We start from the raw sequence: 122,123 nt of genomic DNA, 5'->3' as shown, positions 1-122,123 counted from the left end.
CAGGTGTAAGAGGGACCCTGCTTGAGGTCATCTGACCGCTGTCCATTTCCAAAGTTTACCAAAGAGGGTGGTTCAGTTCTGCTCCACTTGGAGTCTTACTATCTAACTAGCATCCACACGGAACTGCCTTTCCTCTCCTCCCTCCCTTCTTCCCTGCCCTTCCTTCTTTCTTTCCCTCCCTCTTTTCCTCCCTCCCTTTTCCTTCCTTCCCCCCTCCCTTCTTCCCTCTCTCCCTCTCTCCTTTCTGCCATCTTTCCATCCCTCTTTCCTACCTCAATCCCTCCTTCCTCCCTCCCTCTCTTTTCCCTCCTCCTCCTTCATTCTTTCCCTCCCTCTTTCCCTCCTTCCCTCTCTTGCTTCTTCCCCCTCCCTTCCTCCCTACCGCCTCTCTCTTTCCTTTCCTCCCTCCCTCCCTCCTTTCTTCCTCTCCCTCTCTCCCTCCCTTCCCCCTTCCCTTCTTTCCTCCCTCTCTCCTCTTTTTGCCTTCCTTACTGTCATTCCAGCTCTTTTGTCCTGCTTTCCTCTAGCTGAGAGCTCAGCTGTGGGCAGCCTTTCCCATTGGGCCTGAATTTTCTCTGTAGAACACCTCGCTCCCACAAGCCCCGAACAGCTTTGCTCCTCTTCCTCTGCCCTACGGCCTGGCAACAACCCAGCCTTGGAACATGTGTGGGCTTTTAGCTGGGGGATCTGGACTGGGCGTTGCTCAATGTGGGGAAAATGCAGAGTTTTCTCCTTCAAAGAGTGTGATCGGCATTCTGGCATTTTGTGGTGTTCACCGAAGCCTGGTGAGGGCTTGTGCTGGGTGTGTGTGGGGGGTGTTGGTATCCAACCAGGAGCCACCAATTCTGTCCTAAGACTCCCCCCACCACAGGGCCACCCAGCAACACACTATCTTTGCTCCCAAGTCTTTTTACTCCATGTTGATTTTGAGTCTTAAACTCAGGGTGTCACATTCTTTCTCTTAGTTTTTTGCTCAAGGCTGGTGCTCTACCATTTAAGCCACAGCTCCACTTTTGGCTTTGTGGTGGTTCGTTAGAGATAAGAATCTCATGGACTTATCTTCCTGGGCTGGCTTCAGATCTCAGCCCTCAGATCTCAGCCTCCTGAGGAGCTAGGATTACATACCCTGCACTGTGCTAGCTCCTGAGGTGGCCCGGGGCCATATACATTAAAGGCATGAGCCTATGGCCCATGCCCAGCTGGGGTGGGAGTCCCCGTGTGCAGCTCCATGGCTTTAATTGCTGGACAGTGGCCTGAAGGTCTTCACAGGCCAACGTGACACCCAAGGCTGCTGCACTGGTGTGGACTGCGTGCTGGGCCGGGCGGGGGAGAGGGGGGTCTGTCCAGAGTGGGGTCTCAGTGTCTCCCTGATGCTGAGATCCGCTCCTGCAGGGCAATCTGGGTCCATCCACATATCAAACATCCACTTTTCTAGAATGCCGGTGTATGATGCCAGAGAAGGTGTTGGTAGGGAGGATCCCAGAAAACGGCTTTATAAATCACTTTGAGCTGGAATGTGTTCACTGCCACAGGGCACAGCTGACATGGTTCCCCCGGCTCCGTGCCATGCAGGGGCACGGTGCTGGATAATTACCTGCGCATTTGGAGAATGCAGAAAGTACCAGGTCGCCACTCTTTGAAGGTCAGGCTCTAACACAGCTTTTTAAATTTGATTTTCCAGTACAGGAGGTTGAACCCAGCACCTTGTGTTTGTCAAAAAGCACTTAGCTTTTCTGTCTGTGTGTGTGTTTGGCCTCGGGCCCTCGGAGGGAGAACTCATCTTCTCTGTCTCTGCCTGTTCCTGTGCTGAGCATATGGTTTGGTGCCCAGCAGGTGTTTATGGAGTGACTAATCCAGAAGCCACATAAGCCTGAGCGCTTGGTTTGCCTTCAGTGGTCTCATGGAGTGCTGGTGGAGATAAAGACACCCTGGGAACCAACCTGGGAACATCTGGAAACAGCTGCCTTCTGCCACGATTGTGAAACACAGGCCACGGTGATTTCCCTCTCACCCTATGCCCCTGGCCGCTCCTGCCCTCCCTCCCCAGAGTCGCCAGGCTCTCCAAGGCTGGCGATACATTGGGATGTGTGGAGTGGACTCTGGGGCAGTGTCCGCTTGTTCCCTTTGGTCTGTTCCGCAGCTGGGCATCGGGGCCTCTGCTGATGGCTAGCATCCCCTCACGCAGGGCACCAACTTCTTCACTACTCACAGCGACTACGTGTGACCAGCGGGGGCCATCTCTGATTGGCTATGTGTGGGTTGGAATGGTCTGGCCATCTCTGGAGTCCCCAGGTACTGGGTCAAACAGCTTTCCTAGAAGACCCAGCATGTCTGCTCTTCAGCTTTGGGGAATGTGGGCGTGAGTGATCCAGCCAGGACCAGGGGACTGGCAAGGAGTGGTACAGAGGAGGGGGAAGAGCTGGCACCCCGGGGGGGGGGGGGCAGCCAGGGGAGGACGGCCACGAGGAGGAGCTGATGGAGGGAGCTAGGCCCAGCGCTGTCCCCGGAGGTTTTCCAGGAGGTTTTTAAATTTAACTTAATATTTTGTTGTTATTATAAAGGTGCTGTACAGAGGGGTGACAGTCACACAGGTCAGATAATGAGTACGCTTCTTTTTGGACAATGTCACCCCTTCCCTGGCTCTCTCCCAGGTTCCCCTCCTGTCCCCACCCACGAGTTGTGTAGCTCATTTTCAACGTAGTGTCCAGCGGGTACCGCTGCTGCATCTGTTCACACTTCGTCCTTACCCTCCCAACGACAGAAAATCGAATAAACAAGAAAAAAATAAAGGAGAACCAAGAAAAGCCTCCTGTTCCCATTTCCTGGGGTTCGTTTCGATAAATATTCAATATGATGAGATGCACATGGGCACTGTGCCTCTGGTGTTCCTCCGCTAAGAGCATTTCCCAGGAGCTTTGATCGTCCCTCCTGGACAGCCCCGGGAGACACGGGGTCAGTGGTTCTGTTGCTTCCCATTGGGTGGGGCTGGGTGGCCTTCAGTCCCACTTTATGGTCAAGAGCATAACTGCGAAGACAGAGACATTCAGGGCAAAGCCAAGGGAGGATCAAGAAAGAAGGGGCAGGTCAAGCCAGGAGAGCAGCTGGTGAATGCTGCGGTTGCATAGTCTTCACGATGCAAGCAGGGCTCCGTCATTTCCAAGACTGGGGCTAAGGCATCACCTCGTGCGGCAATCTCTCACTTCCCCAGCTTCCCTGGTCCCTCTGCACTTTTCATGGGCATCCACCCACTGCCTCTCCCATCTGTGCTGTTCTGCAGACTTAAGAACCGGGCAGGGGACTTGCTTGCTTGTTGCCAGGCCGGCAGGGGAGTCCTATTTCACGTACCAGGTGGATTGTGGCTACTTCCCGGCCCTTGTTAAAGGCCCTAGAGGGTGGTGATTTGGAAGACTGTCCCAGTGAAGGGAAAAGCATCACAAGTCAATTCAGTTCAACCCACTGAAAAATATGCACGCAACAAGGCGTATGAAGGCCAGAGAAGTAGCTAGCGATTTCTACCTTGCACTTAAACTGTCTTAGTATTGCAATCTAGTCAGGACCCAGGCACCTGACCCTTGCTGGCTTCTTGGATGACATGAAACAAACATGGGCCACAACAACTAAACTCAGCCCTTAACCCGCTGCCCAGGAAGAGCATGCTTTCCATAGCCTCATCATTGAATATTTAGAGACTAAGGGACCCTTATGACCAAGCAAACTAGTGGGCTTTGAAGTGGCCACCAAATAATAAACAGAGACAAGGAGGAAAACTGTCGCCAAGGAAAAATATCCCATAACATGCTCCCAGTCAGCCCCTAGAATCACGCCAGCCAGCGTGTCACAGCAGAATTGCAATTCCTTCGTACTGTCTGTGTGTTATTCAGTCTTCCAGCTTTACTTGCTCTTAGTTAACTTCAAAATCACTTATTTGTTTCAGGACATCCAGTTACTTTGGTTGCTCACAGAATTGGAAGGCTGCTCTGGCTGCAGCCCTGACTTCCCTAGAGCCTGCAGACAGCTGATGGGCGGCTACGCTGGGATCAAAGGCTCAGCATCCCTGCTCACACCGCATCTGCTCCCTTTGTTGTCTTAACCCTCAGGTCTGAGTTTGCTCAGCTCTGCCTGTAGACACATTGGTCATCGGATGTGTTTTGTCTGAGGCAGAGTGATCTTGGCCTGTTGCCTAATGGATATATGTTTCTTCCCCCCTACCCTGTGCTTTCTCAGCAGCCTAGCAATCTCTCGGCCTTGCTATAAAACCCAGCCCCAAACCATGATGCCAGGATGCTGCTCCAAGATGAGAAGCTCAGTGGATCTTGGGTGAAGCTGACTGCTCTGTTGGCGGCAACCTGAAGGCCAGATTGCTGTGCACAGAAGGAAAGAATCCTCTGATGGATCCATGGACAATTACCTAAATTATCCTAAACAATCAATAAAAGCCTACTGCTTGCTTTGCTCTGTGAACACCGGATTACCTCTTTGATTAGAGCTGGCTTCTTTCTGCTCTCAGGCTGACAGCCTGCTAAAGGAGTCTTGTTCATAGTTGTGGTGTGGTCTCATTTCGACTGTTTCTGGGCTGTAAGATTCCTCATTCAGTATCCTATGTAGCAAGCATTACCATCATGGCTGACAGGGAACTGTGAAATCCTCCTTCCCACCGTCATGACAATGAATCAAGAACAACATCACGTCCTGGAACGGAGGGAGAAGTCACAGACTGGTACTGCCCTTGAAGATCTAAGAATGCAGATTGGTGGTCCTTCTTACACCTACTTACGCGCCACCAAGTCATATAGCTGAGTGAGCCTGGCTGGTGCCTTCTAACCTGAAAGGCCCATTCAGGAGAGACTTTGAGGAAGACCCGAGCAAGCGATATGGCTGTGTACCCCAATGTAATGTCATCTACCACAGAGGGCATGCCCCCTCCCTCCCTCCCACCCCAACTTACATCACTCACCATCCAAGTGGGTCTGATCTGAACTGCTGGGAGAGGAGAAGGAGGAGGAGAAAGAGGAGGAGGAGGAGAAGGAGGAGGAGAAGGAGGAGGAGGCGGAGGAGGAGGAGGAGGAGGAGGAGGAGGAGGAGGAGGAGGAGGCGGAGGAGGAGGAGGAGGAGGAGGAGGAGGAGGAGGAGGAGGAGGAGGAGGAAAGGCTGATGCTGGCACTATATGCAAATGGATCCACTCATCATGCTGGAAATGCTCCATGCCCTTTGGTTTTAACCATCTTCGATTCTCTGTCAGGCTAGGCAGCTAGGTCGGCATGGGCAGGCATGAGGAATGCCATGAGCTACAGGATTCTATTCTAGAACTCTGGTTGGCTCCTATCGGAGCCGACAGCTAAGATGGTGGCCATGCATTTCCCTTACCTAGCAGGCTTGCGGTCTCAAGGCCACACATGCACTCAGAAGGGCGTGGTGACAGCTGGCTGACCTTCCACTGGAGGTGCCACACCTGGAAGGACATAAAGGCTCAAAGGAGCTGCTGCAGAAGTGACTTTTCTAGCTGGAAAGTTGGAGGAGGTGATGGAGCAAAGGCAGTACCACCTTTCTCCCTCTTGAGAAGAGCTGGCTTCTGGGAGCGCTTTCTAATCAGGACCCACAAGGGGACGTCGGCCACGGGCCCAGAGTTCCTGGTGCACCTGCTCCGTCTGGAGCCACCTCCACTATGGGGAAGTCTGGGTGTGGCTCCCGGGTGGAGGTTTCTCAGCTCTAAGACCTGAGCAATCTCCTGTTTGGAGCAGGCTCATTTTGCGTTCCCTCTGAGGGGCGTCCTCCCAGTGCCACTGGACCTTCCCCACTAATACAGGTGATGCTTTCACCTTCCATTTGACACCTCCTTCCTTCCTTCCTTCCTTCCTTCCTTCCTTCCTTCCTTCCTTCCTTCCTTCCTTCCTTCCTCCCTTCCTCCCTCCCTTCCTCCCTCCCTCCCTCCCTCCCTCCCTCCCTCCCTCCCTCCCTCCCTCCTTCTCTCCCTTCCTTTCTTCCTCCCTCCCTCCCTCTCTTCCTCCCTCCCTCCCTCCCTCACTCCCGTTCTTCCTCCTTTCCTCCCTCCCTCCCTCCTTTCCTTCCTACCTTCTTCCCTCCCTTCTTTCCTTCCTTCCTTCCTTCCTTCCTTCCTTCCTTCCTCCCTCCCTCCCTCTCTTCTTTCCTTCCTTCCTCCCTTCCTTCCTCACTTCCTCCTTCCCTTCCTCTCTCCCTCCCTTCCCTCCTTTCTTCCTTCCTCCTCCTTCCCTCCTTCCTTCCCTTCCTTCCCTTCCTCCCTTCCTCCTTTCCTCCCTTCCTCCTCTCTTTCTTTCCTTTCTTTCTTTCTTTCTTTCTTTCTTTCTTTCTTTCTTTCTTTCTTTCTTTCTTTCTTTCTTTCTTTCTTCTTCTTTCTTTCTTTCTTTCTTTCTTTCTTTCTTTCTTTCTTTCTTTCTTTTTCTTTCTTTCTATATTGGGCCTTGAGCTGAGGCCTCTAGCTCTCATTCAGCTTTCTCACTGAAGGCTGGCACTCTATCTCTTCAGCCACACCGCCACCTCCAGCTTGTTGCTGCTTAATTAGAGATAAGACTCTCACAATTTGTCTGCCTGGGCTAGCTTCGAACCAGGGTCCTCAGATCGCAATCTTCTGAGCAGCTAGTATTACAGTAGCTAGTATTACATGAGCCACTGGGGCCTGGTTAGATTCAATTTTTGGATAATTTCTTCAATGTAGACATAGCATCAAGTGTGAATTTTTCAAAAATTAAACAGGTAATAAAACAAAGTCCTGTAATTTCACAGAGTGCAAGTTCTGGACCGGAAGATGGCAGAGCCCAGTGAGGGCTTTGGAGACACAGCAGGAGCTAATGGTTGTTGGTTTTCAAGCCCTTTCCATGATTAACTCAAAGCTTTCAATGACAGCTTTTTCTTGTGTTATTTCTTTCGTAATTTCTTCTGTCCACTTTGAGATTTCTTAGGTGGATTTGATGCTTGTATTTATCCTCTCACTGTAATTTCCTTCATTGTTGTTCAGCTTTCTTGAGCGTTTTCTCTACTTTGCGGTCTTTTACGTTGGTGTTGTTCTGACATTGGCATTTTAAAAAAATATATTTTTTATTGTAAAGATACTGTACAGAGGGGTTACAGTTACGTGAATAAGGTTGACGTTTGCATTTTTGACGATTAATTTAATATACTGTTTTAAAATCTTAAACCACACTTGTAAACCCAACTACTCAGGTGGAGATCAAGAGTTTTGGTATAGTCTGGGTGAAGTTATGAGATTTTATCTCAAGAACATAATAAAGGCACAAGGCCTAGGGTAGGTTGTGGCTCGAGTGGTGGAGTGTTTTCCCTCCATACCTGAGGCCCTGAGTCCAATCTCTAATCTCTCTCTCTCTGTCTCTCACAAACATACATGGTTTCGTGCTCTTGTTTTAAGCATTCATCATTTTGCCTATTTGTCCAAAATTTCTGTGACATTGTGTTTACCGTCTTCGCAGTTGGCTTTAACTCACAATTCCTTCCTTCCCCATTTGTTGATTTCCTTTGGTCTTAGCCTCTATGTGCATTGAAATTTGGGGCCTTGGGATGATGCTGAGTCTGTAAATATGGCTGACTTGGGTACAACTGCTGTGTTCATTAGGGATTTCCTATGGTTCTTTCCTCTGAGGCTAATTGAATTCTCTAGAAAAGGGCCATCCACGTGCCTACTTGGCTAGGGTAAGAATGCTGGTATTGTGGGCTAGAGGGCAGGAGTAGCGCATTTCCACATGCACCATGCAACTCTTCCTTACTTGGCTGCTCATCAGCCTGGCTTCCTTCTTTTGCCTTGTCTCTGCTGTAAGGCCTGGCTACTTTGGCCTTTCTTTGCCCAGAGAACCAGCCTCTCACCTCCCCTGAGCGGGTGAGTGCGGAGTCTGCAGGAGGCTTCTTCTGGCATCTGCACTAAGCTCGGTTACAGGGGCTCCTCTTATTGCCCGAGTGGAGGACCCCTGGAGTCTGTGGCATCTGCTCTTCTAGTGTCTGAGCCTCTAGAGTCCTGTGACAACCAGTCAGCGGTTTACCATGCTACCCTCCCCAGGGACTCACCTCCACTTCTGCCCTGCTACTTATTTCCCTTGTCTCTTTCTGCTTCTTCCTTGAGATCTGGGGTCATAACAATGGCCTGGTTTTCCTGCAGGTGATGTTTTGTGTTTCTGTTCTACTTGCGAAATGATTTTTGTGGAGACGGTAGAAAAGGAAAGGTTTCTGAGCTGGAACTCCTCTAGCTTTTTTTAAAAATTGAGTTTTGAACTAAATGTTCAAAACTTATAAATAAAATATAACAGGGTGTTCATTCCCTTGGACTCCCTTCTATTGGAAGGGTTCACTGTGCTCTTGTCTGGCGCCGAAGTTCCAGTATAACAGCTCTTTTCTTTCCCCAGTCCAGGCCCACAGTGCCTTGTGATGGTGGAGGCTGAGTCTCCTGGGTCTTACCCAACAGTCCGATCTATGAGAGCTCAGAGCAGACACGGGCATTGATCAGCTTCTGGTGGACTGTGTAGTTGGCCTTGCAGCTAGTGTGTCCAAGCCTGGCATGAACCCTGACCTGGCACGCTGACCCGAGGAAAGGCCTCAAAGCTTCCTTGTGGAGAGGCCTTTGTCTTGCCCTGTTTGGGGTCTAGGTCACTCTTCAGCCCAGTGCTGCTCCTCTGGTTTTCTCTCCTTTTGAAGGGCAGGACCTCTGTGAGTGTCCTGTGTTTTATGTAACAAGCCACTTAAAAGCTGGTGACTTAACACCATGGAGCTCAGAAGGCCAGAAATCTGAAATCAGTGAGCTGCTGGGGTGGTGCTTCTCTGACAGGCTCTCGGGCAGAATCCTTCCTGCTTTTTCCAGCTGCTGGGGGCTCCGCTCTGAACATTCCCTGGCTAATGCCCGTGCACACAGATCTCCGACCCCACATCCACACGGCTTCTCCTCCTCCCGGTGTCTACGTCCCCCCTCTTCCATCTCTTGTGATCTCTTACCAGAATATTACTTACTGGATTTGTGACCTACCTCTGTATCCTTAATTCTATCTAGAAGACTCTCTAGGTAAGACCATGTTGTGAGGCTCGGGGACGGTCTGAGGCTCTGGATGTATCTTCTAGGCGCTACGCCTTGGCTCACGGCCTTCAGGGTGAACTCATGGTGCACTCCCTCCTAAGTGCCCTGCAGGGGGCTCTGCCGGCCTCACAGAGGCTGGGGAGGGAGGCGGCCACTGGGCTGGGTCTTCCAAGACTGTACTGCCCTGTGACACCAAAAGGTGGGTCAATGACCCGTAGGAAGGAGGGTGTACGTACCTCTTGCGTTCATTTAGAAAGCAAGTCTGGTCTCCAGCTGTGAGGGTTCAACGTGCAGCCTTTTAGCTTTATGATGGTGCAAAAGTGGTATGTATTGGCAGTATTGAGGTCTGAACTCAGGGCCTTATGCTCTCTACCACTTGAGCCACCCACCCCTTCCCCAAACACTTTTTGATTTAAAGATAGGGTCTCATGCTCATGGTCAGGCTTCTCTGGACCATGATCTTCCTAGGTACACTTCCCGCAGAGCTGGGGGATGGTGCCCAGGTTTCTTTATTGATGGAGATGAGTTTTTGTTTTAAAACTGACTTTTGGTCTGAGCTTTGAACTGCGATCCTCCCAGTCTCTCTGCACCCTTTGAACTGTGATGACTTCTTCCGGGTCTCTCTGCACCCTTTGAATTGTGATGACCTCTTCCGGGGACTACCAGCGTGTGCTTGGTTCCTCTCTGGGATGCCCGTGGTGGCAGGAAAACCAGCTCAGCTCCTGAGAAGAACATGAGAACAACTGCATTCTGCAGAGGCGGTGTGGCCCCGACAAGGTGCTCGTGGGTTAGGTGCATTCAATGTGATCCCCAACGCCACGCGGGTGCTCGGGGCCTGCCTCTATTGTCAGCCTGAGGACCATCATTTTTTATATTCTGTGAGCCAGGAAGGCGTCTCATGGACCGGTGCTTCTAGGCCTCTACTTGAATGATTGGTGCTTGAATCGATCTCCTAGCTTGTATACCCTTGGGGAGATCTTACCACTGCTGGGTTCCCTCTGGGCTGATATTCCTGTGGGATTGACCAGTTGTCTGGCCACCGCCGGTCTCCCTTCTGGCCTGCTAAAGGTGACCTGTGAACAAGTCTGAACCTCCAGAACCTGGTGATAAAGCCCAGAGGCAATGTGCCTCCCAGGGGCACAGTCCCATGAGGCCTCACTGACTTGAAGACGGAGCCAGGATGATAATTTTAGGCAGCGTGGTGAGTCAGAAAGGAGCATTTTAAGGAGGTGGGTGCTGCTTCAATTATAGTAATAAAAATATACATGAACACTTAGAAGTAATAGTAAAAATAAAGGAGCAAAGAAACTGGATAAAGGAAAGAGGGGGAGGGAGAGTGGGCCAGAAGGCCTGCGTTTGTTCTAGAAGCGCTAACATTTTCTGTTTGCGACCTGTTGCCTAGTGAAATTCCACAACCAGAGAGTCATTTCTACTGGACTCAGACTTGCCTGAAGCCTCATGAGACCAAAGCTTTTACTATTTTAATGTATGGGTCAATGGAAAACAGTTGGAAATCTGGTAGTCGGTTACAATTTCACTGGCCAGGCCCTTGTTTGAATAGACATAGTTATAATTTTGTTAATGCTCTAATAAAATCACACATGAACAGGGTTAGAAAACTTCAGTCTGGATTCTTTAGGGGCGGAGAAGAAAAGCAGAGAGATCACCAATATGGAACCGGGAGGGCCGGTAAGGCCTCGGGCTCCTGCTTGCTCCCTGCTGGGCAGGCAGCAGATCTGGCCTCGTGTCTAGGTTGTCCGAGTCCAGATGTCCCCTTCCCCGGACAAGGTCACCACTGGAAGTCTGCAGGTCATGTTTTGTGCTCTGACAACATAAAGTCAAGATCTCACAGGAAAGTGAGATTTCGGGCTCGTGTGGAAGTGCTGGAAATTCTAGCTAGCCCGGAGTGACTTCTCGTGTGGCAACCGGTGTCCTCTTCAGGTACCATAACCATAGGGGCAAGAAGAAGGTTCTGGAAGGGGCAGGCAGAGGGGAGAGAGCCAGTGGGAAAAGCCCACACTGGCCTGTAGAGGACAGGAAGGAACCCCTGAAAGACTCATCTCCAATTAAGCAGCAAAAAAGCCAGAACTGAAGGCATGGCCCAAGTGGTAGAATGCCATCCATAAGCAAAAAATAAGCAGAGAGAGCCTGAGGAGGATCTACACACTATTTAATTAAGTATTCAGTTGATCAATACACAATTCATGATCTTCTCTAGAGAGATTCCTTACTGCACACACACAGACACACAGACACAGACACAGACACACAAAGACACACACACACCCTTCTATATAGAAAATAAGACGATAGATCTGCCCTGAAATGTTAAGTGATGGACTTGGATCAGGAGAAGCAGTTTCAGTATTAAGAGTTAATTGTGGGAGGAATTACTGTGCAGTGTCGGAGACCAAATTCTAGTCTGGCAGTATCAGAAAATGGTCCTGTTTGACCCTTTTGCATCCTGGCCAGCTCTCACGCAGAGAGCTATTGGAGTTTGTTTTTTCCTTGAGGTAGAGAAGGGTCCTAGAGCCCGGAAGGTCCTGGCTTGCTCCTATCCTTGAGGGTGCGAGAGTCCATACCCCAGGCATCCTGAGGAAGGGAAGACAGTTGTGTATTGTGATATTTTAAATTCTTGCTACTGGACTGGTACATTAGAAGTGATCTGAAAAAGTATGTATAGTTTGTCACGAAAATCTAAAGTCATATCACCAGATGGGAAGTGACAGGGACCACTCCGGGCTGTTCATTGTGCATGGTGGTGGGGCTGTTTGTGTGTGTGTGTGTGCATGGTGGTGGGGCTGTGTGTGTATGTGTGTGTGTGTGCATGGTGGTGGGCTGTGTGTGTGTATGTGTGTGTGTGCATGGTGGTGGGGCTGGGTGTGTGTGTGTGTGTGCATGGTGGTGGGGCTGGGTGTGTGTGTGTGTGCATGGTGGTGGGATGTGTGTGTGTATGTGTGTGTGTGCATGGTGGTGGGGCTGTGTGTGTGTGTGTGTGCATGGTGGTGGGCTGTGTGTGTGTGTGTGTGTGTGCATGATGGTGGGGTTGTGTGTGTGTATGTGTGTGTGTGCATGGTGGTGGGGCTGTGTGTGTATGTGTGTGTGTGCATGGTGGTGGGGCTGTGTGTGTATGTGTGTGTGTGTGTACATGGTGGTGGGGCTGGGTGTATGTTTATGTGTGTGTGTGCATGGTGGTGGGGCTGTGTGTGTGTGTGTGTGTGTGCATGGTGGTGGGGCTGTGTGTGTATGTGTGTGTGTGCATGGTGGTGGGGCTGTGTGTGTATGTGTGTGTGTGCATGGTGGTGGGGCTGTGTGTGTGTGTGTGTGCATGGTGGTGGGGCTGGGTGTGTGTGTGTGTGCATGGTGGTGGGGCTGTGTGTGTGTATGTGTGTGTGTGCATGGTGGTGGGGCTGTGTGTGTGTATGCATGGTGGTGGGGTTGTGTGCGCGTGTGTGTGCGTGTGTGTACATGGTGGTGGGGCTGTGTATGTGTGTGTGTGCGCACGTGTGTGTGTGTGTGCATGGTGGTGGGGCTGTGTGTGTGTGTGTGTGTGCATGGTGGTGGGGCTGTGTGTGTGTGTGGGCATGCATGTGATGGGGCTGTGTGTGTGTGTGTGTGGTGGTGGGGCTGGCTGTGTGTGTATGTGTGTGTGTGTGTACATGGTGGTGGGGCTGGGTGTGTGTGTGTGTGCATGGTGGTGGGGCTGTGTGTGTGTATGTGTGCATGGTGGTGGGGCTGTGTGTGTGTGTATGCGTGGTGGTGGGGCTGTGTGCGCGTGTGTGCGTGTGCGTGTGTGTACATGGTGGTGGGGCTGTGTATGTGTGTGTGTGCGTGCATGTGATGGGGCTGTGTGTGTGTGTGTGCATGGTGATGGGGCTGTGTGTGTGTGTGTGGTGGTGGGGCTGGCTGTGTGTGTATGTGTGTGTGTGTGCATGGTGGTGGGGCTGTGTGTGTGTGTGTGTGTGCATGGTGGTGGGGCTGTGTGTGTGTGTGTGTGTGTGTGCATGGTGGTGGGGCTGTGTGTGTGTGTGTGCATGGTGGTGGGGCTGTGTGTGTGTGTGTGGTGGTGGGGCTGGCTGTGTGTGTATGTGTGTGTGTGCATGGTGGTGGGGCTGTGTGTGTGTGTGCATGGTGGTGGGGCTGTGTGTGTGTGTGTGTGCGCATGGTGGTGGGGCTGTGTGTGTGTGTGCGTGTGTGTGCGCGTGTGTGTGTATGTGAGTGGAGGCATCTGCCCATGAGCACCGGGCTGCCCTGGTCCGAGGCGCTGTGTGCTGCTTGCTCTCCCCGCCCCTCTGACTGCCTCCTTCCTTGAAGGCTATGGGGAATCCATTGAAAGTGCACCCCTGCAGTATAGGCGCATACCAGGCTGTTGTGCAGGTCATTTCTCATCTTTTTAAAAATTTTTCATCTGTCACCGACTTGCTAATTAAAAGTGGCATGCTTCACCAAAGCAGCAGGTCACACTTTCTATCTGTCTCTGGGAACACGAAATTGTGCTGGCAGCTGCTGTCCTGTACTGGTAACGGTTGAAGAATTCAAGATGGAGCTCTCCCTCACAGCTGCAGGATGCGCTGGGCGCTCAAGTATCCCCAAATGTGGTGTCACTTGGGACTGACCCAGCTCTGGTCACCAGCACCGCCCTGGAGACCCAGCTTCCCTCCAGCCCCCTGGAATGGGTGGGAGTCCCGGGATCATGGTGGAGCGCAGCCTCTGGTCCTGTTGTCTGCCCCTCCCTGCAGGTCCCGAAGGATGAGAACAGGGGAGCAGAAAGTGCTCTGAGTCTTGCCTTTGTTGAGTCCCAACACCGCCAACTCCCATGTCCAGGGCTTCATTCATTACCTCTTGGGGTGACACCCACTGGGGACCTTGGACAACCAAGAGACAGGTAGAGAGCTGGGGAGCAGATGCACAGCAACATGTCCATTGGGGCATCGTAAGCCAGTTTTACCTGTTTGAGCTCATCAGGGACCTGTGACCTTTGCCTGCGGCTTCCCCCTGCCCACCACCTGGCTCCAGGGCCCCGTGACTCCAGTGCCAGGCTTTGCTCTCCTCCTGCTGAGCCTCACCCCTCCCTCACCAACTTCCCAAGGGAAGGACTCCGGGCACCCCTGCTCCAGGAGGGTGGGGTCAGTCAGCTTTTCATGGCCGTGGCCAAATATCTGAGACAAAGCACTTAGAAGATTGACTGTAGCCCACAGCTTAGAGGTGTCCGGTGCAGGGTTGGTGGGCCGCATTGCCGTGGGCAGCATTACCGTGGGCAGTGCTGTGGCCGAGCATCACGGCGGAGAGGCCGAGCATCACGGCGGAGAGGCGGAGCATCACGGCGGGGAGGCCGAGCATCACGGCGGGGAGGCGGAGCATCACGGCGGAGAGGCCGAGCATCACGGCGGGGAGGCGGAGCATCACGGCGGAGAGGCCGAGCATCACGGCGGGGAGGCGGAGCATCACGGCGGAGAGGCCGAGCATCACGGCGGAGAGGCCGAGCATCACGGCGGAGAGGCCGAGCATCACGGCGGAGGGGCCGAGCATCACGGCGGAGAGGCGGAGCATCACGGCGGAGAGGCGGAGCATCACGGCGGAGAGGCCATGGTGGCACAGAGCTCACCTCAGCAACCAGAAAGCAGAGATAGGACGAGGAAGACACCGGGGACCGGAGGCATGTCCATCCACCCACGGTCTCCCGCCAGGTACCCCCTTAGTTTCTACCGTCTCCCCACATTTCATTCTATGAATTCATCAAGCGGTGAATGCATCGACCAGGCCAGAGTGTCTCTCGGTGATTGGGTTTACTGTCTGGGTTTGGGGGATCACTACAGCCAAACCCCATCCAAAGTCTTCATGACCACATCAGATTTGACCAATCAGATGCTCGGGGAGGAGGAGGCGGGGTGGAAAGAGCCGGCGTTTTAAATAAGCTCCCAGATGAAGCAGCGGCACAGCCGGACTGCAATTGCTGCGTCAGTTCCTCAGACTCGGTCGGGAGAAGAATCTTTCAACTCCAACTTCTACGTAAGACCAGACCTACCACAGTGCATCCCCTGGGCACAGCAAACGAGGCACGTGGCTGTCTGACTGCAGTGGTCTATAGAACTTGAATGAATAGGGATTGTGTGTCTGATGGGTAACAAGCCAAGTGCTGGTTGCCATGGTGACCAATTATTGGTATATCTAGGCCCTTTTGTGGATCCCGGTACGGCCCCGCTACTTCAGTGAGATCACACACACTCTTGATCTGCTGCACTCCTGTACAGGAGAGTGCTATTTTTCTGAGGACCCTGAGACCTGGGGAGGTTCATTGCCCAGCCAAGTGATTTTGATTCAGACCCTTCTGGCATACACTGTCTTAGGTTCGGCTCCCTAGAAGCAGCGCCAGGGACAGATTGCCCCAGGGCTGCCCCTGGAGACCCTGGTGTGAAGGAAGGTAAGGAAGGCCTGGTGATGGGAGAGGGCAGGACGGAGGGGAGGAGGTCGGGCAGGGCAGTGCAGCCCCGCTGACTCTCAGGGTGCTCTGGAGAGTTGAGACTCCCTGCAGGGCTCTGCTCTCCGCCTCCAGCCTCCAGCCTCCAATTTGCAGGGGAGTAACTCATTTCCTGGCATCTTTGGGATGGTGGCTCAGTGCTCAAGAGCCATCCTCCAGGAAGTGATGCTGTGGCTCAGGAGCACTAGCCTTGAACAAAATCAGGCTCAGGGACAGCGCCCAGGCCCTGAGTTCAAGCCCCAGGACTGGCCCAAAACAAACAAACAAGCCTCCAGTCAGGCTTCCTCTACCAGCAGTCCTTGTAGCCACCGAGAGATGGGCTCTCCAGCCTGCAAGAGGGCTTGGTTGTGTGAATGAATGAATGATGGATGAATGCAGCAAGGATTCCACCAGTCTTACAGCCACCAGGTGAGAAGCCCTGGGCAGTTCCCTGTGCCCAGTGGCCCCGCCCGGGGCTGGAGAGGTGAGCTGAGGAGACGCTGGGGGGGAGGGGCACACATGGTTACCATTACTGTTGACAGTGCCCCGGCCATTCGTGGCTACAGCCAGTGGAAAAAGGGCTTCACCGTTGCTTATAAACCATGAATCAGTGGCCGCCCTTGCTGACGGCCTCCTCGGTGAGTATCTCCCTCACTGTGCCACGAGGGAGGCTTGAGGTGGCCATCGGAACAAGGCACATCTGTGCCAGTTCCTGTGAGTGTCTGCCTGGCATCTGCTCATCCCAGGATGCCTCATCGGCCCGGACGCGGGACTCCAGCCCCTCCCAGTCTGTGGCCGGGGTGTTACTCACGGGCCCGTCATCCCCGAGTGTGGACCACCCACTTGTGTGAGAATCAGGACAGCCATTGTGGGCAGCCCGCATTCCCACCTTTGCTTGCCCTGGGGTCTGCTTGCCTTCAAGGGCCCAGCGTTCTTTGGGGCTGGTCCTGTTCCCGAGGGAGCAGGGTCTGGTCTGGGTGCAGAATGCTCACGCATGGAGCTGAGCATCAACCGCTGGTGGGAGGGGCTCGCTGGGCCCCAGGAGGGACAGTCTGGGGACGGGGAGAAGAGGTCAGTGTGCCAGGCGACTAGAACAACTCGGGTGGCTATAACAGTCCAAGATAAGATGTGTAGCATCTTATCTAGAACATTCCATGGTCTTCTAAACACTCCTGCTTTCTCCTCTCCAACATTCTCCATGTCAACCCTGTGAAGCCAGAGAGATGGGGCATTATTCTCATTTTGCTCCGAGTGAGCAACCCCGTGTCCCAGGGCTAGTTGTCGTCGGAAGAGCTGCCCCTCCATCAAATCCTTCCTGTACCCCAGGGTGGCCGCATCCTGCCCCCCCCCCCCCCCCCCGCTCCCTTCTCCACTGCCTGGTGGATATTCTAGATCTGTGCCATCCCATGTCATCGGACAAAATCTCATTTTACTCCCCCCTCCCCCGCCCCTCTGCTCTGTGCAATTGATCATCTTTCACCTCTGAAGTCTTCCTCCTCACACATTGTATATGAATGGAACCTACAATGTGCATTTCATCTTTTGTATCTGGCTTCTTTGAATTAACACGCTCCTTTCAAGGCTCACCCAGTGGTAGCACCAGCTACTTCATTATTCTAATGAGTGGTTAGAATTCTCCTCTATAGATATCACACATTTGGTTTATTCGTTCATCACTTGGTAGGTATTTTAGTCGTCTCTACTTTCTGGCTATTACTGATAATGCAATGTGTGTGTGTGTGTGTGTGTGTGTGAGTTTTGTGTGGACATGTTTCCAGTTCACTTAGGCGTATGTCTAAAGGTGGAATTGCTGGGCCCTATGGTCAGTCAGAGAACTCCCAGGCTGGTTTTGAAGTGGCGCACCATTTCCCGTCCACCATAGCGAGTGTGAGACCCCAGGGCTCCAGCCTCTCAGCACTCACTGGCTACGCTTTCCCGGTACATCATGCCGAGGGGGACCTCCCTGGGGCTTCGGCAGCTGGTGTCTGACCATGCTGAAGTCTTGTCATGCATTTACTGACCGCTGGCATATTTTCTTTGGAGTAATGTCTACTTGGACTTTTTTTTTTACAACTCCTTAAACTGAGTGGCCTTTTAATTGTTGAACTGTAAAAGTTTTGTGAATATAGTCTAGACACAAAACCTTTCATCAGATACATGATTTGCAAAGCTTTTATCCCATTCTGTGAGGTGTCTTTTCACTTTCTTGAAATTATCTTTTGAAACACAATCCATTTTAAGTTAGATTAAAATCCAGTTTATCTAGTTTTTCTTTATGTGTGTGTGTATGTGTGTGTGTGTGTGTGTGTGTATGTGTGTGTGTGTGTTACAGATTCTATTGACGGAGGTTGTGAAGACGTACTTCTGTTTTTTTGTTTGTTTTGTTTTTTTGCCAGTACTAGGGCTTGAACCCAGAGGCTTCTCATTCACTTAAGCTTGTGTTGCTCATGGCTGGTGCTCTGGCACTTGAGCCGTGACTCCTGCTCAGCTGCTACTGGCTATTTGGAGGGGGAGTCTCACATTCATTTCTGCCTTGATTGGCATTCTCCAGCTCTCATGAGGAACAGACATGAGCCACAGGCACCCAGCTTACCTATGTGGTTTCTCTGGGTCCTTTAGTTTTAGCCTTTAGATCTAGAACTCTGGTTCATTTTTGTATTAATTTTGACTTAACTTTTACGATGTGAAGCTGAGATCACATGTCAGTCTTTTGGATGTGAGTATCCAGTTGTCTCCACAATAATAATTGAAAAGACTATTCTTTTCTCTGGGCTCTCTATTTTGACTTTGCCATTGAACATAAACGTAAGAGTTTGTTTTTCAGTGGAATACAAATGTAAGGGTTTTTTCCTAGACTCCATTGGATTCCACTAACTGTGTGTCTGTGATAATGAAAGTCCTATGTTGTCCTGATTACTGTTGCTTTGTAGGAAGTGTGGAGTCAGGAAGAATGTATCATCCAGTCTTGTTTTACTTTCTAAGCTGTGCTGAGTTCTTTGTAGACCCTTACAGGTTGTGCTGTCTGTGTGTCTAGCTCTGCACTCAGCCCTGCCGTCCTGGGGAGTCAAGTTTCTGGTTCCCTGTGTTCTTACACATGGGGTAGGCTCAGGCTGGCCATGAGCTTACAGTGACGGGCCTCAGGGCTAGCATGGGTCAAGTCTGCTTTTGCCTAGGGGGCTCCCCCTTGGATTGTGGGAAGATTACAGGCACTGGAACCCCCAGAGACCAAAAGGGCTAGTTCATAGCCTTTGCCAAAAAAACTCTCCCTAAACTGGGGACAAACCAGGCTTATTTGGAAGCCTTCGTATTTCATCCGAAGCCAACTACTCAGGAGGCTGAGACATGATGGCTGTCATCTGAAGCCAGTTTGGTGGGAAAGTCTATAAGACTGGTATCTCCAATTAAGCATCCAAACACAGCTGGAAACAGAGCTGTGGCTAAAGTGGCAGAGCACACCAGTCTTGAGCAAAAAAGGCTCAGGGACAGCACCCAGCCCTGAGTTCAAACCCCAGGACCAGCACACACACACATACACACACTCACACACATACACACACACACACTTCACCTCCAATCACAAACTTATTCTGTCTTGAATTTTGATATATCCCACTTAGATTCCTAACATGTCCTTTGTCTTGGAGATCTGGGTTTCAGAAAACTTTCTGGGAACCCATATAGAACCTTCAATTGTTCCAATCTTGGATATGTAATGAGGGCTGGACTAGGCAGGGGCGGGGAATGCTGATTCTGCATGAAGAAAGACCTGACCTGGAGTCACGTGGACAATGTGAACAGAGAGATTAGCCAAGAGCGACTTGCTCTGTGGGGGAAAAGTCTCTCGATGGCGTGTCTTCCTACAGTGATCTCAGGAGTCAAGGCTCTGAGATAAACATAGGCAGAAGAGGGGAAAGCTCAATGTTCTCTTCAGGATGTTTGTGGTGAAGGGTGAGAGACAGTAGCAGGCCACAAGGGAAGCTGAGAAGAGCGAGATCGGGAAGGCCTGGGATGCGCAGGGCTGGATTTGGGGAACAGTTCTGGAGCTGGTACTCAGCCAGATCAGCCTGTTGTTTGCCTCCGTTTCCTCCATTGTAAAGTGAAGGCCTTGCACAAGAGGCTGTCTTAGGCGGCTTCCGGGATGAGCTGCTCCAGTTCTGTGGCACGAAGCTCCAACGACACCCGGCTGACGGCGAGAGACGTGGTCATGGCGGCCGCATGGCGGCCGTGGTAGAACTGAGGAGCCCTGAGCGGCTCAATTCCCCTGCAGAACGAAAATCGCGGCCTTTTATGAGGACAAAGGGGGTGCATTGTGCAGGAAGAATGCAAAACGAGCACCTGGGACCGGGTTGCTGTGCCCACGCCTGTGATCACCCCAACCTTCATAGCCGAACTCTGGGTCCTTGGGAAGTCCTCTTCCTCTCCCCTCCTTGGGAGGCTGTGCGGCGTAGTCAACCCTCACCTCTACCAGCAGGCTCTCAGCACTCCAAGCAACGTGTCCTCACTTGGCACTTCGTCCCAGAGAAGTTACCGAGAGGTCAGAGGAGGCAGAGTGTAGGGTGCTCCTGGCGCTCAGGGAGCCCCCGATGCTGGCCACCCAGAGGGTGCACAGAGCCCGTGGTGGATGAGCTTCTCCGCCCTGGGCCTGCTTTCTGGAAGCCAGGCCGCCCCACAGTGACTCTGGCAGAGAGCTCATGAGCCACAGAGGAGCCCAGGAGCAGCAAAGTCGCCATTGCTGGTAGCATAGCACCAAGCTCCAGCCAGGAGCAGCCTGGAGCAAAGCCTGGCACCCTGCCCTGCATGACCTGAGCAGCTCAGAGCAGCGGGCCTGGGTCTCTGCAGGCCACCCCAGCATGGGGACAGAGGTGGGGGAAGACTGCCTGTCTCCGGGATGAGTGCAGACCACCCAGGTTCATTCGGAGAGGAAGCACCCCTGGGCTCAGCAGCACGGAGGTGGCTGTGACGTCACACCGACTCCTGGGCCTGCCTGGCCTCCTGCCTCTAAAGGCAGCTCTGGGGCCGGCTTCCTTCCCTTCCGCCCAGGGATGGCTGAGGCTTGAATACGGGCCTATTGCCGTTTGCAGGGCTGAGGACCGAACCCAGAGGCCCCACAGGCTAGGGAGCTGCTCTGCCGCTGAGCTACAAACCCAGCCCACCAGGTTCTCAAGAGAACCTGAGCTGCTTGGTGACATGCAGAGATGCATTAGATGCCCCGCAGAATCTGTTTGCTCAGTTAGTAAGTGCTTTTGCTTGAAGTCAAGGAACGCAGCTTAGATTGTGGGGTACATATTTTAGGAATAGGTGGGGCTTGGGCAGAAGACCCTAATGTTCTAGGTAACAGCCTTTGACACCTTCCAGCAATACAACAGTGGAGATTTCCTTCCTTCCCTCCCTTCCCTATTCCTCCCTCCATCCCTTCCCCATCTAGCCTTTCCCCATCCTTCCCTCCCTCCCTCCTTTCTTTCCTTCCTTCCTTCCTTCCTTCCTTCCTCCCTCCTCCTTCCCTTTCCTTACTCACTTTTCTTTCTTTCTTTCCCTTCCTTCCTTCCTCTTTCTTTCTTTCTTTTTTTCTCTTTCTTTTTCTCCTTCCTTCCTTCCTTCCTTCTTTCTTTCTTTCTTTCTTTCTTTCTTTCTTTCTTTCTTTCTTTCTTTCTTTCTTTCTTTCTTTCTTTCTTTCTTTCTTTCTTTCTTTCTTTCTTTCTCTCTTTCTCTCTTTCTTTCTCTCTTTCTTGAACTGGTATTGGGTTTGAGTTTACTGTCCCTTAGTTCAAGGCTGGTGCTCTATCACTTGAGTCACAGCTCTACTTCTGGCCTTTTGCTGGTTAATTGGCTATAATAATTTCATGGGCTTTCCTACCCAGGCTGGCTTTCAACCATGATCCTCAGATCTCAGCTTCTGAGTAGCTAGGATCATAGGCATGTGCCTCTGGTATCTGGCTTGCGATCATATTTACAACCATGAGTCAGTTCCATAGAGCTGTTGAAAAAATCCTTAAACTTGAAGGTGGAACAGTGCTGTCTTCTTCATGTGGACTGGCCATAGCAGCTTGATTCCACACACCCCTGGGCCTGGGGCCGCCCAGCCTGGAGAAGCAGCAGAGAGCTAGAGGGCTGGGGCGTTTCTGATGCATTTCTTACAGATCACGCGGTGCCATTCTTTCCTGCTGGAACTAGTTGCAAGCTCAGCATGATGTGGGTTAAGGAACCAGTGGAGGTTGGAGACCTGTGGCCAGCGGAGGCCTGCTATCTCCTTCTGGAAAGCGGCTGGGGAGTGGAGTTGAAGGGCATGTCTTGCACTCAGCGCCTTTCCTCCTCTCATGGTGAGCACATGTGGCAAAGCTGTGTGCCCGTGGGAGCCGCATTCAAAGCTTCAGGTGACCCGTCAGAAGGACGATGCCACGCAGGAGCCGCTGGGCCACTGGAGGGAGGGTATGGCCTCTAACATTCTTTTAAGATAAAATTGGTGGTTTTTACTAAGGTGCTGTTCCTTTCTTTTTTGGACAATGTCACCCTATCTTTTACTCTCCCCTTTTCCCCTCCCATTCCCGCCCACAGTCGCATAGTTTTCCACGTAATATACACTAAATACCATGGTTGCATCTGCTCACCGTTCCTTCCTTCTCTTTCCTTCTTCTCTGTGCTTCCCTGTTAACCCCCCCCCCCCCCCCCCCCCGCGAAGGCAAACATAAAAACAAAAACAAACACTACTACCACCACCAACCGCCCCCATGTTTCCATTTCCTGGAATTTGTCTCGATGAATAGTATTTTAAATATTCAGAGGAGTTACACCTTTGGGTTTCTCTCTTGAGTCTCCTCCTTTGGTCTCACTGTGTGTGAACAGCTAGAGTCCAGTCTGAGTGCATTTTAGACCTAGCTTCTGCATATGAGGGAAGACAATCACTGTTTACCCCTCTGAGCTTAGTTTGCCTCACTTAACATGATTTGTTCTAGGTGCATCCATTTTCCTGCAAATGACGTCATATTACACATTACATTGTGTGTAAGTGCCATATGTTTCGATCCACTCTTCTGTTGTGGGGCATCTGGGTTTTTTCCATAACTTAGCTGTTGTGAACAGTGCAGCAATGAACATGGAAGTGTCTTTACATGTTCTGGCTTGTGATATTGGCCTCTAACATTTTAAACACAAGAGCTGAAGTGAATTTCATTGATACAACATCATATGTTTGGAGAACAACCTTCACGACTGTTTTTTAGACTTCTCTAGGCAGAAAGTATTCTTGGAAAAGTGAAATGGAAGGTCACTTGGAGTTAATGAAATACAGTTCCTATAGCTACCTTCGTACATTTTAGACTTACTCAGGAAGGATTATAAACAACTTTAAAATTTTGTTTTATGGTGATACTCTTTCTAGGAAGGTGTTCTACTGCTTGAGCAATACCTACAGACATTTTTGCTTTTATCACTATATTATTATTATTTGTGCCAAGCCCAGAGCTTTAACTCAGGGCCTGGGTGCTGTTGCTGAGCCTTTTGCCCAGGGCCAGCACTTGAGCCATAGCTCCCTTTCTGTCTTTTTGCCAGAAATAGGAGTCGCATAGACATTCCTGCTTGGGCTGGCTTCAAACTGCCTTTCTCAGATATCAGCCTTGAGAAGCTAGGACTATAGGCATGGCCGCTGGTGTCCTGCTCTGTCATTATTTTTTGAATACAAACTAATGTGTGGGCCCACCGGGATTGTGAGCCTCCTATTGGTACTTCTTAAACAGCTGGGATGATAGGTATGTGTCACCACATGCAGCTTTTTATTGGTTAGGTTAGGATCCAGTTAATTTTTTGTCCAGGCTGGCCTCCAACTATGATCCTTCCTGATCTCCACCTCTTGAGTAGCTAGGATTGCAGGCATGAGCTGTGGTACCTGGCTAAAAACACCTTTCTCCCCCCCCCCCCCCCCCCGCCCATCATGGGGCTTGAATTCTGGGCCTGGGTGCTATCTCTGAGCTCTTTAGCTCAAGGTGAACACTCTACCATTTGAGTGGCAGCGCCACTTCTGGTTGTCTAGTGGTTAATTGGAGATAAGAGTCTCACGGACTTTCCTGCTGGGGCTGGCTTTGAACTGCGGTCCTCAGATCTCAGTCTCCTGAGTAACTGGGATGACAGGCGTGAGCCACCAGTGCCCGGCTACAAACACCTTTTGAGAACATCACAGCCTGGCACAGCTCACATGTCAGTTCGTGTGAATATTAGGACTGAGTGGGCAAGCTGACGTAGTCCTGGGACTCTGCAAACAGCACCCCGTGCTCCCAGCAAGCAATGCCATAGGCTGCCAAGGAGGGACCTGGCTTGTTGGTTTGGGATGCGGTTGGGATGGGTTTGACAAAACACAAGCTGTCTTTTAATCACAACAGGGACTCAGCTGTGGAATCAAAACCCTACCAGGAAAACACATTTTCAATGAAGGTTCTTCGTGCTTCGGCCTCCTAAGGGGGAATCTCTGAAGCAGCGGTGAGACACAGCAAGCCGCCGGTCCCCTCTGAGGCCGCTTTGAAGGGTGTAGTTTGGAGTGTAGCTTTGAGGGGCGTAGTGGAGCTTGGGAACACGACAGGCTCTTCTTTTCCTTTTAAGATGCTGCAGCGGTGTGGATGTAAGTTCTGCCCTGGAAAAAAATATAACCTTAGGCCAAAAAAATAAAAACTTCTAAATTAACAAGTAGTACTCTGGGGCTGCCGTTCCTAGGGTCCTGCTCCCACTTTTCTACTCTTTCATTTTCTTCAGAAACTTCAAAGAATGAAAGCAGGAACTTACATTACTTGGTTTTCATTCTGAGTGTGCATTTCTTGCTTTTAAGAAGAGGATCGCATGCATTTACAAAATCAAAATCCAGCCACCCTCTGTCCCCCCCCTCCCGCCCCGGCCCCCACCGCAGCCATGCCCCTCTTCCAGCTCTGGCTCTATCTATCGGAGTGAAATGCTTCTCTGTGTTCCTCAGCCCTTCCCGAAGTAAGTGTGTGCTGACATCCTTCTATGGTCATGAAATCTTCTCTGTCCTGTGCCAGCCGCGCCTCTGTCCCTCATAAAGATGTCACAAATTTTGGTGAAATAATTCTTCATGCCTGTGATTGCAAGTTAATAATAATTGTCCTCGCTTGTGTTTTCTGAGCTAAGAACTCCCAGAGTTCCCCTTTCTAAATCACTAAGCCCCCACCATTGATCATGGGGTAATCAATTAGTGAGTCATCAGCGCCCAATTGCTTTCCCAGATCCAACCTCTGACCCTCTACGCTGGGGACCAAGCCTTCAACACCTGGACCTGTGCAGAGTGTTCCAGATGGAAACTACAACACCAGTGAGTTTAGGGTCCTCTATTGTTTGTGAACTATCACAGCAGTCTTCTGTCCTGGTGAGAATTCATCAGTCATTGTTTTACTGTTCAGTCTGAAATCTCATACCCTCCAATTGTTTTATTTTCCACATTTATTATTATTATTGTTGTTAGTAATTTTGCTGGTACCAGGGCTTGCACACAGGGCCTCAAGCTGAGCAAGAGTTGTCCTTTTAGGCTCAAGACCAGTACTCTACCACTTGAGCCACACCCCCACTTCTACTTTTTTGCTGGTTCGTTGGAGATAAGAGTCTCTCAGATGTCTGACTTTGAATCATGATCCTCATGTCTCAGCCTCCTGAGTAGCATGAGCCATTGACGTCCAGATTCCGTAACATTTCGATTCTTTTCTCGCTATGGCTTCCTGCCCTCTCATCTGTTGCTTCTGGTTCTTGGCCGCCAGCCTCCAGCCGTGGTTCCCCTGTTGCCCCTTTCCCCACTTCTTTCCATACCCTTTCAAGTTCACTTCCCAAGAACTTTCTCGTGGTTTTCAAATGTGCTATTAGGGTATTTCTTATTCTGTTCTTTTGTTTTTCTTTTCACATTATCTGCTTTCTTCTAGTTTATTTTTTCTTTCCTTTTTTTGTTTTTCTTGACAGGAATTTTAATTGGAGCCATGCCTTTTTGTCGGTCATGGGGCTTGAACTCTGGGCCTGGGCGCTGTCCCTCAGCTCTTCAGCTCAAGGTGAGTGCTCGACCACTTGAGCCACAGCACCACTTCTGGTTTTCTGGTGGTTTATTGGAGATAGGAGTCTCACAGCTTTCCTGCTGTGGCGGCTTTGAACTGTGGTCCTCAGATCTCAGTCTCCTGAGTAGTTAGGATTACAGGCATGAGCCACTGGCGCTCAGCAAAATCCAGTCCTGTTTGAGATAGGGTCTCCTTTTATGCCCGGGTCATCCTGGCCTGGGATCCTCTCTATGTGGTTCCTACATCACCAGATGGCAGGCGGGTGCCCCAATACCAAACCACTTGTCCAGAGGAGTCTCTCCAGCTTTTGTTTGTGTCTTAGTTGACTTCAACCTGAGCTTCTCAATCTCTACCTCTCAAGGAGCTGGGCTTACAAGCTTGAGCGACTGTGCCCATCCTCCTTCAGATTTGTTATTTGCTTTCATCCCTCTTTTGTTCCTTTTCATTTTCTTTCCTCCTTCCCTTCCTCACTTCCCCTCTCCTCCTCATCCTCCTTCTCCATCCTCCCCTGCCTCCGTTTCTAGCCCAGGCTGGCTTTGAACTCATGATTCAGCCCCTGAAGTGTTAAGACCATACGTCTACGGCACTGTGTCTGGATGCTGTTTACATTGTTGTTACTCACTCAGGATTTTTTTTTTCTCAGAAGTCTTGATTGGCTAGATGAGAAACGCTTAATTTTACTGTACGGATGGAAGTGAGGGTGCCCTATCCTGGCCACCCCAAGTGGTGCCTGGTCCCTCCCGAGGGTCTCCGGACTTCCCAGGGGAAGGATCTGGTCTTGGTACCAGCTTGGCTTCCTAGTAGCCCTCTACCACACGGCCCTTGGCCCTCCACCAAACAGCCCTTCAGGGCTCTTCCCAGGACTCTGGGAAGGAATTGCAATCACTTGGAAGCTGACGTGAGCCTGTCTGACCTGCTGTCGGACCTGCTGTCTGACCTGCTATCGGACCTGCTGTCTGACCTGCTACCTGACCTGGTGCCTGCGGACCACAGATGCCAAGGCTAAGGCTATTGTGGAGAGATCCATCCACTCACCCTCTGCACATGGAAATTCAGATTTCAAGCTGAAAAAAGAAAGTGAGTCAAACTGAAGCTTTGGTGTCGTTCTTTAATTATAAAACCAAAAATCTCTGTGCTCAAATTGTTGAATGTCAGTTGGCTACATAAATGTTTCTTGGCTCGTTTCACACTTGGGTTTGACATCCTTAAAACTAATCAGTTGAGTCTGCTTTATAGCTCATAAAATTCTAGGAAGAATGCTATATTTCTAACTGGGCAACTTTACACCAATTTTCCTAGAGCCAGCTCAATGCTGACATATAACTTCTATTTAATATGATCTTTTCATTCCCCCAGATGGAGGGGTTAGTATGTCTCCCCTCTCTCAACTTACTAACTCAAGATAAACAGACTGCCTCGTCAGGTTTTCCTTCACAAGAGTGTGAACCATTATAAGGATCTTCTTCATACTTAAAGATTCACTTTGGGACTCCTAGACCTCAGCCACACCTTGCTGGGTTGATGCTATGGGGGCTCTCTGACAATATCTAGTTTATGATCAGAATCTGTGGCACTTTGTGTCACAGACTTCCCTTCCTGTCTGTTTTGGTTAGAAAAATGATTTTAAGGAAAATTGAATGCGGGGCATTTTAGAACAGCAGAAGAAATCACAGACTTGAGGGAGGGTAATGCCAAAATGTATTCTTTTTAAGTTAGTGTGTGTGTGTGTGTGTGTGTGTGTGTGTGTGTGTGTGTGTTGCTTCAGGGACTGGGTGCTGTCACTGAGCTTTTGTGCTCAAGGATAGCACTCTACCACTTGGTTCACAGCACCACTTTTGGCTTTTTTGGGGGAAGCTAATTGGAGATGAGAGTCTCATGGATTTTCCTACCTAGACTGGCTTTGACCCTCTCTCCTCAGATCTCAGTTTCCTGAGTAGCTAGAATTATAGGCGTGAGCCACCAACACATAGCTCTTTAAGTAATTTTTTGTATTAGCACATTGGGCAGGACCACTTTGGCCACAAGTGCTGGGAATATAACTTAAATGACTGTAGCAGATAAATATATTTTGGCTCATGGAACAAGGTGGAGTTGGGATGGGATGGGTAGGATCAGAATTTAGGGCAAGCCTGATCACTATGATGTCTGGAATGAGGAAATAGCCCATTCTCTCACCTCCTATGCTTTGTCCTTGCTGGCTGTCTTCCTCCAAAGTGCAGAAAATACAACTCCAGGTGTCACTGGCAGGACCCCAGGCTGGGGTGGTACAAGGAACCCAAGGAAAGACTCTGATCGGACTGTTTATGCGCTGTGTCTAATCCGGAATACCCAGTGTAGGGGAATCTCAGGGATGGGAGTAGGGGGTGGAGATCTGCAAGAAGATGGCAGCTCTTTTGAACCCTAGATGGAAGTAGGCAAAGGGTATTAACCTAATTAAGGAAAGAGCTGGTCAGACAGAGCCAAGGAATCCCAGCTAAGTACTGGTCCCATGGTGTCCTTCGCAGCGTTCTAGGTAGAATTGAGATGTCCGTTGGCTGGACCCTCAGACACTGCTGATCGATTGCAGCATTATTTATGAGGAGTTGGGTTCGAGGAAGATCTTAATCAATGAATGTTAAGCTTTGGGAGCAGGAAGGGGCCCCTGACTGCCAGCACCTCTGTCTTGATCCCTGAGCCTTGGGTTGGGCCATGCCCAGAGCCGCAGTGTCAGAAGTGTGCTCAGCGGAGTGGAGGATGGACAGATAAGGAGCGAAGTGGAGGCAACTGTGGCCGGCAGAGCCCAGAGCCTGGGAAGTTGGCTCAGGGTCCTCCTGGATGCTGGTGCTCAGCTGCCACTCATCCCACGGATGGGATGGCTGAGCCACACAAAGCTCTGTGGTCTGCTCATGGCCAAGGAGGCCCCGGGCCTTGTTCCCAGACAGCCAGTGGACTTCCCACTCTGCTGCTCAGGGGGGCTTCATGGGAGGGAGAGTCGACGTGGAAAAACCCTCACTGCTGCCCCCTGGTGGCCAGGTTGGTGGAAGCCTCAAGTTCTCCTTGGAGGTGATGACAATTTTTCTTCTCTGGAAAGAGCCGAGCTGCCTGGGGATAGCCTTCGACTCTGAGCTCATCCGGAGTTTCACACACTTGAGTAAGATGGGGCTCCAGCCTCTCCCCATCAAGCAACTGTCACCACATTCGGTGTGTGGTGGGCCGTGGGCTGGGGAAGGAAGCCGGGCCTCCGCGTGGGCTAGGCCGATGCTGTGCTGCTGAGCCCGAGGTCCACACTGGTGCGTCTTCATCTTCCCCATGGCAGTGCTCACGTCTGCTTGCTTTCTGTCCTCCGGTGCCCCTGGATCTCCCCGTGCAGGTGGAGAAGCTGGGGCTGAGGTCGGATCTGACCAGGGCCCCGGGAGACCCAGGCAAGGGCGAGGAACTCCCAGGACCAGGTCCTCAGACCGTGTATCTCTCCGCTGGGATAGCGCTCCCAATGGTGGGTTTCTGGCTATCTTTAATTCTGGTACTGCTGCCAGTGCTTATTATGGGATTTGGGTTGCCATGGCCATGGTGGGTCGATCTGGGGACTGATCTGAGGTAGGAAGATCAGACAGAAGTAAAACGGACAAGGACTGATCCCGTGTGGAGTTCCAGAAGCTTCCTCCCATGAGCCAGCTGTGAGTCATGCAATTCCCTGTTTCCAAAGTGTCTGCCAGTGCATTTCTTAGCATTCTCATCATGTCATCTAACTGCTCCTTGCAGTTGCATGGTCAGGTGGAGGACTCAATTCCGTTTTCTCCATCGGTGTGGCCCTCTTCAGCCGAGTTAAAATGAACAGGTGATGCTTGCAGAGAAAAGACTGAGCATCTTGTTTAAGAATGCATTCACCTTACAGTGAATGATGCTGTTTCCTGGTATAAATGGGAGGCAATGCATCTAATAGTCTGTATCCGTCAAGGCTGACTGCATGTATGTGCCAGCTGGATGCAGAGGAATGTCTCACTAGAAATCATGAGAGAAGCATTCAACAGGAGAGGGACCACGGACACAAGCCATTCTTTTATGAGCAGAGGCTCAAGAGCCGCGAGCTTGGGGAATGATGGAGGGCCTCTTCCATGTTGGAGCTAAGGATGAGTTAAGCGCCATGTTGTAGCTACAGAGCCACATGTCACGATGGCTTAGTGTCAATCGGTGAGATTCACCAGCATCAGCGAGAGGAACCCTAAGAAGGTTGGGTGCAGATGGGGTGCGTCTGCATGGTGCGGACTGGTCTTCAGGACCAGCGCTGCGCTGCCGTGTCGTCAGGAGTTGGTCAGAGGGACGGCAGACGCGGCCTTGATTTGGCCTCCAGGAATGGTTTTGAGGACAGGAGCCCCAGCCCTCTGCTCCATGCTGCCAGTGGGATGCAGGACACTGAATTCAGGACCACACTGCACGGCAACCTGGGACGAAGACGTGAATACCAGGACAGTCCCTGGGAACTGGCTGGACACTGCTGTGTGGGTCTCCCGACTGCTTCTCCCACCACAGCTCCATCATCCCAGGGATGTAGGGACTGTGGAAGTGGCTCTCCTGCCCCTGCTGCCACCCAAGAGCCTGACCCGGGGGCACCAGCCCGTGCCCGGTGCTGCTCCCCGGGCAAGAAGGCTCAGGTTCCACCTGCACTCGGGGGAGGCCTGGGTTCTACTCATCGAGGGCTGTGTTCGAATCCTGACTACCCACCCCCCCTCAGACTTCCAGGAGCAGCTCCTGGCCTTCACTGACGGTGCCTTACAAAGAATATAGGGATGAGCCGTGCGTGACGGACTCCCCTGGGAATCAGGTCTAGGAAAGGCACGAGGTGTGCTTGCTACGCAGTGCTGGCCTGTGACAAAAAGGGCAGCCCCCTTCCAAACACCACATCCGGGAGGGGAGATCTGACTCCACTCAGTTCCTGCCCCAAAGGAACCTGGGAAACGGCGCTGCAAACCACATCATAGAAAACAGCAGGGAAGGCAACGGGAGGGGGCCAGTTAGCTCAGCAGCTAGGGGGAAATGGCACCGAGGCGCTCTTCAGGGCACCGAGAGGCTCTTACGGGTCCCGTCTACGGCCAGTACTGGACTCCCTGGGGATTTTCAGGTCATTGTTTCCTCTTGGGATCAGGGGCAGAGAGGACTGGAAATTTCACTGGATCTTAAATACTGGTGGTTCAGTGAGAAAGGCAAGGAAACCTAGTTAGCACAAAGAAGATTTGCCTCTGTCCTTCAGAAGTTTCCGGAGCTGGGCGCCAGTGGCTCACGCCTGTCATCCTAGCTACTCAGGAGGCTGAGATCTGAGGATCCAGGTTCAAAGCCAGGAAGGAAAGTCCGTGAGACTCTTATCTCCCATGAACCACCAGAAAACTGGATGTGGCGCTGTGGCTCAAGTGGTAGAGCGCTCGCCTTGAGCTGAAAAGCTGAGGGACAGCGCCCAGGCCCAGAGTTCAGGCCCCATGACTGACCCCTCCCCCCCAAAAAAAGTTTCTGGAGCCACAGGTGGGTAATGGAGATGGTCTCAGTCATGGTTATAGTGAACTCCTGAAGGCTGAGAGTTCTTAGGAAGCAGGAAGCAGGGCTGCTTATTTAAGTCATGTTCTGAATGGTTTTTCACTCGTGCCATTTATATCCTAGTAATTTCTAACAGCAGGGATTGGCTACTTTGAAGAAACAGAGTTGGATTTATCCATGAGAAGGAGCCACCAGGGAAGCACAGGCAATGCGCTGGGCCCGTTAACCGCCTGTAACACAGAGCTGTGTGATTAAAGCTGTGTGTCTGGGCCTCGGAGAACCTTCTTCCTAGTGCAGACCCTGCTCTCCTGGCCAAGGGAGGGGCGGAGCGTCTCCCCCAGTCTCCGTGGGGTCGCTTCTGTGCCTGTGTAGTGGGGAGAGGAGCCGGAGGCCCTGCAGGATGGGATGGGAGCCATGGGACGGGAACCCCTCAGTCCAGTCTCCATCCCTGTTACCCACCCTGACCTCTTCCAAGAGTCCCAGAGTGGGGGGCCATTCCACTCCCAGGGGGCAGGGAGGGTGGGGGGCGATTCCCGGCATCAGTGGACAGGACAGGACAGGACAGACTCGCTGTGCTGCTGCCCACGTCTTACCTTCCCTCACCGAGAGGAGGAAACCCCGGGGAAGGAGCTCATGATTCCTTTATTCTACACCCTGGACATTGGAAGGGCCTCAGAGCCCAAAGTCTCCTTGAGGTCTCTTGCTGTTTGTCATGACCTGACTTTTCCTGTGAGCCACTTAGTGGTGGTGTGTTGAGAAGCGTGGAGCTAGCTGGGTCTGGGGTTCTCATCTGAGCTCTACTATGAACAGGGCGTGTGTGTGTGTGTGTGTGTGTGTGTGTGTGTGAAAGAAAGAGAGAAATAGAGAGAGAGACACACACACAGGACAGACAGACAGTAAGGAGTCACTCAGCCTCTCTGAATATGGTTTTTCTAATTGGTATAACAGGACCATAATTTTCTGGAACAAAACCACCTCTCTCTTTGGGGCCTGGCACTGGTGGCTCATACCTTCAAACATAGCTTCTCAGGAGGATCTCAAACTGGAGGATCTCAGTTTGAAGCCAGCCCAGGCAAAGAACTCTGCGGGATTCCATTTTCAATTAACCAGCAAAGAGCTAGGCTTGGAGGCATGGCTCAGGCAGTCAAGCACCAGCTGAGCAAGTAGGCTGAAGGAGTTCCGGGCCTTATGTTCGAATCTTGGTACTAGCAAATAAATAAACAAGTAAAAAATAAAATAAAAAAGCCTTGGGGGTGGAATGTTTGTGAGCTATAGAAACAATAAAAGCTATAAGTCCACTGCACAGCTTTGAAAGCTACAAGGCTCTGAAGAAGGCTCAGTTCCTACCCAGGAGTTTTCTTGGAACTCAGAGCTTGAAAACCACCCCGAGCTCCTCAAAATGAGCCCAAGGCTCACAATCAGACTCATTATATATAGAACCTTAAAAAAAAATGTGGACTTTCCTTTTCTTGCCTTTCACTGGCAAACAGAGCCTTGGTTAGCGGAAAGCCAAGGAGGGGATGTTAATTGCTGGTTTTTATATTTGAAAAGGGAGATTATTAGCCGAAGTCTCAATTCAGAAACTTCAAGAAGAAATGGAAGGGTGTGGCCAGGGTTTGGGAGGGGGACTGCATTTCCTGTTTTCCTTTCCAATGGTGTCGACAACTCGGATAGGAAACCATGGAGACCTATCATGAATTCCAAAATTCATTCTTCTTGCCACCAAGAGCCCAGCCCCATAGGTGATGGGTAGAAGTAGTCAAGTGTTCCTTTGTGAAGGAGTCTGGGTAGCAGGAGTGGAGCTGGCCCTTTGCAGGAGGAGGATGGGATTCAGAGAAGTGACATCAGCTCATAGCAGGGGCCAGGCAGCAGAGCCCGGGGTCTGGTTTTCATTTACAGTTTGGGTCTGTCCTGCAGTGAGGAGAGAGGAGGGGTCTGGAGGAAGGGAGGAGGAGGAGGAGGAGAAGGAGGAGAGACAGGAGGAGGAGGAGGAGGAGGAGGAGGAGCTGGACTGTACCCTGGACCCTGTCCAGTTTGGAGCTTAGCTCTCCACCAAAGACGGCTCAGTTGTTGAGCCTTCAGCAAAGATTGCAAGAGGAGGTGTCCTCCTCTCTCCCTGGGCTCCCCTGTGCTTGGTGGAGGAAGGCTGCGGAAAGACAGAGGGACACCGTGAGGGGGAGCAATATGCATTCTGGTGGACATAATTGACTCTAGAAGCCAGGGACACGCATCTTCACGCTGCTCAGGGTGAGTGTGATTTCCCTTCCCCTCACTGTGGTTGGGAAGGGAATGCTCTGGAAACCGGAGGTGACCACATTTTAGGACCTCTGTGCGCCTCGGTTTTCAGTGCCTGTTTTGGGTTTCTGGAGGAGTCTACTGATTTCTCTCACCCCCTTTGTAGCAACTGGGTTGCATTCCCGGGGTTGAGGTCGCGGCGTTGCCCAAGCGCAGAAGGGGCTTTCAGCGCGCTCGTGATAGCACTGTTTTCTCAGCCTGTGATTTATGGGGAGTTCTCGCCTTCTTCCCAACGGGGCTGGAATCTGCTTTGTTCCCAGAAGCGTCTGGCGGGAGACTGGCGAGCGGACCGGTGGGGGCTTCAGGGTCTTCTGACAGCGACCCCAGGCTTGAAGCGTGCGCCGGGGGTCCCTGCCCTGGGCCACCCATGGGAAGGAAGAGCGAGGGTGGTACATTATTGCTGTCTTCACAAGGTTGGGGGGCTTGGGCTTCGGGTTCAGTGTGGATCTGCTCAGCCCTGATCAGAAGGGCTTCATCTCTTCAGGAGTCTGAAGCCACGCCGGAGACCGTCCTTGGGGACAGGCCTTTGCTCTTGGGGAGCTGCAGGGCCAGCGGGGGAAGGAATGTGAAGGGGGGTGGGCACCGTGCCAAGGGGACGAGGCAGGGCCCCGGGGCTGCGGGCTGTGTGCCGTCCAGATGTGCAGGGCTCCGGGCCAAGCCTGGAGGCCCAAGGGCGATTCCCCGGCCCCGAGGGCCCAGGGTGGGGCTCAGGTCCTCTCTCGGGAAAGCTGTGTGCTGGTGTAGCGACTTCTTCCAAGCCTGCCACCTAAGAAAGATGGGCAGGGGGGAGACAGGACGAAGACGCAGGGAGGGTCCTGGTGCTGGGGGAGCAGTTCAGACAAACCCAGAGAGCCCAGGGCAAACTTCGAGGCTGCTTTGGGAGGACAGGGATGGTGACCGTGCGGCAGCCTCCCTCCCGCCCGAGGAGCAGGGCGGGCTCTCCCAGGGTCCCGTGTGCCCTGGCGCGCACCATAGCCCCCCATCTCCCTGAGGTCCGTTCTTACTATGGCAAAAAGTTGAGCAGGAGTCGTGTCACAGTCAAAATCGCGATGTTCCTCACCCAAATGACGCGGGAGCGCAGCTGGCTGGCTATGGAGCTGTTCCCAGGACTTCCGACTTCTTCACCGGGGTGAAGATAATGGAAGAGATTCTTGGCCGGCGGCCACCGACGAGCTGTTCCTGGGCTTTAAAGATGAGACATCAAAGGCTCCAAATGACTTGGTAGGGCCATGGTCAGGGGGGCGATGAGCCACGCACGGAGACGCCCCCGCCGAGCGTTGGAGAGGGCTCCCTGACCTGACTCTCTAGAGAGCCTTCCCCTGTCCCGCGCTGCGAAAGGCAGTAGGAAAAGTGGTTGAGGCCCCGTAGCAAGTAACAGAGGAAGCGGCGATGTCCCTGAAGGGAGGGTGGCATCGCTCTGGCACTGAGAACCGGGGTGAGCCGCCCGCAGCCAGGCCCTCTCGGGGACCCGGGGGGTAGCGCCAAGGTTTGCTCCACTGGGGTGTGACCGGGTGCCGAGGATGCAGGTTTTGGGTGGGGCATTGCTCTGGCAGACGCGTGGGGTGCAGGAACCGCAGTTCTGTCTCTGGACACCTGTGCTGTGGCAAGGTCCTTTCACACCCAGAGTCGTTTACTGGGTTTTTCCCCTTGCTCACGGCTGGGAGAAGCCACCAGCGGGCAGACCTGAGGCCAGGCAGTGGGATGATGAGCAGCCTGGGTGGGACTGGGTGCCTCCCTTGGGTTTTTCCTGTCTGGGAACCGGAGGGCGTGGCTGGAGCACCTTCTGGGAGTGTCAACCGTTGGCCAAGAGGTGTGCATCCCACCCCACCATGGTCGGTCATCAGGTGAGGGGCTAGAGGCCAACTGCCCGAGCCCGGGGGCTTCGTGATGTCTCTGGGAGGAAGCGGACATCTTTCTGAATGAGACCTGTCTTCATGACCACACTTCCCTTTCTTTCACACATGTCACTCACCGGAAGTGATGGTAAATCGGGAGGAAATTAATTGATGTACGTTTCCAGTGAAGCCTTGAACCCTGGTCTCAGTTTGGGGTGCTGAAGGCCAGCGTATTCCCCCCTTCCCCCCCTCCCCGCGGCGTCCTTGCTGAGAGGCGGGGAGCCGGCACTGTCTGCCGGAGCTCTGCTTGCGTCTCAGAGTTTAGGTGGCCCGGATTAAGGGTCGCTTACCGGCGGTCTGCATCTTTTATGTGAAATTCCGTTTAGGATGGAAAACTCACCAGCCAGTCCCAGATTCGGTGGCATGAGACTTTCTTGCAAACATGCAAACAACTTTAGCAGATTTTCTTTTCTTTGAAAACGTGTTTTTGTCACTTGGCTGTGGAAGAAAGCTGAGAATTTGGTATCTGTTGGGGAAGAATAATGGGCGGTGGCTCTCTGAATGAGACCCTGTGTCCCAGGAGGCTTTTCCACCAGAGCTGCAGGAGCAAACTTCACATGGTGTTCTGGCCCTGGCAAACAGACAATAAAAACACACCACCACTGCATAAATAGTTGACGATTTGAGGGGGAAAAAACCTACTGGTAGCTCTAGCTAAGGAAAGCAGAGCTCCAAAAATGATTCCAGTTTTAAAGCTGGCAACGTTTAAGCTGCTACTTCAGACTAGATAAAGCCTCCGGATAAAGTCTGTTTCCGCTAGAAGAGCTCTAAGAGACAATCCTGCTTGTAAAATATAAGATGTTGCTTTGTCCTGTTCAAACCATGATAAGGAGAATCTTAGTCTCAGTGGCACCCACAGGCCCTGACTTTAAGAACAGGGGTTCTGTTCAGGAAGGTGGGATACGGCTTTCAGACATGATCTATTGGGAAGAAGAAGATGGTGTGGCTTGGTGCCTCCATCTTGGAAGAGTGGGTTCTGGTGATGTGATTTGGTTTCGTTCCTCTAGAGGGCAGTATGTTCCTCTGAACGTAGGAGTCCTCTCAACGCGGTCTGTGCAGTTTCTCTGGGTGGGGTTCTAATGTTCTTGGGGTGTCATTGATGGATGCCCAGCAAGGCTTCTGAGTAACCTTAGGGTGGTCCCAGGGTCTGTTTCCACACTATATATATGTACATGTACAATATATACACTTATGTACATGTATATATATACATGTATAGATGTATGTATGTATTTACGCACAGTCTCTGAGAGGCACATGGCAATTGAGTTTTGCTTTTCTCTCACGTTCATGTGTGAGTGCACTGAGCCAAGACCCTGCCTTCAAGGGAGCTTTCTGTGTGCTTGAGCCCCCGCCCCATGAAAGAGCACTGGGCACATGAGCCGTTGGAAAGGAGCTAGTTCTCCGTGTCCAATTACAGAAGTTTGCATGAGCAGCTGCGGGCTTGGGGACTGAGGCACACTTGCATCCTTGTGTGTGGAATCTGAGCAGGATCTTTTAATTAAAATGAGCTGATCCAGTAATTCCTAAAGTAGTTGGTGTCTGCCATTTTATGTTTCCCCCCAAATGGAAAATCAGTTTAAACATGTTAAAAAAAATCCCACAGAGTGAATGGCCCGTTTCAATTGCTTGTTAATTAAAATTGTGTTACTGATGCTCTCTGACTTGTGACTGTGAACCTGTGGTAAGCATTGCTAGAACCCCCAGGTGGAGAATTCCAGCGCTGCCTGTCTATAGTTTGCCTGTGTACACTCATTTTCACTTAGCTTACCATGACATAATACGCTCCAACACATGGACAGGGGACAAAAAATGACAAAGATGTAGAACTCGCCTTTCTGCTTGGTTAGTTGAAATCCTGAAAAATTATTGTTTTGGCAGATACTGTCTTTGTACCCTTCCCATGCCAGGCGAGGACAGGAGCTTGGACAGTTGCGTGCCTGGGAGAAGGCCCTAGTGCCCAGTGCTGGCAGTTGAGGCAAAATCAGTTTCCTGAGTGCTCTGCATGTGTCTCATGTAATTTAGCAAACAGATATCTGGGGTCAACATGGTAAAGGATAGAAACATTTAGGAGTATATTTTAGAATACCATATGGAAAAGGCACTATTTATATATATATGTATATACACAATATATACACTTATATAGGTGTACATATATATATGTGTATATGTATTTACACACATATAAGTATATATGTGTGTATATGGACACAACACATATATTGTGCTTGTACTGGTACTTGAACTCATGGCCTTGTGCTCTTGCTTGTCTTTTGTTGCGACTTAATTGGAAATAGGAGTCTCTTGGATTTTCTATGCCCAGACTGGCTTTGCACCTTGATCCTCAGAGTTCAGCCTCCTGAATAGCTACAGGTGTGAGTGAGCTGCTGGCACCTCGCTCTGCACTTACCGGTTTGATTTTGGGTTAGCATCTTTGCATTTGATTTAGCAGAGGAGGATTAACTGTTGTTTAAAAAATCTGGAAAGAAAAAGGAGAGAAGAAAAATGAAACAAATATGAAAGTTCTGCCAACCTCCTCCCTAGGGCCGCGTGCTGGTCTGACGGAGCCTGGCTGCGTTTAGCACCACCCGCTCCCACTCTTCTCCGGAGGCTGAGGCTCCAGAAACACAGAACACAGAGGAACGTGTGAGTGGTGGGCTGGCTGGGGGGCTTCAGTGGCACCGGTGTCTGCGCACCCTCTGATGTCTTCCACCCCAGATTGTCCCGGACCCAACGCAGGGGGAAGGAAGAGATCATGGGTTGGTTTGGTTTCAAAATTAAAACTTGAGCAGCAGCTGGATATGACTCAGATCTCAAGGGAAACCATTCCAGGAAACTGGTTTTTCATTTCTGGAACCTTCATTAGTTGATTCAGCAACTAGTGCTGGCACAGGGAGCTTCAGCCAGCTCAGCTCGACCCATACAGAGCCTGGCGCTGCTGGGATGGCCAGCTAGCCCCTGTGGCTTGGAGCCTGCCAAGCAGAGCAGAGCATGGAGCCTTGTCTGGGGACCTGGGTCAGGTCTGCCCTGCCCCCGCAGGCCGCCTTACTTTGTGCATTCAAAAGTGAGCCTGGGAAACATTAAGCAGTCATTACTGGCAGACACTGTAAGAGAGCAGAATTTTGCAAGTTTTCTATTTTAAAGCCTACACTGTGAGTCAGGAAGCCAACAGCAATGTAACCTTTCCTTATGGTGTGAAGAACGCTTTAGCCATTTTGCCTCCATCATTCTGCAAGGGAATGCTGTGGTTTCAGAGAGGCAGAGACGGATAAAGATGCGCGCTCCAAGCCGAGTCCACTGTAGCCTGTGTCCTGGGCTCCAGCAGAAAGGGCCTGGGTGTGATTGCTTCTGAAACATTCTCTAGTTCACGCTCTTCCTTAATGTTAAACGGGACCTGCCTCTGTCTGATGTCTACAGTCGGCGGGATAAATGGGCACAGACCCTTCCCTAGCCAACAAGCATTTAGCAGAGCAGAATGCCTCTCTAATTTATGTGGGGGTCCCCAGTGCTCAAACTATAGTAGATACAGAACTTTCCAGTTCCTGGTCATTGATCTTGGATGCTAGGAAGATTTTTTTCATGATGATGATGAAGATGAAGATGAAGTAGTTGTACAAAGAGGCTGCATGTCCGTAAGTCAGGTTATGCGTACAATGCTTCTTGATCAGTAGCCCTCCTTCCATCATTCTTCCTCATTTCCCCTCCCGTGTCTGCCCTCAAGTCATGCAGTTCAGTTTTTATACAATGTTCATTGGCTATAATGACATTGTGTTGACAATGTATTTAAAAATATCTCCAAATATCTGGGCAATCAATCTGTTTCTTAAAGCTATCTCCACGGAAGGAAGGGAGCTGAGCTCTGAGGACTCTCTCCTCTGTGGTCAGAACTCTTTGTCAGGTGTCCACATCCCCCTCTCCACCCCACCCCTGTGTCTCTGAATCACCCTGGTAATAATGCACAAGCTGTAGGGTGGCATTGCCTGGTTAGGTCTGACCCGGTAGAGCTAAAGGTCGTATCAGCTACAGGAGTAGACTGACAAGTTCTCACCGACAATTTCATCAGCTTCCTGTGTCCACCAAGGTCTCCTCAGCTACTCATGTCTAGCAAGGATGCTGGGAGGTGAGAAGGAGGCCCCGAACCGCGTGATCACAGGAAACCCAGCCAAAGAGCTTGCTGTCCTAGAATGTTTTCACGGCACAGAATGCAAGGAGGTCATTTTTTTTTTAAGGAAAAAAAAAAGACAAAGAAGCAGTGTTTGAGGCGTTTCTTTGGGAGGTTTCCTTAGAGTCATTCTAAGCCGTTTGCTTTTGAGGATCCCCTGAGAAAGCTGCCAAGAGCAAGTGCAATTCTGTTCCCCTGCTTCTTCTCCGGGGTCCCACAGGCTTCTCGACATCCCTGGGACTTGGGCAAGAAAGAGACGGAGTGAGAGCCAGGCGCTTCCGTTCTTGAAGTCAAGAAAGGGCTCTTGCAACGTTCGACAGGGCAAGTGCGTGTGAGCACTGTAAACGTGCCCGGATTCCACACTACACGTCTGCTTACTGTGTTCTCATTTCTGCAGCCCCGGTTTCAAAGGGGTGGTGAGAGGTTAACAGAGGCCTGAGAATCTGATAGGAGACGGCTTGGTTTTATAAAGCGGTGTTGGAGAAAACCAAATAAAAGACTGCAAAACGAGAGCTCTGGATGCATTCAAGCCTTTGTTTTAAAATTATTTCCTTGTGTGCATGTGTGTGTCTTTTTTCTTAAAAAAGATTTCCAGACACGGAACATGGAAATGCTTTTGAGGAGGCTTCATGAAAATTATTTTCGCAGAATTGCACAATAGCTTGGGAAAGTCGCTGAGATGTGATTGTGACTTCGAGTTGAAGACTATGTAGAGTGAACTTGGTAGTAAGAAATGCTTTTTAAAATTTCAAGTAGGCAGTGACTCGGTGGAAAAAGTACCTTGAATTCCTTTTTCAACCAGGTGGGGTAAGGACAAAGGCATTAGAGAGCTACATGAACACCCCTGCATGTCTCTTTGAATTGACCTCCCGAGGGACACAAACTCCCAACAAATGGCTCTTTCCCCCTCCAGCCCACAGGGCGCACGCGGCCAAGTCTGGCTTTTATTTTTCACATTTGGAAGAACAGAGGCAGACATTCACCATCACCATCAAGGAAATCTATTTTTTTCCTTCAAAGATGGAGGTGGGGGGAGTGGGGGTGGGCGTGTGTGTGTGTGTGTGTGTGTGTGTGTGTGTGTGTGTGTGTGTGTGTGTGTGCGTGTACGTGTGTTCCTCCAGACCTGCAGCTGCATGGCTTCCTGGGGTCCACATTTGACTTTCGGCCCTGTAGCCTTGGATTGGTTAGGACTCTGGGTGTAAATCGTTTTACCTAGGTGGCCCCGACAGGCCACCCGAGCTCATCTGGCTTTAGTCATTGTAACATGGTGTGGGGGGACAGCCATTGGATTGTTGGGGGGAAGGTGTGAGAGGTCACCTTGAAGATGGAACCCCGTCTTCTGTGTTTGCTTGTGTCTCTGCCTTGTGGGTAGCAGGGGTGAGCTGGTGGGAGGGGATGTGGGAGCAGGGGGAGGGCAAACTTGGTGATTGTTTGTGGAACGGGTGTTTGACATTTTGTTTTTGGCAGTTACTGGAGTTTTGAACTCAGGGCCTAGGTTGGTGGTCTATTGCTTCCACTAGCTACTTCACATAGAACCCATTGTCTTTCATCTTTTCCTAGTTAATCTAAAGGAAGTCATTTCCTACCATTTGCTGCCAGTATATACTATCTAATGGAATAGATTTAATTGCAAAGAAAAGTGTTAATAAATAGTCACCAGCTGGGCCAGGCACCCTAGGGCCGCCTGACTGGGTCCTTAGCAGAGTGGAGGCAGAAGTGTGGGGAGTGAGGGCTGCTCTTCCTCCCGGGAATGCAGCGGAGCAGCCATGGCGGGCTCCTGAGGGAGGGGCCGTGATGACATCTTGTCCCAAACAGCACCAGCCCCTGAGCAGCTGCTCAGGGCTGCAGGTGCCACACCCCGGTCTGGGGTCAGTCCTTCCCTCTGCTCCCTTTAATTCCTGGAGAGATTCTTGAACAGATAATTCCTGTGCATAGGACATAAGGTTCATTGTCCTGTATCCCAATGGGAGGCCCTTCACTGGGAGCTGCTTTTGAAAGATGAATGGAGCAAACATTTTTTGGCATGACACTCCAGCAACTTAAATGTCATTTTCCATAGAATGATTGAAGATCATTCTGCAAATTATAGAATTCATCATATGGGTGTCATGACCAAAGCTTGGAAAGATTTGGAATGATCAATAACCCATTCATGGCCTGACACACTACAGAATTAGTGGATTCAAAGGAGTTCTCGGCCGGAGGTACAGGGATGGTTAAGAGACCAGGGGAAAGAAACCTGCGTAGGCCCTGCCCACCACACCCTCCGTCACATCCCTGTGGAGGTGTCGGCGCCCCTTCCTCCGCCTGCAAGCAGCAGTGGGCAGACAGCCCTTATCTCATACGCTGTTCCTTTCTCCCACATGCATTAGCTAGTCTGGTTCTTTGCAGTGACACCAGCAATATTTGGTGTTCTAATTCTCCAACACAAAGGCTACTTGATGTTATGTTTCTCCTACATGGATTAAATGGCTAACATTCTCTATTGGTTCTCCCACACTATTCCCATGAGCACTTTTGGTAGAAGTTCTGATGCTTAAACTTTGGGCAGAGCCAGGCATAGCTGCCCTTTGCAATCACAAGGGGGCAGGGCCCTGGGCAGAGGACACGCAGTTTTCCACATAACGGTTACAGAGCCAGGACACCTGTCCATCCTGGATTAAAATACTGGCCTGGAATGATTGAAAACCACAGTCTGGTGATCAATCTTAAACACTGTGAGGTAGAGCACCTGTCCGGGACACTTTTGTGTCATGTAAAGTGTACATAGTCAATTAACCAAAAACATCAAACAGCACTCGCTTTTTCTCTTTGGTAGAAAACCTCAGAATGGATCTAATGGAGAGCAGGAAAGAGAAGCAATGATTGCCAGAATAGTTGAAGGCTTTTCAGGTAGGGGTGGGATTGAAGGCTATCTACAGGTTGAAGGAGTAGAGCTGGGGCTGTAGTGTGGTGGGGTCATTCTCAGATAGGCCAGCCATGGTTTCTACACTGCCTGTGGTACTGTCCTGGGCCGGGAGTGGCACACTAGGACCTGGGCACACTGCCAACCCACAGCAATGAGCACTGCAGACTGCTCTTCTGTATTGCATGTGTCTCTGTCCAACAGGCTTGGACCAGAGCAAGACAAGAAGACCGGACTATGCTTTGGCCATGTTGCCATGATCAGCTCCTTGCCAGGGGGTCTCCCTTCCCTTCGTCAAGCCCGGTTCTTGATCTGAATACATGTCTGCATTAGAGAAAAACAACGTAATTTGTTGATAGCTTTGACTAACACTGAGGAGAGCAGGAGGCAGAGGTCAAGTGGCAGAGTGCCATCCAAGGAAGCAAACCGAGCAAACGCAAGGAGAGGGAAGCGCTCCATCTCTCTCGTGGATGCTCAGAGCAGTGTCACATCCAGAAGAGAAGAAGCCAAAGGCGGGCAGAGCAGAGGGATGGCTGGCTTTCTTATGGTCTCAGGGTGTAAAGTCTATCCTCATCCCCGGACGGAATTTCCTGAAGAAACCCAAATCCCGAGGGCTCTGGGACACTCTTACTGCTGTCACTCTGTGGTAGAATGAGCTGTGCTCTGTGGCCGACTGCCTTCTGGGCTAGATTGCACCGCAAACTTCCCTTTCCACCGCGGGTGTATTTCTGAGGTGAAGCGGGCGCGGAGACTGCCCTGCGTCAGCTGCTCAGCTCAGCTCTGGCTGTCTCAAAGGCCAGATCCCTGGGCAGGTTTGGCTCGGCACGGGTGCCTCTCTCTGGAAATCCCAAGCCACAGTGAGTCTGGGAATTCATCTTTTAGTTTATGATCTTACGTTTCTCCTGCCTGCCGATTGTCTGGCAGACTGGGTGTAGGCCTGCACCTACAACCAGTTGTCTAGCCACCTTCCTGGGGTTCAGGAAGAAAGAGGAGGAGTGAGGAAAGGGCAGCAACACCGTATCTTCATCCTGGCTGGACCTGAACTCAGGTAGGAGGATTCAGTCAAACCCATGGGCTAGACTTTAGGTTTGTGCTGCGTCCACTTGGCTGTATGCTTCTGTGATAGAATCAGGAAGTAGCTTTTCCCTTCCAAACTTCCTGCCGTCTTGCTAAGAGGTCCGTATGGACATCAGCCCTCTGTTTCATTCATGGCAAAGTTTTGTCACCAACCAGACTGCCAGACTTCCCTCTACCATCCGGGGTACACAAGATCATTCCTTTCCTTGAACTTCATTAGCTGTTCAGGGAATTAGAATCGGCCTGGGGAGTGCCTACCACAGGAGGAAGGTCAAGGTCAACATTCAGAAAGTTGGGCCTGAGGGAGCGTCCGTTTCAGGGCTAGTTAGCAGGTCTAATGGACACTGGTTAGGGAAAGAGTGATACTTGAACTTGGCCTTAGCATCAAATTTGTTTTCTTTTTCGTGTCTTGTCTTTTCACTTAAATACTATCTTTTCTTTTCTGCCATATATGCCTAAATATTGTTTAGAAGCAAGGATAGACATAGAGTTATTTGAATAATAGGGCATAAATGCATACATTTCTTTCCTCTGTTAGCTCTTAAACTTTATCACAGCTCCAAAAAAAGATCCCACAGCTATGGCAGTCCTGTGGTCATTTGGCTGTATTTTAAGGGAAGCACACCTATGCTCTTCAGCTCTGGCAGGCAGTCTGCCCTGTCCCCGCTTCTCTTTATTTATTTATGTACTTATTGGGGCACATAACATAAAACTTAGCATCCTGCCCACTCCTGTGTGCACAGGCCTATATGTAACTTGTGCCACAGGCACAAGAACTTGGGAACTTTTCGATCCTGCAAAACAGTTAATGAGCAACCACAACTCCTCCCTCCTCACCTCTGCCAGCCTCCATTCTTGTTTTAGAAGGGTTTATTTTTAAATCATCTTCAGCCTGTTATAGCAGGGGTTTCAGTTAACATGCCTATCTATGCATGTATGCTTCTAGAGAAGAGCCACCCTCCAGCCTTCCCTGTTCCACCTCCCTTTCCCAGCACTTGCATCAAGATTTCTTAGTCTATCTTCACATATACACCCTGAATATTATGAACCCCTCATCCACTTTCCCTCTCTTTCTTTATCTACCCCTTCCTACCAGTATCCACCCTCCAGTTAAGACATGCTTGTTTCCAAATATGCCTTTTGATAAACTGACTTTTAATTGTTCAGAGATTACACCATCAACCTTATTCTTGCATATACCATATTTTGATATTTGATTTTACACATGATAAAATATATGTGCATATGTTTGCACATGACTCATTGTGTTTATATTCATGTTTCTTGTGTTTATATACATGTTTATATTTTAGTTCTAACATCCACCTATGAGAAAAAATGCCAACTCTCTGTCCTTCTGACATGTCTTACTTCACTCAAGCAGATGTTTTCTAGACCCTGTCATTTCTCTGCAAATGATATAATTTCATTTTTTTGATGGCTGAATAAAATTCATATATATACATATATATGCAAATACATATATACATACAAATACACACATACATATGCATACACAATGTGCATATATGTATGTATGTATGTATGTATGTATGTGTGTATATGTTGCCAGTGGCTCACACCTGTAATCTTAGCTAGTTAGGAGGCTGAGATCTGGAGGATTGATATTTAATGTACATATAGGTGAAAAAGTTTACTAGACTCCATCTTCAAAATAACTACCAATAAAACTGAGCTTAGAAACCAGGCGTTGGTGGCTCATCCCTGTAATCCTAGCTACTCAAGAGGCTGAGATCTGAGGATCACAGTTCAAAGCCAGCCTGGGAAGGAACATCTGTGAGACTCTTATCTCCAATTAACCACCAGAAAACCAGAAGTGGCACTGTGGCTCAAGTGGTAGAGTGCTTGCTTTGAGCTGAAGAGCTGAGAGGCAGTTCCCATTCCCCAATCTCAAGCCCCATGACTGACAAAACACATACACACACACACACATCACACACACACACACACACACACACACACACACACACACACACACACACACACACACACACACACACACAGCCCCTGAGCTTAGAAGCATGGATAAAGTGGTAGAGTATTAGCCTCCTAGTAAACATGTAGCCCAGAGTTTAAATTTCCAGTACCACACTGAAAAATTTCCCAATCAAATGCATCCTTCTTTGTCATTTTTCCTTATCCTCCTTTTCAACCTTTACCCCAGACTTTTCAACAGACTTCAACAGACTTCACTTTCTACTTACATAGAGACTATTATTTTGGTGGTGGTTGTTATGAGTTGGGTTCTTCATATATTCTGGATATTAACTCCTTATCAGATATGGTCTACAAATATTGTCTGCCATTCTGCAAGTCTGTTGATTGGTTTGTTGATTCTCTTTCATTAGAAGTCTGTAAGTTTGTGGTAGTCCCATTTGTCTATTCTTTTCTCTACTTTGCCCTTGGTGTTGTAACCAAGAAATCATTGCCAAATCCAATTCTGTGAAAGTTTTCCTATGTATCCCTTTACCAGTTTCATAGTCTCAGGTCTTACAGCTGCGCCTTTAATCATTTAGTTTGTATGGTGTGAGGTAAGGGTCCAACTTCATTCTTTCATGTAGATGTCTGGTTTTCACAACATAATTTAATCCCCCCTTTATTCTGTTAATGCAGTATCTCATCTTGATTGATTTTTATGTGTTGAACCATCCTTGAATTCCAGGAGTAATCCTACTTGGTAGTGGTATAAAATCCTTTTGATATTTTAAAATTTGGTTGAGATTTTTTTCATCAATATTTATCAGAGATATTGGGCTATGATTTTCTTTTCTTACAATGTCTTTTTTTTTTTTTTTACTTTTTCCCATTTTGGTTTCTGGATAATTTGGGCCTCATAGAAGGCACTTAGAAGTGTTCCCTCATATTCATTGTTTTTATGGGAGGGGTTTAGGAATGATTGATATAAATTCTTTGGTAGAATCCTCTAGTAAAGCCACCTGTTCATGGGCTTTATTTGTTAAATTCCACAGTTATAATTGGTCCAGACTTTTACTTTTCTTAGTTCAGTCTTGATAAGCTATATGCTGTATGCTTTTTCTGAGTTGACCGGCTAGTTGGGATGTATTTGTCCATACATCTTCCAGGTCTTATGGAGTTTTGCCACTATTTCCAACGTCACAGAAGTAGGTTGTTGTGCAAATTACTTCCTATGCCCAATGTCCTTATTTCTCCTCATCTCCCTCAGGGAGAGTCAACCCCGTTTTGAGACAAAGGATGTAAAACTAATTTAGAAGCATTTGGGGCTAGTTGAGCCCAGGGTTTTTAGCTGGTGCTTCAGAGAGGCAAGACCTAAGTAAAACAGACCATGGACCTTACAATGTGTATGGCTTGTCTCTGAAGATACAAATAGCTTCTATGGAGAAAAGATGTTATAGTATTTATGTTTGGTAAATTCTGGCTTAACTAAAGTGTAACATTGTCCAGAGCTGCTATATGTTAATGTATATTGCAATTATTCTACGTATAGGCTTGATGTTCAGTGTCCCCAAACTCTATTGCTTATGGAGACCCCCTCCTGTCTCTCCTAGAACACTCCAGGGAATGCTCATTCCATGGAATATGCTTTGGGAAATGTTGATAAAACTTTCCTTGAAAGACAATGGTGGTGAGATGTCTGTCCCATCTGTGCTGCCACTGGCATTTGACAAGACTTGCTGTGCACCCCTCACAGGAGACTGGCAGGAGAGCTCTTCTTATCTTTCTCATTGTGCAAGAAGGAGTGTTTTAATGACCTTCTCAAAGGAGAGTGAGGTGGGCCCAGGACCCAGGTGTATCCAGCTCCAAGCACCTTGTCTTTCCCAACATTGGTGGATCCTTGTATGAATACTTAAAAAGCCCATATTGAGATTGTTGAAGTGGATCAACAAGATCAAATTCCATAAATGGAGGAAGACAGGTTTTCCATTTGAATGTTAAGGTGCCTTTTGTTTTGTGTGTCTTGGGTCATTTACATTACGAACCCCAATTTCTGTACCATGAGCACAAGGATCAACATCTGTCTAAGGAGATCCCATGAATATAAGGAGAGAAATTATGAAAAACTGGCATATAGTTGATGCTGATGACTTTGATAACACAACACCAAGAAAGTACTTTTTACCATTCTAGCCCATTGGTATTTCCAGTTGTCTTCTTTTACGGTCCTGTTACCAAAACTCCTAACCAGAGAACCCCTGGCCAGAGCACCTCTGACCACTCCAGCAGGAAAGGGCACTGTTGCATCTACCTGCAGGTGGGATTAGATACATAATTAGGGTGTCAAGAGCAAAATGGAAATCAGGGGGCCTTCATCCAAAAGTTATTAAAAATTCTACCATAGTACAGCAAAGCACCAAACCAATGATAGGGCAAGTCTGAGCACCAGATCCTACTGCAGACCTGGCTCCAGCTAATGACAGAGTTTGGGGAAACTAGAGCCAAGGGGAGGAAGAAGAGGGGAAGACCCCTGGCCAGGAGTCTTCAACCTAGACAGAAAGACCTACATAGTTTTTTGGCGAGATCTAAGGAAGACCCTACCTCTGAGATGATCCCATTGGGTTGGAGAGAGAAATATAAGGAAACTGAGCCCTGAGATAGGACAAGAAGGTGTTGTGGGCCGGGAAGGGTCTGATGACATGGACTACTGAACCTATGTGAACTTGAACTTAGCTACCCCCAAGTCAAGCTTGTGGTCCTCAGCTGGTGCATGGTGTGGGAGGTGTGCAGGAAGCGGTTATCCCATAGGTCTGGCTTTGTGACTATGCTAATTGCACCTCCCTGGGCTGTTCACTGTGAGATTGCAGGTTGGCACATATCATGGAGAGAGCTGACTAGCAATAGAGGGAAAAAAGTCTAGAACTGAAATAGAATCCCCCTGCTGTGTTTGGCTTTGCATATGCTGCAACCTGGGCAAAATCTGTTTTGTCCTTAAGCCCACGTTTTCCTCTTAAATTCATGTAAACAGTATTCATACAAGGAAATTGGCTGTCACACACTCATCTTTAATCGGAGGCCTTTCATTCTGCCATTTGCATGCGAATATACTATTTCCCAATTGCTGCTGCTTTCAGTGTGGGAGGAACATAAGAGTTGATTGCTGTGGTCAAAGAAACACAGTCATTAGATTAGTTTTTTTCACTTATATGTTTAATTCTAACTAGTTCTTATGAGAGAAATAGTCTTGGTTCATTGCTATTTGAGTTAAAGAAAGAAATGCTTTCAAACTATGGTGAAACTACTACATTTTCCATGGGAAAATGTAACTGTGTCTGGTGTGGTGATTCATACCTGCAATCTCAGCTACCTAGGTTGGGATCAGGAAGATGAGGAGGTCAAGGGAAGTCCAGGCTAAAGGTTTGCAAGACCTCATCTCAACCAATGAAAGCTGGGCCTGGTGGTATGAGCTTGTTATCCAAGGATGTAGGAGGACTGTTATCTAGGGCAACCTGGGCATGAAAGCCAAAAGGACTGGGAGCAGCACCCAAGTGGCAGATCATGAATCTAGCAAGGTCAAAACCCTGTACTGTTGACAGGAAGTGGGCACAAGGCTACCTGTCTTCTGTGACCTTCAGGAGTCTGTGGTCCCCTCAGATAGAGATGCGTTCTCCTCATTTACTTTGATCTCTCTCCCTCACTTCTCTCCTCATTCTTCCTCTTTTCCTCTTTACCTTCCTTTCTTCCTTCTTTCCTTCTATTATCTCTCTCGCTCTGTGTGTGTGTTTGGCTATGCTCTCGTTTCTAGTCATGTGTCACTAGTGAGCTATGTGCTGAGCAGTACATCATTAGGCATGATACCTACAGACCAAGAGGGTGGCATTGCTTAAGTGAGGCTTGTGTTGTAGGAGCATCCTCACACAGCACACACTGTACATCTACTTTTCCCTGCATATTCATCTGCCAACTGCCCTACTTACTTCATCAGCCTGTGTGCAGCTGGTTTAGAATAAATGATCAGAGACACGGTTCCCTTGGAGGTCTAAAAGAGGCATGGAAGCCATTGGATTTGGGGGAATTTTTCAGCATAAGGGTACAAAAAGAGGGCTGGGAAGATGGCTCAGTGGTAGAGTGCTTGCCTCGCATGCATGAGGCCCTGGGTTTGATTCCTTAGTACCACATAACCAGAAAAAGCTGGAAGTGGCGCTATACCTCAAGTGGTAGAGCACTAGCCTTGAGCTGAAGAGCTGAGGGACAGCGTCCAGGCCCACAGTTCAGGCCCCACAACTGACAAAAAGGGGGGAAAAAAGAGTAAATAAAGCAAAAAGAAAGCCTGATTATTTCCTCCCACTCTGTTTTCTTTTTTAGGTTCAAACTTGGTGCTCAGACAATTTCAAAATGAGGAAACATCGACATTTGCCCTTAGTGGCCATCTTTTGCCTCCTTTTCTCAGGCTTTTCCATGACTTATGCCCAACAGCAGCATGCAGGTAAGGCCCGGAAGTGTCCTGAATTTTGTATAGACGAATAGTGTTGGTTTCTACATCTCAGACATGATGAGCTTATAGAGAGCCCAGATATGTTGAGGGACAGCTCAGCTGCCTAGTATAGGTGAATCACTAACTCCACAGGTTTTTCCATGTGCTCCTTTTCCAGCTGAGACTTGAGTTTGATATCTTGGAGGTATCTTGAAAGGGACTTGTTTTTACAATAGGTGTGAGCTGAAAGTTTCCGTACAAGCAGGTTTCCCATCTGGAGAACCTCTCCTTTACTCTCTGAACACATAAAATAGACAGGAGTCAATGCCTGGGAGTAGAAATGTTTTTCTCTGGATAAAAAATCACCTTTTCTGGACACAGAAAGACATGTTTCATCCAGAATCATTGAATGTTTGAAAAAAAAATCTGGTTCCTTAATCTAATTTCAAAAATAGATTCCAATATGCCTCTTAAAAATTGGCTTTCAGAGTTTCAGGACAGTTTCATGCACTTCAGGTTGGGGGTGGCGATGCTGGGTCCCCCCCACCATGCTTTTCCTGGATAGCTGGGACTCTGCAGCCCCCACCCCTGACTAGGGTCTCCACCGATCCTCCCTGGACAGCTGGGTCTCTGCAGTCCCCACCCCTGACTTGAGTCTCTACTGATCCTCCCTGGATGGCTGGGTCTGTGCAGCTCCTACCTCTGCCCCAAGCCAGGTTGCTCTAGAGGGGACATTAGCAGCCCCCAGTGGAAGAGGAACATTGGGTGGGTCCTTGTCAGTCTGAGGTAAGTCGAGTCCAGGTGCCAGCCTGTCACGGCCGCCGAGCGGCCCTTTCTGTAGCACTGAAGCCTGAAACATGGGGAGAGAGGCCCGGACTCGTTCACGGATGAGTCCCATACGGTTCAGTAGCTACCACATCTATCGGCCAGCCATGATCAATATGCACCAACTAGCTCCAGATCCATGGTTCATGCTCAGAAATCCGAGATCACGGAGAGTTTTCTATACATTGACGTGGGCCTTCCTCACTTAAAGGAGCTCCATTCATCCCGTTTATGTTCTTACAAATGACCTAAAACATTGGGTGCCCAGTCACATAAAACACTAGTAGTTTCCACCCCCCAAAGTGGAGAATGAGTCTATAAGACAATACCTGTTTTCTTGTGATAAGATTCCTATGGTCTGCTCAGGTAGGTGTAGGGGACCAGCGGCCCTAGAGAATGCGCTTGAGTTCTGAGGCACCCAGGCGATGCTCTCCCGCTCTGGAGCATGCTGCTGGCCCCCGAGAGTGGTCACTCAGCATGGAACACGGGCTGGGTCTGGGTACCAGAGCTGTTGAGTCCACGTGCCGAGCCTGCTCTTCAGGTAAGTCTGCCTCCTCGCTAGACTGCAAGTGAGGTGTGAATGATGTAGTTACAGTAGTGGCAACGGAACTTGCCTAGGAAGCTTTTGCACTGATAGGAAGTCATTCTATTTGCACAGTAGAAAAATCTAAACCAATGTCTTCTTTTAAAGATGTCAAAAATGGTGCCGCTGCCGATATAATATTTCTAGTGGATTCCTCTGGGAGCATTGGAAAGGAACGTTTCCAACTTGTTCGAGAGTTTCTCTATGATGTTATAGAATCTTTAGCTGTGGGAGAAACTGATTTCCATTTTGCCCTGGTCCAGTTCAACGGAAACCCACACACTGAGTTCCTGTTAAATACGTATGATTCCACACAAGAAGTCCTGTCCCATATTTCCAACCTGTCTTACACTGGGGGAAGCAATCAGACTGGAAAAGGAGTAGAATACGTAATTCAAACCCACCTCACTGAGGCTGCTGGAAGCCGGGCCGGGGACGGAATCCCTCAGGTTCTCGTTGTGTTAACTGACGGACGCTCGGAGGACGGCCTGGCTCTGTCCTCAGCACAGCTTCAGTCTGCTGACGTTAACGTGTTTGCAATTGGAGTTGAGGACGCAGATGAAGGAACGTTAAGAGAAATAGCGAGCGAGCCGGTCAATATGCATGTGTTCAACCTAGAGAACCTGACCTCACTTCAGGACATAGTAGGAAGCTTAGTGTCCTGTGTGCGCTCTTCCGTGAGGCCGGGAAGGGCTGGGGACACGGAAACCCTTAAAGACATCACAGGTAACAGCTGCTTCGCCAGGCTGCCTCCTGCTGCTGTTCTGTCCAGATGAGCTTGGCCAAGGGCTGGCCTCAGAGTTGGCAGCGGGGCGCTCAGGCAGGAGATGAATGTTCTCAGAATTAAAAACAAAGGTTTGACGATCACTCTCCTCCTCAGATACCGGCCTCACCTGGGCCCAGTGAGCATTTTTGAATTCAGTGAGCACCATTTTTACAGTATCATGAGAGAAGCACTAGCATTCACACCTCACTTGCAAGGGGAGCTCTCTCACCTGCCCTTGCTGCAGAGGGCCTGCGCCCTTCCAGAACAGTCTAGGACAGGGAGTGTGAGAGCCCAGGGGAAAGCCACGGCCACGTGTGTGTCTCGTGAAAAGCAGAGTGCTTCCCTTCTGCTCCATGGAACCTGTTTCAGAGAACTGAGAAAATCAAGAGTGGCTGGAGCCCTAGCTGTGGTTCAGTCCACGTCTGTTTGAAGAAACGGAGCCCAAATGGCTAGAGGGTGAGACGCAGGCCGGGGAGGAATGAGCCAGATGCCTGGGGCTTCGGCTCTGGTCTGGGTTTCGTCCCCAGAGACTCTTTGAATCCCACCAGCCCTTATCAGGGCTGCCCTAGAATTATCGGGAGCACGGACCCTACATTAATGTAGGCAGACAACGTATTTAACCAGCCAAGCTCCCTCCAGTGCCCAGGGCCTAACAGACTGGTAGGAAGGGACTTGATAACCAAGACAGAACTGTGCTGGACCAAAGCAGTGTTGCTGAGTGCCCAGGGCCATGCCCTCATCAGCCAGGGAGGCGGAGGCTCACTTCTGCGTTAGAGCACGAGGCTGGGCATTCATTTGACAGTGGAGAGGTGGGGGGTCCAGGTTGAATGGGAGAGAGCTAAGGAAGAAGAAGGGGAAACAGACCTGTGTTCCAAGATGAGGGAAGGGAAGAGAAAGGGGACTGTGTCCCTAAGACTCTGTAGGGTGGGAGGAGAGTTGAGAGGGACTAAGTGGAGGTAGGTCATCTCAGGAAAGCAGATGGCATGTGAGGCCGGAGGGGTTGGAGCCGTTTGGCATTTGGCCTGGCGCCTGGGATGTGACAGGGCCACTCAAGGCTCAGGAAGGACAGCTGACTGGCCTTGACGGCCGGTTGTCTTCAGAGACTGCCGGCGGTTCTCTCCCTTGGCATGGACCCCTCCTCAGGCATCTCCGGTACTCTCAGACTCAAAGGACTCCAGGTTTGGAGCTCACACAGAATGACAGAGAGGAAAGAATTCCTTCTGGAGAAGAAAGTGCAGAGTGGAAGCTGGGGACCCTAGTATGGCGTCCTCACTGGGCGGGGCAGCCAGCAGGGACTGGGGTGGGCGGGGCTCAGAGCTCCAAGAGCCAGAGACAAGAGGCCGAGAGGAGGGGGGCCACCAGGCAGCACACCGTCTGTGTGGAGCCGTGACTGCGGGTCCCACGGGGACTGGAGGGGTTCCCACGTGTCTGCATGTGCACACAATGGTCCGATTGCCGCTGGGGCTTAAAGGCCAAGAGGCTGGGGCCCACGGACAACAATCCCCTCAGGATGACCACAGCTCCTTCAGCGTGGGTGTAGATGGGGCTTGGAGTCACAGCAGTCACGTGGGAGGCTGGGGAACACTTTAGTGTGCGTGGCACCATGAATTGGCGCCCAGCTCTTCAGTGAGGGAAGCGTGAGTGGACGGGTCAGGGTGGCACAGAGGAAGCGATAAGAAGGAGGAAGATTCTGAGCCAGGCTTAGGAGGTGGGGACCACCGAGAGGGGTTCAGGGATGGGGGTGGAGGGGACACCGGGCCGCAGGCACGGTGCTGGACAGAAAGCCAGCCTCTTGTGACTCCAGCTGGTGGGCCGAGTGGGAAGAAGAGTGCGCTGAGGCTCTGGTGCATGAATCTTAAACTCTGAAAGGGTCGCGCGGGGTGACCCAAGGAAAGGCAGAGCTTTCTGGACTGTGATCACAACGGGCTGCTGTACTGCACACAGCACTAGACAGTTGTTTATAGCAGACGTTCAGCAAGCAGGGGTGGGGGAGAGGGGTGACGGATCCCATGCTCAGGCAGAAGGGAACCAGCTGTTATAGTCAGGCAAAGCTTAGCGGGGGTTTGGGGCCAAGCCAAGGCTTCCCTGAGGGACCCCCGGGATCTGAGCTTTGGTGGAGTGGGGGAGCCACCGCCCTCCTCAGCAGACAGCCGCTCCGTGGTAAGAGGAGGGACAGCATGAACACCGGGAAGGGCCAGCGTGATGGAGGGGCCTCTTCCATGTGACAGCCCCTCCTCTGGCATTGTGCTGTCCTGCTAGAAAACAACACAGGGGTCCCAGGGTCACCCCCACAAAGCATGGAACCACAGGAGGACATCTAGAATGGTCTTCACTATGGACCATGGTAGTCTCAGTCTCAATACCTCCCAGACCATCATTTTTTCAGACTACAAGGCTAACAGCAAAGAAAGAGGGTAAAAAATAACAAGTGAAGGAATCAGTAGCGAAAGGAGCATTCAGCAAATGGATGCATTGGGGAACTCATGAACAGGACTAGAGGAGTTTTTCCTTCTGGAGCTGCTTTGTAAGTGAACCCAGGGAATGCTAAGCGAGTCTTCCACACACCCTATTTCCACACAGATGATAAAAACCTTTGTTTTTATGCCAAGAACGCATCTCTGTCTTCTAATGTTCAGCCGCTCACAGCACCAGGTGGAATATTCATCTTCTGTGTCATCTTTCCTCATTAACTGCACTCTCCAATTCTTCTGGTATCAGATCCTACTGCATGTCTCACAGAAAAAATAACATAAGGCAAAACGGAACGGACAACAGCAAAACAGCTCATGGCTGTCCAGAGCTTTGGCAGAAAGCTCTCAGGAGGCCTAGGCAGACCTGGCTGTCAGAACCCTTTCTTCTCTCCCTCCTCATTTCTACCAGGGATATTTCCCCAGCGCGTGTTCTCAACCATCAGATGAGAACATTTCACGCATACGCTGTGAAGGACTGCCACTGTTCTAAATGAACCCTGTTCAATTAGCCTTTGACTGTTGTGTTTTACACACTCCCTTGCTGCCCTTTCTAAGAGGGCATTAGGAGACTCAAGACCTCTATGAAAGGATTTCAGTATAAATGTTTTTTCAACAAAGTATTAAGATTTGAGAAAAAAAGGAAACACACAGTGCTGTGCTTTGCGTAGGAGATGAGGATGTGACTTTTTTTTTTCTTCTTTTGTAACATAGGGGAACATCCAATGAGTGAGGAAGGTCTTGTGTGCACACCAGATGCTCAGGGAAGCAGGGCTTCTGGTACAGCCTAAGTAGACATGATTTTTTTTCCCTTGGAAGCATTGCCATAGTAGATGCTGCAGAGGATTTGCTGAGTGAGCTACAGAAGCAGTTAACCAGGCATCTTCAAAGTGTGACAGTTGGAGAGAGATACAGTTTATCTTGGAGTTAGTGTTGGGCGTTGGCATATCTTGCTGCAGATAAGAACTCAGGGCCCCCGGGCCTACGCCAGGCTTCGGCTCTCCTGGATAGCAAAGCATGCTCTATGTGTGCCATTATTGTGTGTGTACGAAGACCATGCTGTTGTTGTTGTTTAATGCAGTGATGACAAATTATCCAACATTTTTATGACCTACAGTTGCAAAAGATGTTCAGCTTCTTGGGGAAGTGCTCACAGATTTCCCTTGGGGTTGGCTTGTCTTATTTGCATACGATAGATCGCAACTAACAAGAAAGGGAGTAATAAACAGAAGGAATCGTGTCTCATAACGATGCACACGTCATTTTTATTGATGCTATGGATCATGTAAGCTCTTGTTTTAAATGTCTCCGTGTGTTAAGCAGGAGGGGGACCCTTTCCTGTCCTTGGGGGTCACTCTTGTCCCTTGGGGGTCAGTGGCTCAGAGCTGGAAATGCTGAGGAGCTTTTTGTGGTATGATTTACCCATACTCTGCCTCATGATATGAGGTGAAGTACCTGCTGTTGTACCTCAAACTCAATGGCCCTTCAGCTTCCTAGAACCTTCTGGAATCTTACATTTTGGCTGAAGAGTGACATATATTTTGGAGTTCAAAGCAAGAGCACAGGCTTATTGGTTACTCTGTGTGAAAATGAAAAAACAAACAAACAAAAAACAACTCAACCCAAATCAGTAAATTCCTGTAGCAAAACAATTATCCTTCTTGTTACATCTAACAAGAAGGACTGTGATAGAAATCTTCCTAAGCAACTTTCTTACCCTGTGCCTAGAATTAATCTGCAGAGATATCATCAGGGATTTCCCCTGTGTTTAGGGGAAAAAGAATCTTCCAAAGGCTGGTACTTCCTGCCTGAGCTTGTGTACAGACAAGTTTGCATTGCTTTAGAGAAAAACTGCCCATCTTATGAGGCAGGATTTGTATGCTTTTTTACAGTGAGAGTAAACACAATTTTCTGGCACAAGTCAAATTTAATTTGTCTAATTTTCCCCTTTTATATTATCTTTAAGTAGTTGTACAGAGGAGTTGCCATTTAACAAAGCAGATTAAGAATGCAATGAATATTGATCAGTTTCATCATTCTCAAAATTTAATTTTAAATATAAAACATTTACCATCATTAAAAAGAACAGAATGAATGGTCTCACAATATTACCATTATGCCCCAAATATAATTTTTCTAAACCTAAGAATATGAATATATATGCTTACATAAAAATTCATAAAGCATAATTCTCCTAGTTTAAATCAGTCTGGATTTAAACAATTCTAATTGTGCCTTTGAAATGATCAGTAGACTTACTAATTACTAATTTTTTCTCCCAACGCACCTGCGTAACCCCATTCTCAGCAACAGAATGCGGCAGGCATGTGAACGAGGTCTCTCTCAGACGGTTTTACATCCTTTGCCTGACTCCAGAGCTCATTCGTACTCAGGGATGATCACATTCTCTCAGGTCTACCAGATGACCCACTTAGAATGTCATAAAAATAAGGTTGGATAATTATGTCATGGCTGGTTTCACATCACTCTGTTTAACATCGTTCTGCATTACATGATTAGATACAGAGGCAATGGCAAAAAGAAATGAATGAAACATCTTTTCTGGTTCCAGGCTTGCATTCGAGTTTCACAGAGCCCAACGGCATGTGAGGAAGAAAATATCAAACCCAGAATCCATCGCAGTATTTTTGTAAAGATAAAAACGTGACGTGTAGGTTGAGTCCACAAAGTTGCATGTGCTCAAGTCCTTTTTTCGATTTGATGAAACAGTGGTTGTAGGAGGAATGAAGTCCTTGCCTGGGAATATGGGTTGCTGAGCTCCGAACCTGGCACCCTGTTCTCCAAGCTGTGACTTGTATACAGAATCCTCATTGTTGCTCAAGGAGGCAGCAGAAATGACCCCAAAATTAGATTTCTGTTCATCTATTCGTTTGTTTTCTCTGGCAGTGTGGCTGGTAATATATAAACCCATGCAGCTACACTTCTCTCCAAACTGAGTAGAACCTTCTAGACTATGTACCCAAGATTTCTCCCTTGGAAAAGGGAATGTGTTTTGAAATTCAACTATAAAGATGGTGCCAATGGGATCTGGATGTAAAACATCCGTGTCCACACTGCGATGTAAGAAGTTGCCTCTTATCCATTCAGAATGCAGAACTCAACAAGAGTTTCACGTTCCTTAATCCCCATGTGTTTCATTTGTCCCTACTTCGTGTTTCTTGTTGTTTCCAAAGAAACATGTCAGAACACCGAACGATGCATGTGGTCACTTGTTCTAACGCTTTCACATGTTTTGCGTTTCTTTCTTTTAAAGCACAAGACTCTGCTGACATTATTTTCCTTATTGACGGATCAAACAACACCGGAGGTGTCCATTTCGCTGTCATTCGCAACTTCCTTGTAAATCTCCTTGAGAGGCTCCCCCTTGGAACCCAGCAGATGCGAGTGGGGGTGGTGCAGTATAGTGATGAGCCCAGGACCATGTTCTCCTTGGGCAGCTTCTCTTCCAAGGCTCAGGCTCTGGAAGCAGTGAAGGCCTTGGAGTTTGCTGGGGGGGAGCTGGCCAATATTGGCCTGGCCCTTGACTTTGTGGTGGAGAACCACTTCACGCCGGCAGGGGGCAGCCGCGTGGAGGAAGGGGTGCCGCAGGTGCTGGTGCTCATCAGTGCCGGGCCGTCTAGCGATGAGATTCGGGATGCCGTGATAGCTCTGAAGCAGGCTAGCGTGTTCTCATTCTGCCTCGGAGCCCAGGCCGCCTCCAGGGCAGAGCTTCAACACATAGCTACCGATGACAACCTGGTGTTTACTGTCCCGGAATTCCGTAGCTTTGGGGACCTCCAGGAGCAATTACTGCCCTACATTGTTGGCGTGGCCCAAAGGCACATTGTCTTGCAACCGCCAACGATTGTCACTCAAGGTACGTATGTCCTTCTCGCCACCCCTGTGGGTGGGGGGTGTTGCCATGCATGGTGTTTTTCATAGAAGTGAGGGGGGCACCGGAGAGAAACTGTAAGTACCCACAGTCCAGTCCTTCCGGGACGAGCTGGCTTCTGGACGGGATGGATGTGATCGACAAGGTGCTTGGAAGAGCTAAAGATCAATGAGTGAGTGGAGAGCTCTGCTAGGTCATGAGGCACAGGGAAAGTGTGCCTTCCAGGGTAACACAGCAGATGTCTTGTTTGGAGTGATTGTGCTGTGTAGTTGTAATCCAGCCCTTCAAAAAGTGGTCTTCAGGGGCTCATTGCCATTCCAAATAAGCTAGGCCAGGATGACGGTATTGCTGGTGTGTTCATAGAGAGTGTCTCCCCCAAGACGGAAGAAGGTTACAATGCGTCCTCTGTAGCTGTGACAATGGGAGAGAGACTCTTCTGAAGGCAAGGGACAGCGGCGCACTCATTGGGTTACATGTTTACAAAATATTCCATTCCTCTGCTTATCATGTTCAGAAGTAATTCTTCTGAGTGGTAAGATGGCAGTATGCATCCCAAGGGAAGTGCGTTCACCGTGCAGTCAACTAGAGTCATTAAGAAACATACAGCCAATCAAGTCATAGTGATAATGGCCATTTGACACACATGGGAGATGTGTGGACATCATAGTTCACAGCTCATCTGACGAGCTGAGATGTTGGGCCCTCTTCAGAATGTATCAGTGTTCTGACCTTGGTTAGACCAACTACATGCCAGTCAGTCCAGGAGGGCCACCGTGGTGGGCACCATCCGGGCCCCCCTCAGTCCTCAAAGACCTCGATCCTCATTATCTTTCCAGTGTCCCAGCAGAGTTTCTGCCCAGTGAAAACTGGCAAATGAATGAGATTTATGGAAGACCGGTAGTTGGTGCAACCAGTGGTTTGAATTTTCTGGTATGGAGTAACACTCATTTTCTACCTTTGCAAGTAAAGGGCCTGTGTCTATACAATGGCTGTGGTACTAGTGGTGTGGTACTAGTGGCTGTGGTAACGATAGTATTCATGGCTCATCCTATCCCAGGGATTCCAGGCTGGCCCCCCTTGAAAAAGGATTGGTAGTAATTTAAAAAGAAGCATTTTGCAGTGGACATGCCATTACATAAAACTGAGAGTGGAAGATTTTAAAGCGTTCATTAAAAACCTTATTGGATCACAAATGGAACTGGCCTCTACCAAATAGTCCTTTGTTTGGCAGTATAGTTACTGCATGCATGTAAAGGGACTCATTGCCTTACTAAGTGTTGTGGAGAATTGAAGCAGAATTAGCACAAACTTCCTCTAAATGATTTTCAAAGAGGGCTTTTTTTGTGATGACAGTCAAGTTGCAGCAGGTAGATAGTGAAGGACCACATCATCTCTGCTCATATTGGATACCAGAACCATGTATGTGAGAATTAGGACAGTGTATGTGAGAATTACTTTCTGGAGAAGTCTCTTGGTCACGTTGAGTTCACAAAGGTCAGTCTACCGAGGTTGAGTTTAACTCCCCTGGGCTTCTAGCCTTTCTTCGCTTGATGGGGACACACACCTGACCCACTAAAGTCCCACAGGGAAGCTGGGAGAAAAGTCAAAGTTGGGTGTATTGCATCGGCACGGCAGTGAAGGGCAGAGGAAATCGTATACAGAGGCCAGCTGCTTGCCTTGTTGGGACCAAGCAATTAAGGAAACAATCAGATGGAAATAGTTTCCCAAGGTCCTCTGGGGTCACATATTGTCAGAAACCAATGATCTCTCTAGGCTTGTAAGCACAGATGATTCAGCATCACCGTCATGGGGAGATGGCTTCTTTTACCGTCTTCTGTTGAGCAGCTGTGTAATCCTGGGCAGGTCACACAAATTCTCTGGCCTCTGATTTCTTGAGCTTATGGCAAAGAATTTGCACTTGATGAAATTATTTTTGTTTCAGGAGAAGATTCAGCTTCTTGATTAAAACAGGTGATTTCTCTGACCTGCTTTCAGATTCCCCTAGATAACCAGAGTTTTAACTCCCTCTTTACAAAAATCATGCTTAATCCTAGCAATTAACTTGTAAGCACTCAACAACTGTTCCTGTCTGTCTGGCTCATGCCAGATGCTATACCAAGTACCGAGGACACAGCTGTTTACGGAGACAGGGAGATGGCTGGCCTGTTACATTAGAAGGAGGAGGAAATGATAAACACGTCAATGAGCTCTGGGTGGCTCACGCCTGTCATCCCAGCTACTCAGGAGGCTGAGATCTGCGGATCACGGTTCAAAGGCAGCCCGGGCAGAAAATCTGTGAGACTCTTACCTCCAATGAACCACCAGAAAACCAGAAATGGCACTGTGGCTCAAGTAGTAGAGTGCTAGCTTTGAACTGAGGAGCTCAGGGACAGTGCCTAGGCCGAGTTCAAGCCCCACGACCGAACAAAGGAAACAGTCCCTGGGTGTGACAGATTACGTGAGGGCGTTACGCATGCCTGGGGTAGAAAGACTGTGGGAAGGGGAGCTAGAGGTCCTGGGAGAGGCGCAGGGAAGCAGGGGGAAGAACGGGGCAGCCCGGTGGCTGTGCCGCCTGAAGATAGCACAGCTGGAGTGTGGGAGCGGAGGTGCCTGGCCCAGCTTCTCTGATAGACGGAAGCCGGGAGGCAGCTAGCGTGGGTGTGCTACGCCGGAGGTGAGCACGAGGAGCTCAGGGACTGTGTCCAGCTGGGTTTGGAGAGAAGGTCTCAAGAGGCTAGAAAAGGGAGAAGGTCCCGGGGATGGATGCCCAGGGAACGTCTCTGTGCTTCTGGGCGAGGGGGGCAGGCCTGGGGAGATGCAGGGTGGGCAGAGGGGCCGGAGGGAAGCGGTGGAGGATGCGAGGACCAGGAGCGTTCAGCCAGGGTCGCAGGGAGCTGCAGGGCAGATCGGGCGCGTGGAGTAACGGTGGTGTGGGGGAGGAGGGCCGCGGGGCTGGAGCAGACACAGGGAGGGGAAGGAGGGCTGAGGCGGGCGTGGAGTTGGGTGGTGGGAGCGGAGGTGCTGTCCCCCAATGGCTTCCTTCTCAGTCATCTGTGGAGAGCCCTCGCAGGGCAGCGGTGGTGGAGGAGGAGAGGAAGGGCGCCGGGCCATGAGGTGGTCACCCATCCTGGGGTGACCCTCCTGGGAGCGTGCAGACTGGTGCTGTCCGCTGTGTGCGCTCCTGGCTCCCAGTGCGAGGCCCCGGGGCCTGGTGGGGGTGGGGCCTTCCTCCTGCGGCTCCCCCTACCCCTAGCTGCCGCAGGGAGACACAGTACAGAGGAGAGAGGATCAGCATGGAGCTTGGATGGGGGTCTAGAGACGAGGGGAGTCAGGCGGTATGAGGACAGGCCCCGGGGAGGGGTGAGGCTGGGGGAGGATGGGGCACAGAACGTGGCTCCGTGGAGGACAGCAGGGAAGTGGCCAGGTGGAGTGGGTGAGGCTCCAGAGAGGGCAGGCGCTGCGGCGCTAGGGCAGCTATGGCTCTGGAAGCGGGCGCAGAGCAGATGGCAAGCGACACTTTATTGGAAGTGCTGGCTGTTCGAGCCACTGTGTCCCAAATGTGCTGCGGTTAGTGGACTCAAATGGACATAAAGACAGCTCCCAGGCAGGGCAGCAGTCGGGAGGCTTTGGAGGGCTCTGAGACAGTCACGGGGGGGGGGGGGGGTGAGGGCCCTCACCCGACTCTTGGGTTTCTGAGAGCTCCCGGGAGGAGCATTCTGGGGCTCTGCTGAAGGCTGAGGAGGTCCTGCTGCGTTTCCGGGTGACCACCAGCACCTCCCAGCCTGCCTCCAACCAGGTAGCAGACCCAGGCCCAGCAGGACCGCGTGGCGGGAGAGCAGGCCCTGCCCTGTGTGGACTGGCATTTCAGAGCAGTGAGAGCAAGTCTGAACGCACCCCGGACACGGAACCGATCAGGCCAAAGGAAGGTCGGATGCCCCGCAGATGTGGCTCCTGTGGAGGCCGCGATGGGAACCCCAGGTGAAGCTGGGAGTCAGTCAGGTGTTGGAGTCAGGAGCAGACACCGGAACCCAGTCCTTCTAGAGCCATTCAGGAGTTCCCAGTGCTTCTTTGGTTTGGCCCAGCATAATGCCAGGCATCCAGTGTGTGATGAGTTCCCAGGGAGTTAGACACAAGCCTTCTCCTTCTAGCTATGGATCCAGAATCCAGGGCCAACTCCCCAGATGTGGACATGGGCATGAGGAGCGTGTACAGGGGCTCAGCTACAAAGGGTGTTAAGATTTGGGAGAGGGTATGTGTGACACTTAGGAACATGGGTCTACCATACATGTGCACATTCATTATCCTTAATGGTATAAAGGAATAAAAAAGTCTACTAGACAGGTACACATTCAATTATTTGCAAGGATATTCTAAACCCTGCCCAGCGAGACAGCAAGATCTAAACTTAAGGAAGGAAAAAGTCCTGAAGAGATGTTTATAACCAGGAACTGGTAGAGGGATGTCTTGTGTTTACTGCTGCAGCCATAGATAACTGGCACCCTTAAGATAGTAGTGCACAAATGTCATCCTCCTGTTAGAATGCAGACCTCCTCTTGTGCTGAGAGTGTAGGGAGGGGGTGCAGGAGTCATCAAAACCACTCTTGGGGCTCTTGTTCCTGCACTGACACATGCTCCCAGCCCCTCACAATCAGGAATGAACTCCCTTAAAAAACATATCGCAGCCGGGCGCCGGTGGCTCATGCCTGTAATCCTAGCTCCTCAGGAGGCTCAGATCTGAGGATCGCAGTTCAAAGCCAGCCCTGGTAGGAAAGTCCAATTAACCACTAGAAATCTGAAAGTGGTACTGTGGTTCATGTGGTAGAGCACTCGCTGAAGAGCTGAGGGATAGCACTCAGGCCTAGAGTTCAAGCCCCATCAGCGACAAATAAAACCCCAAATACCAAAGCCCAAAAAACAAACAGCACAAAAGGCAGCACTGATTCTTAGGAAGGTATTTTTTGCCTTTATCACCAACCTTCCTTCCTCTGCCAGGCATTACTAAATCGGCCTGCCAGCCAGCTGCCTGGTGCCGGGAGGAGGGGTCCGAAGGGGGCTGTTGGGCGAACACCCCCTCTCAGGTCCTGCCTGCTACATTCTTTAGATCTCAGAGTCTGGTCCAGTTCTGGATGGGTGCAGGTGTCTAAGAGACTTGTCCACGCCTCGGGCAAGTTGTACCCATGTCAGGGCTGGCTGGACGGAGGTCACAGGCATCGGAAGCAGGGGCCGCCGGAGGCATCTTGCTTTGTGGTTGCCTTGAAGTCGTGACAGTATTAAGATGTCACTGACCGCCCTCCCCTCCAGATCTCTTAAGTGAAAAGCTTTGGTGGCGCTTGCTGTCTTTGATGTTGCTCTCCTACGTTTTATAATGTTACTTTTATTTTTTTTAATCTGGAGAAGGGAGCCACGGAGTATCAAGCTGAAGAGATACAGGAGGTGTTTATTCTCTTTTGATGTTTGCACTTGGCCATGTGTGATATTGGAATTGGGTCTCCGACTCAAGGCTGCCAGCCTCTGAACTGATCAAACATGGCGGCGTGTTTTATTTCTCCAGCGATGGGTCCTTTCTGGCCAAGTTACATGTCCATGGTAGAAATGAAGTAACTACCTTTTTAGTGACAGCAGGTAAACAGGTGGCTGCTGACGTTGTTTCTGCACCACGATTTGGCTAAATGTATGGACAGCAGGCGGGGCGGGAGGGGGGCCAGCCTGGCACCGTGTAGGGAAGGACGCAAATGTCAGTTAGTGTGTCATGACACGTTCCCCCTGGGCAATCCATGCTTCCCACTCACTAGCGTGGATGACAGCATCCTTGCCCGAGACGGTGGCTTTGTAGCGTCCCCACTGAAAGTGATTGTTAAGGCCTTTCTACTCACCTGTTAATATTGCTACCTACAGTCATTGAAGTCAACAAGAGGGACATAGTCTTCCTGATGGATGGCTCATCCAACTTGGGGCTGGCCAACTTCAATGCCATCCGAGACTTCATTGCCAGAGTCATCCAGAGGCTGGAGATCGGACAGGACCTTATCCAAGTGGCAGTGGCGCAGTACGCAGACACTGTCAAGCCCGAGTTTTATTTCAATAGCTATCCTGGCAAAAGAGAGATGATATCAGCTGTGCGGCGGATGAAGCCTCTGGAAGGCTCGGCCCTGTACACGGGGTCCGCTCTGGACTTCGTTCGTGACAAGCTATTCACTAGCTCGGCTGGCTACCGGGCTGCGGAAGCGGTCCCCAAGCTCCTGGTGCTCATCACAGGTGGCAAGTCCCTAGATGAGATCAGCCAGCCTGCCCAGGAGCTGAAGAGGAACAGCATCATGGCCTTTGCCATTGGGAGCAAGGCGGCCGATCAGGCCGAGCTGGAAGAGATCGCTTTCGACTCCTCCCTGGTGTTCGTCCCCGCTGAGTTCCGCGCTGCCCCTTTGCAAAGCATGCTGCCCAGCCTGCTGGCACCTCTCAGGACCCTTTCTGGAACCTCTGAAGGTATGGTGGCTGTAGCTCGGGCTGTAGGAGGGTGGCTGGCAGGTAGAACCTTCGAGAAGAAGCAGTGTGGAGCTGCTGCTGCTGAAAGCCACAGCAACACACAGAATTTATTTCATGTTTCCTTTCCCCTGGGTTGAGAATTACAGCTCAAACATCATGCAGTAAACTCGTATGACGTAAGCTCTGGGGCCCCGAGGCCTCATGTCTGTGCCCCTCTGGCTGAGGGAGTTGTGCCTCTGTTCTTATTCCTGGTTGAGGCCCAGAATTCTGTCTTCTAGCAACCTCTGGCCACTGCCTCTTCCTCCTCCCTGCCAGAGGAGACAGGGCTTCCAAAGAAGCCAAGCCTGACCTCCCCTCCCCCTGGGATGCAGTGGCCTCAGGTTTCAGCCTCTCAGATGAATGCAGTTCTGTCCCCAGTGAAGAGAAGATGAATATCACGGGCTTCTCACCTCACAACCCTTCCGCTGCAGACCTTTTAGTGCATGACCCCTGCTGCCCGGACACCTGCTCTGCCCAGACGCTGTGGCCTTTGAAATCCGAAAAGCATGTGCACTCCCTCCCTCCCTCTCTCTCTACCAAACCCCTAACCCACCCTTTTTATAACCAAAGTTCAGCTTGATAAACATAGAGAACAATTAATTTGCCTTAGAGTAAGGCCCCAGGGGAAAAATAAAGCGACGGGAATTTTTTTAAAGACTTAAGTTAAACAGATGATTAACGGTCAGCCCATCGGGAGGGCCTCTCCCTGTGGTTATCCCAGTCCAAGGGTGTTCTAGTCCCTCGTGTACAGCGATGTGGGGTTCGCATACAACCTGTGCCCACTCTCTGGCTGCATCACTCAGAATGTTGGAAGCCATGCGGACGCCATAGATGTGAACCCTCAGATAGGTGGGCCTGTCAGACTTTGAGAGTTACACTTTGTAGTATCTAGGTGTTTATCCTCGGCAGGTGCAGGGCATAGTTTCTTGCCCACCAGCCCGCCACCTCCCCTTGGAGGAACTGCCCTGGGTCCCTGGTTGGCTAATCAACTGGTGCTGCGACCCCTAGGAGTCGGGGATGAGAGGGCAGGAGGGACAGGCGGGAGGCTCATGGGTCTCAGGCCCAAGAACAGCCTCTGCTGATTGGCTTTTAGTCTTAAGGGTCACAGGTTTCCAGGTCAGGAGGGCAGAATGCTCCCTGGCTGGCATGGAAAGTTCTCCCTAACTGCACAGGCCTGGGAGCTCCAGAGGGCGTAGCCCCGTCCAGGAGGTCTGTGGTGGGAAGTGTTAGAGAGGAACGGGGGCCTGGCACCCTGGTAGAAGCCATTTTCAGGGCGGGATGTCCTCTTCCTGGGATGCTGACCTCTGCGTGTCGCACACATCCTCACTCTGCTCCATCTGTCTGTGAGCCACCTCGGTTGTGCACATGTGGATGTTAATTCGATATGCCTCACCAACACCAGCCACCACAAGAGGAAAATATGCAGCCGCTGCCATATTTTACCGGGCGGCGTGCTCTGCCAGGCTGGCTGCCTGCGCTCTGAGTGCCGGCATGCGTGTCCGCGGGCGGCACACATGGGCCCTTTCCGCTGTGAATGTGGCTGCGCTCTGAGTGCCGGCGTGCGCGTCCGCGGGCGGCACACATGGGCCCTTTCCGCTGTGAATGTGGCTGCGCTCTGAGTGCCGGCGTGCGCGTCCGCGGGCGGCACACATGGGCCCTTTCCGCTGTGAATGTGGCTGCGCTCTGAGTGCCGGCGTGCGCGTCCGCGGGCGGCACACATGGGCCCTTTCCGCTGTGAATGTGGCTGCGCTCTGAGTGCCGGCGTGCGTGTCCGCGGGCGGCACACATGGGCCCTTTCCGCTGTGAATGTCTCACCTTGTTCTCTGTGCTTCACCGCAGTTCACGTAAACAAAAGGGATATCATCTTCCTTTTGGATGGATCGGTCAACGTTGGCAAGACCAATTTCCCCTACGTGCGCGACTTTGTAATGAACCTAGTTAACAGCCTTGATGTTGGAAGTGACAATATCCGTGTGGGTCTAGTGCAATTTAGTGACACTCCGGTCACGGAGTTCTCTCTGGACACGTACCAGAGCAAGCCAGAGCTGCTGGCTCACTTGAGACGCTTTCAGCTCAGGGGGGGCTCGGGCCTGAACACGGGGGCGGCCCTGAGCTACGTCCAGGCCAACCACTTCACCGAGGCCGGCGGCAGCAGGATCCGGGAACACGTGCCGCAGCTGCTGCTCCTGCTCACGGCCGGGCGGTCTGAGGACTCCTATTTGCAAGCTGCCAATGCCCTGGCCCGTGCGGGCGTGCTGACCTTCTGTGTGGGGGCCAGCCGGGCCGACAGGGCAGAGCTTGAGCAGATGGCTTTTAACCCAAGCCTGGTGTACCTCATGGACGATTTCAGCTCCCTGCCGGCTCTGCCTCAGCAGCTGATTCAGCCCCTAACCACGTATGTTAGTGGAGGGGTGGAGGAAGTTCCACTCACCCAGCCAGGTAAACCTACCCCACCAGCTCGGGGCCTGCCTCCCCGGTGCTAAGGCCACAAGGAAAAACCCAGAGCCTGCGAGCCGTGGAGAGACAGCTGATCCCTCTGATCAAAATGTTCCCCACAGGGGCTCAAGATGCCGTCCTTGGCAAGCTTAGACTCCAAAGGGCATTTGTGCGTGGCAGTGCGGAGCCCATAGCGGAGGCAGGGTCCGCGCTGCCCTGAATTCACAGCCCCTCCTCCACGCCCATCAACATTGTATGGAGTGAAAATCCAGGGGGAGAAAAGAAGGGGTGGGGGGTGAGAGTGGGGTGGGGAGAAAGAGAAACGGGGGTGGGGGAAGGAGGAAAGCAGGGATGGAGGGAGAAGGAAATGGGGGGAGAGATGGAGGAGGGAGAAAAGAAGGGAGGGTCAGGAGACCTGGGGGAGGGGAGCAGGGAGGAGCAAAAGGAGAGACCATTTTTCCCCCATACACAGGCATGCCCAGGGATCATGAACAATTGGCATTTTTTTTTCTTCACGAGGCAGCTTTTGCATCTAGACTCTGCTGTATGTAAAAGCTGCCTGTCCCTCTTCAGAATAGTAATGATGGGTTCCAAAGGAAGAGGGTCATCATTGTCCTTTACTGTGGCACCTTATGGAGGCCTGGGACCGGGGTCTGGCCCTTCAGTGGGCTGCTTCACCCACGGCTGAGCCCACAGGAAGCCTGATGGGAGCACGGCCAGCTGGAAATGCCATTGATGTGACATTTGCCATTTGCCCCCTGACGTGGCATTTGCATGGCATGATGCGTTCCCCTCGGGCTGTCACTCTGTTCTCAGTGGCCCAGTGACAGCAGATCCCCAAGCGATAGCAGTGCCCCGGCCTCCCAGCAGTGATGGGCACGGCCGTGGGTCGACACCTATGACCTCCATGGGACGCAGAGCTGATTGGGTGACAAGCCAGCGCTGCCTGGGTGGTTCCTCTGTGTCAGCCTCTGTCACGACAGATCCAGACAGTATTTGTTAGCCACGGTCCAATAGGACCGATATATTTTCGATAGCGTCTTACGGCCACGTGACCGTGTTGTCTGATCTCCCAGGGAGACTCTGCCTGGTGAGAAATGGGGTGTGGCTGGCTTTGTTGATTTAGAGCAGCTCCCACAGCCTAGGTTTGCTTTGACGAGGACACGCTAGGCAGGAGGGCTGGGCCGTCTCGTCTCCTGCTGGTACAGTGATCCTCGGATGAACTCGGTCAAATGCTGGTGGTGCTGGGCTGCGTCCATGTGGCCGGTCGGCCAGGATCCCCTCCCTTACTGTGTCCCATCCACTTTCCTCGTAGAGAGCAAGCGAGACATCCTGTTCCTCTTTGACGGCTCAGCCAACGTCATGGGCCAGTTCCCCGCCCTCCGGGACTTTCTCTACAAGGTCATCGACGAGCTGGACGTGAAGCCGGATGGGACCCGGGTGGCCGTGGCGCAGTTCAGCGACGACGTCCGGGTGGAATCTCGCTTCAACCAGCACCTGAACAAGGCAGAGATCCTGAATCTCGTGAAGAAGATGAAGGTGAAGACGGGCAGGACCCTCAACCTGGGCTACGCCCTGGACTACGCGCAGAGGCACATCTTCGTGAAGTCCGCGGGCAGCCGTGTGGAGGACGGCGTGCTTCAGTTCCTGGTGCTCCTGGTGGCCGGGAGGTCGGCCGATGCCGTGGACGGGCCGGCGAGCAGCCTGCGGCAGAGCGGGGTGGTGCCCTTCATTTTCCAAGCCAAGAACGCGGACCCTGCGGAGCTGGAGCAGATCGTGCCGTCCCCCGCCTTCATCCTCACAGCGGAGTCGCTCCCCAAGATCGGTGACCTCCAGTCGCAGATCGTCAGCCTCTTGAAGTCAGTGAACAACGGAGCCCCAGCTCCAGGTATGGGGACTGCGGTGCAGCCACCTTCTCTCTACCTGCTTGGTGCAGGCTGCGGGCCCTGGGCCCTCAGACAGAGGACCGCCTGGGGCTACCCCAGGGTGAGGGGAGAGGGAAAGGTGACAGGTGGTTTCTATGGGAACAAGAGAATGAGTTTTCCCTCCTCAATTTGACTTTCTAGCTATTCTCTTAGGTAAAACGCAAGAATCTTGGTGATTATTTTCAAGGGTGTTGGAAGATTTCATAATAAGATAGATTATGAAAACAACACTAGCTAGCAAATCCCCTCTTTAAACACATGTTAGCCAGGCACTGGTGTCTCCTGCCTGTAATCCTGGATACTCGGGAGGCTGAGATGTGAGGATTACAGTTCAAAGCCAGCCCGGACAGGAAAGTCCAGGAGACTCTTACCTCAGATTATGCACTGAAAAAGCCAGTAGAACTGTGGCTGTGAGCTAGCCTGGAGCAAAGAAAATACAAGGATAGTGCCCAGGCCCTGAGTTCAAGCCCCAGGACCTGCACCAAAAAAAGTATTTTTTTTGGAGGATCTTAAAGAGGGGAGCGAATGTTCTCACCTCTTCGCCCAGAAGATTCTCAGCTGCAGCCAGAAAGATTTGGTAGTCATTTCAAAAGGCTTTGGAGAGAACACGATCCCCTTTCTTTCCTCAGATTCCTCTAGCATAGTGACCTACTGACCTCCCCTAGAGGGCCATTAGGAGGGAAGAGGGCAGAGAAGAGAGAGTGGATAGCATCCTTGCTAGTAACCGAGTCCCTTTGTAACAAAGCCCTGGCATTGGACCGAGGCATGTGTGATTAGGTACAGGGCAGGGATGGGCCTAGAAGAGGGAATAGGAGGTAGAGTCAGGCTAGCAGCAGGACCCACAGATCCTGCTTGAACAAGGGCAACTAGAAGGCAGCCTCTGCCATGGTCCTGACCCCTTAGCAAGTGACATGCCAGCTTCCAGTTTCTAACAAAAGTAGAGATTATTGGAAGGATGGCTGCTAAGGGCCCCGAATCCAGGCCGCCACTGCCCCTTGGTTGTACTCGGGTTGGGCAAATCACTTTACCTCATTTATCTCGCTTCTTCTGGTTGCTTGTTTTTTAATAAAATAAAGACCAAGAATGTGTTTTACTATGTGCATAAAAGGCCACATAGCATGGCTATATTGATAGCTAAAGTTAGTTTCAGCCTCCAGTTCTCCATAGCTTTGTTTTAAGGGAAATCAGTGCTGCGATTCCTTTACCACACTCACGGAAAGCTAAAGGCACAGGAGGAGGTAAAAAATAATCCCCACTATAAAGGCTGCACTAAAACTTCTAGATGCTCATTTAGACCATGTAACACTATGTGTTACAGCGCTTTTTATTTGGTGATAAAGGTTCAGCAAAAAGAGTGGTTAATTTCACATCTACTTTTGGTGAAGAGCTGAGATTCTAGAGCTTCTCCACCGATTGCTGCATCCTGCTTGCAGCTGGTTGCATGTTGGCACTCTGACCTCTGAACCCTCTGGCCCGGCCATCCCATGTTCCTCCTGGTCCTGCACGATTCCCTGAGCTCACCTTTGGGAGGCAACAGTTGTGTGGTTCTGAAGTGACTAGGCCTTGTGGATGGGAGCATTTGGTTCCCATTTCTGCCGTAGCACATTGCCAGGCACAGAATGAATTTGCTCTTCACAGTTTGGGAGTTCAGGAGTTGGAACAAGTCTTGCCGGCTTCAAGTGAAGCTGCCATCAGGTCCGCATGCTTTCTGGATGGAAGCCCTAGGAGACTTCAGCTTCCCCAGTGTCCAGAGGCTGCCTGCCCCTCCTGCCTCCTGGCTGCATCTTCCATCCTTGAAGCGGGCAGTGCAGTGCCTGCCTTTCTCTCTGACCTCTACTCCCACGTCTCTCTCTGGCTCTGACCTTCTTGACTCTTCTTGTCAAGGCATCTGAAATTAATGTAGCCATGTTGGATGTGCCTGGATATTGGAGGACTATCCCCCAAATCCTTTTGTGAATTCACTGAAAAAGTCTGGTTCACAAAGACGGGGAGGTGGGCCTGTGCAGGGGCCGCAGCAGCGTGAAAATGCCCCTCTCAGAGACTCATGACGTGTCCTCCTCCAGTTTCAGGCGAGAAGGATGTGGTGTTTCTGATCGACGGCTCTGAGGGCGTCAGGAGTGGGTTTTCCCTGCTGAAGGACTTCATGCAGAGGGTGGTAGAGAGCCTGGATGTGGGTCCTGACCGTGTGCGCGTGGCCGTGGTGCAGTACAGCGACCGGACGAGGCCCGAGTTCTACTTGAATTCCCACATGGACCAACAGGGCGTCATCAACGCCATTCGCAGGCTGACCCTGCTGGGTGGGCCGACCCCCAACACAGGGGCGGCCCTGGACTTCGTCCTGAGGCACATTCTGACCAGCTCAACTGGAAGCAGGATGGCGGAGGGTGTCCCCCAGCTCCTGATCGTGCTCACGGCCGAGCGGTCTGGGGACGACGTGAGGGGCCCCTCGGTGGTCCTGAAGAAGGGCGGTGCGGTGCCTATCGGCATCGGCATCGGGAATGCCGACATCGCCGAGATGCAGATGATCTCCTACATCCCGGACTTCGCGGTGGCCATCCCTACCTTCCGGGAGCTGGGCACGGTCCAGCAGGTCATCTCCGAGCGGGTGACCCAGCTCAGCCGTGAGGAGCTGAAGCAGTTGCAGCCTGTTTTCCTGCCCCCGTCCGGCCCAGGTGAGAGAGTGTGGGACTCATGGGGTCCTTCTTCCTTATAACGGGCTACTCACTTTGAACCGTGGCTTTCAAAGTGTGTTCAGCCTTGCCTTCTCTGCCAGAGAAGCCTAGCACCAGAGCTAGGGTTACAGGAAAAATGAGGAAGCACACGTCCTTTCTTAGAGGTTGCTAGGATTCATCGTTTTGGCCAAATTAAAGCCTCCGGGAGGGCATAGACTTGTCCTAGACTCAAATTCCTCAAAGACTCTGGGTAGGACGCGGAGAGGAGGGCGGGCCTGGCTGCATCTGCGCCTGGTCCGCTGGAAGCCTCGCGGAGCCTTCCACCATCAGGAGAGAGCTCGGCTAGGGAGGAGGCTCTGGAAAGTGGGAAGATCACTTTTGAGTTTGCTTGAGGCTGAGAAGTGTCTCCGCTGGCAGGAAGAGCAGCTGGCTTTCATGAGCAAAGTTGATTTGATTCCCCTTCCCAGGTCTGGGACCCACGGAGGGTCCCAGTGACCTGAAGGAAGAGAGATGAAGATCTATCCACACTCAGTAGAGGCCTGCCCAGGGCCTGGGTTCTGATTTTTTGTGCTGGTCCTGGGGCTTGAACTCAGGACCTGGTCACTGTGTGTCATTCTAAGGATACAGCTGTGCTGCACAACGCCTTCCATCTTGTCTGTTACAATGCAGACCAGCGAAGGTTGAGACCACATTTTAGAGAGGATAAGGGAGTTTATTACTGGCAACCCAAACCAGGATAGTGCCAGAAAGAAATTCCAATCCCAAGGGAAGGAAAATCCTGAGTTTTATATAAACTGGTTACACACAAAACAGGCATTAATCAGGCATACAAAAGTCAGGCAGGCTGGCATCCACTTCTGACCAGGTGGGCAAGTCCTTTCTAGTTGTGCAGAAATCATGACATCCTCTTGCTACCCCTTCTGCATTGTTACTAAAGAAAATGCCTGTGGGCTTCCCGCTATGGATTCTGACAGCCTTGCCCTGTCTGTCCCCCAACCCATGTTCCAGCAACAGCCCCACTGGGCCACTTTCTGTCGGGTGCACGGGGGCCCCATTCTGGAAGCTGGATGCTGTGAAGTCCCTTCACTGGGAGGGTAACTTTGTCTACTTCACATCTGCTCTGAACCCAGCCTAATCTGCCCCATCCTTGTCCTTGCTCAGAATGTGCTCCTGCCCAGTGGCTGACCCTTAGGTGCCATCTTCCTGGTCTACCTTGATCGATAGGCAGCATCTGTATCAGTGGTTGTCTCTCCTTCCTTGTGTCCCCCTCAGAGGTTGGGGATGCAGCTCTAGTTTCTGCCTCCCTTCCAGCCACTCTTCCTCGATCCTTTGCTGAGCCCTCCTCTTCCTCCCACCTGTAGATGTTGAGGTGTGCAGGACTCACTCCTTCCACTGATACCTTCACCATACCAGCAGTTGCTGGAGGTCCTGTGATCTGTCCAGTGGTGTTTCCAGGACCAGTTAGAAGGTAGTCCATAGCACGTGCAGTTTTGTGCCAATGAGGTTGAAGGCCATGATCCTGTTTGCTTCACAGATGTTGGTAGCAAGAAAGACGTGGTCTTCCTCATTGATGGGTCTCAAAACGCCAGCCCCGAGTTCCAGTACATCCGCACGCTGATTGAGAGGATGGTCAACTACCTGGACGTGGGCTTTGACACCACCCGCGTGGCAGTGATCCAGTTCAGCGAGGATCCCAAGGTGGAGTTTCCGCTGAACGCGCACTCCAGCAAGGACGAAGTGCAGAGCGCCGTGCGCAGGCTGAGGCCCAAGGGCGGGCAGCAGGCGAACATCGGCGGTGCCCTGGAGTATGTGCTGAAGAACATCTTCAAGAGGCCCCTGGGCAGCCGGATCGAGGAGGGCGTCCCGCAGTTCCTGGTGCTCATCTCCTCCAGGAAGTCTGACGATGAAGTGGACGACGCGGCTGTGGAGCTCAAGCAGTTCGGGGTGGCCCCTTTCACCATAGCCAGGCACTCCGACCAGGAGGAGCTGGTGAAGATCTCCCTGAGCCCCGAGTACGTGTTCTCGGTCAGCACCTTCCGGGAGCTGCCCACCCTGGAGCAGAAACTGCTGACACCCATCACCACCCTGACGGCCGAGCAGATCCAGCAGATCCTGTCCAGAACTCGCTTCCCTCCCCCAGGTGAGGCCCGTGGGTGGGGGGGAGGGGGGAGGTGGCTCTGCTCCCTAACTTGGTATAAAAATAATGGGCTCAGGGGTCACACCACTCAGGGTAAGTGAATTTACAAGGAAGGCAGTGCCCCTTCCTTTTTACCCAGTCTGTGGCCACCAGCCAGAGACCACCAGGACACACCTGTGGCTGAGCAGAGTGACACTGTCACTGTGGCACAGGAAAAAGGAGGCTGTGAGTGACAGGGTGTGAGTGTGCGTCTGGCTGTCCCGTGGAAGGCTGGTGGAGGCAGGGCTCTGGCCTGGACTGGGGGTGGGAAGTGGAGCTAATTCTGCAGTCTGCCACACTCAGCCATCACCAAGCAGGGAGGCCTCGGTGGAGCAGCCACGGCTCCTATTTGGGGTTTGGGACATGATGGTTTGGCCAGTGCCCTCCTCTGGGTGGCTCAGCTCTGGTCCCAGCTCTGGTCCCAGCTCTTGCTGCCAGGTTGCTGTCACACACAGTGGTTGGTGAGTGCTGATGGTCTGTGGATGGCTTGAGCTCAGCAGAGCACCCCAAGGCTGTGTGTTCCGGGCCTGCTCCCAGTGAGAGGGTGCTTTCCCTTTCATCAGTGAATGGCCCGCTGGATGACCAGCCTGACGGCCACTGTGCTGTTTTCCATTGCATATGGGTGAATGGTATTGAGCGGCAATGCTATTCAGTGGTATTTGAGAAACATCTAGAATTCTAAGTAATAGGAAAATGTGGATCATCTTCCCAAAGACACTTTGATAAACGTTGTTGGATAATTTGATTTCATTTTTTCAGAACTTCAAAAGGTTGGTCGTATAAAGGGGGTTGCCATTTAATGTGTCATTTTGATGAACTTACACACCTTGAGTATCCCTCATGCAAGACGTTTGGTTCAGAAGTGGTTTGGATTTGGGATTTACTGAGATTTTGGAATATTAATGTGTGCATGATGAGATACCTCGAGGCTGTAACCCAAGTCTGGACACGAATTCCGTTGTGTTTCTCATATACTTGGTACGCACAGCCTGAAGGTGATGTCGTGTGATTGAAGTAAAAACATGGAATTTTCACTTGTGGGAGCCCTCTGTGCTTTGGGACTATGGAAGATTTTGGATTCTGGGATTTTGAATCAGAGATGCCTGACCCATGGTTTAAAAAAAAAAAAAGAGGAACTCGTGAGTAGAAATAGGGGAGATAATAGTTATAAAGCCAAATCTGGGACTAAGTGCCCGAGATTTTTGGTTGAGGAGAAACCTGAGGCAGCCAGTAGTTGGGGTGTGCCAGGGTTATACATGGCATATAGCATTGCCAAGTGGAGATGGGGCGTGGCAAGGCTGGGAGACCCACAGGACCCTCAGGGCTGACCGTGAGACTCCTGTGGGAGGGGTGAGGATACACTACAGCTGTCTCTCTCCCTTCACAGCAAAGACACTGGCCTCACCGATCACGAGCCCTTCAGTGACTACAGTGTATGACTGCAGCTCGCAGAGCAGGATTCGTGTCTAAATGCTACGGACCTTTTAAGTAGCAATAGTAACCCAGACTATGAAGCTCAACTTAAAGCTAGCTGAGAAAGAAAATGGTTTAGAGAATTTAAAGTAGCCCATGACGTAGGAATTCGTTTTGGTGATAAACAGTCCTCTTGGTTTTGTTTTTGTTTCTTTTGTTTTGGTGCCGGTTTTGGGGCTTGAACTCTGGGTCTCCTACTCTTGCTTGGCTCTTTTGTTCAAGGCTGGAGGGCTACCACATGAGTCGTGCCTCCACTTCCGGCTTTTTGCTGGTTAATTGGAGACAAGAGTCTCACAGACTTCTCTTTCCAGGCTGGCTTTGAACCATGATCCTCAGATCTCAGCCTCCTGAGTAGTTAGGATGACGGACGTGGGTCCCCAGTGCCCAGCTCAGCATCTGGTACTTAATGACTAATTTCCAAAAGCCTGAATGAGAATCTCAGGCACACGGGGACATCATATTAACCATGGCACAACATAAGGCAAACTTGAGAAAGTACAGTGGGAAGTAGCGAGCTTACGGAGCCTTCCTCCTTTGTATATCTGCAGCAGTGGAGAGTGGCGTGGCTGACATAGTGTTCCTCATCGACAGCTCTGACAGCGTGAGACCCGACGGCATCGCTCACATTCGAGACTTCGTCAGCAGGATTGTCCGAAGACTTAACATTGGCCCCAATAAAGTGAGGATCGGGGTCGTGCAGTTCAGCAACGACGTCTTCCCAGAATTTTACCTGAAGACCTACAAATCCCAGGCCACCGTGCTCGACGCCATACGGCGCCTGCGGTTCAAAGGGGGCTCTCCACTGAACACCGGGAAAGCCCTGGAGTTTGTAGCAAGGAACCTGTTTGTGAAGTCGGCTGGGAGCCGGATAGAAGATGGGGTTCCCCAACACCTGGTCCTGTTTCTGGGTGGGAAATCCCAGGATGATGTTTCCAGGTTCTCCCAGATCATCAGCTCCTCAGGGATTGCGAGTTTAGGAATCGGAGACCGGAACACTGACAGAACAGAACTGCAGACCATCACCAACGACCCCCGGCTGGTCTTCACGGTGCGGGAGTTCCGGGAGCTCCCCAACATAGAAGAGAGGGTGGTGAGCTCGTTAGGACCCTCTGGAGCCACGCCTGCGCCTCCAGGGGTAGGCCCGCCCTCTCCTTCAAGACCAGGTAAACATCTTTAAAATAATAGTAATAATAATAATAATAACAATAACAACAACAGTAATAATAAAAGGCCAAGTATGAGCTCTGTGACCCAGAACTACACAATGGAAGATCAAGATTTTTAGAATGAAAAAAAAACAACTTTTTAGAAACACTCTTACTATTCTCAGGGTTGTTTCTACAGCTGGTATTTGAAGTGAAATACTGGAAGATTAGTTCAGTTGAAACAGAAGAGGGAAGTATATCCCCCAAAGGACCATGGCCCTTGGTCTCCATCCCTTCTGAGGTTACCTGTAGCGGGAAGGCTCTATACAGCGATCGAGGGTACTGTGTTCCTTGACTCTCAGGATAAGATGGCGTCAGTGGAGGCAGCCAGTCGGTCGCCTGCTGAGCACGGCTCTGATGTCAGTCCATTACCAGTGGCAGGATTCACCCTGACCCCAGGCCCAGTCCAGGCTGACCTCCTTCCTGAGTTAATCTGACCACCAGGGCCACGCACCTACAAGTTTCTTGCCCACGCTCCCCTCCCCTGTGAGCGGCCATGCATGGGCTGGACCCCTCCGCCACGCGCGTTTCCTTGCTTTTCTTCTGGGTGCAGAGAAACATGTGAGCACTCTTGGCTTTCTTAGAGGTTCTGCATTCCTGTTTTGCTCCATCGTTGGCTGCTTTGCCTGGGTTGCCTCTAGCACACGCCGTATCTCTCACACTGTCTCCAATTTCCCCTTTCTGTTCAGTTTCCTCTAGTTTTCAAAACCCAGAATTGGCCCTCACATGCTGCGGATTTTCTGCTTCTAAGAAGCACTGACGCAGCACTCTGTATGTCTAGAGGGTTTAGCTCTCATTCTCCAGTCGGCCTCTCTTAGCTTCCTTGCTCTGTCCCTCAGACATTCACCCCCCCCCCCCCACTCCTATAGATACTACATTTTGCTATTGATCAGGAAGAAATAGTTAAATTTTTTTTTTATCTGTTGTGGGGCTTGAACTCTGGTCCTGGGTGCTGTCCAGGAGCAATTCAGCTCAAGGCGAGCACTTTACTACGCTGATCCACAGAACCACTTCCAGTTTTCTGGTGGCTCCTTGGAGATAAGAGTCTCATGGATTTTCCTGCCTGGGCTGACTTTGAACTGTGATCCTCAGATCTCAGCCTCCTGAGTAGCTAGGATTACAGGAATGAGCCAATGGTCCTTGGTTATATTGGTATTTTTTTTTTTTTTTTTAGCTTGCAGACCATCAAACCCAGGTATCCACTGAATTCCTGGCATAATGCAAGGTTGTGTGGGACAACTGAGACTTGGCATCGCTGAGTTATCTTGTCTCCTTTCCTTTCACCTTCGTGTTCTTGACATAATCTTTTGGGGCTGGGTGATTGACTAGAACAAGGGTTTCAACTATCAGTCAATTATTAGCAAGGTCTCGTATCTGTTATTTTGATTTGCATTTTGTGTTTTTCTGTTATGGACATGAGACCCAACTTGTCCTCCCGTTCATTGTGATCTCTTGTAGAGAAGAAGCAAGCAGACATTGTGTTCTTGTTGGATGGATCCATCAATTTCAGGAGGGACAGCTTCCAGGAAGTGCTCCGTTTTGTAGCTGAAATTGTGGACACGGTTTATGAAGAGGGTGACTCCATCCAAGTAGGATTGGTCCAGTACAATTCTGACCCCACGGATGAATTCTTCTTGAAAGATTTCTCCACCAAGAGGCAGATTATCGACGCCATCAACAAAGTGGTCTACAAAGGGGGGAGACATGCCAACACCAGGGTGGGCATCGAACACCTGCGGCTCAATCACTTTGTGCCAGAGGCCGGCAGCCGCCTGGACCAGAGAGTCCCTCAGATCGCCTTCGTGATCACCGGAGGGAAGTCGGTGGAGGACGCTCAGGACGTGAGCCTGGCGCTCACCCAGAAAGGGGTCAAGGTGTTTGCAGTGGGTGTGAGGAACATTGACTCGGAGGAGGTGGGAAAGATAGCTTCCAACAGTGCCACGGCCTTCCGAGTGGGCAACGTCCAGGAGCTGTCGGAGCTGAGTGAGCAGGTCTTGGAAACGCTGCACGACGCCATGCACGAAACCTTATGTCCCGGTGTGACCGATGTTTCCAAAGGTAATCCCCTCTGGGGTTATAGACCCCTGGGTATGTGTTTTCAGACTTTTCCTGTGGAGAATAGAGATGGATTTTAGTGCTGGCCTAGGGATTCTTTGAGCATTTGGCTACTTCAGATACCAACTTACACACACATGCACACACACACACACACACACACACACACACACACACACACACACACACGGGTTGGGTCAGATGACCACTGTTGGAGAATGTTCTTCCAAGATAAGAATAGTTGACCACCTTTTTGCCCTTATAAGCTCAAGCTATTTTCTCTTATTAGGTGGTTCCTTAAATAATTCAAATTCATTCATTCTCCTGTTCACTTTTACATTTGTTGGACCAAAACTTTGAGGTCAGAGCTTTCAAACACCTGTTGTATGTTATTACATCAAAATCGACGAACACTTCCAAAAAGAGAAATCATACATTAAAGTGGTTCGCCACTGTGGATCCTCACATCCTTCATCTGTCCCTCCCTGTGAGAGAAGGCAATCTAATTGCTTCTCAGAGCTCATACATGAAAGAGCTCTTCTTTTTTCTGTTTTGTTTTGTTTTGTTCAAGAGTGGGGACTTGAACTCAGTGTCTGGCACTTTCACTCATTGGCTGGTGCTCTAGCCCCTGGGCCAGGCCTCCAGCCCCAAGCTCTTCTTGCTCTCACGCAGTGTGATAACTCATATCCAGGGCAGTGCCTGTCACTCTTAAAATAGAATTCTTCCCGTCAGCTTCATCTTGGTGCTCATGGTCCACATTTCTCCTCTCCAGCTTGTAATGTGGAAGTGATTCTAGGGTTCGATGGATCCAGAGGTCAGAATGTGTTTATGGCCCAGAGGGGCCTTGAGTCCAAGGTGGATGACATCTTGAATAGAATCAGTCAGATGCAAAGAATCAGCTGCAGTGGCAGCCAGCTGCCCGTCGTGCGGGTATCAGTGGTGGCCAACACGCCAACGGGACCTGTGGAGGCCTTTGACTTTGCCGAGTACCAGCCAGAACTGTTTGAGAAGGTCCGTGGCATGCGCAACCAGCAGACATACGTCCTCACGGCCGACACGCTGAAGCTCTACCAGAACAAGTTCCGACAGTCCTCGCCCGACAGCGTGAAGGTAAGCAGCCCGGGGTCTGTCCAGGGAGCCCTGAGTCATTCCTATACACACTGTGTACGTGGGGTCTGTCCAGGGAGCCCCGAGTCATTCCTATACACACTGTGTACGTGGGGTCTGTCCAGGGAGCCCCGAGTCATTCACACTGTGCACGTGGTATCTGCCTAGGGAGCCCCAAGTCACTTCTATATACACTGTGTATGTGGTGTCTGTCCAGGGAGCCCCGAGTCATTCTTATACACACTGTGTATGTGGGGTCTGCCTAGGGAGCCGGAGTCATTCCTATACACACTGTGTATGTGGGGTCTGTCAGGGAGCCCTGAGTCATTCCTATATATACTGTGTACAAGGGGTCTGTCCAGGGAAGCCCTGAGTCATTCTTACACACACTATGTGCATGGTGTATACCAGGGAGCCCTGAGTCATAAACACACATAAGATTGGGCTGTTACTGTCCATGCTGAGCAGTTCCTCATTTATGAACCCATGGTAACTTCATGTTCTGTCTTCCTCATCTTGCCAGTCTTGTGTAAGAAACCTAGGGAGCCGGTAACTAAGCTTGAGCTGAGTTTATGATAATCTCTAGTTTAGTTTTGTTTCTACCCATTCAATATGGTCTGTTGTCTGCCTCTATTTCTATTTCCTCTTTGTTTCTCTGTTTATACAACACACACACACACACACACACACCCCACACACAAGGTTCCCATTCACACAGTGAACTAGGTTGCTAAGGCTGCTCTTATACCACAGCTATTGTGGCTTAAACCACAATAAACTTGGGTTGCAAGTTTGACACTAAGATGCTGTCAGAACTGGTTTCCTTGGAAGCCTGTGTCTTTCCTCCCGGTGGCCTAATGTGCTCTTGTCACAAGGACACCAGAAGCTCTGGGTTGAGGGCCACTCCATGCCCCATCTCTAACGTACTGGGGTCATGCCTTCACTGTTTAGATTTTGCAGGATCCAGTTCAGCTCAGGACAGACGCACATTTCATGCACACAACCTGCAAAAAGAATGCCTCTGTTTCTTATTCTCAGAGTTGTTTGCACTTTTTGAAAACAAATCCAATGGTCAAGCACACCCCTTTATTTTACACTTTGTTGCACAATATTCTTCATCTTGGCCTTTTATTTCTGCAGCAGCAACACGAAGGACTGGACCCAGCCATAGCCTCTCAGCTGCTCTTGATGCTCTGTGGCGTTTCTTTTCAGTCTAGCCTGGGCCTTGACTCATTTTTGGCTTGCAGGTGGTGATTCATTTTTCTGATGGAGTGGACGGAGACCTGGCTGACTTACACAGAGCTTCCGAGGAGCTCCGACAAGAAGGTAGATTCTGGGGCTTCCTAAATATGAAGAGCAAGGTCAGGCCACATGGGGCCTACCATTCTGCTGAGAAGAAGCTCTGTGGTAGCAGAGTCCTCGGAAGCCGGGGAGGGGGTCCTGCTGGAGGGTTCTTCCTTCATTGAGGACTGAAGGATGAGGCTAACGACACTTCCTCCTTCTGACCATGGGCAGCTTTAATTCCAAGTCCTCGCACAGGAGTGCAGGTGTGAACACCTATGCAGATGGCAGGCCATCTCACACGTATGGTTCTCTTTGCAAAAGAATGGATGTATCGGTTCATTTAAGTCCATCGCGCACACCAGGAATTAATATACAAACAAAAGAGATTGCTGCATGGTCAGTGGCCATTACACATATCAAACAATAATAATCTAAAACAATATAAATAATCTAAAATCTATACATAATCTAAAATAGATGCATAATGTGAGCACACTTGCCAAATGCCCCACAGTTGGGTAAGCGGCATGCAGCTATGCATCTGTGCTTTGGGAGTTTTTAATCCTTTTTGAAAACATGGCTGCCAAAGAGCAAACATTTAAGAGGGAATTATGGAAGCAAACTATGTTAAAAATGTTCTACCCATAGCTTATTTTTTTTCCAGCAATGGCAGGAAACTGCTGTTCTCTGGTTTGGGATGGGAGAGTGTTCTGGTTCTTCCATAGCACACTCTGTTGTGCGGGGCCAGGGTTTACACACGTATGTGACATGCTGTCTGACTGTTACTTCCCATGCTGGTAGTAAGGCCATTACACACCCTGAGGAAGCCTTTGGTCTCACCTGCTCAGAGCACCAGATGTGTTTGGCGTAAAGCTACATTTATACTGACGTGGTTCTTTAAAGTAAAAAAGAAATCCAGGGAGGGTCAGGGATATAGCACCATGGTGAGCACACAGAGTTCTGGGTTTGACCCCCAGCACCAACATGCAATGAAACCAAACCAAACCAAAGTCAGGAGAAAACTGGCGTCTGGCCCTGGGCAACGCTCTGGAATGGGTCTTTCCTTGTAGGTGTCCGGACCCTGATCCTGGTGGGTCTGGAACGGGTCTCCCACATGGACCAGCTGTCCCAGCTGGAGTTTGGACGGGGCTTCATGTACAACCGGCCCCTGAGCCTCAACTTGCTTGACTTGGACTACGAACTTGCGGAACAGCTGGTGAGCTTTTGTTTTTAATAAGGGTTTTTATACACTATCTAGTCTAGATACTATAATTTTTGGAATCAGGACTATGAAGCCAGTTATGGCCTGGTGAATGGGGGAGGGGCAGAGGGTGGTGATGGACTGGGGAGGGGCACAGTCAATGAAAGTGTGTTGTGTAATGGTGAACCGGGGAGGGGCTGGAAGTGAGTGGGGGAGGGTGGGTGGTGGATAATTCACTTCCTACTGCCCCGAGGGAATGGTGCTGTCATGCAGCTGCAATCGTGGTGGGCTGGCACATGGGTGTGCAGGTTTGCTGGCATGCTAGAACTTCCTCTGCTCCCACGAGGCACAGCTAAATTCCTTTGGCATCATTTAACTCCTGGGATTTCTGAGAGTACAGAACATCAAGACTGACCACCTGCTGGCAGGAAGGAGACAGGAGAGCGTGTCCACAGGAGGGTCCACAGATGAAGTGACACATGGGCCCAAGGCCGCTGCAGGCGCAGCTCTGCCTTTATGGCCTTTTCCTGTGGGCTCCTTCCTGGCGAGAGGAGTCCTGGGAGGAGGCGCTCTGTGCCTCACCCTGCTCAGCCCCTCTCAGCGGGAGGAGCTTACACAGAGCAGGGTGGTGGAGCGGGGCTGGGGGGACCGCCGCTGTTCTTGGGTAGCGGCATCCGTGGTGATAGCGAGGTGAATGGGATGGCCTTCCTCTGCCCTTCCCCCCCCCCCCCCGCCTTCTTCCATGGATGGCATTCGAAGGTGGGAGCAGTGGGGTCAGTTTCAGGGGGGCAGTTTCAGAGCACTAAGAAGCTCATCGCACAGACACTCCTGTGACCACCGTTACTGATCAGATGGAGACATGCTTGGGGTGTGCACTTTGCCTATGAGGTCAGGGGCTGGAGTAGGGAAGGAGTGTTGGGGGTGTCTGGTGGTGTTAGAGGTCAAGCCTGGAGTGACCTGTGTCACTTGTCTGGGGGCTGGAGGCCTCACTCTGCCTCTGGAAGCTCAGGACTCCCTCCAGGCTGGTGGCTGATGTCTTTTTCTGGACTCTGATCCAGCTCTGGGGACGGAGTGCCACAGAGCTCCTATCTGAATTCCTAACCCTGTATTTGTAGGCATTGTATTTATAGTTGAAACGACTAGAACAGCCTTAACATTTCCAACTTCAATGCCAGGGTTAGAAAGTTCTAGAAACAAAGCCGGGTCTAAGAGGACATTTACCATGCTTGGTTGCTCTTCTATCAGTGATGACTCCTGCCTGCCCAGTTCTGCAGAGCCAGCGATCTGCGTGGTTTCATCTTCCACTGTGAAATTTGCGCAATAAGCTGTGACCATTAGTAACACGTTGCTATGTTTTGGCCAAATCTTTCTTGAGATCTAAATTTGATTTTCCGTTTGGTAGGACAACATTGCTGAGAAAGCGTGCTGTGGGGTTCCCTGCAAATGCTCTGGAGAGAGAGGAGACCGTGGACCCATTGGCAGCATTGGGCCGAAGGTAGGGTGGCTTCAACCCGGCTTCTTAGCACCTGTGGCTGGACTTCAATGTTTCACTGGCTGATGACTTTTCAAATGGCCAGCATGGAGGAGAGGAAGGAGGCCTGTCCCCAGGCTGTGGACAACGGGTCCAAGGCGCAGTGACAGCCGGCTTCTCCTCTCCTGTGGGAGGAGGGAATTTGTTCTCTAACTCACAGGTTCTGCATGTCCAAAGGCCGTGTTAAAACCAGTGGGTGCACAGTAGCACCAGTGGGCTAGTCAGCCTTACCAAGTGACCTTCCGTCAGTGGGAAACCAACTGGCTTTCTTGGTAAAGTAAGAACCTCAAAGAACAAAAGTAATACCATTGAAATAGTAAGAGGAAGAAGCGATGTTCAGCTCCAAGCATGCTCAGAGCCACACTAACGCGTAGTGCTGCTCACCAAAGTCACGTGCAGGTATGGCCGAGACACTCTGCACGGAACCATGCTGGCCCGAGGTCTAACCAGAAACCCTTGTCCTTTGTTTCAGGGCATTGCGGGAGAAGATGGCTACCGAGGCTATCCTGGAGACGAGGGCGGCCCTGTGAGTGGACGTTGCTTTGTTCCTTTGTTCTCACCTCCTACTGTCCCCCACATTTGGGATTCTGTTATGGGGTTCATTCCCTAGGCAGTTGCTGGTGATGGCTTTCTCATTAGGAGAACGTTTATTTTCCAGCTTCCCTAACAACTACGCTTGGATTTCTCCACTAGAGAAAACAGCAGCGTGCTCTGCATATACACACGCACCTATGAGGTAGAGGGGTTGCGTGTGGTCCAGTTCAGAGGGAGGGACTAAGTCAGAGGACACGGAACATGGCATCTGCGGTGTCTACTAGAGAAAGATGTGCAAGCAGAGGTGGGCATCGGGAGGGTGGGGAGCAGGGACAGAGCAAGGCTGTGAGTCACCCTGCAGGGCTCTCCCAGCCACCCATGTCCAGGGCCCAGCGGGGGAGGGGAAGAGCAGGGCCTGGGGTGATAGGGCCGAGGTCTGAGAGCGAGAGAGAGAAAGATGCGGGTTTGAGAGGTTTTGAGAGCTTTGAACAAGTTCTAGGCCTGAACACGTGATACCAGGAGTCCTGGGGGCAGGTGGAGATGTCTTCAGGTCCCCAGGCTAGGTTCTGGGCATCAGGGCTGAGCCTTGGCCCTGCGGAACAGCTGGGAACCATGCACATGAGGAGGGGTCAGGCCGAGGGAGCCTTCTTGCAGTGGGGGCACCCAGTGCCCCCCGTGCTTGCCCTGCTGGGCAGCTTCAGCGCTCCTCAGGCCTGGCACGGGGCGTGGAGGCTCCTGTGTGCTCAGTACGGTCACATTGAAATCCAGTCCTCCTTCAACGTCATTCTCCAGCAGGCAGACCCCGCAGAGACACAGGATAAGGAGCTGGGTTTGTCAAACGCCTTTGTTTCCCCAACAGGGTGAGCGAGGTCCGCCTGGTGTGAACGGCACTCAAGGTTTCCAGGGCTGTCCGGGCCAGAGAGGAGTCAAGGTGCCGTGTGGGACTGGGAGGTCTGACTAGTGTGTGTGTGTGTGTGTGTGTGTGTGTGTGTGTGTCACACACACAGCTTCTCCAAGGGCCCAGGAGCAGGGCCACCAGCCCAGCTTCTCTGTCCAGCAGCCAGAGCCTCTTATCAGGTGGGGGCTCCACTCCAAGTCATATGACAGGGCCCAGCCACAGCTGGAAGGCAGCTTGGGAGTGGAGACATAGTTTCCTATGGAAAGGCAGAGCAGCCAGGAGGCAGTCAGGAGGGCGCTGCAGGGAGCCTGGGCCAAGTGGTCTGGGGCCTGTGCCCCGGGGATGGGGGTGGGGGGGCCAGAATGGGCAGCACAAGGCTTCCATGCTGCCAAACTGCCAAACTGCACTCTTCTCGCTGGTGTTTTGGAGCAGGTGCTGAGGGATGAAGCATCAAGACACAAAGCTGGGGCTGGGAAGGTGGCTCAGTGTCATAGAGCGCTTGCCTTGCATGCATGAGGCCCTGGGTTCGATTCCTCAGCACCACATAAGCAAAAAGAAAAAAGCCGGAAGTGGCACTGTGGCTCAAGTGGTAGAGCGCTAGCCTTGAGCTGAAGAGCTGAGGGACAGCACCCAGGCCCAGAGTTCAGGCCCCACGACGGCCCCCCCTCCAAAGAAAAGACACAAAGTTAACAAAACTGGCCTTTGCCTTCGGAGCTTCTTTCCTGGCTTTTGGAGTTACCCCTCCTGCCCAGGGAGCCAGGAATCGATTGATAGTTGAGATCCAGGCAGACTAACTTTGTAACACTCCGTGGATGGCAGCACCTGTGCAGAGGGGATCTCTAATAGTGAGCTTTCCGGGCTCTGGGGTGCATTAATAGTGAGCTTTCTGGGCTCTGGGGTGCATTAATAGTGAGCTTTCCAGGCTCTGGGGTGCATTAATAGTGAGGTTTCTGGGCTCTGGGGTGCATTAATAGTGAGGTTTCCAGGCTCTGGGGTGCATTAATAGTGAGGTTTCCAGGCTCTGGGGTGCATTAATAGTGAAGTTTCCAGGCTCTGGGGTGCATTAATAGTGAGCTTTCCAGGCTCTGGGGTGCATTAATAGTGAAGTTTCCAGGCTCTGGGGTGTATTAACTGTGAGGTTTCTGGGCTCTGCGGTGTATTAATAGTGAGCTTTCCAGGCTCTGGGGTGCATTAATAGTGAAGTTTCCAGGCTCTGGGGTGTATTAACTGTGAGGTTTCTGGGCTCTGCGGTGTATTAATAGTGAGGTTTCTGGGCTCTGGGTGCATTAATAGTGAAGTTTCCAGGCTCTGTGGTGTATTAATAGTGAAGTTTCCAGGCTCTGTGGTGCATTAATAGTGAAGTTTCCAGGCTCTGTGGTGTATTAATAGTGAAGTTTCCAGGCTCTGGGGTGTATTAACAGTGAGGTTCCCGGGCTCTGGGTGTATTAATAGTGAGGTTTCCGGTCTCTGGGTGTGTTCATATGTGGGTGGGGGGCATCCCTTGGGCTCTTCTTCCCCAAGGAACCAGCCATGTGGGAATAACTGGTGTCACCCTGTTCCTTTACCTTCCAGGGCTCTCGAGGATTCCCAGGAGAAAAGGTACCCATGTTTATTTGCTTTTGGCATTGAAAATGTTCCCAGTATTTCTTATGTCCCCCTTTGCCAGTGTAGTTTCTGGCACTCACATGTCTGCCTTGTTCTTCAGGGTGAATTAGGAGAGATCGGGCTGGATGGTCTCGACGGTGAGGAGGTGGGTGATATTACCTTCTAAGTCCAGAGATCCCCACAGCTGTGGCAGTGCACAAATGGTCTATGGGTGCAGCTGTGCCAGGCATGAGTGTTTCTTGCTGTTTTTGCAGGGAGACAAAGGCTTGCCGGGTTCTTCTGGAGAGAAAGGGAGCCTGGGAAGGCGGGTAAGTGCTTCCATGGTGCTGACCCTCCCTGGACAGGTATCGTCTGTCCTCTGTGTGGCGGCAGCCTTCTCTGACCCCTGCAGGTGTGCCGGGGGCCCCCCACATCTCCTATCTGCTCTGGCACACCCTGCGGTGTTTTCTGATTGGGCAGCCTGCTCCCGAGGGCAGGGACTAGGTTGGTTTTGTTATAAACACATCTCCATACAATGTGTCCCCAATTTATACTTGTAGATTAACTGAAGAAATACGATCTATTTGGAAGTGATTTTTACCTTTATGCAAAACAAATAAATGCCCCACACAAAGTGAAGAAGGTGATTTTTCAGGGCAAGATAACCAAGTTGATGACCAAGTCCAGAGTCCTTCTGTGTCACATAAGCAGGACTACGTAATAAAATGGTGTTGTGATCTGATTTCAGTAAGTGGGTGCATTTCAGGAGCTGCTCGGCCAAGGGAACCGAGCAACCATTTCATTAAATGTCTGTATTTCCTAGTGACAGGTTGTGAACCTGAACTAGCCACAATAACACTGGTCAACAAACCTGGAAACACCTAATTTTTCAATTTTCTGGTTGTGTATCTTGTGTAGGGTGATAAAGGACCAAAGGGAGACAAAGGAGAGAGAGGAGATGTTGGAATTCGGGGTGATCCGGTAAGGACAGTTTGCTTATGGTTTCTTCAACACGTGCCTGGGGAACAGAACTGTGGGAGAAGATGCAAAGAAGAATCTTTCTTTTGGCATAGCTTTGGGATGTATTGATAAGCTGTGTGCTTTCCCTTTTCCTACACTCTTGGGTTACAAAGCTAATTCTTGGCAAACTGTGCTTAGGAACCTCATTGGTTCCTCAAAGGCCCTCTTGGCACTCTGTAAATTTGCTGTTAGAGAAGAAAACCATTTGCAGCACTCTTCATTTTGTAGCTCTGTAAACCATTGAAAGAAAATGACCACGGCTGCTTTGGCCTCTCCCTCAGGCTTTCTCCCTCTAGGGCTGAGGATGGCACCAGGGAGCCTGGGTGTCCACCCCTGGCCACCTTGTTGGGGCCAGAGAGGTTTGCAGAGCCCATGTTCAGGCTCTGTCAACATCGGCTAGATGTTATCTGGAGGGGTGTGTGTGGGAGGCTGGCTTAAGGGAGCACCTGTCAGACCTTGCATTCATAATGTCACCGATACGTTTTGGAGAAGCCAACCCAGCAATGGTGACTATCCTTGCCTGGGCGGCTCAGTTCGCACCCCTTGTTCCTCTCAGGGTGATTCTGGACGCGACAGCCAGCAGAAAGGACCCAAAGGAGAGACGGGTGACATCGGCCCCATGGTACAGTGCACCCCATTCAGACATTCTCCTTGTGCTCAGGGACAAAGACGTAGCGGGCACATTGACTCCCCAGTCCAGGCTGTGGACACGGCCTTTGAGTACCACAGAGTCGCTGAGTGGAGCAGAGTCCCCATGAGGCTGTTACATGTGTGCTGGGAAAGGAGGCCTGGAGGGCTTCCCTAACCAAAGGAGGCTGTGTCTGGGCAGACGTGCCGCTCAGATACCCGGGCAAGTGCTGGCTAAGTCACCTGATGTGCAGGGAGCACTAAGTCTGCTCCGCTCACAGCGCGCCCTGTGACTCCCCGTCCTTTTCAGATGACCCCTCCCCTGGGAACGGACAGACCCCTTTACCTGCAGTGTTTTGGGCAACACTCCACAGACACACATTTTCTCTCTCATGCCGTTTTTTCCTCACACCAGGGTCTTCCAGGAAGAGACGGTGTAGCTGGAAGCCCAGGAGAACCTGGCAAGAATGTGAGTACCTGAGGGCTCCCGGAAGGCAGTGGGGCGCTTAACAAGAGCCAGCCTCCCTGCCAGGTCTCGCCAGCTCTAAAGGGGAATCTAAAGGGATTTATGAACCCAGGTCCTGCACTGTGCTAACAGAACATGAGAGGCTTGGTAATTAGAAAGGAGCAGAGGTCTTCGGCACCGCGGGTGGTGGGGGTCTGGACCAGTGGGCCTTGTGCACGCTGAGCCACACCCAGCCTGTCTACATTCCAGCCTATCTAGTTGGGCCACGGCCCTGGAGGCTGTGAGGTCTGAGACCCCGGTTCCAGTCTCCAGCAAGGGTCTTCGTGCTGCATTATCCCATGGTGGAAGGGCAAGCTTTGGATTGCTACCCCAATAGTGCTATTTACAGAATGCGTTAACTCTTAGGATTTATTCCTAGTTTTTCTTCTCTTCCCCCTCAAGCTCATGTCTTTTCCCTCCCTGCCACAAACCATACACCCAGACACAGGTCTTTGAGGCCTTTTAGTTATCTGGCCGGTTCTTATCTCATGAGGTAGTTTAAGAATCCAGGTGGAAAGCCTGGTGGTAGTGTTTTGTGGGCCACCGTCATTCACACGGAGGTGGCTGCGGCTGTTTGAGAGCATTGCTTTCTGCAGCTGTGTCTGGAAGGTTGGGAATGTCTTTGCAGGCTTATTTCATACCTTGTCTCACACTTGTGGTGAAGAAATGCAGAAGTCCAGGTGACATAAATCATCCCCATGAAAACGTTTGAAAGCTTCCAGGACTCAGATGTGCAGAGAGCCAGGTCCCTGTGGCTGGGGGGAGAGGGTCCCTGTACGGGGAGATCTAGGAAGGTTGTGACCCTCAGGGGAAGTTGAGCACGCTGATAGGGGCCTAGGACAGGTCTCTGTTCAGAAAGAAACAGCACAGAGCTGGGCAGCTGAGAAGATTCCCTCCATCTCTCTGATCCTCTGGGCCCCAGCAGCTGAGTGGCCAAGGTGAGGGGCTCCTGAGAGGGACTAGTACCTCCTCTGTAATCACTTACCACAGGGTTCATTATACTTCTAAACCCATTAGCCAGCAAAAGTCAGAAACCCTATCTTAAAAAGTTGAGGACTCTGGACGAATCCTGCTAAGATGTACAAAGGGAGAACATGAGGACACCCTCATCAATGGTTGCAGTGGGTGATTACAACTCACACGTTGGTTTCAAGGAATGATTGGAAGCATTGCAGTGTATAGAATTGGCTTTAAAACCGCAGGCCAGGTAGGGCCTTGAGTTGAGTTCTGTTGCAGACAAGGGCTCTGGGGGTCTGGCTAGGGGGCTCATTGAAGCAGTACATTTGTTATCAGGGTGAGGGCTGGCTGAGAGGCCTTTTGTCCCTTCCCTGGGATGGAGATGCACCCCCTTCCCCGCAACCAATGGGTTAGATCAGTCTTCAAGCCACCATGCTGGGGCCTCAACAAGTCCTTGGGTAGCAGTGGACTCTGATTGAATTAGAGACTGCCTCCTCTGGGAGGGACCAGATGGAACCAGTACTCTGTACAGGTGGAGAGTAACCAACCCCTAGGCTTACCCATGGAAGGAGTCTGAGTTCTTTCATTAGTGTGGCTGGCACTCCAGCGAATGATGGCAGAGGTCACTGCAGCAAATGCCGGGACTGGTCCACCGAGAGTGGAAAATGTGGTTCCTGGGTTGATCAGTGGAGGAACAAGCCTAAAACGGAGTTGGCACAGGTCAGGTTCTGGAGTGCCAGCCTCTGATGGTGTAAAAACCACCCAGGACATCCCAGGTTCTCACACCACCCTTCACCTCGGAGGAACGAAGGGGCTGCTTACAAAGCGAGCCCTCCTGTTTGCAGGAAGGGCCACCTGCAGAGCTCTGGGAAGACACAGCCCAGGTTTTAGGCTCATGTGTGTGCATTCGGGATGCTTTGCTTGACTGAGCTGGAGTTGTACTTGGACAGGGCCATCTGGCGAACTTGGGACTCAGCTCTACCATAATGAACGTGTTCCATGGTGGCTCAGTGCAGTTGGGAAGGTGGCCGCCAGGCTCATTTCACAGCCCTCGTTTGAAATTGGCTGGGCCCGTGTAGCCAGAAGGAGGCATTGTTTTGCTTGGCCTGTCTGAAGTAATTCTCACAACATTCACTGGAGACTTAGCAGGAGCTGCATGGGAGAGAAATGCCTCTGAGATGGGAGAAGAAGGAGGGAAGTTCTGATGGGAGTTTCCCTAGAGCTACCAGGGCCTGGGTTCTGGCCTTAGACACAAAGGTGGAGACCAGCAACGGATGGATGTTAAGGCGTAGAGACCCCATGCCAGCACCCCTGCCTGCTCCTGACAGCTTGTGTGACTTCTCCCACAGGGAGGCTTTGGCCGAAGGGGACCCGTGGGAGCTAAGGTGAGTCCCAGGATTGGTGTCCCTGTTCTTCAGCCCTACTGTCACTCACCCAGACTCTAAGGAGACTGAAGGAACACAGCTAGCCCGGGATTGAGACCTTCCACAGGCTGCCGTGGCCTCGGATGAAAGGGCCTGTGCCTTCTAGCTTACCATTGCCTCTACCTCAGCCCCTTCTATAAGGTCTTTGAAATGATCAGGCCTAAGGGTGGTGACCGGCAGGGAAGATGGCCGAGCAGGTGAATCCCAGGCTTTCTCATACGGTGTGCCCAGGCAGGCTTCGGTCTAAAGTATCTTCCCTCCACAAAGCCGTTGTGAGGATCATGGGAGGAGAGGGAAAGGAATAATTGCCAGCCCAGCGCTAGCTGCTCTACTCGGGGTCTCACTCTGGGGTTACAGTGTTTGTCACCTGAGACCCCAGGGGAGCTGTGTTTCCCCCGGATGTGTCCCCAGTCCAGGACTGACTCTAGATCCGAGGGCTGATGCTCCATTTTCTCTTGTCTCGTAGGGAAACCGAGGAGGTCCGGGCCAGCCAGGATTCGAAGGAGAGCAGGGGGCCAGAGGAGCCCAGGTCAGTCCGTAGTGACTGCGTGCCTTGTGATATTTCCCCACGTCCCACAGTATTGTCATTTAAATTGAGGTGCTGCTCACACAACGCAAAATTAGCTCTTTCAAAGCGAATGACCGGGAGTCCTGGGAATACATCATCATGTTGTGCAATATTGTGAGATATTTTTATTAACCTCCAAGGAGGCTGTGTCCAGAGCCTCTCCTCAACCCTCCACCCTGGACGCTGGGCACCGCTATTAGATCTTCCTTTGTTGCGCACACTTCATAGCCATGGAATCATTTCACAGGTGGCTTGTTTTGTGTTTGGCTTTTCTTGTTGAATTATCTTGTGCTTCAGCCACGCTGTGGTATTTATTAGAATTCCATTGCTTTCAATGGCTGGGCAAGATTCCATTGTGAGGATATAATGCAGATGATCGATTTGTCATTGCTGGGCCTTTGGGTTCCCCCTGCTTTGCCTACCAAGAATGGGTTTCATTTGTGGAATCCTCACGGAGAGCAAACTCAACAGCTCTTGCCTAATGATTGACCTTTTACCCTGCAGGGCCCGCCTGGTCCCATTGGTCCTCCAGGCCTGATGGGGGAGCAAGGCATACCTGGATCTCGGGTAAGTCTGTCTCTCTCTGACCCAGTGTGAGCTAAACATAGTGCAGCAGGGCCAAAGGGGCTGAGACTCCAGGGTTGGTGTGTTATAGACAGGCCTGCCCCTCAGACCCTGGCTGGAGTCAAACTGGGTCCTCACAGTGATTGGCTACAAAACCCCAAGGAAAGGAGAGACCCCATCTTCCAGATGGAGCCTTCCCAAACCCACCCAGGGTGCTAAAACAAGAGGACCATGTGAGGAGCCCTAGGATGGGACTGTATCAAACCCAGGCTGCCGAAATGTGTAGGCTGTGTGAAGTATTTTTGTGTTGGCCCCTAGAGATCGTCCCTTCTGCTAGAGATTGCCATTACTTTTCTTAAGAAGTCCCTCATCCTCAAATTCAACACAGAGGGTGGACCTTAAGAGTGCTAGGATCTACCTCAGACTCCAGCATGCTGATGTGTCAGCTATTGGCTGTGAGGGACAGAAATACCCTTCTACTGATGGCCTGGGATGGAGGGGGCCGGGCTCTGTCTATCTTGGGGTGTATAGGCTGTACCCCATCTTATGAGTTACTCTCATTTATTGATTATTCATCGACTCAGCAAGTTTTTTAGCTATCTGCCTACCTCAGTGGCTCTGTGTAGGGAGTAGAAGAGTAGAGGAAACCAAGTCATGAGGCCAGGGGCTGGAAGTCTGGCTGGGTCCTGACAGGCACACACAGACAATGGCAGCATGCATTCCTGTGTAAAACTTAGCCCTGAGACGTCACACCAGTATTGCAGATCTGCACAAGTCCCTTCCGGAGTTCTTTGTATTTGTGGTAGCACTGAGTGTGATCTCACATCTTGGGGCTGTGGGAAGGACAGGCTGCCAGCCCTGAGGGCCGAGGTGTCACCCAGGGTCCTTCAGCAGGGACAGCTGGGTACTTCACGCCACCCTCTCTTGTGCTGCAGGGAGGTGGAGGCACCGCTGGGGCTCCCGGAGAACGTGGCAGAACTGGTCCTCTGGGAAGAAAGGTTTGTCTGGAGGAAGAAAAAGCTTTGCTGAGCGCAGAGGCCTGTTCACGTGCATCCCTAATACCTCATCTTGTCAAATCGGCTTCCCCACCCCCTTGCTGGTCCCGCCCCATGGATCCATTCCACCAGCAGCGTCCCCGTCCCAGCTCCTGTCCCTGCTTGTGAGACTGGCTTCCTCCTGCCCAACCCCCTCCGCCCCACTGGGTAAATCTACCCAGTGGTAGATTCTGTGGCCTGGGAGTCACAGAAGAGATGAGTGTGAAGCGTCCTGGGTTCTTTCCAGGAGTCACCATGGGAATGTTACGACTAAACAAACACGTGCATGTGTTATTTTTAAATCAGCGCAGAATAACTGTATATATTTATGGAGTAGAGTGTGACAACGGGATGCATGTATATAATGTAACATGATGAAATCAGGCCAATCAGTGTCAACTGTGTTTGGGGAACGCTTCATCTAGTTATTTTTAGATATATGGTGGATCGCTGTAAACTACAACCCCTCCCTCCCGGCTCCCGGTGCTGTGGAACATGCACTTGTTTCTCTTCCTAACCACGTGCTGGCAGCCATTGCGTGGTTACCTCTATTGTTCAGAAATCTCTATTCCCCGCCTTCCCACTCTCTGCTTACCAACCTCCCTTCTGCTCTCTGTGAGATCCACATATGAGTGAGAACACAAGCTATTTGTCTCTCTGTACATGGTCTTTTGCGATTTACAAAACCCTATCATCCAGACCCTGAAGGTGAAGAGTGTGCTTTGCAGCCACCCCCTCCCCTGCCAGGGACTGTTACTGTGTAGATGAATCCACCCCAGAATGGCTCACTGTGTCCACCCTCTGCTCACAGTGCCTTCCCCTTGCTTCTTTCCTCTGTCCAGGGTGAGCCTGGAGAGCCAGGACCCAAGGGAGGCATCGGGAGCCGCGGCCCTCGGGGGGAGACGGTAAGGCCACGGTGGCCCTGCTGGCAGGTGAAGCCAGATGTGGTCCAAGAGGGAGATGTTTGGGTGTTGCTCCTTTCATTACTGGGTTTCCTCTGAAGACAGCAAGCGCTGCTGCTTATACATAGCCAGTTGTCTTCAAAGTGAGCTTTAGCTCACTGGTGGGAGAGTGGTAAGGACACGTTCTCTTGGCAAGTGAATGTGGTGATTTGCTGGGCCGCAAAGCACCTCCATTTTCAGCCCTGTGCATGTGACTCCAGGAGAAGCAAATGTCTCTGGGCTGCAGTGGAACTGGGTTTAATAAAGCCTCAATCAAAATGGAAATGAATTCTCTTGAATGAGACATCTAGGAGCAGAATCCATTACCTCAATAGTTTATTTTTGGAAATTGTTATTGAACATACCCCAACAACTCACTGATGATATGCTAGTCATCTGCATTTTCACATAGGAAAAGCAATCTATACTCCATATAGAAGTGTTCTAAAAGAAGTCACTTTATCTGAAATCTTCATCCGATTCTTTTGGGATATTCAGTGGTGATAGTAATATCCAATGGATAATTTCATTAGAGTGGGCCTGGGCATCTGAGCATGCAAAGCAGGACATCGAGAGGACCCCTGTCTGGACAGGATGTCCTATCGGAGATGTCAGGGGACTTGGGGGAGAAGGAGCCTTGGGTTCTCTTTTGAAACAGACATGCGGGCTGTGAGCACAGAGTTGAGGTAACCTCCAAGCTTCCTTTCAGCTCTGAGATCCCCGTCTTGATGAGCTTCTGATTCTCCACCCATCAGAACCTCTTCGTTTGCACCTTTCAGCTCTTTAGAATACTGTAGTTCATCCAGGGCAATTCACAGTTCTTTGTGGGCCTGCACCAGGGAGCTGCTAAGGTGCCCTTTGCACTGACCACTGGCAGACCTGGCCTTGCTTCGTCACCTGGAGGATGGACTACAGTGGGAAGATGCCTGCCCTTCTCCCTTGCACCTTCATCTGGAAACATTCCAGAGACTCAGCAGCCCTGTGCCAGGGCAAGGCGTGACCTGGCGGGTGTAGGGTCGCCTGGCAGCGACCTACAGCAATAGTTTCTTTCCTTCTCTTAGGGAGATGATGGGCGAGATGGAGTTGGTGGTGAAGGACGCAGAGGCAAAAAAGTATGTACCTGCTGGAGCTCCTGAAGAGCCTTTCTTGCTGGAAAGTGCCAAGAACAGATTCATATTCAGTCCAAGTTTTAGAGGAATAGCTTGTTACCCTTTGTTGTACTTCAGTGGTAGCTTATGCTTTAAGGAGTCTACAGACTTAGTTTTCCTTTTGAGATAAAGTTTATTTGAGATGATTTTAAGTGGGGACAAGATCTTGAGTCATTCGTTTGTCTTCTCAGGGAGAACGAGGTTTCCCCGGGTACCCAGGACCAAAGGTAAGTGTCTCCAAGGACTGGAGCTTCCCTGCTGTTTGTGGGGGGCGGGCGCATCTGCTGTGTCCAGGAGTTGAAATCTTGGCTTTAGTCTTGGGTCAGCCCTCACTGACCGGGCCATCCTGGACCAGGCTAGTCCCCTCCAAGATGCTTGCTCTTCTGGCAGATGGCGGTGACGATGTGTATGACAATGTGTGGGGCAGGTGTAAGCGGAGTTGGGCTATGATAAAAGAACCCTGGGATCTATGCGCTGCTTTAGCTTATGTGGCATGGCCATCAGTGTTGAAATAAACCGGGCTGTCTGCAAGGGCCAGGACCACATTAGAAACTTCTGGAGAAGCAACTCAGTGAGCCATTCAGCCGCCCTAGAAAATATGAGGCAGGTGCCCACTGGAGCCTGGACAGGGACCCCCAGCTGAAAGTTCTCTAGATCTTGAAGTGCTCCTTTGTGGCTCTCTTTCCAGGGTACCCCTGGGGAGCCCGGGACAGACGGAGCACCAGGACCCAAAGGTGTCAGAGGCCGGAGGGTAAGTTGGTTGAGAAGGCGAATGGTGGCAGGTGGACTGTGGAGGTCTTCAACCCCCCTTTTATGTTTGGCTGGCCAGGCATAGCGTGGGATTGGAGAACCCCGGGTTGACATGCTCACAATTGATGTGGCTGTGGTCCCTGGGAGCCCCTTCCTCCACACGCTGCAAGCTTCCCTGGCCCTGAGTTCACCTCCAGCATGGTGTAAGAAAGCCTCAAATCTCAGGCTGGGGCACTGGCAGGCTGCACGGTCCCATTTGGCCACAGGGACCCACACTGCAAGGCAGCAGCATTTGGCGAGGTACATAGGCCGCTTCTGAGCGCACCGGGTTCACAGGTGGCCTGGTTGGCAACGTTGGCTCCCACACCGGGTTCACAGGAGAGCCAGGCTGGGAGGATGGACGGCATGGTCCTAGGCTCACACTGACCCGGCCAGGACCATGATCTCCACATGGTCTCCATGGTCTCGGGGAAATCACTTCTTTTTAGCTGTGTTGGTTCTGGATTTCTCTCTTCAATGGATGGCCCTCACTCTCCTGAGAATGTACTGAAACTTGAATGAATTGGGAAATGGTGGCTCAGGTATAGGTTGCTAATCATTGTGTTAGCCTGAAACACAGTTGATCATGGTAACTACTTGTGCTGTTGACTTGGTCAGTGAAGACGGTCCAATCGGGTCTTTTATTACTCAAGGGAGAGTTCTGAAACATTGGACTGACCTTTTACACAGACCCAAGATCTAACTCAGTGGTACTGATCAATTCTCTTCGGTGCTGGGAGATAATCTCATCTTGGTTCAGGGGCAAGTGTGTGTCAGACCTTATCTTGCCCAATTCCATAGTCCAGGGGGCTCATGGCAGCTTTGCTAAGGTCATTTGTCCCAATGCTTGAATTCTGGTTATAACCAAGCATGCTCCATGTATGGGGTTTCTCCTGATGAGGAGGAACATGGGTCACTGCCTCTATCATCCTTCCCGCTGCATCTTCTGCACAACTGAGTGATGTTCCCTCTGCCTCCTCTAGGGAAACTCAGGACCTCCGGGGGCAGTCGGACAGAAGGGAGACCCTGGTTACCCAGGACCATCTGTAAGTACCCACCCAGCTCTATTCAAACCACGAGGGGCAAGGGGTGTGTGGCTGTTTCCCACTTGATCCTGAAAACTTCCGATCATCATTCCTCACAGAGAAGGCTTCCTGCTTTTGTGTTGTCTTATTATTTGTTTGTAAACCCTTTCCCTTCTGATGCCTTCTAGAAAAGTTATTTCTCTGAGGTTTAGAGTAATAAGACATTTTTAAAAAATCTTCTAGGGATAGAAGGGTGTAGCTCAGTGGTGCAGCATGTGCGGGACACACGCGAGGCCTTGGGTGTGATCCTCAGCATCTTAAACAAACAAAAAACAACACTGTGCTTCATGTGGTACTCAGTAGCCTAGAGAATATTGTAATTTTCTACCTATGGGTTTGTGTAGAGAAACCACGGAGGTAAATATCAAAACCTCTTGCTTGCATCCTGTGGAAGGTATGTAGCTATGCCAAGCCTGTGTTTAGGGAATACTATCTTGGGCCTGTGAACTCTTTGAGAGCTATTGAGTCAGGGTCACCCCTCCCCTACCCCCCCCCCGAATCTGAGAGGAACCCTAATCACTAATATTTTTTGTTTCTTATATGACTTCATCCCTATGATCACAGTGATGTATTTTAAAAAATGGGCATCATAACTCAGGAGCCAGACAATCCCTCAGAGGGAAAGGCTGAGGGGCTGGTTTGGTTGAACTAGGGAGAAGGCTGAGCCTGGTGGTTCTGATTTCTGCTCTCTGGATGGGACCACTTAATGGGGTACACTAAGCCACTTACTGCAGACAGCAGGGCAGGAGAAATAGCTGCAGGGAAAGATGGCCAAACGGATGATCACTCGACTATCAGACAGGGGACCTAGATGGGGCTCTGAGGGCAGCCATCCACAGAGCCGGAGAAGCAGGCCTCCAGGGAGATGAAATACATTCACCGAGCTAGGACGGCTTGGCCATTCCTTACCTTGGTTTCTGTGGGGACAAGATATATGAAGCACACACATGAGAGGAAGTGCTTCTCTCCAGAGAAGTGATGTCCTGACTGGAGCTCAGCTGCATGACCTCCATTGGGTGATGAGCCTCTGGGCTGTGGGGTGTGGCGCTACGTCACAGCTAGGCTGCCTCCCAGGGGACGCTCTGTGTTTGCAAAGTTGTCTCTCCGTCTCTCTGTTTCTCTCTGTCTGTCTGTGTGTCTTTCACACAATCTCTCTCTCTCTCTCTCAATCTTCAAGTGTTTGAGTCAAATTTAATTTAGAGGGAGAGACTATACATGGTCAAGGTTATTCAAAAGCCACCGTGACTTCCTGTCACGTTCCTGTGGCCAAAGATTCCACCACTGTTTCTTTTTATTGTGTGTTTTTGTACACATCAGTGGGTTTCACTGTGGTATTTCCACACACACATGTGTAAATCACGCAGAGCTGATCTCCCCCTCCCTGCTCTGTCCCCCTCCCCCCTCCCCCTCCCCCCTCCCCCTCCCCCTCCCCTCCTCCCCTCCCCCTCCCCCCTCCCCCCCTCCCCCCTCCCCCCCCCAGCCACATCATGCATGTCGGCTGTGCTCTCAGTTTCCCTTGCTTGTTTTCGCAGGGTCACAAAGGCAACCGTGGTGACTCCGTGGATGTAAGTAGCATGTGTCCGGGGCAAACCATGGCCTTGTAGCCTTCTACCTGCTTTTCTCACCCGTTCTCTGTTTCCTTTTAAAGCAATGTGCCCTCATCCAAAACATCAAGGATAAATGCCGTGAGTACATCATTTTCTACATGGGTTTACGTCTGCAGTTCTCACGTAGTGGTAAACCTGTCCCTCACCTTTTCTTCTCTGTTTCCTTACAGCTTGCTGCTATGGTGAGTGGATTTTGGTGGCTTGACTTCCTTCTGGGCGAAGAAAGACCCTTCTTAGTGAGTAAACTTGTTCTTGCAAACCCCCCACTCTTTTCAGGACCCCTGGAGTGCCCTGTCTTCCCGACAGAGCTTGCGTTTGCCTTGGACACCTCGGAAGGGGTCACTCAAGACACCTTTAGCCGCATGCGTGATGTAGTGTTGAAGATCGTGGGCGATCTGACCATTGCTGAGAGCAACTGCCCGCGGGGCGCCCGGGTGGCCGTGGTCACCTACAACAACGAGGTGACCACTGAGATCCGCTTTGCTGACTCTACGAAGAAGTCCGCCCTCCTGGATAGCATCAAGAACCTGCAGGTGGCCCTGACATCCAAGCAGCAGAGTCTGGAGACCGCCATGTCATTTGTGGCCAGAAACACATACAAGCGTGTGAGGAGCGGATTCCTGATGAGGAAAGTGGCCATTTTCTTCAGCAACAAGGCCACCAGAGACACTCCGCAGCTCCAAGAGGCTGTGCTCAAGCTCTCCGATGCGGGGATCACACCCTTGTTCCTCACGAGCCAGGAAGACCGGCAGCTCGTCAATGCCTTGCAGGTCTGGCCTCTGGGGCTCTGGTGGTCTCTCCCCCTTCTTGTCTTGGAGCAGATTGTCAGATACATGGAGGTTTTGTAGTGGCTCTAAAAGATCACAGGGGCCGAGCTGGACCCCTCATGCGATTTGCAGGGTAGCTTATGCTTGTTACTGCTTCCTCCGGGCCCCTCCCCCTCACTGACGGCTCTGGCTAGGCAGTGAGCCACTGTCCTCCTACCTGACTCCACAAAGCTCAGCACACAATGATCCCCCTCCCCCAGGGCTGGCCACACAGACTACATCTCTCAAAGAGGTATCCCAAAGCGTCAGTGATTCTGACATTCCCTAATGCATACACTGTGCAGATGTCCCAGCCAGCCTGTAGAGAGGCCCAGGCTCCCCTTGAGCCATTCCTGTATCTTGTTGTATGTTAGAATTCAAGACCTGCACACCTGGACAATAGATAAGCAAGGCAGAAAGGAGTCTTTTATCCTTGTTCTCATTCCCTGTCCATTCTGTAAGTCAGAGCTCTGTCTTTCTCTCCTGTAAAGCAAGGCAGGGTGACAGCCTCTCATGGCTTTCCTTCCCGTGTGGGTCTTCTGTAGTTTCTCTACTGCTGATGTCAGTGAGGGAGCTGGGCTATTCCTGCCCAACACTGCAGACCAGTTGGCGCGTAGAACCCTGGGCTCAAGAGACCAGCACTCGATGCTTTGTACAATGGGCCCTTTGTGAAGATCTTGCTTAGGGTGGGCACAGCAAGGCAGGGTGAATTGTAAGTCTTCATTCATGGCTTCTACATGATCAGCAGTGGATCCATTCACTCATCGTTCATTCCTTCATTCAAAGTAGCTTTTCATGAAATGTATGATTGTCTCCAGCCATACGGAGGGCAGCAATGATTACAGCCATCATTACAGCTTCTACAAGACGTCTCCTCACTTGGCTCGCTATTGTCTAAGCCAAGAGGGTGGGGAAGGGGTGGAGCTCACATTTTTCTAGCTGCTGTTGTTGCTGCAAATAGCCATGGTGCTCCCTGGCCTGGTGTTCCCATGCCTGGGGTTTTGGTCCTCAGCACCAGGAGAAAGAGGAACTTTCATCCCCAGTATTTGCTGCAGATACGACAGCACTTTACTTACAGTATCTAAGTTAGTCCTCCACACAACTCCAGGAGGAAGGCACTATTAACTTCATTTCACAGTTGAGGAACTGGAAATGGAACCCCCAGGAAGGTTAAAAAAGATTGCTTTCATTCTAGCAGAAAGAGCACGAGAAGGATTTAGATTCTTGCCTGTTGCAATAGGATAAAACTGCCCTCTTGCTCTTGGCTTCCCCTTCTGCCTGAACCTCAGACAGGAGGCACTGGCCAACAGGGGAGTTAACTCCCTGATGTGAAGTTGACTCATTCCACAGCATCTTCTCATACACACTGCTACAGCTATCATCACCTCCTTTTGTTTCAACCAGATCAATAACACCGCTGTGGGGCACGCGCTTGTCCTGCCGGCGAGGAGGGACCTCACGGACTTCCTGAAGAACATCCTCACTTGCCACGTTTGCCTGGGTAAGGTTCCTCCCCAACGGGGGATGGCTGTCCAGCTGAAGGCGGGGCGGGAGGCGGGGGGCAGGAGGACATTTGAGTGAGGAATTACAATCCGTGTAAAGAACTTGAGCTATGCGGAGGCTCACTGAAAAGCTCATATTTACCAGTGTAACTAGTTTTCTATTTCAAAGGGGCCTTCCAAAACAAAGCTTTCTTCTGTGGGGAGGAACAATTAATATTATAGATAACAAAGGAGAAGGTGGTCTCTGTCCAAGTTCTGACCTTAGGTTGTAGAACTGAGATGTTTGGTGTGAGTGACATTTTGGAACATATTTCTTTGAAGAAAAGAATGATGAAGAGTTCAAGGGTTGCTTTGTTCCCAGACCCTTTTAAAATCTATGTGGGTGCTACGGTATAGCACACATATTTTCGTTTAATGATGTGTTTAATGTGGGGAGAATTAGATGACAAAAACTGAAATCTGGCTACAATTCAGAAAGCAGGACATAAATGGGTTTCCATTTATTTTTACTCTTCTGAGACAGGGTCTTAGTAAGGAGCTCAGGTTGCCTCCACCTCCCCGGTGGAGCTGCAGGTGTGTGCCACCGTGCCCTGTGAGTCTTCTGCTTTACGTGATAGCAGGTGTGGCCCAGACTCGGCCTCTCAAGGGGACAGGTAGCAGCAGGGCCACAGAATAAACAGGCTGCGGTGCTGCTTTCTAGATATCTGCAACATCGACCCCTCCTGCGGATTTGGCAGCTGGCGGCCGGTCTTCAGGGATAGGAGAGCAGCCGGCAGCAATGTGGACGTGGACTTGGCTTTCATCTTGGATGGCTCGGAGTCCACCACCCTGTTTCAGTTCAACGAGATGAAGAAATACATCGGTTACCTGGTCCGGCAGCTGGAGCTGAGCCCAGACCCCAAAGGGTCCCAGCACTTTGCCAGGGTGGCTGTTGTGCAACACGCCCCCTACGAATCTGTGGGCAATGCCAGCCTGCTGCCGGTGAAGGTGGAATTCTCCCTGACGGACTATAGCTCTAAGAAGAATCTTCTGGATTTCCTCAGCAGGGGAATGAGGCAGCTACAAGGCAGGAGTGACTTGGGCAGCGCCGTTGAATACACTGTAGAGAACGTCTTTGAAAGTGCACCCAACCCTCGGGACCTGAAAATTGTGGTGCTGATGCTGACTGGCCAGCTGCAGAAGCAGCAGGTGGAGGAGGCCCAGAAAGCCATCCTGAGGGCCAAGTGCAAGGGCTACTTCTTCGTGGTTCTGGGCATCGGCAGGAAAGTGAACGTCAAGGAGGTGTATAGCTTCGCCAGTGAGCCCAACGACGTCTTCTTCAAACTAGTGGATAAGTCCACCGAGCTCAACGAAGAGCCTTTGATGCGATTTGGGAGGCTGCTACCCTCCTTTGTCGGCAGTAAGTTCTGTACCCCAAGTCACCCACCCATCATGGCTTTACACTGGCCCATAAAAGGAGGAGGAACAAGCACAGAGAATATATCGGTGTGCTGATATAAACATGTTCGTTCATGCAGCAGATAGATATTGACACCTGTCATGAGGTGCAGATGCTTGCTTTTAGGGGTCAGAGCTAGGAACGCAGAGAGAATGATCTTTGTCCCTGTGCACACATTTACCACTCCCCCACCAATCCCCCCCCAAGTCCTAGGGCACTGTTGGTGTTCCAGAGTTTAGGCATGTGAATGGTTCAAGCACACATTTTCTGGGTGTGTCGTCAAGAAGGGTATCCTGTTAGGAGCTTTGGGGAAACCTTCCAGAAGGATCTCGCTGATCTGGCTTAGCCAGCAACCTCATGCTTAGTTCCTCTGGCTCTTGGCCTATGGGGCTTGTCTTTCCCAGAAGGCTCTGGCCTCCACCTTCACAGGAAGTTCATGTCCATCTTCAAAGCTCGTCTTTATGTTGCCACTCACTCTGTGTCCCTCTCCCAAGGCCGCCTCATGGCAAGCTTGGAACCTGTCGTTAGGTTGTGCATTGCCTAGCCTGCTCGTCATTTGTTTGTGGCTCTGATCCCAGGAGCCTTCACGCCCCTTGGGAGATGCAGGCAGTTAAATTCCCCTGGGGCTGACACAGGGCAGGGGGAGTCAGCTGGCTGTGCACTGCATGAATGTGCAGGCCAACACACCCATGTTGCATATTACCCCTCAGGGGATGTAGCATCCATAGGAGCAGGACTCACTGGGGAAAGGCCTGTCTCCCAGAAGATTTGGGGGGGGGGAGGTATGAAACACCCAGAGACCAAAGTTCCTGCCTTCAGAGGATTAAAAGAAAGCACCAAGAAAACAGCAAATGTCTCTAGATTATTATGTGATGCTCAGAGTTGGTAGCTTGTTAAACACTCCACTTGATGTTCTTCTATTCTTGCCTTGAATTGAATATGTATTATCTTTAATCGCCCAAACACTGCCAAATAGAACATATTGTCTCAAGACATTTTGCGGACCGAGTACCATCATACTTAATGTTTAAGATGACTGGATTGAGCATGTCTGGAAGAAGTAATAGAATCAACATTTATTGATGGGCTAAGTAAACATTATGCAATCTGTTTTTAACTCATTAGTGGACTAATTTTAACTACCTTGTGGTTCATAAATGGTTTTTTTTCCTCTTTTCTCTCTTTTCCCCAGGTAAACATGCTTTTTACTTGTCTCCAGATATCAAGAAACAATGTGATTGGTTCCAAGGGGACCAACCAGTGAACAATGGTGTGAAGTTTGGTCACAAACAAGTGTAAGTGGTTATAATCATTGCTCCAAAAATTATAGTGCTAGATGGGAAGCACTGGTCCTCCATCCAGCCCCTAACTTTATGGATGAGGGTAACGAAATACAGAGAAAGCACTTCCCTAAGGTAATGTGGGGCATTCTAGAAGAATCTGTTATATCACACGCTTTAGCTTCCTAACAAACTAGTGGGAACATAGTAGCAAGAATAATTTACTTGCAATTCTTGGGTTAGAAAGTTCTGGCTGGGCTCGGCTGGATGGTTCTGGTTTACTGGATTTCCGTAGATACTTGTGGTCATCCTTGCACTGGCTCTCTGGTCTTGGAGGATGCCAGCTGGTATGGTTTATCCCATTCCACATGGCCTCTCACTCACCAGGACGCCACTAGCCTGGGCCTGTCCACAGGGTGAGCAGGCAGGCTTCCATTACAAAAGGCTGAAGAGTACAATGACTCTTGACACATAAGCCAGACATGATGTATTGTTGCTCTTCACAACATTCTCCTGGCCAAAGCATGTCTAATGGCCAACCTAGATTTAAGTGGGGAGGACTAGCTCTGAGGGGAGGACCCCAAACACCACACTATGTACTGCGTAGACACGGGAAGGCCACACGTACAAGCCATCAGCCACAGCTAAGGTCTCAAAGTGGTTACTCTTGTGATAAAGTGATGGTGGCAGCAATATGGAGCCCTGTGCATATTCTTCTAGGTCTCTTTCTCAGGCACGGTGGTGCTGGTACTGCTTGAGTAGATTCATTAGTTCTGGTTTTCTATCCTTGAAATGAATTCATGGTTTCTCTGGGATAGTCCTTATAGTTGGCTCACACTTCTTATCTATAGAAGAACAGACTGGACAAAATAACTTAGAATTTGAAGTTTTGTAACTAATCAGCTTGAAATTTTACTGCATGTGGCATCTAGCATGATGCACACCCATCAAATAATTGGATTTTCATCTAAAAGCAAGAACCAAGTGTGGGTCCCTGCTATTGTGTTGTTGTGTGTTGTTGCTATTCTACAGTGACACATTCTACATAGTAGACCAAGAAATTATACTGAAGAAACTAACATGCACAGAAATTAATGTAAACATATGTGCACTTGAAGGACAAGCAGACTTCATATGAAGCTGACTATGTAACCTTCCAGTGCGAGCTGCTTGGTTGCATGGATACTTTCTTACAGCCAAAATAGCCATTGCTGATTTCATTTTTATGTAGTTTCAGGCTACAAGGTTCATTTCATAAATGGTTATAATTAGATCATTGTTGGATACAATTTATTATTCCCTTTAACTCCCTTCATGTTTTTTTTTTATACATTGGTAATAAGAGATCTGATACATTTTAGTATAATGCAAACTTTATTTTGAATGGTTCTGTTTCTACAGGCTGTTTGTATCTTCTCTTAATGACTCAGATTCCAAGAAGTTTAATAAAGGGCATACTATTGATTCATAATCTATAAAAACTACACACTCACGCTGCTAGCATAGAGCATCCACGTAGTTCAGGGGGCTTTGTCTGTGTGTTTTAGATAGTAGGCGAATGTACAGGAAGAGGTAATATCTAATTTGTTTGAACAGAAACATTCCAAACAATGTTACTTCAAGTCCTACCATGAAGCCTGTGACCACCACAACACCTACCACTATTGTCAGTCTGCCTCCCGCGAAGCCAGCTCCCGCGAAGCCAGCGGCCCCCAGCACAGCCACAGTCAGGCCTGCAGTGGCTGCGAAGCCAGCGGCCTCGAAGCCTGCAGTGGCAAAGCCATCCGTGGTGAGACCGCCTGCCGTGGCTGCCGCAAGGCCAGCCCCTCCCAAGCCAGAGGCTCCCAGGCCACCGCAGCCCAAGCCCGTTGCTACCAAACCAGAAACCAAGCCAGCCTCAACCAAACCAGAAGCCAAGCCAACCTCTATCAAACCAGAAACCAAACCAGCCTCTACCAAAACAGAAGCCAAGCCAGCCTCTACCAAAACAGAAGCCAAACCAGCTGCCACTAAACCAGAGGCCCCCAGGCCACAGGCCAAACCAGCCGTCACCAAGCCAGCCACGGCTAAACCTGTAGGTAAGGAAGCCCTGGTTGGAGCTGCCGTGTTGTTACGCCCTCATCTGCCGCCCTGGGCCTGGCCCTTGTGTCCTGCTCATTTGTGGTCCCCAGTCAGGGGTACGCACAGTGGGATGATGTGCTGTTAAAGGGATCAACCCCAGTGTGGGGCTGCCACAGCATCACTTCTGTATTTGAAGGAAGTCTCATCTAACACCCTTTGAGGCTTGTGAGGTCCCTGAGAAGTAGGCTCCAGTTCTGACACCTTCTTCACCTGCCCCCTCCCTAGCTTCACCTCCCCGCCCTCACCCTGCCCTGCCTGGGCATGGGCTGGATGCTCCCATCCTCCATGGGATGCCAGTCCAAGCTGCCGGCTTGTCTGGCAGTCCAGTTGTCTAAGCCAATGGACTGAGGTTCTAAGGGGGATTGTGTTCTGTGTAGAGTGAGAAGGAAGGAAGAATCAATCCTTGGTTCTTCGGCTGTGGAGGCAGATGATTCTATGCCTTTTTGGAGCCAGCTCCCCCAGCCTCTTTTGGTTGGTCTTGGGTTTTGAACTCTGGGCCTGGTTGCTGTCCCTGAGCTCAAGGTGAGTGCTTTACCATTTGAGCCACAGCACCACTTCCAGTTTTCTGGTGGTTAATTGGAGATAAGAGTCTCACAGACATTTCTGCCCAGGCTGGCTTTGAACCACGATCCTCAGATCTCAGCCTCCTTGCTTCCTTAAAATATGATGCAGGAAACTCTGATGAAGCCTTTGGTGGTCATAAACTTTCTCCTTGCCCCTTCGGCCGCGGTCAAAGAAAGAAACCCCAAATTGTGCACTGTGGCAGTTTCAGAGTGTTTAGTTCAGAACGAGACCTTGAATGATGAAGCTTTCCACAAACACTGACCGTTCCCAAGCTTGCTCTTCAGAGCCGGGGGGCTCATGAGACCCAGAGTGTTAGGGTATTGATTTTGTCAGAGAAGATGCTAGAAGATACTACAGAAGACTACTCAAGTTGCAGAGCCAGATGAGAGCGGACTGTGTGTGCTTATGAAAACATGGGAGCCATCTTATTTTGTGAGCAGCAAGAAGATGGAAATCCCTTTAAAATAATTTTGTGTCATCTCCTGCACACGTCTCTTTCTCTGCTCTGCCCCCTGTGATAGGCGCTGGGAGGTTTGATTTTCATGTGGGCCCTCTGCTTTGGTCTTTCAGTTCAAGCGTCCCGCGAAGTCCAGGTGTCAGAGATCACGGAGAACAGTGCCAAACTCTCCTGGGAGAGGCCCGAGCCGCCCAGTTCTTACTTTTACGACCTCACCGTCACCTCGGCCCACGACCAGTCCCTGGTTCTGCGGCAGAACCTCACGGTCACCAGCCGCATCGTCGGGGGCCTGCGGGCGGGGCAGACGTACCACGTGGCGGTGGTGTGCTCCTTGCGCTCTCAGGTCCGGGCCTTCTACCAGGGCAGCTTCAGCACGCGTGAGTACGGGGAGGGCCTGCTCCACGCAAAGACATCAGCTCCAACGGGAGACGTCAAGTGGGGCAGAAAAGTAGCAGTGATTTATTGACTAAGAAATAAAACACAAAATCCTGGGTGCTTCGCTTGCACCCTGGTTTTGTATAACAACAGGGAGGAAGATCGGCGCCCGCACCCGCTATGTGCGCCCATCATTACACCTGGGCTGCTGGGTGGAGGAAACCAGCTGCGCTGGGCCTGAGCAGGGGCCAGGCAGGCCTGGGCCTGAGCGTGAGGTGTCCGGGGTAGAAGCAGGGAAGTAGGGCTTCCGTTCAGGCCGGGGCTCTGCCGCTGCCACACTGACGGTTTCCGTGTGTGGTGACACTGATTCCTTAGAGCGTAATGGAGGAGTCTGGTGACACCTGGTCTGTGGGTGTCCGCAGCCCGAGCAGAGGCTCCCTGTATCTCCTTCCTCCAAGCCCAGCAGTCCTGTGCTCTTCGGACTCCATCTGTCCACCACCTGCACACACCTTTCCAGCCTTCCTGGTTTTCCTGTTCCTCCTTGCTTTAGACCTGAGGACTCTCTGTGTCACCCATGCTGTTCTTGAAAACCTGTGCTCAAGTGGTCACCTGCCTCAGCCTCCTGAGGAGCTGGGACTACAGACGTGGACCCCTATGCTAGGCTTTTCCAGCCTTTCTTGATCACTCACAGGCCTTGCTTTCTCTTCTTTCTGAATTCTTCTGGCTTCCCATGCTGTTCTTCTTGGCCCCTCTCTGTGGGGAGAAGCTCCTCTTCTCTCTGTGTGGGTGTGAATCGCACAGGAGAAAGATCCTGAGGCCAGGAATGCCCACAGCCACCAGGAGTCAGACCCATGGCCTGGAGGTACAAAGACCATCTCAACCTGAGCATTCCATGCTCTTGGATGGTGGCAGAGGAGATGATGTGGGGCATGAAAGGATTTGTCCCAGGCTTCGGGATTTCCTCCATTTGCTTGTTAATGGATGATGTAACCTGTATACCACAGCGTCGTCAGTGTGCACATGACCCTTACAATGGACAATCATTAGATAAAGCATTTATCAAGAAAACCAAGCCCTTATTGGTCTCTGAGGAGTCCCTGGTCCACTGGTTTCTACTATTCACATGTATTTTTCTTTTGTAGAGAAAACCCAGCCTCCACCTGTACAGTCAGTGCAGACAGCATCTAGTTCCACCACCAACCTCATAGTGAACACGAAACCATTGGATTTCACTCAAACAGGTGAGCTGTAAAGAGATCAGGTCCACTTGAGGTATGGGGAAGGCGCTCCAAGAACAGAAGGGCTTCTGAAGTCCCGACTCTAGGATCCCCTTGGGGCTAGTTCTGTGAGTTCTAGGGGGGAAGTTCCTAATCAGCTCTGAGGAGCCCTCCTGGGATTCACTCACAAACTTGCTATTCCAAATGAAAATGCATCTTCCTGTTACTAGACTCGGGAAGGTGGATGGCAGCCGCTTCCCAGGTGTAAGCAGGACCCGGTGGCCACTGGTCCCTTCCCCTGTGCGAGGCTAGACTGCCAGGGTCTGTGGTGCCTCAGGACAAGGGCTCCAGGTTACTGGGGAGGCTCTCGAAATGGAACTCAATGTCTCCGAGTGCCCCTCACCCTACACCTCCACGCCACTGGTCTTTTTGGGACAAGAAGGGAGAAGTCGCTTGGCCCTTAAGTTGCCGGGATGCTGTCATCCAGGGAGGGGCTTCCCCGTGTCCGTGTAACTAAGGAGTTAATCCAGCATACCCCTCCACAGGTCAGATCTGTGTAGGCATGTAGCATCACAACCACGCAGGTGACCATGCAGGGCGGGATGTGGGAAGTATTATACACATTGATGTTTAGTACAGGTAAATAAACAACCTCCCACCGAACCAAAGATGAATCATAGCTTGCTTTTGGAGACAAGTTTAAGAACTGGGCTATGTTAGAAATAGCCATGTGTTTTTCAAACTTCTCTAGGCCTTCTAATGGAAAGACGGATAGAAAACTAGGAAGCTTGCTCGCTTTTTTCCTTCCTTCCTTCCTTCCTTCCTTCCTTCCTTCCTTCCTTCCTTCCTTCCTTCCTTCCTTCTTTCCTTCCTTCCTTCCTTCCTTCCTTCCTTCCTTCCTTCCTTCCTTCCTTTCTTCCTTCCTTCCTCCCTTTCATTCTTTCTCTCATTCTTTCTGTCCTTCTATTGCTATGCCAATCCTGGGGTTTGAACTCAGGGCCTGGCCACTGTCCCTGAGCTTCTTTTGTTCAAGGCTAGTGCTCTACCGTTTGAGCCATGGCACCACTTCTGGCCTTTTCTGTGTATGTGATACTGAGGAATAGAACCCAGGCCTTCATGCATGCTAGGTGAGCACTCTACCACTGAGCCACCTTCCCAGCCCTAGGAAGCTTTCTTTGAATAGACTTGTATAGAAACTAGCCAAGAATTCATGGTTGATTGGGCCAACTTAAATTTTAACTGCATGGGGGTTGTATCACAAAAGACTTGACAGAATTTGAATTTATGACAGTTCAACTTAAACTTCAAAATGGAAGTAAGCATGTGTACTGAGGGTTGGAGGTGAGGAAGAAAACTTTTGATTTCTGCCCACAAGCATTCTTCCCAGTCTCACAGTCCTGCCTGGTGGGAGCCCTGCCCTCCACCCTCCGCCCTCTGCCCTCTACCCTCTGCCCTCCAGTGCAGTCTGAGCTATCCTGACAAGGATTCCCCCAGCCCCACATATATCCCAAGACATCTGACCTCAGAGCCAAGCCACAGGGAACTCACTGGATTTTCCTCCAAGATGCAGGTCAGCGAAGGCCCAGCGCTCACTTCACAGCCCTATTCCCTTCTCTAGCTGGTTTTACCCCCCACCCTGTGGAAAACGGACTGTTTTCTAGCAAATTCTTGCTTCATTGAGAGAAGATAGCTTGGAGTAACTCCTAGACAGCAAGATTCAGGGATGTTGTGGGCTCCTTTATGTGTGGTCCAGAGGAGAAGCTATATAAACAGTGTCTACTCAACATAAACATCACAATCTTGAATACAAATCTGGCAAAGCTGTTCTGTTTTTAAATATAGAGTTCCAAGTTTCAGAATTACAGTCATTCTGATCTGGATGCGGTGTGTGTATGTGTGTGTGTGTGTGTGTGTGTGTGTGTGTGTGTGTGTGTGTTCTGGGAATTAAACCCAGGGCCTCGCTTATGATAGGGAATCATTGTACCCTGGAGCTAAACCCCAGTTCTTTTGTTTGTATTTTGTTTTTGAGATAGAATATTCTAACTTCGTATGGACTGGCATTGAGTACTCAATCCTGTTACCTCCATTTCTCCAAGTAACTGGGATTACAGAAGTGTGCCACCACACCTAGCTTGATTTAATACATGGGTCTCCCCTTCCATATGACAGGGATTATTTCACAAATTGGGGCTTGAGTTTCCTGCAGACAGTTTGATACAGGTGAATCTAAAATCTGGCACCTGCCGCACTGGTGAGTCTCCAGGTCTCAGACTGGTGTTGCATGTGTTTTCTTATCATTTCCTGTGTGTGAGCGTGGCTATGCTTGTGTGTGGGATGTGGAGACATGGATGGTGGAGGTGGCGTTTTGAGGGGAAAGCTGGAAGATTCTTCACACAAGCATGCATTATCTGCTCCAAGGGTGTTTATTTATTTATATTTTTTTAGCTTCAGATAACAGTTGGCATCCATGTATCTCTTTCCCAGAACACGTCGGAGTTTTCCAGAAAGTTCTGTAAACAGAAGCTTCACTGTGCATGTAAACTTCCCTCTGCAGATTTTGAAGAGACCTCAGGGCTCCTGTGTGGCTGGGCTCCGTGTGTATTGCAAACATAAACTTACTTATTGGGGCCAATGCTTCTAGGACTTCCAAACTGCTGTGCTCTGGGGGCATTCCTGCTGACATGAGTTCATGCTCAGTGCTAGTTCTCAGTGCTCCTGTCCTGTGGCTGGTCAGGAAGGTGCCCACCCTGTCACACACCTGTACCTACAAATCACGTGCAGCTTTGTTTGCAACTGGCATCTGCTTGGTGTGTTGTGAAATGTGGAGACTCTTTTGGAAGGCTATTCTGGCATACTTTAGATGCCACTTTGCTAATGAGTAGAGAGGCCTGTGGTCTCTGAATTGTAGTTTATATAGAGAAGGAATTAGAGAGCAGAATGGCCTACAGACTGGAAAGAGGGAGACACATTTTCTTTAAAAATTACATGTACGTATGTGTGTGTATGTATTCCATTATTTAAGTAGTTGAACAGAGGTTTCTATTTAACATGCCGATCTATGAGAGCAATGCGCTGATCAATGTCCGCCGTCACATCCTCTTCCTCCACTTCTCCAACCCTCACCCATCCTCTCCAGTCAAATTATCCAACAACACAGAATGTCTAGGATTCGGAGTGTACCGTATAAAGGCCTTTCGGAAGTCTGACTTATTCCTCGAAGGACCCGGGGATTAGCAAGTGAAGAGACTTTTCCAGCCAGCAGCCCTTCAGGGTGGTGATGAGTCTGCCTGCCCCGGCTCTGATGCCTTTCGCCTTTCTCCTCTTGATGTTTTAGATATATGTATGCTGCCCAAGGACACGGGAACATGCAGAAAATTCGTGGTGGCCTGGTACTACGACTATCACAACAAAAGCTGCGGGAGGTTTTGGTTTGGAGGCTGTGGGGGCAACGAGAACAGATTTGACTCACAGGAAGCATGCGAAGCCGTCTGTGCTCCTGGTAAGCCCCTGCACTTGGCGGTAGCAGCTGAGATAAATAAGAGAGGGAGCGAGGTCAGTAACTACCCTCGGAAAATATGCCAATCTACAGTGTCTGTGAGATCTGAAACAAAGAAGACAAATTATATATTTTTTTTCAAAGAAAGCATATTAAAAATACACAAAATAATAAGTTCCACCCAAAAAGCACACATGAAATTCATTTTTTGAATTGTTATTTTGTTTCCTAAAACACATACTTGTATTATTGCCAGTGAAGAAACACCCGGTCGACTCTTGGTCACTCTTCAGAAATGTTATCAAGTCTTTATTACTCATAGAATGTTGTAGCAAGCATGATTATTGGGGAAGTAATACAGTGATCAATTACAGAAAACACTAAAGATAAATACTCCCATATGTTCATCTTTAAGTAATTTTGCTTCTTGTGAATAATAATGTTAGCACCAAGGCTATTCAATATTTCTATCATCTTGAACACTCCCCCAATTGGCAGGAAAATAGAAGAAAGTAGGACTGGAACCAGGGTCAGGCCAGAGCAGGGAAGGGGGAAGGGTCAGCTGGCATAAAGGCCTTGGGATGAATCAGCCATGTGAATGCAGTCAGATCAAACAGAGGCCCCAACCCAAAGCTAAGAAAGCCCTGGGGAGCCAGCGACAGCACTAACCAGGAAGGGAGACAGAGAAGAAGACCACGGCTGCCTTTTTGTCAGTAACACGGCTGTTATTTCTGTCTCATCTCTCCACACTCTCCTCTCCCCTGCCCCCGCCCCAACTCTCCCTCCATCCACTCTCAGGGCTCACCAAACCAGTCATCAATGTGATCGGCACCTAGGCGTGGCTGGCCAGCAACACATACCTCTTGAGAAGAAGGAAGCAGCCATTTCCAACGGTCGCTGTAGAAGCCGGGGCAGACTCCCCGGCGCCAGGCATTTCCCGGCTTTGATGGACACTCGACCTTGGGAGGAAGCCTTCTGCTCCGCCGCTCCACCTGTCTCTATGGTGCTAACTGTGTCTGTGGAGCCCTTGCTGTCTCCATCGTATACTCTGAACTATTGTGTAATAGTTAGCCAATGCTGGTGTTTATGTGAACATTCCTATGCATTCAAATCCCCTCTGGAGTTTCCTGTTACACTTGTTCTGGGCAAATTTAAGTTCTAGAAAATAATTCCAATGTCACAGCTCCTTTTTATATACTTCCGCTTGATTCATTTTTTTTTTTCTTAGTTAAGCATGGCTGTAGATGGAAAAACAAAAATCCAACTTTTTTCCTTCCCCACCCTCTAGACTGCTGGATTAGCTCATTTTCTTATTCTGAATCCTCCAACAAATGGTCTAGTTAGAATGAGGCAAACCCCATTGATCTGTGTGCACTGTTTGGGACCAAAGCCTTAATTAAGGATTGAAAGAAAGTCATCATAGAGAATATTTTTGGAATTCCTTTAGTGTGTTATTTTTGGGGGGGAGTCCGGGGAGGGGTAGGGTTTAATTTTAAAATCTTTAGGAAATTTATACAAAGAAACTTTTTAATAAAGTATATTGAAAGTGTCATGGCTTGGTGTTCTTGGCTGTTCTACTTCCGTAGCCTTTATATTGTCAGAACCACCCGAGGCTGGGGGAGTTTGGCCCGGCCCCAGGTCTGGTCCAAGACAGAGCCCTGTGGGCAGCGTGTCTCGGGTCAGCTTAGCAGCAGTTCTTGCGTGGTGGATCAGGCACACACACCAGTGCTCTGGGGCCAGCCCACCTCCTCCTTGCTGGGGCTCTGGGGTCTTTCAGCCTGGCTTTCATTCTGCTCACTACTTTTGGGTGACACCAAAGCCTCAGAACCCCCCCCCCCCCTTTCCTGGCCCTCTCTGTATTGATTCTTCATTTGACAGTGACAGAAACACAATGTTTCTCGTGGACTCCAGTACTATTTAGGAGTCTCTGTGTAAGATTTGGGCTTTTTAAGAGGATGTATTTTTCTCCTTAAAGATATTTTCCTACTGTCTTCAGAAATCACACACACACACACACACACACACACACACACACACCAACAGGTGTGCCTGAATCCCTCTTAGGGAGGAAGTGGAATTTGTTGGGCAAATACATCGACAGAACCTGACAGGTGCTGGGGGCAGAGCCCAGGGCTCGTGTGTCACCAGGGATGTCTTGTGCACAGTTGGGGCTGGTCTGCAAGGAGGGCAGGGAGAGGAGCCAGCGAGTGGAGGGGCAGCAGTGGTGGCGGGCTTGGTCCAGGATGCTGACCTTGTGTCATAACCACCAGGGTTCCAAGCGTTTTGCGGGACACTTCTAAGTCCTCAGAGTGGGTGCCTCTTTGTAGAAGCTGGGGAAGGAGCTGGGCTTTGAGGTCAGGTCACTGTGTGTTCACGTGTGCGGACCAGGGGCAGTAAGTGGGGGCTGAGGATGGCTCTTGGTTATTTGGGGGGTCTTGGGAGGGCCCTAGGGATGCCTAGCCCATGATACTGGTGATCTGAGTTTACACGTCACTTGTTGGGACTGTAGGGTGCAGGGGAACATCTAAGGAGCTTGGAGGAACTGTTAGCTTTGGGGGAACTGTTGGCTTTGGGGTCTTCTCCTCATCCCTCAGAGCCAGGTAGTCTCCCCTGGTCTTCAGAAGGCCCCTGCAATGTGTCTCTGGCATGGTCTGAGCGATCTGGGGCTTTCCAGAAGCAACCCTTTCCACCTGCGTCTGCCCATACAGCTCTCAGGTTGAGACCGTCAATCTAAGTGGTCTCCTTGGACCAAAGGGTGTGGCAGGGCGGAGAGGAGGCGGCTCTGTGGTGCGATGCGGTGGGTGAAGTGCTTTCTACGACTAGTCCCTAGAGCTGCTGTAACATAATGCAAATGAGGGATGCTTCCTCTCAGGTCGTCAGGGCTGAAAGGCCAAAGCCAAGAAGTACTGCAGATCCGTGCTCCCACTGAAACACACGGGGGAGATGCTCCCCTCCTCTCTTCCTCTCACCCTCTGGGGTGGCCGCGGCCCTGGGGCTTCTCTTCCTGCAGTTGCTCCCCACCAGTCTCGGTGTTGACATTTACATCGTTTCTCTCTGTGTGCTGTTGTCTTCACATGGGTGTCTTCCTATAGGGACCCTGGTCACATTGTATTGGGTTTGCCCTACTCCAGAGTGACATCATCTTCACTAATTAAATCTGCCATTACTCTGTTTCCAAATAACATCCTGACATGTTGGGATGGAGTTAGGATTCTGTCTTTTCTTGGTAGGTGATGCTATTCAACCCACAACTGTCTTAGTATTGCCATCACCTGCTTCAACTCCCTTGCTGGTGCTGTAGCTCGGGTGAGGAGAACTCTGCCAACGTCCCACGTTTCCTCATCATTCTTGGTTATAGAGACCGTCGCTACTGAACCTTAAGGTGGAGTCTTGCCCATCTATAATGTAAGCCTTGGGTTCTGGGCATGCTTGACTCTTAGCTCTGGATGGCGTTTGAGTGGGAAGTCCATGGCCTGACCTCCTCCTCTGTCATCTGGTCTACAAAGGACCACGTTGGAAGTCTTTACTGGACTCCAGGAAGAGATCTGAGCTGATGTCTGCCCATTGCTGCCTCTCCCGTCCTGCCCCCCCCCCCCCGCTTCCCTCCGCAGGAGGAACATACAGGCTCTCTGGAGGAATGTGGGGGCCTAGCTTTGATGAACTCTTCCTCCCAGACTCTTGGTGCTAGCTTTCTTTATCCAGTGAAATCCCCTTTGCAGGATACAAGGAAGTTAGCTCTAACCTCCCTCCTTGATGGGGTCACTTAACCCACAGGAAACTCACATGACCTTCCCCCTTTCTTTCTGGCCAACCACTGCATCCCTTCGATGGTCCAGTATTTGGGCATGAGGTCAGTGGAGAGCTGAGTTCCAGCCCCGGCCGCAGTGGTGGTGGGAAGGAGTCATTCAGACATGCCCGTGCACCGTTTTGTACGACTTGAGTATGGCCGTAAGGATTTGTAGGACTCTGGCTGCAGGGAAGGATGGGTTGGACACCTCTCCTTCCTCTATGTGTGGAGAGGGAAGTGTGCAGCCTCTTAGCGCTGCTTTGTCCCTACAGGCTACCAGGTCTTTCTCTTTCAGTCCCTTTCTGTCTTGCAGTGACTGTGGTGTGTTCAGCTCAGTGCTCCGAGCTGTGCCTTAGTGATGGTTGGCCTCTGGGAAAAGAGTCCATCTGGAGCCCAACACAAAACCTTCACAGGGATGTAAGAAACAGAGAGTTGGGGAGCTGCATTTTCCTTAGTGGATTCTGATACGCCCATAAAATGGGCTGGGTGTTGTCACGCCCCGATGCTATTTCCTGAGTTCCCTCAGAGGCAGCTGTTAGGACGTGAAGCAGCTAGGGAAGCAGACGGGGAAGGGGAGGCCACTGTTAGAACCTGGGACGCCAGCTCCCACTGCAAGGGCTGGAGAATGAGCGCACAGGGGAGCCCGGGACCACCGTGGCCCAGGCTCCTCACAGCCCAGCTCAGGCGTGAGGGAGTCGGGGCTGGTGTGAAAGCCTCCCTCTGCGGGGGCTTTCCTTGCGTGCACACGGCCCCTTGCACGCACACAGCCCAGGGGGCCTTGAGTAAAGAATGCCCTTTGCAGAGATTTGCAGTCTCCAGGCCACAGGGAAATGAGTAGGACCCCGATGTGGCTGGTGTCCGTGGCTGTCCCATGGGTCTGTTCCAGGCATCTGCAAATGAACTGGGCTGGCCCCATCCCAGAGGGCTCCACGAATGGCAGAGAAGGGCCCTGTGCTCTGCTCCTTCCTGCGTGCCCATCCCACCCTAACCCCTATGCACGGCTCCCCGCACCTGGCCCTGGGCTGCATGCTCGGAACAGCACACCTAAGCCTCACCTGTGTCAGAGCAGGAGATGACAGAATGCTGGGTGACCAGGTGGCGGGGTCAGCGGCAAGCCGGCAAGGCCCTGCTCGGCCTGCGCTCTGTGGACCTGCAAGGATCCGCTGGGAGCTGGGACAGGAAGGGGTCCTGAGTTGATGCATGAGTCAGCGCCGGACACACAGAGCAGGCCTGTTGCCAAGAATGAGGGACGATGTACAATGTGCGATGTACAGTGTATGATGTACGAAGCCGAGAGAGCACGGCTCCTTCATGAACCACACCCGGAAAGCAGGAGGAGGGCTGAAGCGGAGAGCCACAAGCACCTCGAGGTTTAGTCTTTGCAACAAGAAGAGGAACCAAATGCGTGGGCACAGGTGTAAGCGGGTGTGTGGAATCAGAAGTCAGAATATGACTATGGTTCTGATTCCTCAAGTGAAAGAGGACAGGCTGAACTGCGGGAAGGAAGGGGCTGGTGAGCAGCGGGCAGAGCGGGCCTCTCGGGAGGGAAGGGGCTGGTAAGCAGCGGGCAGAGCAGGCCTCTCTGAAGGGAAGAGGCTGGTGAGCAGAGGGCAGAGCGGGCCTCTCAGGAGGGAAGGGGCTGGTGAGCAGCGGGCAGAGCGGGCCTCTCTGGAGGGAAGGGGCTGGTGAGCAGCGGGCAGAGCGGGCCTCTCGCGAGGGAAAGGGCTGGTGAGCAGCGGGCAGAGCGGGCCTCTCTGGAGGGAAGGGGCTGGTGAGCAGCGGGCAGAGCGGGCCTCTCGCGAGGGAAAGGGCTGGTGAGCAGCGGGCAGAGCGGGCCTCTCTGGAGGGAAGGGGCTGGTGAGCAGCGGGCAGAGCGGGCCTCTCGCGAGGGAAAGGGCTGGTGAGCAGCGGGCAGAGCGGGCCTCTCTGGAGGGAAGGGGCTGGTGAGCAGCGGGCAGAGCAGGCCTCTCGGGAGGGAAGGGGCTGGTGAGCAGCGGGCAGAGCGGGCCTCTCTGGAGGGAAGGGGCTGGTGAGCAGCGGGCAGAGCGGGCCTCTCTGGAGGGAAGGGGCTGGTGAGCAGAGGGCAGAGCGGGCCTCTTGGGAGAGAAAGCGAGATTGCATCACCCTCTAGCACCCAGGGGGCAGGTGTCTATGGGGTTCACGTGATGCTGGCCACTCTGGTATGGTTGTCCAATGACTGGGGCAAAAGGAAACTTCTAGAGTTGACATTTTCCCAGGTGGCCTGGATGAAGAGAGAGTCAACAAAGGAAAGAAAGGGGTCTTCAAAGAAGTCATGGAGATGGTGTCTCTTGGAATGTCCTGAGGGGATCTGCTGGGGTGGAGGAGGGGTGGGAGGGGATCTGCTGGGGTGGAGGAGGGGTGGGAGGGGATTTGGGGTGGAGGAGGGGTAGGAGGGCTCAGTTACTGCAGCTGATGTGATCTGGGTGGGACTGTTGGCAGGAGCTGGTGGTGGTGCCGAGGTTACAGGTGTGTGGTCCTAGGACAGGAGGGAACTGGAGGAGCAGACCGCCTTTGTGACTGCGACACCAGTGGAGATGGCACTGAGAGAGGAGTGTGGTACGGAAGCACAGGGGAGGCTGGGGTTCCCGCGGGATGTCATGAGTTCCAAAGACCTAGGAGTGAGTGCAGGGAGAGGGAGAGCGATGGCTTGGAATGGAATGGAAAAGAACTCCCACCAGCTTCCTGGACTTGTGGCCTGGGTAGCCCGGGCCTGCCCCTGGCCCCAGGTCATGGGATGGCCTAGCACAGGCACCTTCTCTGCAGAGGCCACAGAGGGCTGCTGGTAGCTGAGGTGGGGTGGGGGGGCTGCGTGGGGGAGAGGACGGGAAAGCCCGAGGACTCAGTGGGCACAGGAAGTCCTCCCTGGAAGCAGCCCCAAGGAGTGGCCTGCCATCCTCCTCAAGATCTGCACAGCGACCCCCTTCTCTGTGACCCTGGTCACTGTCCAGCACTCTGCCACACAAAAGCCTGTCCCCACTTGCCTTCTGCCAGTTCCCCCTCCTGGCCCGTGGGGACCACCAACCATCCCTTGGATAGTCTCTGCTTCCATGAGAATACAGCAGACACTTGCCAGCGTGCATGAGCGTCTGGGACTGCCGCCGAGGGAATGCCTGCCAAGGCAACACCAAGTGCAGTGGTACTCCCCTCCGCATAAATCATCAACGACTTCTATCCCCTCAACTAGACTGATGACCCCCAAGGAAGGGACGGGCGCTACGCCCGCCTCCCCTTCACTAAGACGAGAGTGTTTGCCAGGTCACAGCCTCCCTTCCTGCTCCTCACCCTCCTTGAAGGAAGACTCGATGTATTGAGGCAACGCCAGCTAGCACTGTGGTCACCTCTGCCACACATCTGGGAGGCAGTGGAGAGCTTGCGGAAGGCTTTGTGTGGGAAAGGGAGAAGAGGCATCACCACGCCATGATTTAAAGTCATATGGATGCCTTTAACCGATTTTATTATTCCCAGGTTCCTCCGACTGGATGGCTGCCCCAGATGGCCACCTCCGTGTGTGTCACCCAGCGGCCGCCAGTGTCCCGTGTCCTCAGGAGCAGGTCAGGACTGACCGGGTCTTGGGCGCTTTGCTTGAGATCATATCACTTGAGAGATGGCATTTGGTGGCCTTTTTGCTTCCTGGGTTTCTCTTGCTTCCTGGCCTGTTCACATGGGATTCATTTACGCCATCATACTTTTAAAAAGAGACGTCTCTTCCAACCAATATACGCTGGAAACTCTTGATGCATAACAGGGGCTTTCGTGTATGTGTACTGACTGAGTTTTAACAAAGCAATCTCCCGTGTGACCATGCCCTCAACTCAAGACAAACAGCATCCTGCCATTCCATCTGGCAGTGTTTCGAGAGCAGCTCAAGAGGTATAAACCAGAGGACACACCAGTCCTGGATCCTTGACCTGCCCAGAAGACTGACAGAGCACAGCAAGCAGGGCCATGACAGGAGCAGGCTGCTGTGGGGGAGGAGGACGGCTGCGGGGGCAGCAGTGGGCTGGGAAAGTCACATGTGCCAACCGACCACAGTAGGTCTCATGAGATGATGACCATGGAGGTTGGGGAGACAGACACGGGGCTTGGCACCGAGGGACGGGGTTGTCACAATGAAGGAGGAAAGCAGAAGGCATGCCTGGCGGCCCCAGCGTGGGCCAGGGGTGGTGTAAGCTAAGCGGGTGAGCCTGCCCCCACTGATCAGTTTCAAGGGTCCCCGTGGCTGTTAGCAGATGAGGCAGCAGAATGGCCAGCCAGGAGCCGGCCACCGCACGGCGGCTGCTGGAATTCAGGAGAGACCAAAGTGACAGCAGAGGACGTGTTGCTAAATGGTGGCTCTGGGTACATTTTGCTCTAACAGTTGATAGGATTTTTGTGTTCTGTTTTTCCCATTTGTTCCCACAGAACAAACCTTTTGGGGCCAAAGTTTTTGTTAGCTACTTTTGGCCCTCCTGGGGCTCAGGGAGCCGGAGCTGAGTGGTGGACTCCTGACCTCTGGTCACTTGCTGCTCTTCCTCTCCAAGACCCATCCTCTGCCAGACCTCATGGAGGAGCCTGTGTCCTTTCTTGACCCCTGCCGTGGGCCTGGCCCTGAGATCCAGACAGCTGTCTTTGAGCAGCCTCTGTCTTGGCCACGTGGAGCCTGCCTTGCCAAGAATGAACACTTATTCTGGATTTTCTGCTAGAAATGAAAGTCTACTGGGCTAGGGCAGCTACTGGGACCAGAGTGTGTGCCTGCCACCTCCAGCCAGTAGCCGCGCGATTCTAGCCCTGCCCAGGATGCTTCACCCACAGTCCCAGGTGGTGCTGCTCAGAGGCAGTCATTAATCACAAGGTCAGCCTGGTCCAGCTTGCCCAGCTGTGACCTAGTGGACAAGTCATTGTGACCAGCAGCTGTGTCAGAGCTCCAGGACACACTGGTCCGAGGGATCCTCGGCTCTCTGGAAGCTCCAGCTATGTCTCCAGAGGTTGGATCTGCACCATGTGTCTTCTCTCAGGGCAAAGCCTCTCCCCGCCCCGTTCCTCTCCCCGGGAACCCCCTGTCTGCTCTCAGGGACAGAGTGTCTGTGCTCTCCTGTCTCTTCGTGGCTATCTTTGCTGAGCTGCTCTGGCTCTGGAAGGCTTGGCAAAGCCAGGTGTCCTTGGCTTGTGGCTCAGGCTTGTGCAGAAGCAGCCAGGCCCGCGGGCTGTCCGCCCTCTGTGGTTCCAAGGCCCAACTTTGGGGTCCTCTGCCTGGGCCCGAGCACGAGGGTGCCCCCGTCCTTTCCCTGGTGGCTTTGTAGAGCTTTGAATACGAGTGTTTTCCACTTGAATTCTTTTTACAATCCCCTACATAATACCAAAGGAATCTCACCCATGTCAAACGGTTCCAACCTTTTCATAGGAAGCTAATATCATGAATCCTGGAGATGCGTTTTAAGTTTCTGCTCCACTGTGATTCATTTTTAGAGGACCGTTCCTACTTTTTCTGCCAAATTCCCCTGCTTCGGTCTCCAGCTGGGCCCAGCTGCTCCTCAGGAGCCAGACTCTCTGAGGTCCACCTGGCTGGGTGTGGCTTCTGGAGAAATAGGGAGCTGCTGGCAGTGCCCAGACACCGGCCATGGTCCAGGCATGGCCGTCTCGCCTGTTCCCGTGCCGTTTCCTTGCTGGTCCGAGCTTCCATGCCGCCCATCGCCGGCCCTCCCCTGAGCTGGAGTCTGGGTGGGAGCTGCTCTACAGAACACTGCCGTCCCTGGAGATGTGGCTAGGTGCTTGGAATCATGGGTAAGAGCTGGGCATTCTTTCAGAGGTTTGAGGCCCAACTGGAGCCCATTCTGGGAGCCCTTCTCCTGTTAGTCCTGATTCCGTGACCCGCGTGGTCAGTACAGAATTGCTGAG

The 122,123-nt window shown here is 51.1% G+C and overlaps 1 protein-coding gene across 1 annotated transcript; it reads left to right on the top strand.

The window, feature by feature from the left end:
- The first annotated feature begins 33,233 nt into the window (after positions 1–33,233).
- Positions 33,234–113,993, top strand: Col6a3 (collagen type VI alpha 3 chain). Its single transcript, XM_042678813.1, has 43 exons — positions 33,234–33,283; positions 49,674–49,794; positions 57,699–58,301; positions 64,212–64,796; positions 66,675–67,274; positions 68,587–69,159; positions 71,260–71,868; positions 73,403–74,008; positions 76,066–76,680; positions 78,181–78,780; positions 79,550–79,887; positions 81,132–81,210; positions 82,239–82,384; positions 83,772–83,864; positions 84,373–84,426; positions 85,294–85,365; positions 86,905–86,931; positions 87,038–87,082; positions 87,192–87,245; positions 87,835–87,897; positions 88,493–88,558; positions 88,979–89,032; positions 91,375–91,410; positions 91,916–91,978; positions 92,522–92,584; positions 93,517–93,579; positions 94,458–94,520; positions 95,618–95,668; positions 95,896–95,931; positions 96,393–96,455; positions 97,477–97,539; positions 99,111–99,143; positions 99,227–99,263; positions 99,356–99,367; positions 99,462–99,955; positions 101,396–101,492; positions 102,194–102,892; positions 104,124–104,226; positions 105,808–106,289; positions 107,467–107,730; positions 108,871–108,969; positions 112,280–112,444; positions 113,240–113,993. The coding sequence occupies exons 2-43, from the start codon at positions 49,704–49,706 to the stop codon at positions 113,275–113,277; spliced, it is 8,997 nt and encodes a 2,998-aa protein (XP_042534747.1). The 5' UTR covers positions 33,234–33,283; positions 49,674–49,703; the 3' UTR covers positions 113,278–113,993.
- Positions 113,994–122,123: the final 8,130 nt, after the last annotated feature.

The sequence above is a fragment of the Dipodomys spectabilis genome, unplaced genomic scaffold (genome assembly GCF_019054845.1).
Source record: "Dipodomys spectabilis isolate Male_0828 unplaced genomic scaffold, ASM1905484v1 ptg000049l, whole genome shotgun sequence".
NCBI lineage: Eukaryota > Metazoa > Chordata > Mammalia > Rodentia > Heteromyidae > Dipodomys > Dipodomys spectabilis.
The sequence above is the reverse complement of the archived record's forward strand: the minus strand, read 5'-3'. Positions and strand labels throughout refer to the sequence as shown.

Excerpts from the sequence above, each read along its gene's own strand:
- Col6a3 (XM_042678813.1), top strand. The coding sequence starts at position 49,704 with ATGAGGAAACATCGACATTTGCCCTTAGTGGCCATCTTTTGCCTCCTT. Across the intron at positions 83,865-84,372 it reads TTGGCAGCATTGGGCCGAAG|GGCATTGCGGGAGAAGATGG; the intron begins GTAGGGTGGCTT and ends CCTTTGTTTCAG. Across the intron at positions 106,290-107,466 it reads AGCCACGGCTAAACCTGTAG|TTCAAGCGTCCCGCGAAGTC; the intron begins GTAAGGAAGCCC and ends TTGGTCTTTCAG.